The sequence below is a fragment of the Ctenopharyngodon idella genome, chromosome 5 (assembly GCF_019924925.1).
Source record: "Ctenopharyngodon idella isolate HZGC_01 chromosome 5, HZGC01, whole genome shotgun sequence".
Lineage (NCBI taxonomy): Eukaryota > Metazoa > Chordata > Actinopteri > Cypriniformes > Xenocyprididae > Ctenopharyngodon > Ctenopharyngodon idella.
In genome coordinates, this window is record NC_067224.1 from 40390490 (window position 1) to 40534668 (window position 144179).

At 36.2% G+C, this 144179-nt stretch overlaps 3 protein-coding genes across 4 annotated transcripts; 1 reads left to right on the plus strand and 2 right to left on the minus strand.

Moving 5' to 3' along the window:
• Nucleotides 1-21002: 21002 nt before the first annotated feature.
• Nucleotides 21003-67574, minus strand: pbx3a (pre-B-cell leukemia homeobox 3a). 2 transcript variants are annotated; one of them, XM_051894031.1, is made up of 11 exons: nucleotides 66866-67574; nucleotides 65552-65625; nucleotides 33734-33975; nucleotides 31918-32108; nucleotides 29757-29892; nucleotides 28966-28995; nucleotides 27520-27685; nucleotides 26976-27053; nucleotides 26486-26595; nucleotides 25839-25928; nucleotides 21003-22998 (listed from the first exon to the last, which is right to left on the minus strand). In XM_051894031.1, exons 1-11 carry the CDS (start codon nucleotides 67039-67041, stop codon nucleotides 22906-22908), a joined length of 1386 nt encoding a protein of 461 aa, XP_051749991.1. In that variant the 5' UTR covers nucleotides 67042-67574; the 3' UTR covers nucleotides 21003-22905. The 2 variants fall into 2 exon arrangements, with proteins under 2 accessions (XP_051749991.1, XP_051749993.1); XM_051894033.1 differs by lacking the exon at nucleotides 28966-28995.
• A 2186-nt stretch (nucleotides 67575-69760) lies between these two features.
• Nucleotides 69761-108649, plus strand: mapkap1 (MAPK associated protein 1). Its single transcript, XM_051894030.1, has 12 exons — nucleotides 69761-69960; nucleotides 72157-72597; nucleotides 80117-80206; nucleotides 80309-80457; nucleotides 82741-82913; nucleotides 87893-88069; nucleotides 93078-93187; nucleotides 101280-101387; nucleotides 102080-102220; nucleotides 103407-103544; nucleotides 105856-105953; nucleotides 107092-108649. Exons 2-12 carry the CDS (start codon nucleotides 72324-72326, stop codon nucleotides 107212-107214), a joined length of 1581 nt encoding a protein of 526 aa, XP_051749990.1. The 5' UTR covers nucleotides 69761-69960; nucleotides 72157-72323; the 3' UTR covers nucleotides 107215-108649.
• A 6044-nt stretch (nucleotides 108650-114693) lies between these two features.
• On the minus strand, nucleotides 114694-135833 carry ajm1 (apical junction component 1 homolog). Its single transcript, XM_051895487.1, is given in 3 exon segments — nucleotides 114694-117851; nucleotides 117853-120153; nucleotides 135629-135833. Coding segments are annotated over 3 exon segments (3336 nt in total). The 5' UTR covers nucleotides 135668-135833; the 3' UTR covers nucleotides 114694-116855.
• Between the last annotated feature and the right edge of the window lie 8346 nt (nucleotides 135834-144179).

A 144179-nucleotide genomic window follows, 5' to 3' on the forward strand; every position in this document is an offset into this window, starting at 1 on the left:
AATGTGCGTGAATAAATCCAACCACCCCTGTGACAGATTTAAGTTTCACTTCCATGATCCGTGACCCACAGAGGAGCATCTTGGCGGCAGGGATTAAATCTAACAATGTCTGGGATAAGAAAATCTAAAGTGTAGAATTGGATGCACTTTTTTAAAATGGTAAAAGATGATTAAAAAAGTGTATATGCAAGTTGTGCCAACAGCTCATGTCCTACCACTCAACAACGACAAACGTGCTTCTGCCGGCCAACGTTAAGGAGTTGACTAGCGCGCTATTTGAAAAGACTCAAACGGACACAGGCAGATGGTGTGAAAGACTGGATTATTTTCTCTCAATCAGGTAGGGTACAAGTGATTTCAAAACATTTCAGCCGGTTCAAAAGTTGTCTTAAGGCGCAGGTATAGGCCTTACTTCATTTTCCGCGTCCCGCTCCATCTCGTGCACAGTTGAGCGCACGAACCTTTCAAAGTAGCCTATACCCCTTTGGCCTTGAGCGCGGAAAGAGTTCGTGCGCACTATCTAGTGGACTGCTGTTTTTCAAGCACCCCCCCCCAACAGTCGACTAACAGTCGAATATAGGCAATCTGATTCGACTATGTAAATCCGTAGTCGGGGACACCCCTACTACTAACTATAAGTAACTTTAAGTAACTTGCTTTTTAATTAGTCTTCCCATTAACGCCATCATTTTGTTCATTCAGACTTATCATAGCGCGATGGAGGCATTGCCTCCTTTCACGTCACTTTCCCCCATTCATTCTCAATTACCCCCCACAAAACCCACAGCACGGTTTAGGGGCTCTGTTGATTCTCTATGAGCTCAGAGGAGGCACAAAAGACGCGGACTACCACTGTAACTTTACCTGCGGGTGTTGCTGTTGGACAGTGTTCCTTTTGTAATATCACATTTTGTAATATGGATTATTTTCTCATCCTGTTTTTTTTGATGAGGCACTGCCTCCCTTGCCTCCTCGGAGGAAACGCCCCTTTTTTATAACCTTTGCTTTTTATATATTGTCTTTAGTTAAAGGAGATTATGCCCTTTTTCAAAGTCTTGATTTTGTTTTTGGGCTCTACTAGAACAGATTTTCATTGAATGTTTTGACATTTTTGCAGTTCCTCTCTTCCCTGTCATTCTGTCAGTAACGCTCTGGTGTGCGTTTCCCAAAAGCATTGTTAGCCAACTATGGTCGCAAGTTCTGTCGTTACCAGCGGAACTTGCGACTATCATTGGCTAACAATGCTTTTGTTGGCTTTGTTGGCATTGTTGGCTTTGGGAAACGCACCCCTGTTTAGTTCCTGCCTCTATGAAGCCCCTCCTTCTGAAAAGTTCAATGTGATCTGATTGGTCAGCTGGACGAGTGTGTTGTGATTGGTCAACCACTTTGAGCGTGATGTCATGTCCCTTACCATTGCCGCGTTTAACTCCACTTTTAGACATTCACTTGTGAACTTCCTAATCACTTGCCCTCGGGGGAATCCCTGTCGCCATTTTGAACTGCGCTCAACTTCGTCAAGTGGGCGAGGGAAGTTTATTTGGACAGACCCTCGACTCCTCGATTTTGGCAGAGGGAGTGAGTCTACTCAATATGTACACTTCAGGCAGATCCATAGACCACAATGCAACACGATTGTGACGTCGCAGCAGATCGCGCTTAATTCACCCCCACCCCACGCGACTATTGTATGATATTAAAGCTATTTTGACATTTAACCGCATTTAATACTGTAGCTACCTTAAGCTGACTGTTTTTTAAGTAGTTATAGTTTATTGTATTGTTATTTTGTTTGTGTAATTTTTTTATATTTTCTCAAACTACCCAAACATACATACAGGCCTATAGAATGGTGCGTAAAACAAATTCATAAGGAAAAAAACTGTAAATAATAAATCAGCTCCATTGCGGATTCCAAGTGATCAAGGGCTTAGGGTGTTCCATTTAAACACACTGCAAGGGTTCCTCCAGTAGTGGGCACTTGTGCAAAGTAAGCAATGTAAACATCTGAGTGAATGAGACTGAGGGAAGTTAGCGAGGGAAGGGCGTAAAAAATGTGACGTGTTCGTTCCCGGAACAAAACTGAAGACTACAATGGAGGCGTTCAGAAACAGTCTATCGTATTCTATAGAGAAAAACTCCCGCTGGAGGAACTTTGCGCTTTGTAACTTTGCAGACATTTTTCATGCTCAAACAGCAACTTTACATGCACACTAAAGAAAGATGAACGTAAAAAAAAAGCATAATAACATTTATTTTATTTCAAGTAACAATTTTATGGTTTCAAGTAACAATTTTATGGTTTTATTTTTAGTTTTAGTTATCTATATTAACCCTGCTTCAGAGTGCATCACATGGGTTTCTCTCTCTAGGACAATATCCAGACTTAGTGTCAAAATGTATGTAAGTTATTCCACTGTAAAGCATCTGACCTAGATTAGCTGGTGTCTCTTGCATTTTGACAGCATGTTAATTCAGTGTGGAGGACATGTGCGCTCCAAAACGAGAGGATTATTACGCTTCACAAAAGTCTTTTCGTTATGCTGATTACCACATCTTCATTTCCATTTCGTTTGCAGATGTTTTATATGGAAAGTTCCTTGAAAATGAGAATTTATCTGCCCTTTTTTTCTTCATGCCATCATATGCACAAGTAAATTCAGTAAGTTCAAACGGATTTATATAGGCTATATGAGAAATCAAGTGCTATTTAAATCCATGAACTGATTTATTTACTAGATCTACATGCATGTGGGTGTATTGAGCGATGCAAAAAAATTCCTATTATAATTATGCATATGACTGAACATGGATTAATTAGTCGTTAGTGCATTTATGGATTAATAAAAAAAGTTGTGCTGTTTCTTTACTTAGTGATTGGATGTTATTTTCCCTGATGGACAGTATAGCTTGCAAAAAAATCCCACTTGCTTGAGGAGTTTGGTCAATAAGCGACCATCTGGATCACCCTAGCAACTAGCAATGCCCTAGCAACCATCCATAACATATGTATCTGTGATCTCTATTTCTTGTTTCTAATGTTGTGGTTTTATTTGATCTTCTAAAACAAAAAATCATTTTATGGTCTGTAATATGGGATTTTTCAGATATTTAAAATTGTATTATTTAGAAAAGTAATAGCACACCTTAACAGTTTGAGGCATCATCATTATATCTGTCGCGGGACAAAATATGTGCCAATGTTTAATTCTTAGAGTTAGTGGTTTGTTTTGATCTCTAAGCCCAAACAAAGACAGAAAAATGGTGCACTTGTATTAATATGAATGGGAGAAAGTGCAACACGCAAGATGGCGGAGTAAGTCCCGCCTTCTAAATAAAAGAGCCAATCGCCGATTGGTAAAGTCGTCGCTTCACTACAGCTGCCGTTAGAAGCTCTGGTGTCATGAAATCAGGTCTCCCCAAACTGTCAGTTAATGATTATCCTAAGTATATACGAATTATATTAATGTAAAATAGCCATATAGCTTACTATAGTGCTGAAAATCAGCCCCTGCTGATTTTGTTAGTTTGCCCATTTACAAAGAAATGAGGAGTCTATAATTTTTATGGTAGGTTTATTTAAATGGATAGAGACAGAATATCAACCAAAAAAATCCAGAAAAAACACATTATATAAAGGTTATAAATTGATTAACATTTGATCAAGTGAAATAAGTATTAGATTCCCTACCAACCAACAAGAATTCTGCCTCCTACAGATGTTTATGTGCTCATCTCGAACACAGATGAGTCCCGTCACTTTAAGAAAGTACTCTTAATGTCGGCTCGTTATGTGTATAAAAGACACCTGTCCAAAGAATCTTCCATTCAAACCTCTCCACCACCATGGGCAAGACCAAAGAGCAGTCAAAGGACATCAGGGAAAACATTGTAGACCTGCACAAGGCTGGAATGGGCTACAAGACCATCAGCAAGAAGCTTGGTGAGAAGGAGATAACTGTTGGTGCAATTATTTGGAAATGGAAGAAATAAAAAATAACCCTCGGTCTGGAGCTCCATGCAAGATCTCACCTCATGGGGTAAAGATGATAATGAGAAAGATGAGGGATCAGCCCAGAACTACACGGGAGGAGCTTGTTAATGATCTCAAGGCAGTTGGGACCACATTCACCAAGAAAACCATTGGTAACACACTAAGCCGCACTAAGTGCCCGCAAGGTCCCCCCTGCTCAAAAAGGCACATGTGCAGGCCCGTCTAAAGTTTGACAATGAACATCTAAATGATTCAGAGAAGGCTTGGGAGAAAGTGCTGTGGTCAGATGGGACCGAAATTGAGCTCTTTGACATCAACTCAACTTGCCGTGTTTGGAGGGAGAGAAATGCTGACTATGACCCCAAGAACACCATCCCTGCAGTCAAGCATGGAGGTGGAAACATTATGTATGCTATGGGGCTGTTTCTCTGCTAAGGGTACAGGACGACTTCACCGCATTGAGGGGCAGATGAACGGGGGCCATGTACTGTAAAATCTTGGACGAGAACCTCCTTCCTTCAGCCAGAACACTGAAGATGGGTCGTGGATGGGTTAAGGATTTAGAGAGGATCTGTAAAGAGGAGTGGACCAAAATCCCTCCTGAGATGTGCGCAAACCTGGTGACCAACTACAAGAAACGTCTTACCTCTGTGCTTTCCAACAAGGGTTTCTCCACCAAGTACTAAGTCATGATTTGGTTGGGGATCAAATGCTTATTTCACTCACTGAAATGCAAATCAATTTATAACCTTTATATAATGTGTTTTTTCTAGATTTTTTGTTTGATATTCTGTCTGTATCCATTAAAATAAACCTACCATAAAAATTATAGACCCCTCATTTCTTTATAAGTGGGCAAACTAACAAAATCAGCAGGGGATTAAATAATTATTTTCCCCACTGTATATAATGCGTAAGAAAACAAATTAGTGCATAATAAAACCAAGACAACGTAATTTCTTACTCTTGATTAACTGTTAATTAATAAATAATAATTATAATAGCTTTTTAAGTGAATAATTGAACATCATTCATTTGTTTTATTTATAAATATTTGGGGGGACCCAATTTGTCGCTACACCAGTTCCTATAGAAACAGTCAGTAGTGTTCTGAGATGCGCATTTAGGACTGCGCATGCGCATTAGCTTGGTCCAACCTGAAAAATGCAGTTTTTTGTCATGATTCAGGCATAGAAACAAAATTTATAAGACAGTTGTTGTCAGATTTCATTGGTGACTTCAAATATGAAATTTAATCGTAAGCTTGGTGAACAGTTTTGAAGAATTTGATGTTTCCCCATTCAAAGAGATAGGAGCTGCACTTGCATGCCTGAGAAGTGTTTCAAAGATGGCCGCCGAGTGAAATGACTTGTCTTAAATGGACTTTGGCCCAAAAATGAGTGATACTGATGCTTGCTTTTATGCCTTAGATTAATTGATTAAAATCTATTGATTTAAACTTACAGTATCAACAAAAATATGTTTTCATTGTGAGAGGTTATAAAAAGTATTTTTCTGTATTTACTTTTTTTGAGATTTTAACACTGAATATTTAAGTTTGCAGATGCAGTTTACGCATACACTAAGAATATGCTGATGGAATATAAAACAAGCACTTAAATCAAATTTTTATCTCGAGGCTCAACAATTTCACACAACCAAATGTTTTCACAACTCTTTCTCTTTTCTTCATGAAGCACAGCAGCTCCTAATGATCCTCCTTCAGGAGAAACATGGGTAATGATTAAAAGAACATCCTCATATAAAGCAGAAAGACGGGCTTATATGAACATGCTCCTTGTGAATCCCAGCACTCTTTGTTAACCATCGGATCCTTGGTTAATGTTTGACACATAATGAGGTACAGAGCACAAGCCTATTAATGAGAATATTAGAAAAGTTTTTTTTTGCACTGGAAGGAGAGAGAGCAAAGATTAATTTGGCCCATGGTTGGTCTGCCTCACTCGTAAATTGCAAAGTTTCCAGTGAGCTCGGATAATGAGCTCTACACGCCTGTCAAGTTGCTTGTCATATGCAGTAATTAATGCTGAGGAGGACTTTCCACCAAATGGAGCCAAATGCACATATATACACAAAACAAACTCACTAAAAAAATCACATTTAGCTCATTTAAAGGGCCAGTGTTTTGATACAATTTTGATGTATACATTTCCTTAAGAAAAAAAAAGAGAGAGATTTAAAGGAATAACTACAAAATGTTTGATAAAATAAAATCCTTAATTTCTCAACCACTTATTGTTCCAAGCTCATATGACTTTCTGTCTTTAAATTTTGCAGAATATTTCCATAAAATACAATTTTTTTAAATACTTTTTAAAAAAATATGTGATGTTTTTGACCTTTTTGGACCTTTTGGACCAACTGTTCTTTAAAAATCCTTTTTCTCTCGCCCTCTTATTGTAAATTTTTAAGAATATTGCTTTCCATAATTCCATAAAAAAAAATGATATGATGTTTATGACCTCTTTAGACCTTCACAACAACTATGTTGTCACAGTATGCATCACTCTGCTGGGTTAAAAACAACCCAAGTTGGGTTGAAAATGGACAAACCCAACAATTGGGTTTTTTTAACCCAGCGGTTGGGTTAAATGTTTGCCCAACCTGCTGGGTAGTTTTATTTAACTCAACTATTGTTTAAAAATGACTGTATTGCTTGCTTAAAATGAACCCAAAGTATGTTGGAAATTAACATTTATTAATATGTTTAATAAATTAACATTTATTAATATGTTTAATTAATAATAATTAAACAATAAACATTTATTAAATTGCTTATTAATGTTCACCTTTTGATTATTATTGTTGTAATTATGTTGTAATTATGTAATTAGTAAAGATGTGTCTGATTTTTAATTTCCAACCTATTTTGGGTTAATTTTAATCCAGCCATATAGTAATTTTTAAACAATAGTTGGGTTAAATAAAACTACCCAGTACATTGGGCAAACATTTAACCCAACCGCTGGGTTAAAACAACCCAATCGCTGGGTTTGTCTATTTTCAATCCAACCTGGGTTGTTTTAACCCAGCATTTTTTAGAGTGATGAATAAAAACTGTAAAATATGCTGTATTTAGTACTGTATTCATCCAAAATAAAGGACGTATCATGGAAACACATTGGTTGTGTAGTGTATTTTTTACAGAATTTAAGTTATAATCTGGAAATATTAACCCATGTATGAGTTTATAAAAATAAACTAGTATTCCTGAAAAAACTAACTAGCATAAATCAACCCATTATGCTGAGTTAAATAAACAACCCAACATGCTAGGTCAAAAAAACCCATAGTTGGGTTTGTCCATATTTGACTCAGCAGTGGGTTGCTTAACAACCCAAATTGGGTTATTTTCAACGCAATGGTTTTTAGAGTGTAGAAATGTGCTGTGTGAGCCTTAAAAATATCCCTTTTTGTGTTCTGCAAAAGAACAAAAGTCATGCAGGTTTGGAACGACATGCGGATGAGCAAATGATGACAGAACTCTCATTTTTGTCTGAACTATTCCTTTAACCGCTGTTCTGCAGACTCTTGTATTCCAGAAGTATTGCATTTGTTTCAGCATGTACTGGTGTAAATAATGATTGTGTTGTGTGGCAGGCTTTAGGCACGGGCTGCTGTGATTTTCTATGATAATTTCCTCATCTGAGCACATGATAAATCCCTCTCCTCATTTTATTTCTCATAACACTGTTTTCCTGAGAATTTCTGCCATTATAATATACATGTCTAATAGGCACGCTCACCCTTCTCTACAGCCCATTATCACGGGCGCCATTTATCTCTCTAATGTTTCTTTTGTTTCTACCACAAGTGTTGCCAGGTCAGTCATTTGTTTAGCAAAAATAAATGAAGTTTGTTTCTGTGCACCTTTTATTTATAGCTGGAGGAGATGAAAAGTAGTCTTTCTTGTTCCCAGCAACCGTACCTCGCTGTTCTTCACGCAAGCCATGAATATTAAAATCATTTGCTTTCTGCAGGTTTGCTGAGTGGGGGGAAATTTATTTTTCACCTCGCTACGATGTATTATTCATCGGCGTATGTAAATAATGCATGACTGGTTCTCTGAGAAAATTAACCCTTCCCCTCTGAACCCGCACAGCAGCCAGTCTCTTGATAGGCAATTATGTCGTTCAATTAATGAGGTTATTAATACTGCAATTGGCTTAAATACTCGGTGTCTTTGGGAGCCATCGATTAGTGTCTTAATTAAAGAGCTTAAATATGTGTGTTTAGCATGTTTGCAGACAATATGTAAATATTATTGTTTTATTAGTTTATGGTTATATGTAATACATCTCTAAGAAAAGCACAAAAATGTGCTTGATTCCATTAAAAAAAATCTTAAGTTTACTGAAGAAAAAAAAAAAAATGTAATTTTTGTAACAAATCATTGCACGCAACTCACAACAAATAATAGCAAATGACATGACTATTAATAGTAATAAAAAATGCAAACAAAACATTGAAAATGATACCAAATCATGCAGGGACTTCTGGGAATGAAGGTGATTTATGCTATTAAGTTATAAACCAATGATTTTAACATTTATTTTGCCATTAAATTACATGTTTTGTCTTTTTTTTTTTTCTCTTCAGGAAACTCCAGAAACTGTATTTTCTAATTGAAAGAGAATAGCGATATTATCAGTCGAGCTGAAGATGTTGTGATGAATGTAACCGGAGAACACGCGAGACGTGGATCATGCATTTTTACACGCAAGCTGTGGTGTTATGCAAATGAAACACCTGTTTGTTCAGAGACGGTAAGGCTTGTCTACTTGTACCATCACCTTGCTTGGAAAGTTCAGTATCAGTTCTTTTCTGGAGTCTGATTTGGAATGCTCTACACAGTTTGTATGACCCTCCTCATATCATGCAGCGTACAAAAGACTTTATTTTAGTAGATTTTGCATTAGTATGTTGCAGTGCGATAGTCTGTAAAAAGCATAAAAATACATAGGACAGTAAGGATTTTGGATAAAATAGTCATTTTTAAAAGGATTAGTTCACTTCAGAATTCAAATTTTCTGAATTCAAGTTTATGTCTTTCTTTCTTCAGTCGAAAAGAAATGAAGGTTTTTGAGGAAAACATTCCAGGATTTTTCTCCATATAGTGGACTTCACTGGGGTTCAACGGGTTGAAGGTCCAAATGTCAGTTTCAGTGCAGCTTCAAAGGGCTCTACAGACGAGGAATAAGGGTCTTATCTAGTGAATCTCATTATCTAAAAAAAAATAAAAATGTATATACTTTTTAACCACAAATGCTCATCTTGCACTGCTCTGCGATGCGCCACACATTACATAATCATGTTGGAAAGGTTACGCGTGACGTAGGCAGAAGTACCATGGTAGAGCGAAAAACTCCATCTCATTTTCTCCTCCAACTTCAAAATCGTCCGACATCGTTGTTTTACCTTTTTTTGTAAAGGGCGTTTGACTTAATCTTTGTGCGTTCGCTTTGTAGAAACTGGATCGGTACTTCTACCTTTGTCACGTGTGACCTTTCTAACGTGATTACGTAATGTGTGGCGCATCGCAGAGCAGTGCAAGATGACCATTTGTGCTTAAAAAGTATATAAATGTATTTTTTTTTAGAAAAAGCCCTTTGAAGCTGCACTGAAACTGACATTTGAACCTTCAACCCGTTGAACCCCAGTGAAGTCCACTATATGGAGAAAAATCCTGGAATGTTTTCCTCAAAAACCTTCATTTCTTTTTGACTGAAGAAAGAAAGACATGAACATCTTGGATGACATGGGGGTGAGTAAATCATCAGGAAATTTGAATTCTGAAGTGAAATAATCCTTTAATTCGATTGAACTATTTTATCAGTATTTAGTGTGGAATTTATTTATTTTATTTTATTTTATTTTTTATTGAAAACCACACTGTAATTCGTTTCTTTTAACCCAGATACAGAAGCAGTCATGTGGTTCTCCAGGTAATGAAGCTTCGGACATCATGATCACGTGCTTTTGGAAAAACAAATCAAGTTTCAATAGACCCTTTTCACATGTCCGGGTTTCTCGGAGCGGAAGTCGTCATAGTTGGGTAAAACTCTATGGCGGTGAATGAGAGAATACATTAAATATATTTTTTGTGTCCCCATTTTCTCAAATAGCAAAAAAAAAAAACCTCAACAACAGTGTTTTCACAACTTTCAAAAAGAGGAAAACAATAGAGAGAGATTGATAACGGCAGTCAGAAGAGAGAAAGATGTCAACTTTACCGTCACTCCCACAGCTGCTGTATTAGAAACACCCTCACAGCAGCGTTAACTAGTTTTTTGGTAATTTGATGCAACGGTAATATAATACTAAGTATAGTGTTATAAATGTAGATACATTTTTAAAAAAATGAAAATATAAAAAACTTTGCAAGATTTACGATGCTGATGACCGTTAAAACGTGTCATCACAGTCCGTGAAAAGGGCCCATACAGTACTTTATATGAAATGTGTTGTTGTTTTTCTCAACACAATCCTCAGAGCTCGAACGTAACATCCCTAAAGTTTAGTTTCTGATAGCTTTGCTAAGGTAAACATTGCTTGTAATGTTACAATCAAAGGGTTAATGCACTGAGATCCCAAAATCCATTGAACATAATGTATTCTGTGTAAATGAGTGCAGATACAGTCCCAGTGTTAAGCAACAGAATGGGACAATCATCTCTAACTCAGTTTTTACTCCCTACATTCCCCATTCATCATAATAATCATAATCATTAGTTTTACTCACACTGCCTGACTATTACAAGCACATCTATCTCATCACAGTACAGGGGTTGGAGACCTGGGGGTGTTAGATGAAACACTGTGAAAGAGCGTTAAAGAAAACAAGACAAAGAATAATGAAAAGATGGGATCAGTCGCTATTATTGTATTATTGTAAACTGTAAGTGCCAACAGAAGAAAGGCATCACGTTTACTGTTTATATGCATCAGATACTGGCATGTATTTGTGTCTGTATTTACTGTATTATACATAAAAAAGAAGAGCATTTTTTCATTTAGCAGACACTTTTATCCAAAGCGACTTACAAATGAGGAACATAACAAGTAATCTGCCACTGAGCCAACAATATATTCATAGTATATGGCAGGTTTATTAGAAAGATTAGGAAACAAGTTAGAGCAGAGGTCAAATGCAGAAAAGAAGACTAAAAACGCAAAACTTTTTATGTGTTTTGGCCGTTCATTTACACGACAACGGTGTTTTGGGGGCCTGAAAATGCAAAGTTTTGAAAACAGGTTTCAAAGTGTACGCTTTGAAAATGATACCGTTATCATCTCTGTGTAAACTACAAAAACGCGAATTTGTGAAAACGGTGACGTCATGTGCATGTGTATTATGAGTTCAGTCTGTAGGCACGTAGTGTTTCTTTACAAAGTGACATCGCCATCTACTGGCCTGCCAGCAGAATACAGAGTTTTTAGTCGCTTTCGCGGATCCGCGTGAATGGGGATAGTTTTGACATTGTTGGCGTCTGTACTTACCCTTAGTGTGCATTTTGTGTTATAAATATTAATTAGTACATTTTTAAACTATGACAATAGTGAAAGAAACATAAACTGTGATACTTTATTTTTTAAGATTTATTTGAATAGAAAGTTCAAAAGCATTAATTTGGAATTAGGAATATTTTGTAACATTATATATGTTTTGATCAGTTTGTTTTTCAAAAAAAAAAAAAATAGCCTATCTTACTAACCCCAAACTTTTAAGTATTTGAAATAAACCATTTAAATATTTGTTGCTTGAAAATAATTTATGTTATTTTATTTTATTTATTTTTTTAAAAATGAGTCATTGTTGATGTGATTAATTCATGTCAGTGTACTGGCGTTAAAATAACTAAATAAAACATAGATTCATAAATAAAATCTGTCTAATTTGATGATTCCTCAATCCTTCGACTGTTATTTCATAGGCAAAATTAATTTGTGCTTCATATAAAAATTACAATATTGAAAACAAACAAACAATGTATTAGAGCAAGAAAATTTGCTCCTTTTAACCAAGATACTAAAGCAGTCACATGGTTCAAATGTCCCTCAGTTGTGCCATCTTTTCCGCCACAGTTTTGCTAATTAAGAAAAACTAGCTTAATAAAGTATTATTATTATTTTTTTTTTTTTTTCTCCAGAGTTAGTATACTTGAAGAGTGTGAGATGAAGTGATGTGTGAAGAAAAGAAAGGTAAACCAAAGTAAAAGTCACTTTTATGTGGTGGAAATGACATTTTCCATCACTTTGGTTTGGTGGAAATGATGATATATAAAGAAAAAGACAAAAATATTTGAATTAAATAAAAGGTTAGAACTTTAAAGGATTCTGTCAGGCGCTTAGAACCTTTTAGGGCTTCCTATCATGGGATTGTGTTATGGATTTAGTTTTAATTCATTATAAATTGAACATTCATTTTGTTATAAATAATTTTTAATTTTAATGAAATTGCAAGAATTAAGCAGCTTGTAAACACACTTTTTCACTAGAAAAAATAAAATAACCCATTAAAATGAAAGTATTATGCAATCGTTTAAGACATTTCTCCTTATATAGAAGCTTTTTGGCATAAATGGTTCTTTGTAAAATTGAGTCAAGAACCCTAGAGTTCTATATAGAACCACACTGGCCCCTTTTTTTCTATAAGTGTAGTTAGAGTTTGAAATAAATTTTTTGAGTTTGAAAAAAGTTGTTTTTTTTTTTTTTCTTCCAAAAAGTCCAAAAGTGCCCTTATGAAGAGACACTCGTATTTAACCGATACAAACCACCTGTCTGGCTCCCCGGTTGAGATCAGCCGTGCTAATGCTCGTTTCAGCTGCTGATGAGGCGCGGTAAGCTGCCGTCTGGGCAGAGCAGATGGCGAGCCGTGAAATTTTATGAAACGGTTACGCTGGCAACAGTGATTGGTGAAGTAGCATCTGAAGGGAAGATGGCACATTAGCAGCACTCGCAGGTGCTACAGTCTGCCAGTAATAACATCATAGAAAAAAAATCAATTACAAGCAAACGATGAACACCATCCCAGCTGAAATGAATCAGTGTTTATGACCGACTTGTCCCTAGAAGGCCTTTAAATTTCTCCGAACACACATGAATGCTAATACTGCACTAATTAGCTGCCACTTAGTACTGCAGACAAAACGACTAGAAAATGCTGGGTTGTTCGAACCCATGTTTGGGTCAAATATGAAGCGTTGTTTTAATTTTTTAACGGTTGGGTTTGTTCACACTCTAAAAAACAAGCCAATTTGGGTCGAAAATGAACAAACCCAGCAATTGGGTTAAATGTTTGCCCAACGTGCTGGCCAGTTTTATTTAACCCAACTATTGTTTAAAAATTACTAGATGTCTGGCTTAAAATTAACACAAAATAGGTTGGAAATTAAAAATCAGACAATTAGGCAAGCACCACTCATAAAAAGGTGAACATTTGTTAATGAGCAATTTAGTTAATGTTTATTGTTTAATTATTATTCATTGAACATTAATACATGTTAATTTCCAACATATTTTGGGTTCATTTTAAGCAAGCAATACAGTAATGTTTAAACAATAGTTGAGTCAAATAAAACTACCCAACTGCTGGGTTAAAACAACCCATTTGCTGGGTTTGTCCATTTTCAACCCAACTTGGGTTGCTTTTAACCCACCATTTTTTTAGAGTGTACAGTACCGTTCAAAAGTTTGGGGTTTGGTAAGACTTTTTAAATGTTTATTAGTGTCACATGATCCATCAGAAACCATTCTAATAAGCTGATTTTCTGCTCAAGAAACATTTCTTATTATTATTTTATACTACAGGGGTTTGAATGCTCGAATCTGATTGGATGATGAACGTTCTAAGGTGTGCAATTATTTTAAGGGAAACTCACGGCTAAAGTAGTTCTAGGCAGGTTTTGACCGCATTACAGTTCCATATCACTTCGCCAAATGATTTCAGTTATTTCAAAGGTATTTACAACAGCAAAAGATCCAAAACCCACAATGACACTGACCAAGCAAATAATAGGATAAGAACTACAAATTATTTCTATGTTTTTTTTTTTTTTTTGCAACAAAATTACATTTTATCATGTACGGAAAGCACATAATCTCTGCCACTCTCTCTCCCACTCAAACGCACACGCATACTGTACAGTACGGACACACACTCACACAGAAACATGTTTTCCGCGCTGCTCTGACAGTTTTATCAGTAAAATAGTTTAACAACTTAAAAGCTACATGACATTTCTCACTAGCGAGGTAATAACAGCGCTGTTCTTGAAACAGATAAACTTACAGTTTCGCTATTAATAGAGGCGCTGCTGCCGAATACTGTTGAGAGACACACAAACTCAGTTAATCCACACACTTTGGGCCCTATTTTAACGATCTAAGCACATGGTCTGAAGCGTATGGCGCAGGTGCATTAGGGTGTGTCCGAATCTACTTTTGCTTGTTTAACGACGGAAAAAATGCACCTGCTTATAGGCGCATATTACTAACGCACTCTTTAAATAACTAAAAAAATACAAAAAAAAACTGCGCCAATGACTTTAGAGCAGGTTTCAGTTGGTCAATGGCAAAGTCGTTTTCAGTTGCCTCAAAATAGCAATACGCCAACAATGCATCTAAACACACCTTGTTTTCAGACAAAGTTGTTGCCGCAGGTAAAAATGTTTTCCTCGGGTTGATTTCCACCCCCATATGTACGGTTTCAGCGCTCCAACACCCCCAAACCACCCCCCAGACATACAAATTCAGTGGAGGACTCTGCTGCCTGATGGAGAAAATCTCATTGGGCTAATATTGGGCTACTTTTGACTGGCCATTGGGCTATTTTTTTGCACAGACCTGGCAACCCTGTTTGAAATAGAAATCATTTGTAACATTATAAATGTAAGGCCTTAACTGTGAATTTTAGACATTCTGCAAAATCTATCCTTTTGTGTATTTTAATGAATGGGTGAACTATTCCTTTAACTAAGCATGGCTTCCTTGGTCAACAATCTTTACCAAAAACACATGCTTTTTGTTGTTAAACAACCGCATGATTGTCAACTAATCAACACCATCTGTAAATTCATCCTGGTATAAGCTATCGTTTTTGCCGGGATGGTAAAAATTGCTAAAAATAAATTTCGTGCTATTCCTAAAACTCAAACTAAATCTCATCTTTTGTCAGCATATATCATATTAATCTTTTCACCAGCCTCACAAAGTCATTATTTTGGCAATCATCTTCATCTTCTCCTTCAGGATATTGAAGCTAAAAAATGGCCTTGAGCGCAGCCTTACTGACAGATGCTGATCGTATCATTTCTGGGGCCGTTTTTCTCTGGAAGACCGAGACCCACTGGCCATCTTTATCCCTGATGAGTTTCACAGGGCGGTTCTGTTCAGCGGTGACTGATTGGATCTTCCTCTATGGGATCTGTTGGTCATTCATTGCTGGTCTTCATCCCCAGAGGAAAGCAGCAGGAATGGAAGATCCAGTACAAATGAGGGGTCAAGAGGAGGTCAGTCTAAAGCGCTAATCAAATGCCCTTTGCCATTGTGTGGATGTGACTGTGTAAAAACTTCACACTGCTCAAAGGCAGCTAAACATTTCAGTGCATCGGCTTTAAGCACAGTACCACAGTAACTGAATTTGGGTTTTATACACTTTGGAATAATTCAGCTTTTTGAAATAAGTCTCTTATGTGCATCAAGACTGCATTTGATCAAAAGTATATTAATATAATGAAATATTATTACAATTTAAAATAACTATATATTTCTATATGAATATATTGTAAAATGTAATTTATTCCTGTGATCAGAACTGAATGTTCAGCATCATTACTCCAGTCTTCAGTGTCACATGATCCTTCAGAAATCATTCTAATATGATGAATTAATGCTCAAGAAACATTTCTGATTATTATTTTTAAAAAAAAGAAAAGAAATGAATACTTTTATTCAGCAAGGATGCATTAAATTGATCAGAAGTGACAGTAAAGACATTTACAATGTCACAAAAGATTTCTAATTCAAATAAACACTGTTCTTTTGAACTTTCTATTCCTGAACAAAATGTATCACAGTTTTCAAAAAAAAATATTATGCAGCAAAAACATTGATAATAATTAGAACCATTAATAATAATTGAGCAGCAAATTAGAATGATTTCTGAAGGATCATGTGACACTGAAGACTGGAGTAATGATGCTGAAAATTCAGCTTTGATCACAGGAATAAATTACATTTTATAACATATTCAAATAGAAAACAGTTATTTTGAATTGTAATAATATTTCGCAATATTACTGTTTTTACTGTATTTTTTAATCAAATAAACGTAGCCTTGGTGAGCAGAAGAGACTTCTAAAAAAAAACTTAATTATTCCAAACTTTTTTCTGTTAGTGTATATTGGTGTAGAAAATAGAAAAAAAAATTCTGTTGCAAATGGCAATAAAAAGTATTTTGAACCTTTTCTTTAGGATCAAATTTTTAAAAAAATTAAGCGTGTAGCGGCATAACGCAGATTGAGTTGACAGGAGATAAAAAGAAAAGCCCATGGCATGAGTCATCCGACACCCCAAGCAAATCCCCACTTCTCTCCTGGAACGCTCCTGATTAACATAATCAGACGGCATTAATTATTCAGGAGGTGTGGTGAGCCGCTCCAGGGGTCAGGCTTTTGCTCTGTCTAATAACCCATGTTTAATATTAACGAGGCAGACAGGCGGTGTGATTTGCATACCCTTTATGATGCCTGCTGGCTGCAGAGCTGCTTGAGTTAGGTTTCACCTCATGCTTTACCTTACAATTCAGACTTTATTTTCCGTTCTCCCTTTTTATCGTCTACCTGACAAAGTCCAATCGTCCCGAATCAAATATTATTTGATGTATGTTTGTACCACAAAGTTATTGTTCATGTCAAGTTTCAGCAATAGTAATAGTGATGCTCGCCTTAGTAGACAAGTGTTTGTGACTGAATGGTGAACACCATGCTTGCTTCTAAAAGCTATTAAGCCTTTGGTGTCTTTAACCTCAGACACCTTTTACCTTCATTTCCTTAATGTACAATGCTGATTCTTATAGCTCACAGCTAGAGTGAAAAATGTTTACTTAAAGCAGCATGGTGAGCACTAATGAGCAGCTACTCTCAGAGACTGTGTCCTCAGGCTGGAGTGTGTGTGTGTGTGTGTGTGTGTGTGTGTGTGTGTGTGTGTAGCATCTCTATTCCACAGAGACTTTCAATAGCCACAGGGGTGGTCAGATAATATGCTAATAATATAGTTTTTTTTTTTTTTTTTGACTCTACAGTGACATTAATGACATTTCTTGTAGTGTTGGTGAGTAAGTAACTAAAAGTAGCAACGCTACACTGCAAACAAATTCTGTCTCTCATTATTTTTGTCTTGTTGTCCAGTAAATATATAACTTTATATACAGTATATAATATATAACTTTGAAACAAGACACATTAACTTGAGAATGCTTTAACTTTAACCTGAGAATGCATTAAAGGATAAGTTCACTTCAGAATTAAAATTTCCTGATAATTTACTCACCCCCATGTCATCCAAGATGTTTCTGTCTTTCTTTCTTCAGTCAAAAAGAAATGAAGGTTTTTGAGGAAAACATTCCAGGATTTTTCTCCATATAGTGGACTTCACTGGGGTTCAGTGGGTTGAAGGTCCAAATGTCAGTTTCAGTGCAGCTTCAAAGGGGTCTACATGATCCCAGACGAGGAATAAGGGTCTTATTTAGTGAAAAGATCTGTCATTTTCTAAAAAAATAAAAATGTATATACTTTTTTTTTACCACAAATGCTCGTCTTGCACTGCTCTGAGATGCGCCATGCAATACGTAATCACGTTGGAAAGGTCACATGTGACGTAAGTACCGCGGTAGGGCGAAAAACTCAAAACTTCAAAATAGTCCGGCATTGTTGTTTTACCTTTTTTTTGTAAAGGCCGTTTGATTTACTCTTTGCATGTTCACTTTGTAAACACTGGATCGGTACTTCCGCCTACGTCACACGTGACCTTTCCAACATGATTACGCAATGCGTGGCACATCGCAGAGCAGTGCAAGACGAGCATTTGTGGTTAAAAAGTATATAATTTTTATTTTTTAAGAAAATGACCGATCGTTTCACTAGATAAGACCCTTATTCCTCATCTGGGATCATGTAGGGCCCTTTGAAGCTGCACTGAAACTGACATTTGAATCTTCAACCTGTTGGTCCCCGGAGAAAAATCCTGGAATGTTTTCCTCAAAAACCTTAATTTCTTTTCAACTGAAGAAAGAAAGACATAAACATCTTGGATGACATGGGGATGAGTAAATTATCAAGAAATTTGAATTATGAAGTGAACTATTCAATGGCACGTTTTGTTGTTTTTTTGTTTTTGTTTTTTTTAATTAAACTGAACTTAGAATTTATGGTGGTATAACTCAACTCAGGGTTATTAGTTTAGTTAGTTTTTAATGATTTTTTATTCCTTTTATTTTAGTTTTTGTTAGTTTTCACTCAATGACTGTTTAGTTTTCAGTGTTCAGTGTTTCAGTTTATTTAGTTTTTATTTAGTTTTAGTTTTTTGAGCTGGCAGAGATTGTGTGCTAAATAATATTTTTTAAAAACAGCATTGCATTTCTCTTGTCAGTCTAGCGTTTTCCATATTGTTATCTTGTGCCCTTGTCAAAAAAAAAAAATTACTTTTACATTGTAATGTATATAAAACTAAAATTTGTGGAAAATTTAGTTTAGTTTTCGAGTCATGAAAATGTATTTTTTTTTATTATATTATTTTTTTCAGTCAACAGAAATATTTTCATTTTGTTTTTAACTAGTTTTGTTGGTAGCTTAGTGTAGCTAAGAGTAGCTTATAGTTTAATGTTAGATATAGCGTTCACAGCCCTTAAATTCCTTAAAGGGTTAGTTCACCCAAAAATGACATTTTTTGTCATTAATCACTCACCCTCATGTCATTACACACCCATAAGACCTTCATTCAACTTCGGAGCACAAATTAAGATATTTTTGATGAAATCCGAGAGGTTTCTGAACCACCCATATAGGCAGCAACGTATTTACCACTTTCAAGGCCCAGAAAGGTAGTAAAGGCATCGTTAAAATAGTCCATGTGACTACAATGGTTCAACCTTAATGTTATGAAGCGACGAGAATACTTTTGTGCACAAAAACAAAACAAAAATAACAACTTTATTCAACAATTTCTTCTCTTCCCTGTCAGTCTCAAAGAAATTGTTGAATGTAGGACAAGACTTGTTTTTATCTGCAGGGAATTGATTGGATGGTTAAAAGTGTCTCAATACGAGGGCTTGGTGACTTCTGCTGAAAGGAAAGTTGTGCCAGAGGCAGAGCAAGTTATGACTTTTTGATTAAATGTTAGGAAGGCAGCATTTTTTTTTTCTTTATAATAATGTGCACCGCTGAGAAAGAGTCAATTTTGTTATTACTGTATGTTGACTTTGCAAGCTCTGGTTTAACAGTATCTTCCCTAACGCTCCTGTATGTTGATCAAATGTAGTCCTCTACCAGCAAAAGGTTATTTTGCTGCTTGTCAAAACTGACACACATAATTCTGAGAGGGCAACAAGCTGAGCTAAATTCACGTCACAGAGAAACAAATCTTTCACCCTAAATAGCCTATTGAATTGCAATTAGGCTGTACAAAGAATCATATGCTGTAGACGTTTCATCAATGGACAATTCCAGCCTCCTCTGCTGTTTTGATCTTGATAAGCCGCGAGCGGTTGGGAATTTTTCATAGAAACTTCTCATTAATGCAGCGGACGCATGCTCGCATTTCTGCCTGACCTCTCGTCTTCAGCCCTCAGCCCTTTAACTGACAGCGGAGGGTAAATAAATAATTAAAGGGCATTTTGCCGCTGTCAGTGAGATTGCATATTGCACCGTTGACATTTTGAAAACAAATCTCGGATTCATGAGCTATCACTGTGAGGGATCGGCAGAGGCTATTAGTTCGACTGACAGAAATAGACGTGAGATCGTGAAATATCGTCCTGTAATCTCACTGATTTATGAGGGTGTGTTGCTGCTTCATTGAGAACCACCACAGATTTATTGCCACTCAGGTGGAATTATTAATGAAGCTCAGTTTGCCAAAGCTGACGATGGCGTCTCTCTCTCTCTCGTGTGTGTGTGTGTGTGTGTGTGTGTGGAGGTTTATGTATCTCCATAGAGATGTTAACTAATCAAACAGCTCAACTCAACACAAGCTTTTCAAACACTTTAGTCTGTCTTTAATCACTTTGTGCTTCATTTGTAGAGGTTTTGCAAGCATCACTATTATTATTATTATGCTTAGGAGAGTTTTATTGATTTTGTCACATTTGTTGATTTCATATTGCTCATACTTTCCACTAGGGATTTGCACAAACCCAAATACTAAGAACTTTGCAGAATAAATTCTACATCTGAATTAAACTGATGTATAGGCAGCTATTTTTACTTTTCCTAGGCAGATGTCTGTCTGGCAGATGCCTGCGTCCCAATTCACATACTTTGACATGGATTTTCAGAAAGAAGATTTGAATAGTATCTCAAACCACATATGAATGAAGCTTGAAACAGATTTGTGAAAATGTCATGTGAATTTTTTTTTTTTTTTTTTTTTTGTTGCTGTTCACACTTGCTAAATATGATCGGATTCCAATCAGATACTCTGTTTAAAAAAAAAAAAAAAAAAAAGTTGACCTAGCTTGAAAAAATAAGGCAACCTATCACATTAACTTGTTAGTTAGCTCAACTAGTTTCCTCCAATTAAAGTCAACTTAAATACTTTTGTTCATCTAATGAGTAACAGGTAGTCTTTTGAACTTTACACTTCTTGTCAAGGCAACTAAAGATTGTTTAGCATTTAGCAATGTTCTTGAATCTCCATGTATCCTAATAGGCAAATATATTGTATACAAAATTTGCAATGCTGCACATATAAATCAACACACAAATCTCAAATATGGTGATGATCAACAAATGTTAATTCAGTAAAATATGAACTCTGAACCATATGACAGCTAAATAACAGTGACAACAAAAGCAGCTGCAGCATAAATTAAGCCAGTAAATGCAAAGCAATGAAAGCAAGAATTTTCAAGCTGCAATGCATACTGGGAACTGGCACAACATTGTTCAATGTAAAATTGTTTGTTCAGATAACTCAATTTGAAAAGTTGGGACAACATTTGGACAAGTTTCTGACAAATACTTGAGAACTTTTGTTTAGAGTGTTCTTGTTTAGTTCACTCAAGGTAATAAACTCACTCATCCTACTAAATAATCTTTGTTCAAGCTACCTTTTTACATTTGTTAGAAGAACAATTTGCAAGTTGGATTTTTTTACAGCAGAAAAATTAGATTTGGACACTAGTAAACAATAAAAATGGGCATCCAATTAGTTGTGCTTAATATCCGGGTAAGAATCTCAATTCAAAATGTTTATTGAAACACTTTTTTTTTTGGCCAGAAATACAAGTATTCCTTTTATCAAAAACTAATAATATTACATTAATTATTCTTCATAGAGAGTTGCTCAGTGTAAATTCTGTTAATACATTAGAACATTTTGTTTAAAATATTACAACCTCTTTAAACGGTATTGCAAATTATAAACTACCCCAATGAATTGATGAATAAAGAAGTAAAGCAAACTTAAAAAGAATCAGTATATTCTGTCATACAGAGCATGAGTGTATGGACTAAGAATAGAATGACATTCAAAAATGCTTTTTTTTATGTAGATACAGTATGTGTGCTGATCATCTGATTATGTCTTGTCACTTAAATGGCATTATCAAATACAAATTTGGTTTGCATTATCTCTCTGTCAACAGCAGTGCTACACATGAAGAACCTTGGAATCCATGGAATCTTTCTATTTCACAAAAGGTTCTTTATACTGGAAAAAATGTTCTTTAGAATTTTAAAATGTTCTTCACACTAAGAAAAAAGGATTCTTTTAAGAACTGTTGACTGAAAGGTTCTTTGTGGAACCAAAATTGTTCTTCTATGGCATTGCTGCAAAAACCCTTTTTGGAAGCTTTATTTTTAGGAGCGTAAGATAATTTGATAAATGCAAATATTTGTCACTGTTACTGATAACAGAAGATTTCAGAAGTAAATTTTCCATGCACTTTTTCCATAGACATTTCCAAACGTTGTTCGACAAGGAGTTGTACGCCAATCTGAAACCAATGCTCCACAGAAACATATACTGTCACTTCATACAGTATACATCTTCTTTATGGACATTATCAATGGTATTTTACTTCTGGAATCCTACAGCTTTGCTCTTTTGATGTAGTTGATACATTGTACCTGAATATGAATAGCTGAATATGCATGACCGCAGTTTTGATGTCAATTATTATGTCCTAATTTGTTAAAATCTGGGTAAAACCAAGATGTCATTGACCTTTATGATGAATAACATTAATGCTCAAGTTAAATCCGAATGATGTTAAAAATACAGTTTAAAAAATCAGTTTCTCCATGTTGGTGATCTGTAAGAGAAAAATCACACTTAAGAACGAACATACTGTACTGTGCAAGAAGACAGTGATACAAGTCAATTTAAATCATGATCTATTTTTAAACCTATTCAAAGATGTTCACAGAGATTATGACAAAAGCATCCATTGTTTCCACAATCGCACATGTTGGCCATGTTTATTGAGGCATCACCAGTTTTGGAAAGAAAGCTGGTACCATCAATCCTTTCGGTTCATTTTTGCAACGTGGTGTTCTTTTGGTCAAAGTAAGGTACTGAAGAGCGGTTTTGTGTCTGTGTTTCATTTCTCTGAGTTCTCGCTGGAGATTTTGTTGTAGGTTGTCCTGCGGTTTAGTTAAGGGACCTCAGACTGGTCAGTTAGAGGTATCCGAGTGAACGCTGTTTGCTCCCTCTATCGGAGATGTCACAGAAGATGGAGTGACAGCATCATGCCAGCCACCGTTACCCTAGAAAGAGACACAGAAAAGAGGTGTAATTAAAGCCAGAATGGAAACATTAGCAGGTATTGATTTTTGAGAGTAAGATCAGATAAAACACTGTTTGTAACCATTTTTTCTAAACTGTTGTTTGCCATGCTGAAACAAAATCCAGCTTAAACCAGCCTAACCATGTCCAGGCTAGTCTATACATATGGTTTTAGAAGCTTTTTGGACACTTAGGAACAATGTTGAGGGTAACGCATTACAAGTAACATGAGTTACGTAATCAGATTACTTTTTCAAGTAACTAGTAAAGTGATGCATTACTTTTAAATTTACAACAAAATACTTTTTCAAAGTTACTTTGTTTTCAGATTTATTTACACTTTTTTTATTGCTAAAGTAAGAGTGTTGAACGGTCTTCTCCTGCATCCTGTTCTTCTGTATTTCAGAATGGAAGCACAGCTGAAAGGCCTGTTTGTTTGAGCTGCGCCCTCTACTGTACAGGCGTGAATTTGCATTTCCTTCAGCCTGAGGCTTATTCATTTCACTTTTGGTGTGAAAGGGCCTTTACATTTGCCAAAAATAGAACTGTTTTGTTGTTGTAAAAACAAACAAACAAACAAACAGTCTAGCTCAGATGAGAAAAAGTAATGCAAAAGTAACGTAACACATTACTTTCCATAAAAAGTAACACAATTAGTTACTTTTTTATGGAGTAACGCAATATTGTAAAGCATTACTTTTAAAAGCAACACTGTTTAGGAACAGTGTTGGGGGTAATGTATTACAAGTAACTTGAGTTATGTAATCAGATTACTTATTTTAAGTAACTAGTACAGTAATGCATTACTTTAAAAATTTCGACAAAATATCTTGGTTACTTTTTCAAATATGTATGGCAAGTTACTTTGTTTTCCCATTTATTGACTGACAGCTCTCCTGTCCTCATGTTGAGAGAAATCGGGAGTAAGTGCTAGAGGTGTTGTGTGCGCTGTATGTGAACATGATGATTATTGTAGTTCTAGTTCACGTTTTTAATATTACAGCTCTCAAGGTTAACCAATCGTGAAAGAGTTGATTATAGCATTACACTGATAAACTTGCGCAGTTTGATTGACAGTTCCAGCGATTGTAAAGGGAGCGTTCTTTGATCGCTTTTTATATATAATTTAATCACCGTTTAAATAACAGATTATTTTCATCCTACTAAGAGAAACAATGTAAAGCCTGCGCCGAAATGCGATTGATTTACCAAAGAATCCACAGTGAAATGCACCGAATACAAATAAATAAAGCTCAACTGAGACATTCACATTGTTGAAAATAAATAACTATATTCCTAGCATTAGGATCCTTTGAAAGGTAATGTTATTTTTAGTCCTGTATCGCTCTTCTCTCCTCCTCATCTTACTAACACGGTGTCAATAAAAGCTTTTATTAGACTAACAAGGAAGTTTTCAGTTCTGAAACTTAGAGGATATTTGTGTAGTACCATAACCTCTTATATATCAAAAGCTCAAAGAAAAGTTGATTCCTCAATTCATGACCCCTTTAATTCTTAAGGTTACTTAAGTATAAACATTCAGGTCAATATTTATGTTATTTTATGTTATTTTTAGTCAGTTTATCTAATCTAACATTTGTCATAATTATCTAGGCTGGAAATAGTCAACTACAACACTAGCTAGATTTCAACATTGCAAAAGTCCTATTCTTGTTTTTTTTTTTTTTTTTGGTCTAATCTTAAAATATTGTTGTTATTTTTATTATTATTATTGTTATTTACACTGTCAGATTTTTCACCCATTTTTAACTTGTTTATACTAAAAAATCTGCCAAATCTGTCAGTCAAAATACACTGGTATTAGCTTTGTATTCAAAAAACAAGTCTTAATATCCTATGCAGTACTATGTAAATCTCTCTAATTTCAAGGATTTTTAGATAATTTAACTGTAAAACAAGACTAATTAAAAAAAACAAACAATTTGGAAATCATTGTTTTTGTAATGTGAAGGTTGTGTTAATGTTAAGAACAAATATTAGTAAGTATCCATGACATCTGAAGCTATTCGTACTGCCCTTAACTTCTCTTTGTGATATGGCTATGGATGATTATTTTCCTCTCGCATTAGTAGTAGGCTTTTTTCCTCGACGTGGCTGCCTCAATAGATAAATGAACCTTTAATGCCGTGACTCCACATCGACTCCATTATAAAGCGTGTCTTATCAAACCTCATCTGGGAAGATGCTATTCACATCTGTACAAAGCTGCAGGCAATTCCAGTTTCATATTTTATTATAGTGATAAGGAAATGGACTGCAAATTCGCTCTGAGAGAGAGAGAGAGCGTGTGGTTCAATAAGAAGGCTGATATATACTGCCAAGAGCCGTGCATGTCATTGTGTTATTAGATGCATTTTGGGAAATGGAAATGGAATGCATTTGCTTTCTATCCCAGCAAAACAGCCCTGTGTGCATGTGTGGATATTAATATGAATCCATATGTTTATCTTTGCCTTTTCACAGAAGCAGCATCACCTCTCCCAGTCTTAATCTCGGCTGTCGTCTTTGTCGGCTCATGGAGCGACGGTTTGATCATACAACGTCTTTCTGAATGACTCCAGGAGACCTGCTGCGAAGAGATTATTCCTTCCCCACCACATGAGACGGTGTGTGTGTGTGTGTGTGTCAGTGATATTCAGACCCTAAAGCACTTTCACACTAGAGCTTTTGGTGCGGATTTAAGTCTGTTTGACTTTGGTTTGTTTAGTTGAAAGTGTCCAAGCATTTTTATCTGCGTTTGCATACTTGCACAAAAAAACGTTTCTGGCTTAAATGTTTTACTTTCAAATAACACACTTACGTTCAAGCCATGAGGGCTGTAAAGTGGGTTTCCCCGCAGACCATCACTGTAACCCAGCGACTGACCGATGGCGTGACGTATGGAGTCTCCCTGTGGAGAGAGAAGACAGGACAGGAGATAAACTACTGTTTCAGAGTGAAACTGAATATTCGGTGAGAAATAATGAAGGACGAGATTTGATTGGCTGTGATATTATTGGTATTCTAGAAACATATTTCATATATATATATATATATATTATACACTGCTGTTCAAAAGTTTGGGATTGGTACAATTTTTAATGTTTTAAAAGAAGTCTCTTCTGCTCACCAAGGCTGCATTTATTTAATTAAAAATACAAGAAAAACAGTAATATTGTGAAATATTATTACAATTTAAAATAACTGTTTTCTATGTAAATATATATTAAAATGTAATTTATTCCTGTGATCAAAGCTGAATTTTCAGCATCATTACTCCAGTCTTCAATGTCACATGATCCTTCAGAAATCATTATAAAATAAATAATGCAGCCTTAGTGAGCAGAAGAGACACTGAAGTTATATTATGTTGTACATTATTTGATATATTGTGCTCTTGCACATCTGCTCTAGTCCCTCACTAATATATGCTTTCAGCTGCAGTGTTTGTGTTGGTGTGTGTGATACCTGTGTCTGTCCTGGGCCGGGGACCTGGGCCGGCTGGTATGAACCGTTCAGGCTGGACATGCTCATAAACATGTCTCCTGAACCTGGCAAACTATACGAACCCGAAGACCCTGCAGAGAGACGGAGAGGAGGAGGAACAGTGAGTCTGTGCTGAGTGCTTTTTGGCCATATAAATATCAGCATCTGAACCAAATTGCATATTTTTGAAATCCTCAAGTATAAGTTCCATATTCTCACTATATAATATTATATGATCCACAAAAGCCTGCTGTATCGAATATGATACTCAACAAAAAACATGTTTTTTTTTTTTGTCTTGTCTATAGGTTCAATAAAGTGTTCCATTAAAAAAAAGACGCTTGTCAGGCTTTACAGGGTTAAAATAATTATACAAATATACAAATTATACACATATTAAAAAATAAACACACAGACAGAGGACAGTCACTGTAATTATAACAAATCATCACAGGAAGTGATGTCACTGTACCAGTGAACATGTTGTTTAACAGATTGTTTTTATCTTCTGTTGCATCCAACTGAAAGTCTTCATCTTTCATCTGAAAACCTGCAGAGAAAATGACACAGAACAGAACCCATTTAAACTCTTAAATTACTTCAAAAATGCATGTTCAAGACCAAATAATTAGATCTGCTGTATCTGCAATACAGGGGAGAGCGGGGCAAGTTGTCACACTTTTTACTCAATTGAATGTTTCACAGGTTTATTTATTCACAAGTCCTAGCTACAAAAAAGCTATCACATATTTCCACTGTTATTGCCTAGGAAAAGAGATACAGTTCATTTAACACTTGTTGACCCTTATAGCAGGGCATGTTGTCACAGTGGGCTATTTAGGTAATTTACCTGTTGATAGTTGACAATTCATGGGCAACAAATGTTTATATTTGAAAGCAACATGCCAAACTACTACTAGAGAAAACAAGTATTTGTGCAAATGGACTCAAAACCTTACAGTCACTGAGATATAACATTAGTGACAACTAGCCCCGGTGGTCTCGTCTATGTGTACCAGAGCTGGGCGTTGCGGGCGAGTTGGTCTGGCTGTTCTGTACAGCGGCCGCCACAGCCTGAGCCGCCGTCACTGCTGTCTTCGCTGCGTACAGATTCGCCTCTTCCTGGAATTTACCAATGTTCTTCTTATATCGAATACGTTTATTACCAAACCAGTTAGACACCTGAGAGAAAGAGAGAGGCAAATGTGGATGAATCTCATGAGGAAGTGCTATAAAAATATTATACATTAAATATTTTATATATATATATATATATATATATATATATAAACATTTTTACCCCCCCAAAAAAAAAGTTTAAATTATACGCTACCATTCAAAAGTGTGGGGTTGGTATGATTTTTTTTGGTTTAAAAAAATAGTCTCTTCTGCTCACCAAGCCTGCATTTATTTGATCAAAAATACAGTAAAAACAGCAATATTCTGAAATATTATTACAATTTAAAATAACTGTTTTCTATTTGAATATATTTAAAAATGTAATTTATTCCTGTGATTAAAGCTGAATTTTCAGCATCATTACTCCAGTCTTCAGTGTCACATGATCCTTCAGAAATCATTCTAATATGACGATTATTATTGGTACTTATTAATAATAGCTGTTTAAAAAAGTTGAAAACAGTTTTTACTGCTATATTTTACATTTTAAAATGTATTAAAATAGAAAACAGTTATTTTACATTTTAAGAATCTTTTAATTTTCTTTTGACCGGTATTGTCTTTTGCATAAAGAGAATGAAGCCTCTTCAAGGACCATTAAAATTTTTGTATTGTGACATTATTTAAATTAAAATCAATCGCATTTTTCACCCATAATGAAAGAGTTTTCATGACGTATCATGTCGCATTTATAGAATTCATAAAAAACATGTTTTTCATTGCATAGTCCAATGAAATATATGCTGCAAACAAAACATTCACAGGTTCTTATAGAAACGTGTTTATATGTGTTTTACAGCGACTGTTATTCTCATATAGTTGTAAATGGACCAACCTTTTGCAAAAGAACATTAATGTTGCTACAAACCCAGACATATTAAAATCACATCCACCCTGAGCAATAGCTCCTTCATAAAATATCTCCAAACAGGCTTTAAACTGCCAATGGGAGGCGGAATAGTTGAAGAGGCGCTATAAATACGCCTCGCTGATGTCATAATCTCGGGACCAAATAAAAGACAGCCAGAAGACATGATCCAAGTGCAAAAAGGCATGTAACTGTCCCCAGTGGTGAGTAAATGTATGCATTGGCTGAGTGAGTGTGTTTTTGTCTTATGGCCGCACAAACACTAGCAGTTCCAGCGCGGTCTGTAAAGAGTGACTGCACTGGATGAAGGACTATATGATGCATCGTTTGTTGTTCAGCACACAGAGACACGGCTGCCACTGCAACCAACATCGACAGACAACACAGCGGACGGACGAATGTTTTAGTGACATACCTGTGACACAGTGATGGTGCTTCCCTTCCCCTAAGGGCACAAAAAGAAGGGGCTTTTTTTACATTAACGACTTCCTGTACACCCCACACACCCATCCGTTACACAAACAACACCCGCTCCCATAAAACAGGCTGAATAAAGGATAGACGTTCATCATTATGTGTGCCTACTAGTTTAGTTGAGCGCAACAGTCGGCCTCTGGAAGAAAGAATGCCATTCAGAGTGATTTTTAGTGATAATGTATAAACTGAGGGTGTTATATGAGTGTACACTGAGAAATTTGGTGTAGGATTTACTTCTAAACTATTTTCACTCAGAAATTGCTAGTTATATATATATATATCTGGGACCAAATCGTTTGCAATTCTTTATGATTTTAGTATAGCTCACAACAGTACATTTGCAAAAACAGACCTTTGTCTCTCGCTTAAAATTCTAGTAAACTCCATTTTAACTTTATTTAGAAATTTTCTGAAGTTTTTATAAAGAAAAGTAATGGGAAAAATACTTCCAAGATCCATGCTGCAGAAAACTGGCCGCTCACTGTTGCACTCTAAATCATTTCACGCTTATCTCGAGATGTTACTAGGCAGCTCTGCTGTTTTTCTTCACTTGTATTTTGAGCCAAATTCTCTGCACCTTCACAGTGTCACAGACCACCTCTAAAAAATTTGTTAGCCATTTTGCTCAGATTGTGAATAAAATGTCCTTGTTTCACAGCTGAAGGCTCGTGTGTACAGTATCGTCCGAGAACTGGACTACTGGTGACTTCAACAGAAAAACAGACTTACCTGTGACACTGTAATGGCGCACTTCTTCGCAAGCTCCTCTTTGGCCTCCTCGCTGGGATACGGGTTACTGAGGTGAGAGTAGAAATACTCATTCAAAATCTCTGTCGCCTGCTTGCTAAAGTTGCGCCTTTTCCTCCTGGATAAGTATAAAACGGGAAAAAAGTCACTGGTATTGTTAGATCCTGAACCATTTCAATATCTTTATATACAAAAGGTTATTAAAGTGATTTTCAATTGCAACACCACAGAATTGCATAAATAATCATTGTTTTCAAAGGTTTAGCTGGTAAGCATGGTCTAATGACCCCCTGCTGGTAGATGCTGTAACTACACCACAATGCTTGAAGTACACTCTAAAAAATGTTGGGTTAAAAACAACCCAAGTTGGGTTGAAAATGGACAAACCCAGCGAATGGGTTAAATGTTTGTTATTATAAAGCTTGGACACGTCAGGATATTTATTAATATAACTCTGATTGTGTTCATCAGAAAGAAGAAAGTCATATACACCTGATGGCTTGAGGGTGAATAAATATTGGGGTAATTTTCATTTTAAAGTGAACTAATCCTTTAAATCTGACCTGAGCAGCCATTTTCTCACTCTCTCTCTCTTATGATGTCAGCACTGAGCCCACCAATCGCTGTTTGCTTCATTTGCAGTCATTCGAATAATTCAAATGAATCATTTGAATAGTTCTCTGATGAGCAGATTTATGCATAATTTACTCTAAGCTTTAAGTAACTCGTGCCCTTGCAAGCCAAGCGGAACTAACTGGCAAATTTCCTGTGCCCACCCAACTTATCCTTCTGCCAGTTTAAGCAAATTACTCCAGAGGATTCACAAGACCTTAAAATATTACCACATCACCCACTTGTTCACACATGCAACGCTTTCAGCACATCGAATACAATGAGAAACAAACCCACACTAGCAAAAACACCTACATGTGTAAAAAAAAACCAGACACACGACCAATAATCATTTTTCTTTATATTAAGCAAATGTTTTATTATCCAAAGTAAGTTACAGAGCATTATTAGTAGGACAGTCTCTCTGGGGCAAAATGATGTTTGAATTTACTAACCAGTTTTGTGCTTTGTATTTTAGAGCAAAAACCTGGGGCTTAGTCACTAACCACCTGCTGAACATAGTTAATGCTATAAATTTCTGAGATATTCAACCAAGTATATTGAGTCCTATTAAACATTCCACACACATCAAAATGACTGTGATGCATGTGGAAACTCCATTTATTTTTTCGTATTCCAGATGAAACTGGACAAAATGCAGTTGGTTGTTGAAACCACATATGTACATTTTTAAATTTAAATACAACTACACAGCCCAGCCTAAGATAGGTTTGATATTGGGAGACAGGATATTGTATGTAGCCTAATTTGCACACATCAGGGAGCTCGCGTTTTACTTTCGAATACTTTTACTTCGAATTCGCGATTGCACGTACTTTGTGTATAGGGAGCGTCGGTGCTGAGCGCACATTCTACAAGATAATACAGTTTTCAGATGCTCGCCTTATACTCTTGTCACATGATCAGTGAACTGTAATTCCTGCTGCACTGTGTGCAACTCTGCAGCTCGTGCTGGATGAACAGAGCAGATATTTACAATAGTTATTATATGGGTTGTGGCACAGTGATTAACTTGGAAACTTAAAAATGGCACTTCTTGACAAAAAACACATCTGTTGCACACCAAATCCTTCGACATCGTCATCTTCATGTGATAAGTGAAATCTAATTTACTGTAATGTAACCAACTACCGCAACAAGTCCCTTTAGGTGCTCCATAGAATGTGTTATTAATTTCTATGCCTTTCTGAATTCAGAATTAGGCTTCGCGCACATCCCTATGTATGGTGGATTAGTGTAATGTGGGACACTGACTAATGTGGGACACCTGTGCATTTATCTTTTTTTTTTTTTTTTTTACAACATTAAAGTGAACATGACTACCCTAATCCACCCTACACTACCTTTTCTATGTAAATGAGGCGTATTATAGATTGCACCTTATTCAAATAAGCAAACACACAGTATGCTGTAAAATTGCATACATTAAATGTTTTGCAAGTTGCAAAAGCATCTGCCAAATGCATGAAAGTAAATGTGCATAAGTCATGAGTTGAACACAGTTTCTGACCTGGCGTCGAGGAAGCGGGACCTGAGGATCATGACGGCCTCACAGGTGCTCTGCTTGAGCTGCATCTGGATGGAGCTGAACTTGCGGTGGATGATGTTCACCATGCGCTCGATCTCTTTGGGCGAGATGGGCCGTGTGCGAGACTGCTCCCTCAAAAGGTTCATCACATGTGTCGTGAACTCGTTGCATGCCTGTGAACCGATCAAATTACTCATAACTGATTATGAATTCAAATTCATTCTCAGGGTTATTGTGATTAAAGGGTTAGTTCACCCAAAAATGAAAATTCTGTCCTTAATTACTCACCCTCATGTCGTTCCACACCCGTAAGACCTTCGTTCGTCTTCAAAACACAAATTAAGATATTTTTGATAAAATCCGATGGCTCAGTGAGGCCTCTATTGACAGCACGAAAATTAACACTTTCAGATGCCCAGAAAGCTACTAAAGACATATTTAAAACAGTTCATATGACTACAGTGGTTCAACCTTAATGTTATAAAGCAAAGAGAATACTTTTTGTGTGCCAAAAAAACAAAATAACGACTTTTCAACAATATCTAGTTATGGGCGATTTCAAAACACTGCTTCATGAAGCTTCAGAGCTTTACGAATCTTTTGTTTAGAATCAGTGGTTCGGAGCGCCAAAGTCACGTGATTTCAGTAAACGAGGCTTTGTTACGTCTTAAGTGTTTAGAAATTTCAATAGTTCACGTGACTTTGGCAGTTTGATACGGGATCCGAACCACTGATTCGAAACAAAAGATTCGTAAAGCTTCGAAGCTTCATGAAGCGGTGTTTTGAAATTGCCCATCACTAGATATTGTTGAATACAAAAAGTATTCTCGTCGCTTCATAACATTAAGGTTGAACCACTGTAGTCACATGGACTGTTTTAAATATGTCTTTAGTAGCTTTCTGGGCATCCGAAAGTGTTAATTATCTTGCTGTCAATGGAGGCCTCACTGAGCCATCGGATTTTATCAAAAATATCTTAATTTGTGTTCCGAAGATGAACGAAGGTCTTACGGGTGTAGAACGACATGAGGGTGAGTAATAAATGACATAATTTTCGTTTTTGGGTGAACTAACCCTTTAACTAACACTATGAAAACAATTCTGTTTGTTTATTGAAATAAAGCTGACATAAAATAAATTGTATATATGAGATAAAAAATGTTGAAATGACACATTGGCAACTAACTGAAGTTTAAGTTGAAGCACTAAAATTAGTATCTTGAAATAAAAATTTTAATAAATTTAATAAATCAAAAATTAAAAAATTAAAATAATAATGCAAATAAATTATATAAATTAAATAAAAAACTGACAATAAAAATAAATATATTTAAAATATTTGAAAAAAAAGACTAAAAATTAAAGTAAAAATTATTATATAATAAATATAAAATAAAAATATAATAAATTTAAAAATAAAAATACATCAAAAACTAACATAAAAATAAAATTGATTTATAAATTAATATATTTAAAAAATTACTATAAATTGAACTAAAATTAAATGAAAACTGAAAATAAAAAAATAACGGCTAATAAAAATTATTAATAAAAACAATAATAGTATATAAAATAACACTGCTAATTATGTGTATGGTCATGTGAATGTTTTCATTGCATAAGATCAGTAACTTAACTACGTTTTTCCCTAGAATGATAGTAGTTTATCTGTGTAGTGTAATTTTTCCAGTAACAAGCTACTTTTCCAACAAACAGAGCTACTCATTTTTCTGATGCAACTGTATATTCCTGATTAATTCACTGTGCACAGGTTGCATTCTGGCGTGATGTTGCAGACCTGCTCATATTTCTCCAGCTCGGTGTGGTAGATCTGTCTAATCTGGGTGAGTTTTGCTCTGTAGTCCGAGTGCTCGATGGAGTTGTCAGCTCCGACTCCCACCGCTGCTGTTGCCGCAGCAACCGCTGCTGCCCCGCCCCCTTTCTCTGGTCCAGACACGCCCTCTGCCAGCAGCATGTTATCCAGACGCATGAGCTGAGGGTCAGGAGGGTCTTCATCCTGACTCCCACGAATACTGAGACCTGTCCCAAAACACGGTGGGAAAAATATGCTATTTAAAAATTAATATGGAATAAGCAAGAAGCAGATCTTTGGTTATTTTCATATGCATCTTCTCTCCTAAAAATAAAGGTTCATAAAAGGTTCAGGTTCTTGATATCTTGAACCATATTTGGCTGTACAGGGTACTTGATATATTATTAAACATAGCCGTGTGTGTGTGTGTATACATATATATATATATATATATTAGGATTAAAATGTTATATATATATAATTGAATTCAACAATTAATATAACTATATATACATTATATAATTATATATATGTGTGTGTGTTCCACAGCATGCTAGTTAGAAACAACATGAGGGTGAGTAAATGATGATGAAATCTTATTTTTACAGGAAACATGATTCAGTTTAACCCCATAAAAATACAGAGATGAGATGAGCAATGTAACCTTAACCGTAAGAAAAAAACATTCAGACATGCAAAGACAATTTCTGTAACACCTGGACCACCCAAAGAAGGTTTCAGATAGCCAGTTATTTCCTCTTATCACTCCACGATGAATAACCGACTCGACAGGACCACCACAGAACTGCACCCCCCTCACGTCCTCAGCCATTAATGCACGGCGCAGGATTAGTCTGCTATGACACACTGTTTATCAGAGGTCACGTCAGCGAGCGAGGTGTGTTTGTGCCAGCGCCGACTACAAGAGAATGATTGACAGTGGCGGGTCTCTTCACTGAGGTGGGTGGAATAAAAGCGCTGTGAGCCGTTAAGATGTGCTCCAGCGGCCACCGGCAGCGATCAAGTCCAACGTGGCCTCCTTTAATTCCACGTCAAAGACTTTTTTGGCACTTCACGTTTGATTTGGAGTTTGCAGGCAGTGGAGTGGATGCTCACGTGAGCGTGGGAGAAAAAAATGGTCTGCTGATATATATTATTTATTTTTATGTTTTTGTTATTCTGCTTTCTAACTCTAAAGTGTTTTATAGTCCAGCAGGTGAAATAGTGCATCTGTTCACTTAGTAAAGTAACAGCACACCTCTCCTCAACAACACACATGATTTGAGCAATCATGTCATGATGAATTTGAAGTTTAAGTTTAATACTTAGAGCTCTATTTCAACGATCTAAGCACATGGTCTGAAGCTCATGGCGCAGGTGCATTAGTGTGTTTCCAAATCCACTTTTGCTAGTTTAATGACAGAAAAAAATGGTCGGCACTCCAGGTGCATGGTCTAAAAGGGTTGTACCTAGTCTCTTAATGAGTCATGGGTGTGTTTTGGGCGTAACATGCAATAAACCAATCAGAGCCTCATCTCCCATTCTTTTAAAAGCCAGATGTGCTTGCACCATGGCGGATTCGTTATTTACATGGTGGAATATAGACACCCTCAACCTGACGAGTCAGTTTAAATACATGTGTGTATTGCCACGATTGGTCAAATAGTTAGCCAATTTCATTCATTACTGCAAATAGGCAATGACTATCCATTATGACATGTAGGCATTTTTATCTTTATGTACACAATAATAATCTTTTACATTGTAATCCTTTTATTTATAATATTTGGCATGTTTGTGTGCTGCTGCGCGTCGCTGTGTACATAATAAGCAGAGTGTATGTGCGTTGTGCACCCGCATATAGGCGCATATTACTAACACACAAAAAAATACTGCGCCATTAACTTTAGAGCAGGTTTTTGTTGGTCAATGGCACAGTCATATTCAGTTGCCTCAAAATAGCAACACGCCAACAATGCACCTGAACACACCTCGTTTTCAGAACAGCACACCCATGGGCGCACAAACAGCATTTAAACAGCATGGCGCTGGACATGAAAATGATAACTGTGTCAGGCTGAAACTAGCAAAAAACACTTGTGTCGTGCCTGGCATCGCATTGCGCCGGATGTATGATAGGGCCCATAGTGTTTGATTTCCTTACCACTTTGAGCTCTAAAAGAGTCAAGGTTGCCAGGTCTGTGCCACAAAAGTAGCCCAATGGCCAGTCAAAAGTAGCCCAATGCGATTTTCTCCATTGGGTGGCTGAACTCTCTGCTGAATTTGTTCGTCTGGGGAGGTTTTGAGGGTGTTAGAACGCCGAAATTGTACATACGGGGGAGGAAATCAACTTGCATAAAAATTTTTTACCTATGGCAAGAACTTAAAAGTAGTCCAATTTCGTGGGAAAAATGCGGACTTGGCAACACTGAAATAAGAGCTTTCTTCTGTAAAAGAAATATATTTAGGCCTAAATTTAAGATTTATGTTTTTGAGTTGAATATACAATTTCCATCCTTTTGGATTACACAGTTTTAACATAAACTAATAAACTTAATCCGATGCATATTTGTCAGTCACACATAAATGAAAGAAACGTGAAAGATTTCTATAATAGTACTAATAAACTGAATGTGTTTTAAATACACAATAACCAGATAATATATATTTTTCATAAATAAATCGAATTTGTTTCAATCTTATATATTTAACTAATTAAATATTACTTGTTCCACAGCTAGCCATATATGTTCGTTCTTTTATTTAGGAGTTCGTTCTTTTATTTATTTTATTTTATCTAAATCTTAAATTTAGGAGTAAATATTTTTAAATCTGTAATCAAAAGTCACAGTTCTCAATATGAACTCAAACATTTCTCATTAGATTCACCCAAGAGCAAGTGATCCGAGCTGCAATGCATTCATTTTAAAGCTCTATACTGTATTTCTGGATGTTAACAATTGACTCAGTGTCTTTTTTTTCTCAAAAGCTCTGTTTAGAGAAAGCTGATCCTTGAAGAAACATTAGTGAGCATTATATGAGCTATGAAACAGCATCAATCTCTCTTCTGAGAAACAGTCAGTGCAATGCCATTGTTCTGCAGTTTTAGGTGATTTTGAAGATGCTCTCTCAAAAAACCTGAGGACAAGATTGTAAACACGCCACAGCTGCTCAGAGTGACTAGAATAAGATACAGCATCCACACACACACACACACACTGCCCTCCAGATACACACACACACAGTATTCATGAGGTCAATGCAAGATGACATTTAAAGCACAGCAGACAAAGGCAAACAAACACGAGATGGAAGGACTGAATATGAGAGAAAGCATGAATCAAAAGCATCCTGCAGGACTGCATGTTTCCTCCACAGCATATGAGCATTTGCTCTGCTCTTAATCTCATTTCAATTTCATTTCTTTCCTTTTCTTTGGTGTTGCTTTCATTTTTAATGGCAACAAAATGGTAAAGGTAGCCACATTCCCTATTCAGACCTCAGGCAAAGAATTGCTAATTCAGCACAGAGCACATCACATGAAATGCATCTCTCAGGCAGCGGCTCTCAGTTTAAGCAGACGTCGAATTAGTTAACGGTGACTGAACGGAAACAGGATCAACAGAGGGGTGCATATATACACAGACACATGTATTCATAACTATAGTGATGTCTGAAGTATTCATTCCAAATGTGTCCATAACAAATTACTGTGGCAGTATCAAGGGGTTAGTGATGGTGTCAGATGAGGAGAGTGCTGTCACCTTTCTAAACGTACGAATTAGCCACCTCGTAAAAAATACATACAAATTGCTGTGAGATTGCGTTGGTTTAACTGTTGTGGACCAACAAGGGACTCATGACATGAACAACTATCAGAAAACAAAGAAACAGTCATGGATCATCCAGGTAACCACACACAGTATTAAGAATCAAGCATATGTAAACTTTTGAAGGGGGTCATTTTAATAAATTCAGCTTTTTTTTTTTTTTTGTCTTGTGGACTACATGCTAACATCTGTTATGTGAAACAGCTTATACAGGGCAGTACTAAATAAAAAATAACATGCATTTTTTTATGATCCCTCTTATTTATTATATCCACAACTATATAGATAGAAAATTGTAATCCTATATACTGTATACACACACACACACACACACAAATATATATATATATATATACTGCTCAGGCATAATATTATGAGCACCTTCCTAATATTGTGTTGGTCCCCCTTTTGCTACCAAAACAGCCCTGACCCTTCAAGGTATGGACTCCACTAGACCCCTGAAGGTGTGCTGTGGTATCTGGCACCAAGATGTTAGCAGCAGATCCTTTAAGTCCTGTAAGTTGCGAGGTGGAGCCTCCATGGATAGGACTTGTTTGTTCAGCACATCCCACAGATGCTCGATTGGCTTGAGATCTGGGGAATTTGGAGGCCAAGTCAACACCTCAAACTCGTTGTTGTGCTCCTCAAACCATTCCTGAACCATTTTTGCTTTGTGGCAGGGTGCATTATCCTGCTGAAAGAGGCCACAGCCATCAGAAATACCGTTTCCATGAAAGGGTGTACATGGTCTGCAACAATGCTTAGGTAGGTGGTACATGTCAAAGTAACATCCACATGGATGGCAGGACCCAAGGTTTCCCAGCAGAACATTGCCTAAAACATCACACTGCCTCCGCCGGCTTGCCTTCTTCCCATAGTGCATCCTGGTGCCATGTGTTCCCCAGGTAAGTGACGCACACGCACCCGACCATCCACGTGATGTAAAAGAAAATGTGATTCATCAGACAAGGCCACCTTCTTCCATTGCTCCGTGGTCCAGTTCTGATGCTCACGTGTCCACTGTTGGTGCTTTCGGCGGTGGACAGGGGTCAGCATGGGCACCCTGACTGGTCTGCAGCTATGCAGCCTCATATGCAACAAACTGTGATGCACTGTGTATTCTGACACCTTTCTATCAGAACCAGCATTAACTTCTTGAGCAATTTGAGCTACAGCAGCTCGTCTGTTGGATCGGACCACACGGGTCAGCCTCTGCTCCCCACATGCATCAGTGAGCCTTGGCCACCCATGACCCTGTCGCCGGTTCACCACTGTTCCTTCCTTGGAGCACTTTTGATAGATACTGACCACTGCAGACCGGGAACACCCCACAAGAGCTGCAGTTTTGAAGATGCTCTGACCCAGTCGTCTAGCCATCACAATTTGGCCCTTGTCAAACTCGCTCAAATCCTTACGCTTGCCCATTTTTCCTGCTTCAAACACATCAACTTTAAGGACAAAATGTTCACTTGTCGTGATGAAGAGATAATTCTTCTAAAACTTCACTTGTCAGTGCTCATAATGTTATGCCTGATCGGTGTGTTTATAATTGCATTAATATTTATTTTTAGATTTTAAATTTTATTTTTAATTAATTTCAATTTTGTGCCCTTAAAATTGAATTCAAATACAATTCCGCATCCTGTCAAATCTGATTTATATTCAGATGGAAAAAATGGAAATTAAAAGGCATTCTTAGTTAAATTTTAAAGGCACAACCCTGCGTTAAATACAGGGTTACCTGTAAAAAAGGTAATGGTCTTTCCATCACTGGCACATTGGTACCCGTCCTCATCGTCTGTTTGCCAGAGAAACGAGATGCTGATGACAGACTGAGGCCTGATGGAGAGTAAACAGGCAGAAACAGCTGTGTGCTGAAGCGTCTGCTCTCAGGGGTAACGGCAATTTAACTTCTCCACCTGACACCTCACATGAAGCTCTCCATACAGACAAATACTGAAACATCTGTGGCTGATATTGTCTATTTGTTTAAGATAAAACATTTTTGTGCATTTACCGTGAGAAATGTACAGTATGAAATGATGCACGTGATGCACATGTATCTTTATTCTGGCATCTTTATTTAGGGTAATTTTACTTGATAGTCAAATCTGAAATCATAAGTCATAATATTATTATAATTTGGAACCAATTTTAAAAGAGTCAACTAATAACTGTCTAAAGAAAATCAAATATGATCCTACAGGATAAACTGAAAATCCCACTTGTCAGTTTATTCGTTCAGGGGCCGTATTCACAAAATATCTTAAGGCTAAAAGTAGCTCCTAACCTGCTGATTTAGGAGAAAATCTTTCAGTGTATCAGTCCTACATTTAGAAATCCTAAATTTCTGCTCTAAGAGTATTTCACAAAGCATTTTAATAAGTGTCAGGGTTCAGATCAACCAGTTGGTTGCTTCTTGTAAAAATTATTGGCTGACTATAGATTATCCCTTACATACAATGTAATATCTCTGAAGGCCAGGGACTGAAATATCATAGCAACTGGACTGAATGTTGACATGGACCACCTACCACTAAGAACGCCATAGCAGGACTGTAAAAAAAGAAATGCATAAAAAGCTTTTACTTGAATGACGTATTAAAATGCTGTATATGAGAAGATGAATGGCAGGTTTTGGGCCTGTGGTGTGTTTTCATCAGAGAATTGCTGTAGATTAGGAGGGTCTGGTTAAACCCTCAGTTACCCTGGGAGAGATCTTACAGAATAAATCCCAGAAATCCATGACCTCCATTACCTCACTCTACCTTTGCAATGTTTATGTCCTTTTGCCTGACTGTTGGAAGCACCGACAGGTCACATGAGTTCAAGCACAAGTGCATTAATCCTTCAATGCCATTAATCCGGATTAGTCAAACAAAGACTTCCGATAATCATCTTTAATCACTTGTGGAAGTTGCCTGGGCATGTTAGGAATACATCAGCGTCTGGGATTTAATGTTGTGGTGCATGAGGGGAGACGAGGTATTTCTCTGAGCCGTTGTTCAGTCAGCTCACGTCAAGAGAGTTTTGAATATTATTTTATTAGTATTTATTTATTATTATATTGTTTATTAAAATTTTAATTAACTTTTAAATTTAAATTCTCAGGTTCATTTTAAAATTTTAGTAATTTTAATTGCTTTAATTTTTATTTCAGTTTTACTTTTAGTAAATTTAGTATTTCAAATTAAACTCAATTCAAGGCAGCATTCATAACTAAAAGTTTAGCATAATTTAAATTGTTCATCTAATATTTCATTTTATTTCAGCTGTATTTTAATTACCAAAAACATTTTTTTAAAGTTTTACACTAAAAAAATTGATGTAGGATTTACTTTGAAATTGCTAGTAAATTTCACAAATAAGAAAACGACAAGTAACACAATTAAACATGAAGTTTTGAAGAACATACTTGTAAAACATACTCCAATAATCTTACAACTTCAACTTTTTTTTTTTTTTTTTGCATTTTCAGTTAACTGTAACAACACTGTTCTTCAAACAGTACTTTTTGTGGTTTTGTCTCAAGATTTTGCTTAATTATTCGACAGCAAATTTGTTAGTTCACCCATAAAATTATAAATTGTCATCATTTTCTCTCCTTCACGTCTCTCCAAACCCATATTATTATTCCACTGAGGTGACATAAATGACACCATAAAAAAAGTCCTTATGACATGTAAGCTATATTTAACATCTTCTGAACTTATTCTATAGGTTTGTGCGAGGAACAGCTTCTGGCCCTCTTCGGTCATTTTTGATCGAAAAATTTTATATTTTGAAATGTTAAAAATCGTAGCTTCATTAGAATGAGATGACACTTGGTTACTTTTGTCGCATTAGCAATATGAACACAAAAAAATCAAGGACATGATTCGGACATGTTAAAGGATCGTAAAAAAAATAGTCACACTTACCTTCTTTGTGGTCAAAAATGACCGACAGGAAATGAATGGGAAATATGAAAAAATACAAAAACTCAGAGAATCTTTTATTGGTACAAACTACAAATCAGACACTGTGCAGAAAAAAGTGCACAGCAATGAAGGGGTGACACTCTTATGCCAAGAGTACAAAATAGACACACCCAACCCCCCACCCAGAACTTCCTCCCAGAACTGTCTTACATTACTGTGTTCCCAAACAGCAGCATCCGCCTCTGAAAGCAAGATAACACGTTAATTGCGTTTCGTCTGCACGATCTGAGACGCAAAAAATGTATTATATATGAAAATTATTACATATGGTGGCTTTTCCTACTATTTCTTAGTGATATTTAGCACCAGTTTATCAGGAAGTGACGGTTTTGTTCTCTTTGACTCACTGGATGGGAACGGTGCTTTATTCACAAATGTTTTATGCGATATTGCAATTTTGCACATTAAGTTAAATTCGCAACTTTGGATGGAAACATAGCTGCTGTGTATAAAGTGCTGAGGAAGATCCGAAATTCAATGATGAAATTCAGATATGGTAATGAGCATTTGGTTTCCGAATCACAATCACAATCACAACAGACTGGGCCAATCAGAGCAGAGTAGGCTCTTGGAAAGGAGGGTTTTAGAGAGACTGAATTTTTGAACAAACTGTTTCAGACACTGTGAGAAAAGAGCCGATGCTACAATGTATATTATGAGAAAATGAAAGTGTTTTTTGACCTTGGATGCATGTAAACCTAATGTAGGAGACTCCAAAACAAAATTAGGAAGCTTTAAAATAGCATATCAGGGGCACTTTAAGTCATCTAAAAACTTCCTTTTGGCTTTAGCTTTCAAACTTCATTCACTTCAAATATGGCTTTTCAGATTTTCAGCTAATTTATTCAAACTTTCTGCCTGCTCTCCATACAAAGTATGACTTCAGAAGGCTTGGAATATAGTGCATGAGTCACATTGACTACTGTTATGCACTGTTTCAACGTTTTTACAAGAAAATACAATTTCAGTCTTTCTACTTAAAGGGGACCTTATGCCCCTTTTCATAAGATGTAATATAAGTCTCTGGTGTCCCCAGAATGTGTCTGTGAAGTTTCAGCTCAAAATACCCCACAGATCTATTATTATAACTCCAATTTGCACCTATTTGGGTGTGAGCAAAAATACGCAGTTTTTGTGTGTGTCCCTTTAAATACAAATGAGCTGCTGCTCCCGGCCCCCTTTCCAGAAGAGGGCGGAGCTTTAACAGCTCGAGCTTCGGTTGATCAACAACAACAAAGCTGGAGAATCTCACGCAGCCAAAATGAGGATTGTCAGTAACGGTGTTCAGCCTTACATTGTTCAAACCGGAGTTGACACTGATGGAGAGACTCAGGAAGAAGTTACAACTTTTAGAATGAAACTGGACGTTTCTGAATGGTTAGTGGGTTAGTGATGTCACTAACCCGGGAAGAAGCTTGTTGTAGTCCCTACCAGCCGTTTGTTGTAGTCCTTAAAAAGCGATTTCTGTAAAAGAAAATATCTCCCTTTTCATTGTACTTTGAGCGAAATCCTGCTAAACATCTCCTTTTGTGTTCTACAGAAGAAAGAAAGTCATATGAGGTTTGGTACAACACGAAGGTGAGTAAATGACTTTTCATTTTCAAGTGAACTATTCCTTTAACAGACCCTCGAAATAAATCATAAGAGAACTAACTCCTGTCTTCTAGTATAAGCCTTCACGAGCGAGGTCTTGCTCTAAAATAAATATAATCCAGAGCTCTCAAATCTTCACAACCCCACATTTACAAGTCTAATTTAATCTGCTCAGCGAAACGCTCAAAGCCGGTTTCATCGCTGAGCAATGACAGTTTTAAATAAGAGTTTTAAAACCCGAGTTACTGTACAGCTGGAAGGAGCTGTGGGTGGTTTTGGATTTTTTCACAGAGCAAAACCAATTGCTGAAATGCATATTTGATATATAAAGACTCTAATAGATGGCATTCTCTCTCCCACGATGCCCTGGTTCGCGCTCAGAAAATCATCTCAAAGCCACAGCCTGCTCTTAATTAGCACTGGGATCGAAAATAAGTTGGCTTATACCAACAGCTACAGAAATAAAATTAGATTTTTTTTTTTCATGTTAAACCCTCTTATGTCAGAAAATAGACGCCCGCTGGGTAGTTTCAGGCGTTTAATGTGGTATTCTAGAAAGCAGTATGGATGCCTTGTCTTAATTTATTCACACTTTGTTGCTAAAACATATTTGTGTGGGTTTAAGCTTCATAATTTGCTCATTAGAATTTGTATTCTAATTAGTCTTTCAGTCTGGTTAATTTGGATGAATATAGCTCTAAAATACACTCAGATTAAAGCTTTAATTGCTGCTGCCAAACACCAACTATATTAACAAATCCTGCAGCACACTGAGTGCAAGAAGTTGACAAACTCTCAGGCTCTGCCAGAAAACACATGTGTGTTTACAAAGTTGATACTAGGAGCTTTTCTGAGAAAACTAGTCACTGAATGTTTGCCAAGTTGGTGGATTCAACCGTAGTGAAAAAAATATATACTAAAATGTATTTGAAATACATTTATTTTGTGCTAAGTATACTACAAATATATATATATATATATATATATATATATATATAGCACCAGACTTTATTCAAATGTCTGTCTACATGACACTACCTGTTTGGAAACTCTCATTTTTATTATTATTATCATTTCTTTAGTTTTTTATTCATTGTTTTTACAATTCCACTTTGGTGCCACTAGAAGTGCTGAAATGAAACACTTGATCTTTAATGTACATTAAATTAAATGAAACAAACTGTTTATGATATCATAAGGCTGGATCTTTCTCAAAGTGAACAATGTTCATGTGATTTAATAATCTATATTCCTCATTCGAGTGGTATTTTCCACATTTATCGGTCAGTTTGTTCTCACACACACTGTGTGCGACTTTAACTGTTTAAAGCGCATCAGTTTCTCTCTTCACTACAGGAAGAGGATCCTACAGCTGCAGCTCTAATCACTGTAATTAAGAGATAATTGGCATTAATTATTCTCACATAAGCTCATCACAAATCAACGGGAAAATGGCTGCTGCTGGCTTCCACGCGCGACACACCGTGGTTAAGCTCTCAGAGACTCTTCGAAGCGTGTGAATTTACATCACAATGAATGTCTTCTTCTACTGAAGTGTAAAGCATCTGTCAATCAAATGCAAGTGTGCTACTGTTATATATTCAGCTTGTATTGGTGAGTGAAATTTGAGCTGCATGTATCAATCGTTTCTGTGAATTTATTTTGTGTGCAGTAATTTGCAATAGACATTTTATTCCAAAATAAAGCATAAACAAACTAAGTCTAATTCAAAGTTAAACATCAGTAATATTATTGTTCATACTTTGAGGTTTGTTCAAATCACTATCACTAAGTATTGGACTTAAATGTGCCATAAACATGAATGAATCATGCAACTTGTTGAGGTATGCTAAAAAATCCCACAGGCGCACATGGAAGGACAGACCTGAGTAATATCTATGGACCAGAAGAATTGAGGGCGCAGGACTCTTTTCAAGCAACACATGAGAAATACATCAGATCACCCAAGATACCACTTAGCAACACCCTAAAAACAACTCAGAACACCCCTAAAAACTACTTAGCAACACCAAAGTAACAACCCAGAACACCAAAGCAACCACATACCAACACCCTAAAAAACAGCCCAGAGCACCCTAAAAATCACAAAGCAATACCCTAGAAACAACTCAGAACACCCTAGAAACAGCCCAGCCACTACACCATAACAACTATATTAAATACCATAGAAACAGCCCAGAAAACCCTACAAATCACAAAGCAACACCCTAAAAACAACTCAGAACACCCTAGAAACCAAATAGCAACACCATAGAAACAACCCAGAACACCATAGCAACCACATAACAACACCCTAGAAACAGCCCAGCCAGAACACCATAACAACTATATTAAATATACTAGAAATAACCCAGAACACCCTAAAAATCACATAGTAACACCCTAGAAACAACTCAGAACACCCCTAGAAACCACTTAGAAACACCTCAGAACACCCTAGAAACCAAATAGCAACACCATAGAAACAACCAGAACACCATAGCAACAATCTAGCCAGAACACCATAACAACTATATTAAATACCCAGAAAACCCTAGAAAACACATACCAACACCCTAAAAAAACAACACAGAACACCCTAAAAATCATAAAGCGACACCCTAGAAACCACATAGCAACACCCTAGAAACAACCCAGCCAGAACACCAGAACAATTACATTACATATCCAGAAAACCCTAGAAAACACATACCAACACCCTAAAAAACAACACAGAACACCCTAAAAATCACAAAGCAACACCCTAAAAACAACTCAGAACACCCTAGACACCACATAGCAACACCCTAGAAACAATCCAGCCAGAACACCATAACAACTATATTAAATAGCCAGAAAACCCTAGAAAACACATACCAACACCCTAAAAAACAACCCAGAACACTCTAGAAACAACTCAGAACACCCTAGAAACCACATAGCATAACAACACCCTAGAAACAACATAGAAACCCCCTATAAACCACAATGCAACACCCTGGAAACAACCCAGAACACCCTATAAACCAGAAAGCAACACCCCTAGAAACAACATAGAAAATACGATGTTTGCTCACCTCAACCTTGCACTGTCAGCCTCACATGACAGCCAAACTCCACATCAAATTCAGTGCAGCAGCAGTGCCCACACACACACACACACTTGGGCACTTTCAGTCCTGATAATAGGGGTAATTATGGCTTATATGCGTTAATTGGAGTGCATGGAGAGACTGTAGAGCAGTCAGTGTGACACGGCTGATTACCGGGCAGGTCTGGGACGCTGAAGCTGTTTACAATAACAGCATCATGGGAAGAGACACATGTTTTTAACAGCAGGGTTGGTGGTTCATATTCGTAATGAAAGATTGGATACACACAGGATAAGGTGCCACACGGTGTTTACAATTTTCAGATTTGAACTACAAATTGTACTTAATAGTTGTCTCTGCATGTTAAGGTTGGATAGAGGAGATTATTTTAATAATTACTATTTAATAATTATTTCTCAAATAGGCTTCTCTTCTGTGTCAATTATAATTGGAAATATTTAATATAATTGAATGTTACATTTTGTTTTAATTTGTTTTTTATGTTTTAAAACCCTAAAACTGTTTGTTTCTTTCCAGGTTTTAAATGAGTTAATCCCAGCTTCTCAATGGCGTCTCAGACATTTGGACCCCGCTGTGCGAAACAACGTGAATAATGACCGGCTCGGTGGCGCCGGGGCATGTTGTCGATAGCGACAGATCAATTCGAAAGTCATTTTCGCCTCGAAAATCATTTTGTCTTTGAGGAGTCATTTCATGGCTAAACAGTATGACCGCTTGTTACCACTGCAGGCAAACAACCGACTGAAATCTTTCCAAAAGGGTTTGCAGAGATATTATATGTTGTCAAAACACAACCTGATGAGAAAAGCAAAATGCACGCTTCACTGGAACACGACAATCCAAACACTGATACCAGACGCAATTTGAGATCACAAATCATATTGTGTGCAATAATTCAGACACATGCCATGATAAAAATCTCTTCCTGTTTTAAATCACATGAGAACTAATCACAGATATCAGCTCCTAAAACACCTCAATAAACTTGCTTTAGCAAACATACTAAATAACACTAAAAGTCTTATCCAACACTGAGACTGTACTCTACATTAATCCGGATGCGGATCTATCCACACAAGTGTTTTCAAGCGTTTCAAAAAACACTGAAACACTTGAAGATGCTTAAAGGGATAGTTCACCCAAAAATGAAAATTATCCCATGATTTACTTATCCTCAAGCCACGCTAGATGTATATGACTATCTTCTTTCAGACGAACACAATCAGAGTTGTATTAAAAATATTCTGGCTCTTCCAAGCTTTATAATGGGAGTGAATGGGACCCAATACTTTGAAGCCCAAAAAAGTGCCTCCATCCATTATAAAAGTAATCCACATGGCTCTGGGGGTTAATAAAGGCCTTATGAAGTGAAGCGATGGGTTTTTTAAAGAAAAATTATCATATTTAGGACTTTATGAACTATAATAACTGACTTTCAGTAATAGCCGCAGACGCCTTCTCGAGAGAGTGGTGTTCCAGCGACGTCGACATAACGTAAGCTCCAGTGAGAACAGGCAACTCTCGCAAGAACTGCAGCTATGGAAAACCATGAAAAGAACTGAGTTGTTTTAGCTATACTATATATTTGTAATTGTCTTAAAATGGTGCGTTCGTGCATCTATCCGGGATGCTTCAACTTACATAAAGTCGTAAGATTACATGCGCCATCTTCAACGAGAGATGCAGATGTATCAAATAAACGGCTATGAAAAATACTCAGTGTGTCTTCTTGTCTTATATCGAAATCTTCCGACATTTTTCTTTTAAAAAATCCTGATTTTGGACTACTTATTCGTGACTGGCATTTGGTTTTGCTCTCCTGTGCCCTTCCACGTTCATCACTTCTCACCGAAGCTTAAGCTACGCTGACGTCCTATGTCACACACTGGAATGCCACTCTCTCGTGAATGCTTGTACGGCTAGTACCGGAAGTCAGTTATTATAGTTCATAAAGTTCTAAATATGTAAAAAAAAAAAAAATGTTTACAAAAACCCATTGCTTCACTTCAGAAGGCCTTTATTAACCCCCTGGAGTCGTATAGATTACTTTTATGATGGATGGATGCACTTTTTTGGGCTTCAAAATCTCGACCCCCATTCACTACCATTATAAAGCTTGGAAGAGCCAGGATATTTTTAAATATATCTCCGATTGTGTTCTTCTGAAAGAAGATAAGTCATATACACCTAGGATGGCTTGAGGGTGAGTAAATCATGGGATAATTTTTATTTTTTGGTGAATTAACTCTTTAAATTTAAATGTGTTTTTAAATGTATCCACTTGGGAAAGCGTCTTCAAAAAGCTCAGTTTTCACAGTGTTGATGGAAGTCCAAAACTTAGCGAAAAAGATGCATTTTCAAATATATCTGGATTAGTGTAGACGCAGCCTGAATTGTGTTATTATTTAAGTGGGTTGGAAAAATAAGGAAGCCCCCAAAGATGTGACATTCATACAATGCATGAAGTAGGACTAACCTGTGCACACGCACCAGCCAATCAGATCCCTGATACAAGCTCACTTGGCCTCAGTACCCAGCCATACCTCGTTAACGATGGCAGACTCTCACTGGAATGCACGTTAATTATGCTAATCAGGAGACCGCTGCTCAGACTATTGTGTTAATGTCCTGTTTAGGAAGCATAAATCCGAGAAACACAGTCTCCAATGTCAGGCTAATGAGGAGGTGCTCATAGCGATGTGTCCGTTCTGTGTGGGGAGGCATTCATACACGACACATTATTGCATTTTAAAAAAAAGCTAAGTAAAAGGAAAATGTAACAGATGCAGAGATTAAAGTTCCACAATGCACCTTTTAAAAAATCCATATAACATTTTTAGCTATAAAAGCAGTTCCCTAGTGAAAAAGAAATATACTAAAATGTATTTGAAATACATTTCATTTGCACTAAGTATACTACAAATACATTTACATATTTATGTGCTTAAATAAAAATACACTGCAATTGTTCTTTTGGTATACTAAACTGGTATATGCAAGTCTGCTAAATTGTAACAACTGATTTTGTACTTAATGCACTTTAATTGTGCAGAACAGAAGTAGTGCTGAGATAGGTAAACAGGCAGATAGGTAAATGAAGGTAAACAGGCAAGATATGTCTAAATCCAATGTTTGTGTAACATCTTGTCTGCTAAAATGCCTTCATCTGGGCAGCATTTTATAAGGGTTTGCGTCACGTTTTAAATTTCCTCAATCCTAACCTGATTAACTCAAAGAAAATTTAGAGTGGTCATTCCTGAGGAAAGGCCAAGCCATGATGATACTCCATTGAATCTTGGTGGAAGCCAATGTGAACTGTAATTTACCTCTGACGCTCAGGCTTAGTCATGTAGATTTATTGATGGAAACTGTAAATGAAGGCCACTGAGAACATCCATCGCCCTTTAGTGTGCGCAGCAATCTTTCTCGAACAGGAACTATCGATCGATATGATTTCCCAAGACTCCACTGAGTCCGGTGTAGGAGGAGGACTAACTGTTTTTTTTTTCTTTTTTGCAATGTTCTCTCAAGGACCCTCTGAATCAACAGTTTACTGAGCTTCTATAGCTTTACACTGAGAAACTGTCTGTTGCTAGAGATTCTTACCAGAAGGTCAAATATTCATGCTCTCTTTTCCATACAATGAAAGCATGTAGTTACCAGGAGCCGAAAAACACAAAAAAAGTCAAAAAATTAGACTATATGACTATGACGATTATCAACGTAATGCAAAATGGTATTACAATTATGTGTAGAAGTCGTTGCTTTGTTATGAGAAAGAATGTCTGGAAAAATTAATTTTATTGATGTCATTTGGAGTAACCAATATAAAGGGACCATTTTGGATCAAGTCATGCGGTAAATATCATGTGACAGGATGTGACATCATTCAGACACCTGCACAAGGACCACATGGTCGTGAAGCAAAGTAACTAACTTTCTTTTTAACTATTTGGAAAATTCATGTTTTCACTCGTTTTCACTCATTCATGTCCCGAAACATCAGATCATTCGATACAACCGCTATAAAAATTAAAAAATATTTTAAAAACTTGTGCTAAATATAAAATGTTTGATTGTCCTTTTGTTAGCTAGCTAGCAAGCTAACTAATTAGCATCCTGTCACATGATATTTACCACATGACTTGATCCAAAATGGTCCCTTTATATTGGTTACTCCGAATGACATCAATAAAATTAATTTTTCCGGACATTCTTTCTCATAACAAAGCAACGACTTCTACACATAATTTTAATACCATTTTGATTTTAATACCACTATGTTGATAATCATCATAGTCGTATTAACTAATGTTTTGACTTTTTTTGTGTTTTTTTTTGTGTTTGTCCGCTCCTGGTAACTGTTAGCATTGTTTGAAAATATCGTCATTCGGTATAACCAAAAGTTTTATCGGTAAAACTGAAATTTTGGTTAAACCGAATGACTTTTTTGGTGACAAATTTTGTCCATCTTGTCCAAAAAATGACAAAAGCAGCGTTAATTGATTATAAAAACCACATAATCTCATTGTTAACACTTAGTAAAACTTCAAAATTAATTATGTCTCCATTATGTTTTTTTACACTTTTAAAAAAATTTATTCATCAGCGACCCAAATTCAGAGAAAATGGAGGTAATGATAAAATAGAAAATTTGAATAATCAGTTAATACATGAAAGTGAAGCACTAAAAAGCAACATATTGTGTATTATACGAAACATCCAGATGGTGATGTAAATATTCTGTTCCAAATTAATGGAAAGGGTTAATCAGCCAAATCGAGATGCAGGGAATTCTTGTGCATATTCAAACTTGGCATGTCACATTTTGTTATAAAATGCAAAAACGGCATGTTTGATTGATTGATTTTGATGATTTTGATTTGGTTAAACTATCCCTTTAATAGCAGAAAAGACAAGATATTAGTGCCATGTTTTTGTAGTGTACTCCAAACACTTCCACTCGATGGGAAGTTTTAGTCATGCACCCAGTATTCTGTCTCAGGTGCAAATGCAACATTCAGTATTTTCATGAGGACATTTTAAGAGCACATTGTTATTCAGTCTGTCAAACTCAAACAGTTTATACATTTCAGATGAGGGCAGAGGAGTCAGGTGTGGTTCGAGCGCACACGTACCCATTATATGGTGTGTTTGGGCTTTTCAAGCTCTTGTGTGCCAAAAGCGTAGTGTACGTCTGATCAAAGCCGTACGCTCCACTGGAGACAAGGCACGCAATACTTCACCTTGGCTCTGGTGCTTTTCTTGGCATCACCTAAAAGCAGTCTTTGTTCCCTTGTTCTAGATGAAAGAATCAATCCCTGACAGCTACCATACAGGTGAGACAACAACCTAGGAGAAACCAAGACTGTTTGCTTCAGGGACGAAGGCGTTTATATGTGTGTTTGCTGCCGAAGTGGAATGCAGAGAGAGTTTTTGCTGCTGAATTTTGCCGACAAAAGATGCCTCGCAATTTTCAAGGAACATTTATATTGTTGCTTCCAAGACGTATCAAAGAGTCTCAATGAAAATGATTTCTTTTTTACAACCTACTGATTTAAAAAGACATCATTACAATGTAAGAGATTATTATTGTGTGCATAAAGATAAAAATGCTTTGGTGGAATCCGGCTTTTCCGTAGATGGTCTGCTCGCATGCTTTAACCTCGTGTACGAGCAGATCCGTTTCCTCGCTAGAGAAGCGTTCAGTTTTTCCGCTTGCAAATTCTGCAATCTAAATAGCGAATCCGCCATGGCACGAGTGCAACTGGCTTTTAAAGGGAATGGGAGATGAGACTCTGATTGGTTTATTGCACGTTGCGCTCAAAACACACCCATGATTCATCAGCAGACTAGGGACAACCTTTTTAGACCATGTGCCGGGCACGTCAACCATTTTTCCCGTCGTTAAACTAGCAAAAGTGGATTCGGACAAGCCCTAAGTGCATTTGTGTTGTGCACTTTAGACCATGTGCTTAGATCATTAAAATAGGTCCCTATGCCTTCTTCATTGGCTTCCCGTGAACAACGTCTACTTTGCACTCAAACACAGTAGTTGTAGCTGAGGCTTGAAAGAGTTTGGTTCATGTTGTCGACATGTCGAGAAGACACCATTTTTTGCGCTGCGAATCCAATTTGATGCACTTCAAAAGAATGAGGACTCCGGCCATTGTTACTGTTTGTGTCACTGTGTATAAAGTGCTGAGGAAGATCTGGAGCATCTGAAATTCATGTATGATAATGGGCGTTTAGTTTAAACAGTAGACCAATCACAACACACTGGTCCATCTGACCAATCAGAGCAGAAGAGGCTCGTGGAAGGGAGGGGTTACTGGAATCCAGTACCAGTTTTATAGAAAGGCTTTTACCAGGGACATAAGTTTCTTCAGATGCCTACAATGTAGATGTAATATTCCATTAATTTTAAAGGGGTTCTTGATTATGATTTCACTTTTTTAACTTTAGTTAGTGTGTAATGTTGCTGTTTGAGCATAAACAACATCTGCAGCAACATCTGTTGCTAACATGCCGTCATTTTACGCCGGACTGCTTCACAAACGAGGGTCAATTCAACACTGGATTTGCTCAAAAGATTAACATGACGGCACATGCTAGTGGATGAGTTGAATCAACTCCACAGCAACTACATAAATTTATCCACTAACCATTCAGAAGCGTCCAGTTTCATTCTAAAAGTTGTAACTTCTTCCTGAGTCTCTCCATCAGCGTCGACTCCGGTTTGAACAATGTAAGGCTGAACACCGTTCCTGAAAAACCTGCGTGAGATTCTTCAGCTTTGTTGTTGTTGATCAACCGAAGCATGAGCTGTTAAAGCTCCGCCCTCTTCTGGAAAGTGGGCCGGGAGCAGCAGCTCATTTGCATTTAAAAGGACACACAAAAACGGCGTGTTTTTGCTCACACCCAAATAGGGGGTATTCTATTTGGTATTTTGAGCTGAAACTTCACAGACACATTCTGGGGACACCAGAGACTTATATTACATCTTGTGAAAGGGGCATTATAGTTCCCCTTTAATAAAGCAAGAAGCCTTCAAGTGCCTGATGAAAGTCTCTAGTTTACAATTGCCAAATTAGCAACTTGGCGCATTAGTAGAGACTGTGTGTTCACAGGTTCTTCAGCCATCATTTACAGTTAAAACTAACAGAGAAGGTTTTTAAAAACTTGCATTACAGCAGTACCCTAAAACAATGTTTCAATCTGACTTTAGGTTAACATTTATTTTCCCTGCATACATCCTCCTCTGGTCTTTCTCACCTCCTCTCCGTGAGATATCATAAATTAAGACAGGTCATTTCTCCAGAGTGTTATCTATCATACAGAAATATGCTGTGTGTGAAGTGGACTAATTCATTATGACTGTGTGTGATATATAACAGCCACTCAAGAGTACAGGAGAGCAATTAAACCAGTCGAGCAGACATCAGCATCTTAAAACAAACACTATATGAACCAAAGATTTACTGCTCCTCTTCATTACCCAAATCAAAACGCTCCAACATGGAAACAGACTGTTTTAAGTCATGCATGTGACTCTTTCATGAGCATGGGAACAATCCTTATATATATTCTCATGAACATCATAGTAAGCGCAATTTTCCATCAGTGATCTATCCATCGTCAATCACTGTTTACATTAAATGTGATTGAACCGGCATCATTTCACATGAACTGAGACTTTCCTCTGTGTGAGTGTTTCCTGTTAGTGTATTTTAAAGTAACGGTTTCATTTAAATTTTTTTATTTTTTATCTATTTTTCTATCTATCGTTCTGTCTATCTATCGTTCTGTCTATCTATCGTTCTATCTATCTATCTATCTATCTATCTATCTATCTATAGTTCTATCATTCTATCTATGTATCATTCTATCATTCTATCTATGTATCATTCTATCATTCTATCTATCTATCTATAGTTCTACCGTTCTATCTATATATCTATCTATAGTTCTATCATTCTATGTATCATTTTATCTATCTATCTACAGTTCTATTGTGCTATCTATCTATCTATCTATCTATCTATCTATCTATCGTTCTATCGTTCTATCATTCTATCATTCTATCTATCATTCTTTCTATCTATCTATGAAATAATTTAAGAAGCTAATCATCACAAACGCCTGTGATTGGTCCATCCTGCCCTATGTTGAGTAAAATAACAAGTACCACATGACATCACCTCCTACTGTACTTGCAGGCTGGACAGTTAATTTACACCTGAATAATGACATTAAAATTATAATAGCCTTTGAACTAAAAATACAAAGTAAAAAGTTGCAACAGTAAATGTACTAAATGTTTACATTTTCCTATTTGAAGTTTGTCTGCAAAACTACATTGCTCAGGAGTTGTAGTATCATTAACTTATTGCATCATCATAATTTCACCTGAGACAGTTGTGCTTTTAAACAACAAAAGTGAGAAACCAAAGCACAAATGTTTGGCCTTTACATTGTTGTGTGATCCAAATGTCCTCCAACCATATTTTACAATATTTAGTGTGCAGTACAATACAATCGCCCTTTGAATAGGAGGCCGCAAGTGAATGTGCATTGATTACTGTAATCTATCACATTACAGTACAACTAAAGGACATATTAGAGCAAGAATACATTCAAATCTTGTTGGTCCGATGACAGCATTGGCGACAGCACACACTTTATCATGTTAAGATGTTTAAGCGGGAGTCTGAGCAGACGGGAGGTTTCTGTGGGAGCAGCTGCGGCGTCCGGTCGTACTGCGAGTCGGTCACTCCGAGTTGTCAGGTCTGATAAACGAGAGCCGAGCTGTTCAATTTCACATTTCGTCCTCGTCATATCCAGAGCTCGGTGATCATGCACCACTGACCCGTGGAGGGCGGGCAGGAGGATATTGATAAAACAATTATCTGCTCGCCGCTCATTTGATTTTCTATTTCAATTACCGCCAGCGAGGACGGGAACGGGGAGGATTGCACTATTGATTTTTTTTTCCTGTGACAGGAGAGTGCGAGACTCCTTCACTAGCTGCTTTGATGACACCGCAGACGTGTAATAGCATGCTGTCCAGTGTCCTTGTGTTGTTTTTAAGTCGCACTTGTTGCAATTATGTGTTTGGGGGAGAAAAGAAAATATGTTAAATTAATGTATAAAGGCAAGACACTACAGGCAAAACTATTGTGTTTTTCAGGCACTGGTTAATTTTGAGATTACAGGCTTTCAGACTAGTGCAAAGAATACACCTTTAAGTGTTTATTTTATTACACTTTATGCATTTTACATTGGGGTTTGTTAATGTATCATTTACTTGACATGTATTTAATATTTTATTTCTGAAAACATGATGAAAATGTTGACAGCATTTTAAGATTTATGGAGTGACCAAAAACATATCCAAAATCCCCTCTGTAAAAACCTTGAAACAAAATGAAACAAGAATTTTGTTCTTGAATTTTTGACTTTTTCCAATGTTCAGAATTCTATTTTGGAAATATGATGCATATTTAATTAGATAATGCATTATTTGCATATTTTAACATAAAATTTGGGAAAACTTGCAAATAGTCATTTAAAAAAACGTGTTAGAATAGTCAGGCAAGTATGGAAGCTTGTTTCCACCACTAAATAAAGAATAAAACAGGTAATTGTGACTTTTTATCTCACAATTCTGACTTTTTTTCTCACGATTGTGAGTTTACATCTTTACATTATAACTCGCAATTGTGAGTTTATATCTCGCAATTCTGATAAAAGTCAGAATTGCGAGATATAAACTCGCAATTGCAAGAAATAAAGTCAGAATTGTTATAAATAAAGTCAGAATTGCGAGTTATAATGTCACAATTGCTAGATATAAACTCACAATTGTGAGAAATAAAGTCAGAATTGTGAGTTATAATGTCAGAATTGCGAGTTATAATGTCACAATTGCGAGATATAAACACACTTATATATATAACCTCAAAATTGTGAGATATAAACTCAAAATTGTGAGAAATAAAGTCAGAATTGTGAGTTATAATGTCACAATTGCTAGATATAAACTCACAATTGTGAGAAATAAAGTCAGAATTGTGAATTATAATGTCAGAATTGCGAGTTATAATGTCACAATTGCGAGATATAAACACACTTATATATATAACCTCAAAATTGAGAGATATAAACTCACTTGTGAGAAATAAAGTCAGAATTGTGAGTTATAACGTCACAATTGCGATATAAACTCACAATTGTGAGAAATAAAGTCAGAATTGCGAGTTATAATGTCAGAATTGCGAGAAAAAAAGTCAGAATTGCAAGTTATAATGTAGAATTGCGAGATTAAGAGCTAATGAATAATCATTGCAAAAAGAAAAGAAAAGAAAAATGTCCGCATAGTCTAATAATCATCAGATTAGTAGATTTATCAAAATAAGCATTATGCCAGGTACACACTGCACGATTTTAGCCCTGATTCTCACTCGGCGACAGTTTTGTGGAAATTGCCAACAAATGCCTGAAATCGGAGGCAAATAGATGCTCGTTCATGTGAGTGTGTATGATCAGAGAAGTTTGTAGACCAGACAGATTTGTCAGCGATTCTTCCTATTGAAGTGTTAAGTGTAATGTGTGACCCCCGTCACCGATCCGTCCTGTAACGTGCGAACAACAGCAACTAAATGCTACCCCAGACAGTCGTGTAGTGAGAGAAGAACGCCGATTTGACGACTGTAAATATCATATAGTGTGTATAGCTGGCATTAAATGCAGCCCTAGTGTATTTTATCAGGTTGTTTCAGCACGTCTCAGTTAAAAGTCCCTTGAACATTCAGCTACTGTATTTGATCACGTCCACCGTGAGATTCCCAGGAGGCTCTATTGACACGACTGATAGACAGTCATAAACCAAACCTGCTAAACAAAGATATAAAAGAGATGCGAAGATAAAAGACGAGGGAAAAGAGAAGTGCACTGTGGGAAAATCGAGTCCAGTGCAAAGAATTGATGAGCTCTTTCTTTTAACAAACCTGGGTGATCTCAATCATATCGACATACTGACAGCATGTATACTGTATATAGCGTGAAGTCTTTTATGCATGTACAGCTTTAAAGGTCTACAAATATTTGGAACTGGAATTGCATATATTTGTGTGTCACAAGGGATTCGATCTGTCTCTAAAAATCAAGCAGAACAGAATGATATAAAGTCAAAAGATGGTAAATACATTAACTGTGTTATATGCTGAAGTTAAATATATTTATTCATCTAATTTATTATAGATTCAATAAAATCAACCTTTAAATTGACTGTAAACCACAAAGGATTTGTAAGCATTTGTACGTCTCTAGGGTTTACATTAAAGATGCTGTCAGTTTGTTGATATTGAATGATGTTGTGTCTATCCAAACGTATGAAAATGTATGTGTGCTAGAATGAATATGAATACCTGCTAATGAGATTACATGAACAAACACATGCATTACAGAATATAGGAAATTTTAGGCTGTTGTGCTTTGCGGCAAGTTTTAAGCTTCCGTTTGTTGTCTTATTGTCTCACCTCTGAAAAATGAAGTATACCAACTTCCAAAACGGTTATGAATAAAATATCAGTTTCTTCTCCTCAGCAGCAAATGAGGGTTACTTGCCTTGTTAAGGCAGAGAAAATGCTGATTAAATTTTCATTTCACTGCAGTCTTTTTGCACCACACTTTCTGCTGTGAAATATCTGATGAACAGTGGACGAGGGTCATGTGTATCAGAGAGGAAACTACATGTCTGTGACTACTGAGATTGATTTTATAAGAAACTCTATTTTAAAGCCAAATCTGTTTTGTTTTTCTTATTAGACGAGTAAAAATAAGATGTCTCTACTAAATGACTGATATCATTGAAATAGGTATTGTGGGAAATCACCTCTTTTTGTGACATCACTAGACTCTGGAAATAAAAAAAAAAAGTTAGGAGAGTGGCCAGTGTTTTTTTAGCCAATCAGAAAGCATCTTTGCCTGTCAATCATTGCTGACATGTCTTTGGAGGGCCAATATATACATATATATATATATATATATATATATATATATATATATATATATATATCCAATTTGGAGAACTACTAGAAATTACTAAAAACTACTAAAAATTATTTTCAATTGAGAAACAGAAAATGTCCAGTATGTCCAATGTAGTCCAATTCTGAACTATTTTTTTTTTAAATAAAGTGACTGCTAGATAACTAACTAAGTCCAAGGCTTATTCTCTTTTCTTCAAAAAAAGTAAAAAAGTAAGAAAAGTTGCACATATCAAAAATCCACATTGTCAATTTATACTAATATCCATGTGATCAAGGCCACTTATTCATGGATATGAGATAAATGTTTAATTTTGCAAGAATTCAAGTTGTCAAAAGTGGCCCTAATTTAAGAATCACCAATATCGAACTTTATGTTATAATGAATATTAACATTTTCTTCAAGAATGGCAGAGTAGCCAAACATAATAGCACAATCATAAAGATTTAATTCAAGCAAAATGAAGGAATTTCTTTAAAGTTTGAATGTTATTTTTATCATGCACCTGGAATAAAATGAAGAACACACCTGCGTTGCCATGAATGAAAAAATGCGCACACACAACTTCCTGATGCATATGATAAAAAGAGGTAATGGCCTTGTGTGAAAGTCACAGCAGCCCAACTCGTGTTATATTTTCTCTATATAAATATACAACCCTTCCCTCTCAGGCTTTTATCCCATGTGGAAAAATTATGGACTGCAGATCACAAATGGCACTCATATCGCACGCATGTCACAGGGGAAATGTAAAATATTAAAATAGACGAGGTGTGTGTGTTGGGGGGAGGGGGGCATTTACTTTAGGGAAATGAAAAATTAATGCAGTGATACTTTAGATCAGTTTAGTTAACCTGTCGAGAGTGCGAGGTTGTGCTGACAGACCAAAATCAGTGTCACATCTGTCAGGTGGTCTTGACAACAGACTGGTAAACATCCACTTTTTTTCATCGTTTTTGCTTAATATCTTTTTATCATGGTGTTTAGGTGATTTTTAGTGCAAGTATGAAGCCAGTTCTCACTGCAAAAAAAAAAAAAAAAAAAAAAAAAAAAGGATTTTCTTCCTCAGTATTTTTGCCTTGTTTCCAGTTTAAATATCTAACATTCTTAAATCAAGATACTTTTACATGAGAAGCAAAATTATTTAAGATATGAAGTCTTCACTCTAAATTCTGGGTTTAAAAGCAACCCAATTTGGGTTGAAAATGGACAAACCCATCAATTGGGTTGTTTTAACCCAGCGGTTGGGTTAAATGTTTGCCCAGCCTGCTGGGTAGTTTTATTTAACTCAACTATTGTTTATGTATGCTCAACAGCTAGAGAATACCCATAATGCACTGTGAGGGTCGTGCCGAATGAATTCCCGTGTCTTGCCAGAAGATGGCGCCTGCAGCTAAAACATCTATCCATGCATTTTCCAAACCGCTGGTCCAATGTGGGTACAGCGTAATATCATACAGGTATAAATTCCTTTTTAATTTATTAATAAAGGGTTTAATTAAGGTTTATACATAGTTTCCATGACAGAGCTCATTACTACTGGAGCCAGTTTGCTAAGTTTCACCTATGAAATGCTTCACAAACAAAGTTATACAATACTTTTTGTCTTCATTTTTAGCACTAGGTCAGTTTCTATTTCAAACCTAACAACTTTTTTTTTTTTTTTTTTGCTTTTAAAAGATCTACTATTTTTCTTCATAAAAGACAATGCACTAACATGTACTTACTAAAAATGCATTGACATTAGCTGAACCGAGCACATTAGCTCAAGAAATGTACATTGTGCTTTTAGTTCTACACCGACATAGAAAGTACATAAGCAGGGAAGGAACGCCGGGGATTTAAATCAATTATGCTCCATTCTCATGTCCATTTTCCAGGCCACTGATCCATGCCGCCCGTCTCTGACAGTCCTCTACAGCCTACAGGGTAAGCAAGCTGAACACAACCTGCCTGGGCCGAGTGAGTGTAATGATCCACCCACCACAGTCAAGCACATCTTAACCACTGTGCAGCCCAGTTAATTGCACAACTCACTGCCATAGTGAAGGCGAACAGGAACAGCAGTGAATGCAAAGGGAATATGTGTGCATAAACACAGGTATGACTTTCAGATTCAGAAGCACATATTTATAATCGTATTTAGGTCATTTTTAGTCATGTTCATGGTTTTCTAATACTTTATTATGATAGTGCACTTCATAATGCCAATATATTAGAAATATTGAAATGGTGATCATCGCATTTAGTGGTGCTGCATGATACCTCAAAGTAAGAGCCAGATTTACGAAATGGGGCAAATTAGCGTGAGAACGCATTTCCAAAAAAGCACAGATGAGAGTGGAAAGTTTTGTGCGTGATCTAATGACGACATGCAAATTAAAGAACACAGACACAGCTGGATCATTTCCATAATAATCAACGCAATCTACCAAGAGCAGCGCAAATTAGCATCTGATTTAAGACATGCTTTTTTGGGCGGTAAATAATAGCGCAAATACCAGTAAATTGACTAGCACAAACCTTAGTAAAAAACCTTGCATGATACATTTAATTACTCTCCTCCCATAAATTTTGCATCTAAAAAGGGAAACTCCTACAAGGTCAGCTGCAAAAATAACCCTGTCCACGCCTTTTCAGCGCTAATTTTTAACTAGGTGTCTTTAGTAAATCCTGACAGTAGTTTTTTAACAGCAAAAGATGGTTTGCACTGGCACAAGCTGTTAGTAAATCTGGCCCTTAGTGTCTTACTAAAGAGAGGTTCCCAGCAAAAAGGACTTTGGCTAACGTTCTGGCATGGTTCTCTCAAATTTATGAACAAACATTCCTCCAGGAACGTTAACAGAATGTTCTTTCAACGTTATCTGGGCTTTATGTTCTCAAAACATTAGCTCTTTTTTTTTTTTTTTAATACATCGTTCATGGAATGTTTTTCTGAAATGTTTTTTTGGACGTGCATATAACATTTTTTAAATGTTACTACTTTTTTCAGAATGTTCAGACTGAGAACATTCAAAAGTAACGTTCTCATAATGTTTGAAGAATGATAAAATGGAATGTTTCCTTATTCACATAACGAAGAATATACTTTTTTAAAACATTTAAAATGTGGACATTTTAAACATTCGGAGAACATTCAGAAAAAAATAAAGTTAAAGGGGGACTCAGTATTATTTTAAATACACTGTTTGGAAGGTAGTCGGGCCGATACCAACAACAAACGTCTAACCAATCAGCATTAGGGGGTGTATGATTGTCGAGGAGAAAGAACGAGCAAGAGGGAGATTTGAAACTAAGAAAAAAAAAAACTGCAGAATGAGAAATGGGACACAATACAAAAGAGCTCAAAAGAATATCACTGGAATGAAGGTTTATGCCTGGCAAAACGCATTAGGACCCGTGTTTATATTAGAAAAGATTTCCAGCGCTGGAGAGAGCTAAGTGGGAAGGCCTGAAAACAGACGCGGAGGCTGCTGTGATCCCGCTACTCATGTGAGTAATACTGTTTTGATTGTCTGGAGCTGCTGTGCTGTTTGCGACTAACAGTGAACACTTTGTATTTACTCTTGTGTACTGTACGTTCATTTTTTGTGCTTCCAAACATTTTTTTGCAACTACTTCTTTACCATTTATAAACCTCTAACAAATCACTTTATGTTTAGTGGTGCTGCATGAAACCTCAAATCATGTGTCTTATTGAAGAGAGGTTTGCTGTTGAATTTCTAAGAAAATTTACTTTTTTAAAGGGGTCAAAAGTTATTTTGATTATTGGGTGTAATAGAATAGGTTGACATGCTTTAAAATGTACAAAAAACACATTCTTTTTTCACATACTGTACATTATTGCAGCTCCACTATTCCCAGTCTGTCTGAATCACGCTGATTTCAACAAAGCCCCTCCTGTTCTGATTGGCCAGCAGACCAAGAGCGTTGTGATTGGACAAACACCTCAAGCATGTGTCGGAAATGTAATGCCCCTCATTATAATCGTGAGCTTCAGCTTCCAAGGCTTCTAAAGCATTTATAAACACACAGTTAATAATAATGTCATCGGTTTTACCGTATCAATTCGTGCCCGAGTCAGATTTTTAAAATGCGGATAATCAACTTTGCAAGCATGACTTGAGCAGAACGTTTCACAGTGATAAGTAGATTTGCATATAGCCGGTGTTCTCCCAGGTTTGCTGTACACAGGCAAACTTTTGGGTTGTACTGATCAACTTTCTAAATGAATCTCTTAATCTCTGATTAACCTCTGAAAGCAAAAGCGGTTTTGCTTTCGCATCAGACAGACAGCATGACAACAACACTGCAATTCACTGAAACCTTACCTTCTTTCTTTGCGTATGCTTTGGGTGGGCATTATGCTAATATTTCACATTGTGACATGGACATTTGCGGAAGTAATATCAAGACTTCAATTGAGGCATTTTAGGCAGGTCTGGAGCAGCGTTCTCTGTTAGATAGAATAAATCGCTTTGTGGGACACTGTGAACTTTGTAACTTTGCAGATTGTATACATGCACAAACAGACACATTACACAGTAAAGAAAAGGAAAACATTAAAAAGCATCATATGTCAAATTTAAACTGAATGAGGGAGCCGATCCACATCTAGAAAGCAGAATATCATAGATATTGGGCCAGCAACCACCCAGAACACCTTGCAACCTCATAGCAATGCACTTACAACCATTCAGAAAACCTTATCATATCATATAACATCAACCTGGAAAGCTCATGTGCATGTTTTTAAGAAAATACTAAAATCTCGTTGCTACTACTGCTTTACCGTTCATAAACCTCTAACAAACCACTTTCTGCATTAATATTATCTCTATTGCTAACACAACAGCCAACATCAATGTTTATGTAGATATTTATTTAATTTTTGTTATATTTTATAGTTTCTTTTAATTCAATTTTATTGCTCAAATAGGCATATAATATTCAGCCTGATTTATTTCACTCATTAGCTCTGTCAGATTGCGTCAATACTAAAATGCCCCCAGTAGACTTCAGAAGTGCTTACTTAATATAAAGCACGTCTGTAAATCAACCTAATGAATCAAATGCAATTGCTTTGCTTTACTTAAAGCTGACAATTGATTTTGCAGAATGAGAGATGCATATTTACAAATATGCATGCACTGCAAAAATTGTGTTTCTGAAAGTATTCAGTGTTGACAGGGGAGTTGCTCACTACCATGGCAATGTCAGAATGTTTACTGCGCTGGCACTGAAGCCCGCTGTCATGACTAAGGAATGTTTTGTGCTATTTCTACACAACCAATCGCCCCACAGAGTTCACCAATGAATTTCTATGGCTTTCCAAGGCATTTGTGATTATGGGATAAGGATTTTTAATTATTTCATAGATTACACTTAAAGCCAGATAAATATTGTAAAGCTGAGCATACCTAGAAAAAAAATCACTATAGCTATTTGATGTTTCCATGACTGATTTTACTTATTTCCATGACTTTTCCAGGCCTGATATTCTCTGATACATCCAGGTTTGTCCTGACCCTGGGAACTAGAGAGGCATGATACTGCGTAAATTGATGATTTTCCACCTTAGATTCACCGATATGAAAATTTTGGCCAATACCAATAACCGATAATTCTTTACATTTGAAAGCCGATAACCGATATATTGGCTGATAAATCTAAGTCAAAGTTTTTATATAATTTTTGAGAGCGTGATTACAAAAACAAAAGTCTCACCATTAAAAGCCATGTCCCAAGCACACAATTATAATGTTCTCATTATAATATTATGTAGCTTATATGACAGACTTGCGCTGTACATTGTACTTAACTTTTTTTCCTTTTTGAAGTGATTTCAATCATATTTCAAGCATTTCAAAACCATAATGGCAAACAGTGCGCATCTGAAGTGTCTCAGCTTGAAGGAAATAATTCATTATTTATCGGCTTTAATATATCGGCCCAATTTTCTTAACATTAAAAATGAACATTTATCAGCAGATACTGATATGGTTGCCGATATATCGTGCATCCCTAGCAAAAATGGTTACTTAAGACTTACAAACATGAACATTTGGCTACTAAACAAAAGAACATGTAATTTAACCTAGTTCTGACATTTTTTTTTTTTTTGGTTGAGCCTAAAAAAAACAATAAGAAAGTAGGAAGCATGTGAATCAAAACATGAAATATATGTAAATCAAACTGTAAATATGTAAATTAAAAGGTTACATAAAATATCTTAAACCATTTAAAGGTAGTATGACAGACCTAAAAAAAAAATAGTAAAGTGATGACTAAACATCATCTTTGAATAATGGAAAATCGATTTTTACGAACAAATTTTATTGTAAGATTTTTACATCAGCCTAGTGAGCCTACACATATTTATTAATTTGAAAGAATTATTAATAAACAAATCAATTTAATGAATGATTAAATTACTCAGCTATAAAGAGTCACTTGTTTCGTTCCCAAATGAATCAGTGTTTTTAAACAAGTCGGTTGAATTAATGATTCAATACACAGTCACTTGCAAATTGACAGGCAGGCAGGACATCCTATCATTGCATTCGGACCAAATGCAATGATTGGACGGACATTTTTTTGGTCCTGAGACTTCCACAGAAGATATATGTACATGTTTTAATATTTAGACCACTTCTATTTTTGATTGCTATCAGAATTTGAAGAGAGTTTCAACCAGTATAACAAAAAGTGTTTATGAAAAACATTGCCTACCCTACCTTTAAATATCAACATATATCTCAGCATAATCTGAACCTCTCATAGTAACATGTTGACCTAAAAATGGGCATATTCATTGCACATTCAAAGCTGATGAGCAAAGCATCTGCTAGATGCACATTTTTAATTTCTGTGTTTCTGCAATGCCTACGTCAATGAGTAGCTCTAAAACATTAAAAATGTCTCCAGCCCTCTTATTGTATACAGTGCTCTGTTAACACACAATCAAACTGTATTTTTTCTCAATAGTAGGCCTACTGAAGATATCAACCACACCGTTACAAAATACATCATCAGAAAACATTGCATACGCAGCTCATTTACACTTCGGTAAGGAAGCATCTGTCAGTGTAAAAAGCACTATTGTCTGTAATAAACGTGAGCTTCTGTAGCACTGGTGGTGGCTATTGTGAATTTAACAGCGGGCTGTATTGAAGTGCACCATCCGTGCAGGTGTATTATGAGACCGTATTGTGTGGGGCATAAAGGAGCACTTACCTGTTTTCTCTTTGATTTCACAGAGCACGCTGAATAGAGCCGGTTTCATTCTGTGACAGTTCAGCCCATGCTTTCTTTCAAAGAGAAACACAAGTTATTTAGAAGATCATATCATTCAAACATGCAGTTAAAATAGCATTTTGTCATTAAAGTTCCTCTACTGTGCTTCTAAATATATTTTGCAGCATTGTGCAAGTTCAACCAATGTTTCTCATTAGGAAACCAACATAAAATATTATTATGTTTCATGTGGCATGTGTATTTATATAGAGAGCCTACTTTTAATTTACTGTTTGTAAGGGCAAAGGTTTATATAAAACCATACAGTTATGGTTAAATCAACACCAGTGTGGTAAATGTATATGGTGCATCATTGATCTCTACAAAAGTGGTAGTCTGCAACAAATTGAACTGTATCTATATAGAATATGTTCTACATTGTTAATATGATTAAACACCCACTGATTTGACACATAACCGATTTAATGCTTTGTCCTTTAGCAGCAAATAATATTTTTGTTTGTTCTGAAAACTGTATTTTTCATAAATGTCAGGTCAGGGTAAGTTGTCACATATGTTTTATCATTTTAAATTTCTGTAGGCCATACTTTATATCATTATATATATATATATATATATATAGTACTGTCAAACAATTCATCGCATCCAAAATCAAATTTTGTGTTTACATAAATACACACACATGCATGTATTATTTAAGAAATCTTTACATATATACATGTATATTTATATATAATTTATATTATATATAAATAAAAATATTTTATATATAAATGTAAAATATTGTTGTTAAATATGCATGTGTGTGTATTTATACATTTTATATATATATATATATATATCATGATTAATCGTATATGTATGTATGTGTATATATATTTTATATATATATATATATATATATATATATATATATATATATATATATATATACTGTTTGTTGTTCATAATTGTGTTACTGTTAGCATATGCTGAAAACCTATTAAAGGCTGTTTAATGACATACTGTGACAACTTACCCCATATCGTGTGACAACATGCCCCGCTATAGGATGTGTGGCATGTTAAATGAATTGTATCTTTTTTTTCTTGGCCAACAGCAGTGAATGTTCTAGTGCCCAATAGATTTTGTATTCTAGACTGTGGAAATTGACTTTTAAAACCACGCTGATAAATATTCACTGGTGTAAAAAGTGTGACGTGCGGAGCTCCTTGCAAATACACGTTATCGTTGTTGTTATTAATAAAGTGTATTAACATGGACGGCAATGTAAAGTGTCATTGTGAAACTAACTTTGCCTGAGCCTCGTCCAGGCTCTGGTCGGTGATGGTCATGATCTGATGCAGAATGTCTCCGATGTCCTGCTTGTTTCTCGCGTCTGCTCCATCATGAGGCACCGGTAAAGCCACCGGGTGTCCGGCGAGGGTCACGCCGCCCAGGGTGTGCATCAGATGACTCTGCTCCTCCATCCTCCGGCTCAAATGACTTTGAAGTATTTTTTTTAATTCCACACGATAGATATTTTGATGTTGTCCTGATTATATCAGCTACATGAAAATGATGGATGCGTAAGAGTCCCGAGTTCGCGAAAACAAAAAGTGCTTTAATAAAATGATCCTCTGATTTCCAGTGTCAGAAACAGTCTAGTGCACTTTGATGCTTTGATTGTTCATCATTTACCTCGTTGCAATGTTTCTTCAGCAGTTACACACTATTAGTCCATCCAGTCCATTGGCAGCTTCTGCAAAACTTCAGAAAATCCACCTCTATTTGATTTTCGTCCTCGAGTCCATCAAAAGAAAATAAATCAGAAATCAGAAAATGTGATGAATATAAGTTGCAATAAACCCTTGGCGTTCCAGTGTTCTTTCTTCTTCTTGTTGTGTTGAGCTGTTGAATAATACAGACAGGTTGTTAAAAGCACATTCTCCTCTGGATGATCTACAGCAGATGTAATGGCTTGTGAGAATATCCGTGTGGATCGCTGTGTGTGTCTCGTGCACAGCAGCTCCTACTGATGATGTACCCAGTGTTGCACAACAGCGTGCAGACTGTCGGCTCCGCCCACCCGCGGTCTGTGCTCACAACTGCAACATTTTTATTTGTATAAAATTTATATTTATATAGTATATGTTTATATTAAGATGTTAAATATTCATGTGTGTGTGTTTATACATTATACGTATACACACACATGCATATTTAACACAAAATATATTTTTATATATGAAATATTTATATTTATATATAATATAAATATAAATCTATAAATATACATGTATACATGTATATTATATATATGTATTTATATATACATAATAAATACACACAGTACACACATTTGTGACCCTGGACCACAAAACCACCAGTCATAAGGGTCAATTTTTTTTAAATTTTTGAGATTTATACATCATCTGAAAGCTGAATAAATAAGCTTTCCATTTGTTATTATAGGACAATATTTGGCCGAGATACTATTTGAAAATCTGGAATCTGAGGATGCAAAAAAATCTAAATATTGAGAAAATCATCTTTAAAGTTGTCCAAATGAAGTCCTTAGCAATGCATATTCACTCACAAAAATGCATTTTTGATATATTTATGGTAGGAAATTTACAAAATATCTTCATGGAACATGATCTTTACTTAATTTCCTAATGATTTTTGGCATAAAAGAAAAATCGATAATTTTGACCCATGCAATGCTATATTGTTGGCTATTGCTACAAATATACTGTGCGACTTATGACTGGTTTTGTGGTCCAGGGTCACATATAAACACATACAAACTTTTATGCTGGAAACTATTAATCATTTGACAGTACTATATATATATATATATATATATATATATACACACACACACACATATATACACATTATTTTTTACGATTTTAAATGAATTCATCTGTTTTTTTTTTGTTTTGTTTTTTCTTGGCTGCTTATAGTGATATTGTGTAAAATTAAAATTATATATACATTTGCAATATAAATTTACACAATGTCATTGTAAACAGACAAGAAAAAACATAAATTTATTAAAAATTGTAAAAAAAATCAAGTAACCTCAAAATATGCTTCAATAAATTATCTTAATCAATATAACTGTATCAATTAACTAAGATTAAACTAACATATTTTTATAGGTCTGTTCAGGTCTGATCAGTAATTACTGCACATTTAAATTTTTTACAATGTGTGTCCATGATGCAAACATTTGATTTCCTCCTCCTCCTCATCATTATCATAAAAAACACAATATTGTTATAAACAACTCCAAAATAAATTAGTAAACAATCAAATATAAATTTATATACTAAAATATATATATATATATATATATATATATATAAATAATTTTTAAAGCATGTATTTTAAAAGCATATTTCATAACAATGAGGTCCAATTTAAGTAAAAAAATATAATTTAATATGATTGAATCAAGCTGATTACAACAGCAGCAAAAGTCATTTTTATGATCTGAGCAGGTATAGCTCCCTACAGTAAAACTGCATATTTTCACTTTTTACAGTAATTTTTTTTCGCTATAGCCAAAAATAGAAAAATAATTACTTACTATTTTATAATCTGATGCTATGTAGTAGTCTGTATTTTTTTTTTTGTTTGTTTGTTTTTTCTACATAATAAGTGTGCTGCATCCTCCATATTAGGCCATTACAATGTGATTTTGCAAAGAATAGTGTCAATATCTTGCATATTGAGAATATGTCATATTGTTTCATCAGAAGACTTAACAAACAGCATTATCAATTTACAGGAACTGCACAGAGATTGAGAAATGTGTAATTTAGAGGACAACAACATTTACATTTAAAAAAAACTTTCATCGTCTGTTGTTTACTTTAATCAATTACAGAGTTTCTGTAAATTGATAATGCTGTTCTGAAGTCTTCTAATGAAACAATATGACATATTCTCAAGATGTACTATTAACACTATTCCTTGCAAAATCACATTGTAATCACAAATCACTTATTATGTGAATAATATCTATCTATCTATCTATCTATCTATCTATCTATCTATCTATCTATCTATCTATCTATCTATCTGACAAAATGTAATAAAATAAAATAAACTCTGTCTATCTACTTTCTCTTGGCCTCGATTGGCCGCATGCCTTGTCCATCTTTGGTTCTCGAGGGTGTTTCCCAGAGCGGTGTACTTCCGGTATGAGGGGTAAACCCGCAGGAAGTAGCTTACAGGACCACCAACACAGGAACAACAGAGTAAACAACAGACACATTTATTCTGTTTTTGGGACGATATCTTCACAAGTATGAAATGAGACAGTCCAGTCTCTCCCTCGCTCAGACGGTGTGGCGCGTCTGTGATGTTTTCAGCCGCTGTTACAGGCATGAATGAAGGTAATGATGGGGTGATGTTTGAGGCTTACCGAGCAGATTAGCACGAGCGTTAGCAGGGCCTGACTAGCGCGTTCAGTGAGCTGTTACTTACGTGTGTTTTATCAACACTGCTATTCAAATATAATGTTAATGTTATCAGACAGCAACGTGAGTGCAGTTGTGATCAGTTCCCCTTTATAACGAACACAATTAATGCGGTTAAAAATTTAGAAATTGTTAGCTTGCTGGCTAATTAGCATTTTAGCACCATCATTTCTCATTTTGTTTACAAAATTATGATTTTAAAAACATTTTAACATGTAGTGTAATTATTTGGTACGGTTATCCCTGCCTATGTCTTAGTCTAGTTAAGAAGTTTGTTGTTTGGGTTTTTGGTGACAGGAGCGATCATGACAGCTAGTGTCTAGTTTGTAACTAACCAACTGTATGTATATACTTTACTGTGTGTTTATATCATAAACATCCTCATGAGAACAAGACCAGAGCCTGGAAGACTGGTTTATACCACTGTATAACCCCCGTGAACTAGTTGAATGGATTTTACAGTTTATTGAACTTTTTTTTTTATCTTACTTAACTAATTTTGTGCTGATGTTGTTATTTATATGGCCAAAAAGTAGGATGAAGTTCTGATAACTTGTAATGTAAACCATATATTATAGCAGACTACTTAAGTAAAATGCATGTAAATATCAGTTTTCACTTTATATCTCTTAATAATATATATTATCTTAGTAAGATGATATTTAAATACTTAGTTTAATGACCAAAGCTGTAGTTTTTATTGTAGCGGTCAAAACATATAATGTAATGCAACACAATGATGATGAACAAATAAAAGTTCCTCGAAAGCCTGTTGTATTATATTTTATGCTCACACAAGATTTAAAAAAAAAAAAAAAAATGTATGGATAATCAAGTAAACCTAAAAGTTGCTTCAGTCCATAAGTGTTCATCTTTAAATATTACTAACAAAACAAAAGTTATTCTTACATTTACTTTATAACAAGCAGTAAAGATTTCACAGCTGACGTGGGATGTTTTTGCAATTATACTAAAGACCTTTTACTTCTAACTATCATCAGAAGGCATGTAGATTGTGTATAACAGGGATTTCAGGAACATTTTGGTAATTTAGAGACCTTCGAAATGTATGTATTAAATATATATATATAAATGGATGGAGTCGGCACATCCGGACAGAGACCCGGAGATGGACATATAATCAATGAAGGTGCTGGATGTTATTTAAGACAATCAATAATCTTCTTAAACCTCAAAATAAAAGTATCTGTCCTTCTGATGAGACGTGTAATAACTTTAACAAATACTTCAGTGCTACTGTCAGTGTAGACAATGTTTTGAAATTGGCCATGTCTATGAGTTCATCCACGTTTTCTCGACCCTTTGCCTACTGAGGTCCTAAAAAAGTGTTTACCACACATTTGCCCATCCATTACTTCAATTATTAACAATTCCTTAGCCACCGGCCAGGTTCCTCTGGCCCGTAAGACCGCCACTATCAAACCAGTTCTTAAAAAATCTGGTTGTAATGCTGAAGATTTATCTAACTATAGTCCTATTGCGAACCTGTTTTTTCTGGCTAAGGTCCTTGAGGTAGTTGTTGTTGGCCAGCTACGGTAATATCTGTCTAAAAACAATTTATTGGAACCGTTCCAGTCTGGATTCAGATTTGGACACACAGAGACTGGACTTGTACGTGTCACAAATGACCTTCTTGCTTCTGCTGAGACGGGTGCTTGCAGCATTTTAGTCCTATTCGACATTAATGCTGCTTTGGACACCATATCTCATATCATCCTCCTTGATAGGTTGCGTGTTTTGTTAGGCATCTCTGGTGTTGTGTTCGAATGGTTAAATCCTATCTAACTGATCGTTTTCAGCATGTTTGTCTGGGGAAAACACATCTGAGGCAACATTAGTTCAGCAGGGCGTCCCATAGGGTTCAGTACTTGGACCCATTTTGCTTTGCATCTATATGTTGCCACTTGGTAACATCATTAGAAAGTATGGTCTGGCGTTTTGGGTTTGAGAAAAGCGCAATATAAATAAAATGTATCAACATCATCGTGATACAGTATGCTTTAAAGGTTAAATATATTACTTAAGAGATTGTGTGATATGTGTAGGTGTTGTGACTTAATGGTTAAACATCTGTGCTGTGTTACCCTGCAGGCAGGCATCCATGTCCCACCATGGAGAGGAGAAAATAACCCCAAAAAGAAGGAAAAGAAGACGCTGCATCGCTGAGGAATCTTCAGCCTCTAACTCCGACTGAGGGTCGGCACATCCGGACAGAGACCCGGAGAGCGACAGAGGGGCGAAAGGGGCTGGTGCTCAGAATGGCTTTCCTCGACAACCCCGCCATCATCCTGGCCCACATCCGGCAGTCCCACGTGACCAGCGATGACACCGGGATGTGCGAGATGGTCCTTATTGATCACGACGTGGATCTGGAGAAGTGCCATTCGTCTGTGGTGTCCGTTGGCGGAGGCTCGTCCGGGGGTTCGTATGGCGACGGCAGCAGTGGAGGAGACGGCCAGACATGTGATCTCTCTCAGTCTGTCGACATCACATCCAGCTGGGACTTTGGCATCCGACGGCGCTCCAACACAGGCAAGTAGCTGTCTGACTCAGACTTTTCTGCTTTCGGGGCCCTGAATCCAGCTTACTGATGTGGTTGGTACAGGTAAAGACGTATCGCCAAAAACCTTCTCACACCTGGTTTTAAGAAAAGTGTATATTGGCCAGCTGCACTTTTTCACATTTGCATCATTTCCATTTGTGGACAGTTGATTACAGCATTTCACTAGATTTGTGATAAGAGCTGTTTGTAAACCTGTTCTCACAGAAACTTAAAAAGCTTCCTACAGTTTTTTTCCAAAATAAAAATTAAACTTTTAACTCTTTCAAGTAAAGATATTAAGACACTTGCAGTCTCAAGTAAAATATTTTAATTTATTATGAAACATTAATTTATTTTATAATACAGTTGTATTACAATAGTAATATATTTCTGTCTTAGAAATAATAATAATGTATTAATTAGGGCTGTCAAGCGATTACAATTTTAATCTAATAAATTACATGATGTGGTGATTAATTAATCTAATTAAACAAACACTATGTAACTAAAAATGGTATTCCACACGCTCAATTTTGGTAAGGAGTATCGCTCAAAACCAGCTTAAAGGTTGAGTAAGTAGATTTTGAAAAACACTGTTTGGAAGTTAGTCGGTCTGACACCATCAACAAACGTGTGACCAATCAGCATTAAGGGGCGTATGACGGTCGAAGAGACAGAACAAGCATGAGGGAGATTTGGAAAAAAAAAAAAAAAAACTGCAGAAAGAGAGATGGGACACAATACAAAAGAGCTGAAAAGAATATCACTGGAATGCTTTATGACTGGGCAAGCGCTTTAGGACCCGCGTTAATATTAGAAAAGCTTTCCAGCGCTGGAGAGAGATAAGCGGGAAGGCCTGAAAAGAGACGTGGAGGCTGCTTTGATTCTGCTTTACATGTGAGGTTTTGATTGTCTGGAGCTGCTGTTGTCTTTGCGACTAACAACGAACACTTTGTATTTACTCTTGTGTACTGTACGTTCATTTTTTGTGCTTCTTTGTCATTCGTTCATCAACTGCGCTTTATTTTTCATGAAGCATTTTGCTGCATGTCAGCTGTGATAAGCAGACATCCACTCGCATTGCGTGTGTAACAGAGGCCAGATAGTGAGAGTTTTGCTGTTAGACTACTGCACACTGACGACCGCTAGAGAATGTGGTGTTTAGCGTCATTGTCAGTGCACTCGCCTCGCATGCCAGCGGTGATCGGGCCGGGGTTCGAGACCGACTCGTAGCAGGGTGGTTATGATTGGAGGGTGAGTTTTGGAGGCGGAGCAATGAAGAGAGGGGTGGGTTTGTTTGGGTTGATTTCAAATATCAACAAAGTCCAACAGTGTTTTTGAAAATCTACTTACCCCACCTTTAAGTGTGTTCATGCTTAACTTGCTCTATCAGTATTTTCAATATGTGGTTTTTGCATTTTGCAGTGGGATCATATATGAGCATGACAATGGCTTGTCATTGTCTTGAAGCTCATTGGTCACTACCAAGGCCACAAGAGTTTGCTAACCGATAATATCAAACATGCTGAATATAAAAAACCATCTGCTAATGGGATGCTGGCCTAAACTAAACCTTGCACGCTTCTGCTCCAGTTTGCTCTGCGGTGTCGGCCTGTGATTCAGTACTTCTCTTTCTCTCTGAAATGTATGAAAAATGAAATCTGTCTGTATTGCTCTGCTTTAAGCAGTCAGGTTGATGATGCTGATAAATGTGACATTTCAAGCCATTTAGGTCTCTAACAGGAAATACAGCCATAACTTGCTGTTAAAGAAGTTAAACAACAACAACAAATGTGTTAAGTTAAATAAGTGTGATATGTTATCATTACATCAAGACTAGCATTTATTTGGTCATCAACTAAACTGCTCCATGGCTTGCAGATGGACAGAAATCACAGAACAGGGTTGGGAATCAAGAATCCTTTTTTCAATAACAATTCTGGAATGCTTCCAGAAAGTGATCATTGATCTAAAACATTTATTTGTTTAGCAAAATATGGCATCAGAGGAAGTTCTGTGTATTTTTATTTTTGTAGAATATCTGAAATTATTTGACATCAGGCCATAAATGCAATTGATTGCAATTGAAAGAATTGTTTTCTAAAGAGTGTTCATTCTGAAAAGCTGAAAGAATTGTTAATGCAGTCCTTAAGGAACCAGAATCTTTAAGTGGAATCTGAATTGGAGCCAGAATCATTAGTTTCCTTACTATTCCCATCCCTACTGCTTACTGATTATCAATAGGCTGAAACCGTGGAGCAAATCAAAGCAGAAAGCTAGTTTTGAATTAGGCTTGACTTAAACACTATAGCCTTTTGCTGCTTCATCTTTCCCTCAAAGCTTTCCTGGTAACGCAGCGCTCTACATTATATGCTTTACTGTACCAGCCACAGAGAATTGAGCAGGAAAAATAATCTGGGGCTCAATAAATGTTTACATAAATAAAAAGAAAATTTCACAAAGCATTTTAATCTCAATAGGTACCATTTAAAATGAAATGAATTGTTTGTTTGGGGGAACTTGTTATTTTATTATCTGATTTTGTTTCCTTTTTCTGTGATTAAGGGTTAATCTGATTGTGCTTGTTGGCTGGGAATGGCAACTGACTGAAATTGATTTGTACTCTTAGACGATCTTGCCTTTGCAAACCTGTTTCCAGTGCTAAAATTGTTTCTGGTGAAATTGGATCTTTTGTCTTTTGGAATCAGTAAGCTTATCTGATAACAAATTACGTATTAAGTCTGGTCTTTCTTGTTTTTTTTTTGTTTGTTTGTTTGTTTTTTCCAGTAATCTTATTCCAAATAATCAATATGAACACAATTTTTAGTGTTTTGATACTGGACTATTACAGAGAATATCTCTGGTGTTTGTCTCATCTATGTTTTTCAGTAGACACCAGCAAACAATGTTTTATATTAAAATGGTTTTTGAGTGATTCTCTAATTATATTAAATGAGTAATTCCACAAAAACAACAACTTTTCACACAGAAAACGGTTGTTTTCTCACATTACAGGTGAGTTATGCTTATTATATTTTGCTTTTAAAACAATTAGGGATGCACCGATATGAAAATTTTGGCCAATACCGATAACCGATAATTCTTTATATTTGAAAGCCGATAACCTATGTATTGGACGATAAATCTAAATCAAAATTTTTATATAATTTTTGAGAGCCTGATTACAAAAAAAAAACATTAAAACCCATGTCCCAAGCACACAATTATAGACTTGCACTGTACATTGTGTTTAACTGTATTTTCCAATATTGAAGTGATTTCAATCATATTTCAAGCAATTCAAAACCATAATGGTGGACAGTGCGCATCTGAAGTGTCTCAGCTGAAGGAAACAATACATTATTTATCGGCTTTATCAGCCAAATTTTCTTATCGGGCCGATAATGATTAGGGTTGCAAAATTCCGGGAATTTTCAAAGCTGGAAACTTTCCATGGGAATTAACGGGAATATATGGGAATATATGGGAATTAACGGGAATTAATGGGAATAAACAAGGAATTTGCAAAATTGCAGGTTAGCCTATAACAGGGTACTTAAATGTAGTTGAAAAAAAAACATCTTGCAGCATAATTTTGGTTAAAACAACCAGATTTAATGCAATTTCAGTTGAATTTTTACCCTAACATTCACACAGCACACTACTTGCAGCAGGGCTATTGAGGCCACACCCCCTGCATGCACTGAGCATTCCCCCAGTCCATAACATACACATTTGATCAAAAATACAGAAAAAACAGTAATATTGTGAAATATAACCACAATTTAAAATAATGGTTTTCTATTTTAATATATATTAAAATATAATTTATTTCTGTGATGCAAAGCTGAATTTTCAGCATAATTTCTCCAGTCTTCAGTGTCACATGATCCTTCAGAAATTATTCTAATATGCTAATTTGATACTCAATTATCAATGTTGGGAACAGTTGTGCTGCTTATTATTTTTTATAACCTGTGATACTTTTTTCAGGATTCTTTGATGAATAAAAATTTAAAGAACAGCATTTATTTAAAATAGAAATCTTTTGTAACAGTATACACTACCGGTCAAAATTTTTTTTTTTTTTTTTTTTTTGAAAGAAATTAATACTTTTATTCAGCAAGGATGTGTGAAATTGATAAAAAGTTATATTGTTAGAAAAGATTTCTATTTTGAATAAATGCTGTTCTTTTTAACTTTTTATTATCAATGAATCCTGTAAAAAGTATTACAGGTTCCCAAAAAATATTAAGCAGCACAACTGTTTCCAACATTGACAATAACTGAGTATCAAATCAGCATATTAGAATGATTTCTGAAGGATCATGTGACACTGAAATAAATAACACAACAATTGCTGCAATAAAAATATTTATTTTACGTATTTACTAAATTAGAATTAATTGAATGCGAAAAAGAAATTTCATGTTATGACCAAACAAAATGTTTATATTTATGTTTGTATATGATGCATTTTATATAAATATTATATATTTATATAAATTTCCCAAAATTTCCCATAAATTCCTGTTAAGTTTCCAAATTGGAATATTTCCAAAATTCCCCAGGTTAAGTTCCCATGGAAAGTTTCTGGAAATTTACCGGAAAATTTCCGCCCCTTTGCAACCCTAATAATGATATCATTATAAATGAACATATATCGGCCGATACCGATATGGTGGCCAATATATTGTGCATCCCTAGCAACAATATAGCAATTATAACTGCAGATTTAGATGTAATTATGCAAGGCTCTAATTATGTTATGCTTGTTTGAACACAAGCAGCTTTCAGTCTGTGTAAAAAGGATTGAAATACTGATTCTTGGTTATGTTGAGGATTGTTCCTGGAGTCATTCAGTTTCAGTCAGTACCTCTCGTCATGGCAAATGTTGAAATGTGAATTAATCCTGGGGTAGGGATTGATAATCACTAGCTTTGATGAAATGGATGTGGCTTAGCTCTGGTTTTGCGATGCTTTTGTTGGAGAGGGAATCTTTGAAATATTCCTCTATTATCAACCATCTGAACAACTTGTCCCCAGGACGACAAGACAGTTTCGTGAGACCTGAGCCTGCTGGTAAGCAAGTGTTCAGGACAGGAAACAGTGCTGAAAATATCAATATGAATCTGATGAATCTTATCTATGAATCATGTTCAGTTTGAATTTCAGCAATTCATTTTGTAATCTCAAAAGAATATTCTTTAATTTGACAGAAGACCTTTTCGTATTATTTCATGACTTCAAGTGATCTACATATATATTTTTAAAAGAGTTGAAATCTGTCCCATATCAATCGAATCAATTTGGAAATTTAGAAAATTTAGAAATTTAGGCTAATACAAATAGCTAATAATTTTGCTTTGCCTAGAAACTTATAACAGTGGTCAGCTTTGTAAATCAAAACACTCTTTGCCTATTTTCTTAAAGGCTCCAATTCAACTTAATGTGTGTTCTTTCAATATTGTCGAAGCAACAATCACCAGTATTCAAGACATCGATAGAGTTTCCTTCATGTTGCGTTATAAATTGCAGTATGACAGTTCATAATGCAACTTGCAAGTTGAGTGTTTGCATTCACATATTTGTGAGAAGATTATATTTCATGGTTTGTGGTCACTTACATACACTCTAAAAAATGTGTTGGATCAGTTTGCATCAATTTTTTTTTTGTTATGACAACTTTGAGTGAATTTGCATTCAACCAACATACTACATTGAGTTAGAGGAACTTAATAATTTACAGCATAAACACACATTTTTAAGTTGATTTCTCAAAAACATTAAGTCGCTCCAACTACCAGAGTTGTATCCTTGGAACCAAATAATCTCTTTCAGTTCAAATCAACAGCTATCAAAGCACATGCTAACATAATTTAACATGTATATTTAATGAACAAGTAAGATATTACTTGTCACTGGCATTAGCGCAGTCATTGCTTGTAGAGTCAATAGTGTTTACCTTCAGCACAATGGTAACCACCACAAAACTTCAGCATTACAGAAACTCTTTTAAATGTCAAACATAACAGCATTAAACACTAACAGGTCTTTCACATAAAAAATACATATAATTTCAACATTTATTCTCCCGATCCAGTCCTAATGCAAAGCATGCTGGGAACTAGAAATGATCAACATTATTATGTCAACAGAACTCTACAAAATAATGTTTGGAACTTAAAAAGTTTATTTAAAACAATAAATTAGAATTTATAACTTTCAACCATGCATTTATTTGAGTTGTGGTAGCAGGTCCCCTGAATGACTTTTTAGAGTTTATATCGCCTTCATCCCATTCCCAGACCACTCAGGTTGCAGTTCCAGAAACAACAAAACACTTTTTGTGTTACAGAGCAAAAACCGTTTAAGGGAAACATTTGCCCTGCAATTAAAGGGGATTACATTTGAATACATACTTCAAGTTCAGGTGCTGCATATTTGTACTTGCTCTCAAAATACAAGCCAAGTGCTCTCTGACCAAATCTTTTAGTTTTAAGTGTACAAATTGGACTGCTTTGAATATAACCAAACGCATACAAATGCATATATGCAGCTTATAGACAATCTGTAAAATTAAAAATGTAGATCAACTGTAGACCTCATGAAATAAATGTAAAATGTCTTTTATTTCTATGTAGACATTGCAGAATATTCTTGTCCTAATATAATCTAATGACATGAATGAAAGACTAAAGTTAAGAGTGTTTGTTCAGACGGTGATTGTCTGACTAACAATGAATGTCATGTTGTGTTTTTCCAAGTTTGCTTCAGATGGTATTTCTGAATAACACAGCTTAATTTCACAGTAGACCTTAAAATAATAGTGGTTTGTAAGCTACGTGTTACGCATTTTAAGGCCATTCATTTTTATTTGCTTTGTGACATGGTTTTTATGATGTCACTTAATGTAATGAGGAAAATAATGATTTCAATTAGATTTGTAAAGTACAAATGTTTTAGTACACATCATGGTAGTATTTGCTGTAATAAATTTAATTCATAAAAACAACAACAACAATGTCCAGACAGAATTAGCAGCTATGTTGATGTGTTGTTGTTTTTTTTTTTTTATTGTCTTGATCACCATCCAATATACAGTGTATTATTTTTATTTCTTTTGAATTGAATCTCACAAATGAATGTCCAGGTCATATTTCATCGAAACACATTTTTGGCAGCTTATTGACAAGGTAAATACTAGTGTAATAGTGGGTCAAGTTAGACATTGATCTGTTAGATAACCAGCGCTTTAATATTTAAATCATCAGTCTAGTAGTAACCTGTCTGTCTTCAGCATTTTTAATCAAAGATGTATCATAGCTAGAAAGGTGTCATAACCTGCTGTATATTTTTTCTCCAGGTGAATTCATCCCTTGAATTTGTCAATCACAGTTGTAACAGAATTATAATATACATGTCTGCTTTGCATTTTGAGACCATTTGAACTCTAATGGGGTCACACCACTGACACTGTTAATGAGATGAAAGTCTTTTCATTTAAAGCTCAAAGACTGGAGCGACTGAGGAAAGAACGACAAAACCAGATCAAGTGCAAAAATATACAGTGGAAAGAGAGAAGCTCGTCTCAATCAGGTACAGTAGCGGTAGCTGTACTCAAACGAACAAAGTTCACATTCAGTTACTCTTCTTCATTTCTTGTCCTCTGAATGGTTTTTCCTCTGTTGATTTTTGTAGCAGACGACTTGAGCTCCCTTTTTGAAAAGAAGGACTTTAAGGACAGGCCCCGGAGCACAGGCAGTAAATCCACACTCTCACTGCGGCTAGAACAGTGTCCCCAACAGCTCAACAACCCCTTCAATGAATACTCCAAATTTGATGGCAAGGTGAGCACTTCTGTGTCCAGACTAAGTACTTTGACTCTAAAAGGTCTTAAAGTGACAGCAGCCTAATTAACCAGTTGCTGTGATTAATGTTAATCAAAGAACAAAGGTAACAGAAGATTTTAGCTTTAATAAGGATTTATGCAGTGAAGACTGTAAAGTGTTTGATAACTTTATTCAATTTCTGTATATTTCCTACCTGTTAGACAAGTAAATATGACATTTATTATAATGGGTTTATGCGAAGGTTGTTTTAAGTGCACTTAAATTAAAAGTTTTTTAAAGCCTAATAAATGTTGAAATTGATATTTATACTGTAATGTTGAATGTCTATAATTAATGTTTAAAAAAAAAAAATAAATAAATAAATAAATATATATATATATATATATATATATATATATATCATAGAAACATCAGTACCAGTTTTAGTATCGGCGATACTGGCCTTCATTCATAAAAAGATGCCATTAAACAAATATTTAAAATATACTTTAAGTTGTTTCTACATTAATTTGGAGAGTAACTGTGAAATCATTACAATATAAAAATATTAAAAAGTCCAATATTTTTAATCACAATTAATAGCGATTGTGATTAAAATTGATGTGCGATTTATTAGTAAATTTTTTTTAATCGCTTGACAGCACTAATATTTAGACAAAATCATTATCAGTGTCATTTTAGAATTATTGAGATACTAATAGTATTTAATTATTAAAAAATATATATATATTTATTTATATATAATATTTTGAGGTTTTATTTTTAGTATTTCATTTTTATTAATTTTATTATAGTTAATGTTTTAATGATTTTGTGTGTTTTTGTCAATTTTAATAGATTTTTGTTCATTTTTATTTCAGTTTTAGTTATTTTAGTACATCAAGTTAAACTAAATGAAAATTCGAAATATTGCTTTGGCGACTGTGAAATAAAAAAAAGTTTAAGTTTTTTATATTGTATTTTGATTTCAGTTAATGTTTATTTAATTTCAAGTAATTAAAGCATTTTTATGGTTTTAGTTTCAGTTTTAAAGTCGTCATGAAATCAAAATTGAGCCTATTTACTTTGTTAGTGCACATTACTAGTTTTCTGGTGAACAATTCATCCATGCAAGTTAATCCACACACACAAAATAAAATTGTCTTCGTAATCTTTAATCAAAATCTGAAAATGTACTTCCCCTCTGGAATGGCCTTCCTTCTCTAATGACGTCAATTTGACGTTTGGGTAGAACTCCTGCAAGCTTTGACAGCGAGCTGAATGGAACGCCCACTTTTCTAGATCCAGTCAATTCCCACAAGGGAAAAAAAAACAAGCCTCGCCCTCTATTTGTTTCGTTTCACTCTTAAAATACATCACAATACTGCGGTAAAGATTTTCGCAACTTCCGGTTCATGCGGACTTTAACTATAATAACCCTCATAATTATTAACTGTTTATGAATGTTGCAGGGCTGAACCCTTCCTCTCTTGCATGATTAAAAACAATGAACATGCTTAACTTCCACTTCCACACTCAATTTTCATAGCTCACCATGAACACTCATTGTAGAAAAATATGTAATGAGGCTTTAAGTGAATGGCAGTGTTAATTTAATAAAAAAAATTTTGGGGGGATGATGGGTTAAAGAGGCTTTTCATCACCCTCTAAGCATGCTCTTTCTAAAATACAGAACAGAAACACATGGTGTCACGCAGGTTTCTCTCCTGTCTCCTTGCATTAGGATCAGCTCCAGGCTATAACACCTTCACAGAACAGAGAAAGACTGCTGTTTTAATTTTTTGACAGTCTTGGAGATTTTATGTGTAGTTTGTCATTGTGCATCACTTACAGCTGTCTCTATCACCTGTTCCCCTTTGGCTGTTTAGATTCATGTTTTTACAAACACTCTGTTTTCTGTACTATGAATTTGTCAGGAATGCAGAAAAAGCTTCCCCTCTTCCTTATTTTAATGTTGTAAGTGATATTAGCAATATCTTTATTTACTTATGTATTTATTTATTTAGAATTTTTTTTTTTTTTATCTTGGGGCTTATTTGCTACTTGTACTGACTAACTGAGAAGAAACAAAATAATTTTGAGGATAGAAAGCACTAATGTAATCAGGACATGACAAACCAGATTCAAACCTGTGCCTACTGAGTGAGCACCAAGGCTCAAAAAAGGCCTTGGTTTGACATTATTTTTTATCTATTCACCTACTTTTTGCATAAAAATTTGCAGTATCTTTTTAATCACATGATTGCTTACAGTCATGCTTCATTCATCTTTCTTTTTCAGGGCCATGTTGGTACAACGGCAACCAAAAAAATTGACGTCTACCTCTCAATGCAGTCGACCCAAGAAAAGATTCACCCCATGACGGTGGTCACGATGGCTAACGCTCGGGTCCACGATCTAATCGGGCTCATCTGCTGGCAGTACACCTGTGAAGGCCGCGAACCCAAGCTCATGTTAGTAGAAAAAACTTTACACATGCATTATTATCTTTTCATATTCCAGTGCTTTAATGTTAACATTGTCTTTAAAGAGTACATAACACAATTTCTGTCAATCACATGTTAATCTTGAGTACATATAGAGTAGTATAGCATCCTTCATATCTCCGAAGAGTCTTTAGTTTTATCAGATTTATAAAAGACAGATACACTGTACTGAGTCTTTCTGAAACAGCCGAGCTCCTGGAGGCGTGCCGTGTGAGCGGAGCTAAAGAGTGACGAGCACGCGCAGCTTTTGTGTAGCGATCGTCTGCAAGCTATCAATGGTCAGCTAAACAAATGTATTTAAACACACACAATACACCATCGCATTATCCCTGAATAATTTTTGAATCACTATAATGAATATAGCGTATAGTGAATGATGAATAATGAATTTATGAATTCACTACATTCGTGTTGTTTACATTATATGCACTTAGGCGCATATTGCCAACAAAACAGACATTTGAAGCAGTTTTACTCTCCACCTGTGGTTCTGACTCATGACCGGGATCATTATAGCTGTGACCGCTCCCATCTTTCAGTTTCAAACGAGATGTAAATCCAGCGTTAAACTGGCCATTGTTGATTTCGTAGTCTAAAAACAAAGTGACAAATCTTTCTCGAGCAAGTCCTGTGCAGGGCTGCCGATGACTTCCATAACCTGAACGAAGCGCGTTGATGGGCGTGCTCTTGCTCTCTCACCCTGGTCGATGTGAGAAGTATTACGTAATAAAGGGCCATATTCGGAAAAAACTGTCCGAAGTTTGTGAGAAATCTGAAGAGTATTTTTGGCACAGAAATACTCCATTATATGTCCAACTCGTTTTTTTTTAAAACTTTGGCCATCTTTAACAGTGTAAATAAGTGAGAATGTATGAAATGGCATTAGACCCCCCCTTTAAAGGATTAGCTTACCCCAAAAAATGAAATTTCTGTCATTAATTACTCACCCAAACCCGTGAGACCGTCGTTCATCTTTGGAGCACAAATTAAGATATTTTTGATGAAATACGAGAGGCTTCTGAAACACCCATAGGCAGTAAAGTCATTGCACCTTTCAAGGCCTAGAAAGGTAGTAAAGGCATCGTTAAAATAGTCCATGTGACTACAGTGGTTCAAACTTAATGTTATGAAGCGACGAGAACACTTTTTGTGTGCAAAAACAAAACAAAAATAATGACTTTATTCAACAATTTCTTCTCTTCCACATTCTTCAGATTTCAGTTTTGGGTGAACTCTAACCCTTTAAGGTGTCAGTATAATATTGCTGTGAGTATATCAGTAATGTTACTTGTTTAGGGTGTCATAAATAAAATATTCTTGTTGTCAACATGCTTGGAAAGTGCTACTCTCCAAGTTATGTACTAGTGATCCTTCCCAGAGGCATTTATATTCTTTTCCCATCTACCTCTGCTGCTAATGCCAGTCTTGACCTTTCCCAGCGAAAGCAGGGATTCCCCTGGGTTTCTTTCTCATCTCCTCATTCAGTGCGTCTCCGAGGTTTGCTGACCGAATAGTGCAGGAATTTTCTCCCTGGTACATGGTACAATATGAAGATTTATACTTCGGTCAGATTGAGGAGAGGGTAACCATTAAAATGGAGAGGAGACGAGGGGTAAAAAAAAAAAAGAAAAAAAAAAGCAGATTCCCTCTTGGGCAGCTTGGTGCCTCACACAGACAGTCTTGGTGGTTGATGTGAGACCTGATTGGCATAGCAATGAGCCTTTTCCCCCTGGAGGAGGGTCAGGCTGTAGAGAGGAAGAGATACACTACTTGTGTGGGGTTTCAATGAGTCTACTACCTCCGTATGGCTTTGGCCATTACTAGAGACCTTCTGAAAGGTGCTTTTGAGTGAGGATCAAGGTAAAGGGATGCCCCTCTTGAATTCAAAGATGATTCTTTCAGGACATTCAGTTCACGATCAGCAGTTCACAGAAACAACTTGACTCCAGGCTGCAAAATGTCAATTTGCAGTTACCATTTTGTGTCAGATATGTAGAATTTTTGGGGTAAAATATATAAAATAAAATATAAAATATATATCGTATTGACAACTCATCAGTTAATCATTTACCATCTTAAATTATGCGTAATGTTAGACAAACCCAGGTTTCCTTACAAAGCATGGATGGATGGATAAGCCATATAAATATCAGCAACTGTACCAAATTGCATATTTTTACTCAGTTTGGACCTCCAAATAAAATTGAGGTGTTTTTTTTTTTTTTCCCCGTGAATGCTCCTTATTCTCACTATATCATACTATGTGAGCCATAAAAGCCTGATGTATCAGGTATGGTACTCAACAAAAAACACATGGTTTTGTGTCTTATGTCAGGGTTAAGAATCAGACAGAAGGTCTTTTGAGACATTAAGTTTGACAAGGATCTTAGATATTCAGGAGAACATGGGCCCTGTTTCCACTTGGTATTAATATGCGTTTTGGTCGATCGGATCACAAGTAGGCGAGGGAGACACATTCCCGTTTACACCTGGTGTTTTCTTTTGTCCATTTTCGATCACTTCTGTCCTGATTTCTTCGAGGGGAGGGTCTATGGGCAGGTAAATGTATGGGCCTTTTCGTATCTTTCGATCTAATGGATGAAATAAGCTCACGCAATTTACATATGAACTCACTGAAGATGACGGAAAAAATTATGAAGAGCAGCAGCTTTCGTTTCTCCTCTGACAGCCGCAAGACCGGCCGAATGCGGTGAGTGTGTGTTAGAAATCAGAATTGGTGAGTAATTGGTATGTTTTCCGTCTTCAAACCAAATTCTTCAGCCGACAAAGTTTAAATCCTTTCTGGCTAGCGCGCTTCCCATAATGTTTACGCATTAGGTCAGTAGGTGCATTCGACCACTTGAGCGTTTCCACTACGAAAACAATGGGCCCTATTTTAACACTCTAAGTGCATGGTGTAGGTGCACTTAGGGAGTGTCTGAATCCTCTTTTGCTAGTTTAACAACAGAAAAGTGGTCAGTGTGCCAGCCACATGGTCCAAAAGGGTTGTACCTAGTCTCTTAATGAGTCATAGGTGTGTTTTGGGCGTAACGTACAATAAACCAATCAGTCTCATCTCTCATTCCCTTTAAAAGCCAGCTGCGCTTGAACCATGGCGGATTTGCTATTTACATGGTGGAATTTGCAAGCGGAAAGACTGAATGCTTCTCCAGAGAGAAATCATTTTATTTTTAATATATTTAAAAATGTTTGTGTGTTGCGCGTCGCTGTGTGTGTAACAAGCAGAGTGTATGTGCATTGTGTACCCGGCTATAGGTGCATATTACTAATGCACCCTTTAAATAACAAAAAAAAAAAAAAATACTGCGGCACTGACTTTAGACCAGGTTTTTGTTTGTAAATGGTGCAGTCATTTTCATTTGCCTCAAAATAGCAACATGCCAACAATGCACCTGAACACACCTTGTTTTTGGACCAGAACGCCCATGGGCAAACAGATAGGCATGGCGCTGGGCGTGAAAATGATATCTGCGTCGGGCTGAAACTAGCAAAAAACACCTGGCGTTGCATTGCGCTGGGTGTATGATAGGGCCCAATGTGTTTTCAACTACCTCTGGAAGTGGTCAAAAATGGACAAGCTCAAAACGTTTTAGACCCCGTTTACCTCTGTATCTACCGTCATCCACTTGTGGTCCGATCAACCAAAACGCATCTTAATACCAGGTGTAAACAGGACCATAGTCATCTTTGATGGCACAGAATTTGGAGGTGAAAGTAAGAAGTGCATGTTATTGAAACCCAAATAGCCCAGATCCAGGACTTTTCTCTCAGTCGGCTGTTATCTCCTCAGGCTGCCTGAGCAGGATCATGGGTCTGATTAACACTATGACAGTTAGTCTTTACAGCTCAGGCCTGGATTTCGACAGTGTGTCAGAGCAAATTAAAACGCCATCGTCCCAGCACAAACACCAGCGCAGGCACTGCCCTCAAGGGATGAAAGCTATATCATAAAGACAAAGCTTAATGTGTCTGCGCTGAATGAATCGTGGAATAGGTTGCTGTTAGTTTTGTGTTTCTGATGGATCAGTTTTCCTTAAGGAGTCGATCCATTATGATATAAAACAAAGCTCTGGGCAAAAGTAATCTGGAATACTGCCAGCCTACACTATATATAAAGATACAACAAAAGGTTTAACCATGAAACAAACCGGTAAAGTTAACTCTTCCCAGTGCTTCTCTTTTGATTCATCCTGATTCTGTGTCACGCTGTATCCCGACAAAGTTTTTGCCCCTCAATGAATAGCCCCCATTTACATGCCCTGAGTCATAAATTGTGTCTGGATGCTTTTGTTTGATGTCTCTGTTGTTCTCATCTCGGGTCAGAGAGACCGATGTCGCCCCTCTTCAACAAACTAGAGCTTTTAGAAAGAGTCCTTGAGAACCACTTTTCCACAGACATAACTTATTAACTACATATGAGATAGTTTTGTGAACTTATTTTTAATTACAATTTTTGATTTAAAGGGTTAGTTCACCCAAAAATGAAAACTCTGTCATTAATTGCTCACCCTCATGTCATTCCAAACCTGTAAGACTTTCATTCAGAGATGACTGTCAACGGAGGGACAGAAAGCTCTCAGGTTTCATTAAAAAGATCTTCATTTGTGTCTGAAGTAATGGCTTCTGAAAATTATATATTTTAAAATATATTAAAATAGAAAACAGTTCTTCTTTATTTGTTTTTTTACTGTATTTTTGATCAAATACATGCAGCCTTTGTGAGCATAAAAATCTGACCGGTAGTTTATAATGAATTAAATTAATTGCAATGAATTCACACAAATGATACGTGTAACTTATGTTACTTGTTACCAATATATGCGTTTGATTCTTATAATGGGAACAAGGATTTTTCCTTTTTGAAATAGTAAACATGCTTTACATCGACAACAACACTCTTATTTTCTCCTTTCTTGCCTCCACAGTGAAAATGTCAACACCTACTGTCTCCACATCGCTGAGGATGATGGGGAGGTGGACACAGACTTCCCTCCGCTGGACTCCAACGAGCCCATCCACAAGTTTGGCTTCAGCACGCTGGCTCTGGTCGAGAAGTATTCATCTCCTGGACTGGGGCCCAAACAGTCACTCTTTGTTCGAATGTAAGAAAGCCACTTAAGTCTGACTTTATCACCTCCAGTTACTACTACTGGCTCTGTGAAGAATAAATACAGTTAAAGTCAACATCAAAATGTACCTGATTTACGGTCATAATACATATTATACATGATAGAAGTAAAATGGGTTGTACCATTGGAGGTACCAACCCCAAACGTTTGTATGGTAATGTGTGTGTGTGTATATATATATATACACATATAATGCATATATGCACAATTCCAAAGAGTAAAACGAACCGTATCTAACCACAAATCTATCACTGTCATCAAATGTTCAACTTATTTGTGTTTGTCTTGAAGCGCACAACTTCTCATACGGTTCTTATGAGAACTATCTGAATGTTTAGCCCTCAAAAACTAATGAGGTTTAAATGCCTGGCCATTCACATAAGTCTTAAATGCTCAATCCTTTAAGTTTGTTGGAGTTTTTTTCCCATGTGCCTCTCCATGAAGCTCTCATCTTTGTTTTGTAAGCTCTCAATTAGATTGTTGCTCTTCTGTGCATTTGGGAATATCTCTAATCAGCTGTTTGGTTAATGTGGCTGACAAAGCATTAGGAGGCCCCTATTAATTTGAAGTTGCTAATTGGATTTGAATGGCTCCCTGCCAGACTGTCCTGCCTTTGATAGGGAAGCTTGGTTTGGGCTGTAATACTGAATTTGAGATGTACAGTGAAGGTTCTGCATGTTTGTGTATGTCACAGATTTTTTGATGTGTTTTCTTGCGCTTGCTCAGATTGGTTGATATTTACACAGATTAACAAATAATCATGCAAGCTTTTATTAGGAGATAAAGAGATGTTTTGCAGATTGGAGAGAGTTTGTTTGTTTACACAGTTGTTCCTTGAACATTTCACCAGTGAGGAAAGCAAGAAGATACGCTACTGTTCAAAGGTTTGAGGTTGGTTTTTGTGAATGTCTCAGTTGAGCATTATTTATTTGTATTCGGTACATTTCATTGTGGATTCTTTGTTAAATCAGTTGCATTTCGGCGCAGGCTTTGCAAACAGATTTTTACGGTATGGACTCGACAGTAATGCAACAACCTGTAAGTAACTGTGTTGATTCTAATGCCTGATCTGATATGTAATAATTCATGTACAGTCAGATGTTCTTTGTCTGTGTGTCAGTAAATCAAACCAGTCACCAAATGGTCAACTTCACATTGTTTCTCTTGGTAGGATGAAAATAATCTGTTATTTAAACAGTGATTAAATTATATATAGAAAGCGATCAAAGATTGCTCCCTTAACAATCGCTGGAGCTGTCAATCAAACAGCGCGAGTTTATCAGTGACTGAGTTCTGGACTCGCGCCAAAACTCCCATTTTATTCAACGAATCTCTTAGTTACATCGCATTTGCACTGTTAGTTATGATGAAAGCATTCGTTAATGTGCAGAAATTGAGTTGCAATGACAAGATCACTGCTTTCATGCGCTCAACAACATGTCTGTGTGATCGGCTACAATCTTCATCACTGCAACCTTTCATGCTAAAATCTAAATATAATGCCATAGATCTAAATGTAATGCTATAATCAACACTTTTCATGATTAGTTAACCTTGAGAGCTGTAATAGTAATACTTAACTATTTCATATGCAAAGATGTTAGCCAATCACAGCAGTGGGCGTTTACATTGAAGTCTCACAGCAGACACGCCCCTTAAAACAGAGCGTTCAAATCAGAGGGCTAAAATCAGGGTAGGAAAAATGCCTTTTATTTGTAAATTGACAATTTTTGATGTAAAAAGCATACTAATATAAGTGCACCCCAGGAAACATTATAAAACAATAAAATAACGCAATTCATGACCCCCAATTAATGCTTGAATTCAAGGATGCATTAAAGTAATCAAAAGTGATAGTAAAGACATGCATAATGTTACAAAAGATTTCTATTTCAAATAAATTCTGTTCTTTTGAACTTTCTAAAGAATCCTAAAAAAAATTATCACAGTTTCCGCAAAAAGATGAAGCAGCACAACTGTTTTCAACATTGATAATAATCAGAAATGTTTCTTGAGCAGCAAATCAGCATATTAAAATTATTTCTGAAGGATCATGTGACACTGAAGACTGGAGTAATGATGCTGAAAATTCAGCTTTGATCACAGGAATAAATTACAGTTTACAATATATAATAGAAAACAGTAATTGTAATAATATTTTACAATATTACTGTTTTTACTGTTTTTTTTTTTTTTTTTTATTCCAATAAATGCAGCCTTGGTGAGCAGAAGAGACTTCTTTCAAAAACATTAAAAACTTTTGAACTGCAGTATAACTTCGTTATATGTAGCCATTTGCCTGTGGCATAAACTAATTTATTTATTTTATTTATTTATTTTTACGAAAGTTTTATTTGTGGCCCAGCTGCTTTGCACTTTTCATTGTCTTTTGTCTGTATTTATTTGTTCTTTATTCATCAGCTCTCAGCCGTCGGCTGGTATTCAGAGCTCTCTGGGTCAGCTGCATGCTCCCTTCATGAGAGGACCACTGATGTGGCACTGCAGGACCCTGGGCGAGAACTGAGCCAGTGCTTGGCCCTCAGTGGGCCATCGGGGCCGGCGACCTCTTCTGCCGGATCCCCTGCCTGACGTGAAGCCTGTCAGAAGCCCTGGCCCGAGGCTGATGGGTCAGGACTGCTAAATGGAAGTGGACAAGCGAGTCCTCTGTCCAGAAAGTGTGCGCTCTCCGGTTTCTGGCCTCGGGTTGTTGTTCTGTTGATGTAGTCTATCGCAGTGATGCGTCCATGTGCTCAAAGTTTGACTTGTGGATGGCCCTTCGGCCCTGTTGCGTTGAGGATGTGCTCTGATAAAGCAAGCCGGCCACTTATGAGTACAATACACTCTTTATATGTGCAAGCTTTTCTTCTGACACTAACCGCTTACACCAGTACTGCTATGCTGTAGTGATTCTCTTGAATATCAAACTACTTCTGCAAAAAATATAAGTTTCATTTGTATACTTGAGTAGTGTGGTTCTGTTCAGTGAATCAATTGAATCAGTGTGATTGATCACAAGAGTCGTTAGTCTGAATCAGCTCAGATGACTCACTCGCAGGTTATCTCATTACTGTCTTTTTTTAAGGAAATATTAAAAATTTGAAAGGTTAATGAAACTTGGCTAATTAAATTAGAGTATTTCTGTTCAAAATCCTGTAGAAATCACTGGCTCACACATTTTAATTTTTAAGTGATCACTGTCATTTATGATGATATGCAATAATTCAAATCAAGTCTTAATGAAACATATGACTAATAGTAGCTGTGTTATTTTAGTATCTTTAATATACTGTTATAGCGTTTTGAATTCGTTTTTATTTTATGTTTTATAGTTGTTGTTTTTTTTGTTAAAATTTTAGTATTTTTTTTTTAAGCTATCTATTTAGTTTTTATTAGTTTATTTCAGTTTTAGTACTTCAACTTAAAGAGGACCTGTTATGCAAAATTCACTTTTACATTGTGTTTGACTTTGAACATAAATGTGTGTTGCAGTGCGAGTACACAATCACACTATAATGGTGTAAAATCGACCCACTCTTTTTTTTTTTTAATCCCCATAAAACCTCAACCGTCTCATAGAACAAGCCATTTTTATTTTCTGAGCAATGCCCCGCCCACGACTGCTGACGGACTCTGCCGTATTAGCATAGTTTCTGCCCTGAGCAAGTTGTACACTGTCTGCTGTTTTCTCCAGGCCAGAGCCGCTGTAGTGACAAGAATGTCTCGTAAGCAACTCAGGTGTTTTGTTGTTGGATGAAAGAGTAAACATAACAGTGTTCTTGTACTCATGACATCAGAGCCGCTGAAGACGCAGTGGATTAGGTTTTTTTTTTTTTTTTTTGAAGGGAATGCACCCCCATATACCATAAATTCGTTTATGTCTGCACAAATCATTGTACACCAGACTGCTTTGTGAACGGGTGTCAATACAAAGGGACAATACAAAACACAGGTTTTGCTAAGAAGTTGTTACTCAAGGATGGATCAGTACCAACTGTTTGTGATCCAGCTTATAGTCTCCGGAGTGATACTGGATACGGCAGTAATGAATGGGAGAGCATGCACTTTATTACAGTTCATTAGAGTTGTTTAATGGATATAAAGTTTACCAGTTTATTAAGCACCCCCAGAAAAGGCAAAGGTCTGTATATATTTGTTTACTGTTAGTTGTAACGAGTGTTTTTGTGTAATGTGCTGAGTATGTTGATGATAATACAAGGGGGAGAGAGAGTTTATGGATAAGACTTTAATGCTCACTTCTTGTACTGTTTTTATTTTCAGTGTGTGAGATTGTCCTGTTTTGTTGTTGCATGAGCTCTTGAAGCTCTGAGAGCACCAGCTCATTTGCATTTAAAGGGACACACAAAAATGCATGTTTTGCTCACCCCTAAAAGGTGGCAATTTTAACATGCTATAAAAATGATCTGTTGGGTATTTTGAGCTAAAACTTCACATACACACTCTAGGGACATGAGAGACTTATTTTACATCCTGTAAAAAGGGGCTTAATAGATCACCTTTAATGAAAATTAGACATGTTGCCTTAGCAAATAACTGAAATAAAATATGTATATTTTTTTTATATTTTATTTAATTTCAGTTAACATTTATTTTGCTTCAATTAACATAAATGTTTCTTAATATTTTTTAGTTAGCAATAACAACTCAGTGTAGTAGAAAATATCTTTTTTCTTTTATGCCATTACATAAGAGTCGGCCGTTTGACGCAATGATTCCAAAGTACAATGCTATATTAAAACAATAATGTTTTGTCTAGATTCCTCAAGGGAAAAAAATCTAAATCATGTCAAACTCATCTTGAAACTAATTGTTTGAATATGACATGCTCATCCGTTGGTTGAGACTCAAAGCTCAATCCTGAGAATCTGAGGGCATGATGCTCTGATGGACAGGAAGTTCGCATCTAACTCAAACAGTAAAGATTTATTCAACATGACTGATGTTTTGCCTTCCTCACCCACAGAAACGCTGCTCATGGTTTCTCCCTGATTCCAGTGGACAGCCTGAAAGTGACCATGAAGGATATTCTGCAGAAGGCCCTCAAAAAGAGGAAGGGCTCCCAGAAAGGATCAGGTGAGACATCTGAAAGATATGTTTTATATTCAAGCTTATATTCCTATAATCCTATATATATATATATATATATATATATATATATATATATATATATATATATATATATATATATATATATATATATATATATATATATAATGTTGGATTATGTGTTTTGGTCAGCCTGCAATGTTATTTTAGTATTATTTATTTGCTATTATTAGAATTTATTAATAATTTAAATTGGCTTTTATTTTCATAGTTAATTTTGTTTGTTTTCAATTTTTTTTATTTTTTTTTTTATATTTAGCTTTATTTTATTTTATTTATATTTTAATTTTAGTACTTTATTTTAGTTAGTTGCCAATGTAACATTTCTAATTTTTATTTAAGTTTAAGTTTTTCATCTAATATTTATATTTTATTTCAGCTTTATTTTAGTTAACAAAAACAATTCAACTCACTAACAACACTTTGTCGGCATGAAAAATGAAATCTGGATCATTTTGGTGCAAGAAACCTTAACAAAAAAAAGTGGACTTCAGGGGAAAAAAATTAATGCTGCAAGAAGTGTAGCAAATGGTGCCTTTGAATTGTCAGTCGAATTGGACTTTGTGTATGTGTAGTTTTCATCTTAGAAAGTAAGTGAAGCCGTCTGCTGTGATTTGGCCCGATAACCGTGGCAATGTGCCGTCCTAATTTGTCATCGCCGAATGGGGCGGAATCTGATAAGGCCAGAGACTTTAATACAAAAAGTCACAGGTAACGGATCGCCCCTTTGATGGCCGTGATGAGCCGGGGCAGCGGTGAGATAAGAGGGGTGAGGAGAAGAGATTGAGCCACAGACTGATTCGGAGACGGAGAAGTGCACATAAAGAATGGAAAGCAATGGTGCGGGAACGAAAGTATATTAGAGAGAAAATGGATGAAACGCAGAGAAAATGATGGTGCGTGGAGAGCCACTGGAGCCTCATCTCTCTTGGATTTACCACACACTTGAGGTCAAAGCCTGCAGCGAGAGAAGTTAGCTTCAGTAAGGGTGCTAGAGGCTAGCGCTGTCAGTTTAAAGGGGCTATAGTCTTAGCTTTTGTCTCACGAGTATCCACAGACTCATCAGTATGGCTCATATATGCCTTCATCGACACCAAATTGACTAGTCTATAGCAGTGGTTCTCATCCTTTGAAACCAAGGCCGCCATTTTTCAAGACAATATTTTTTAATTATATTACATTTTTAATTATATTATATTATATTATATTATATTATATTGTTGGATTATATATTTTGGTTGGCCTGCAATGTATTTTAGTATTATTTATTTACTCCCTGGTGGAAAAAAAATATATACTAAAATGTATTTGAAATACATTTATTTTGTGCTAAGTAAACTACAAATACATTTACATATTTATGTGATAAAAAAATACCCTGCAATTGTACTTTTGGTATACTAAACTGGTATACTTAAAGTCTGTTAAATTGGAACAAATTTTTATATTATATTATATTATATTATATTATATTATATTTATATTATATTATATTATATTATATTATATTATATTATATTATATTATTAATTATATTTTATTTTATTATTTTATTTTTTTAAACGATTTAATAAAATAATGATAAATAATTTCCATAATCTCTAAAGTTAATTTCTAAAATACTCATTTAAAGATTTTATTAATTTCCATGACTTTTTCCAGGTCTAGAAATCACACTTTTAAAATCCCCTCACACTGTATATCCAGGTTTTGTCATTGTTTTGGCATATTTTAAATCATTTTAATATATTTAATAACAATATATTTAAGCCACCTTACAAAGTTCTTTGGTTTGATTGGTAGATGTTATTTTATATACTCCTAAACATGCTTTTTTAAAATAGTCACATTATTTCAATTACTTTCCTCAAATACAACAAAAACAAATGCTATTTTAGTACAACTAAACTGTCTGTAGTAATTTTAAAGATAATCTATCACAATGACATTTGCCTTTCACTTCAAACCATTTAGTACTTTGAAATTCACAAATAGTCTAACGTGAGAATGTTTCGGATGCTATTTTGGGTTGGAAACTCAATCTGTTGGCATTTCTTTCTGTCAAACCAAGTTTTTGACAGCTTTTCTAGAAACAACAAAGACTATGAGAATAAGAGAGAAATAAATGCTTCGACTTAGTGAGATCCGTGTTTCTTTGTCTTTTTAAAGGAATCAGCCGACTCAATCTTCTTGGGCGGTTCAGTCTCTGGGGCATAAAAACAAACCCAGTGTTTTTCTTTTCGGATTTGTGACATCTTAGACATGCTTTAGCTTAAAAAAAGAGAGAAAAATCTCCTTGCTCTTAAAAGTATGGCCACACTCAGTTATATAACAGCATATTTAGTTTCAGTGGTTTGAGAGTACTTGTGTTTGATGTACAGCCTCATCAGAGACGGATTGATTTGACAGCAACCCAAGAGAGCCCTCAGAGGGAATTTAATTGGAAATAAACCTACAGAATTGCCCTGTGGGCAGCGAGCCATTGCCCCGTCCCGGCCCAGTATCCCATCTTGCAGGTGATTGTTTCTCTTTTAGTCCGAGATGGTGTCTCAGAAGACATCTTGAGTGGATGTGATGGGGTAGTTGGTCCAGAAGAGAAACGCTAGACAGCATGGGCCGTGCTCTCATCTGCATTTAGATGAGTATTGATTGTTTATTTACCCGCTGGAGACAAGAGACCTATCCAGTCTTCTGTCCACTATGTTGCCTTCTCTTCTGCACCCGCTGTTCACTGTTTTGCTGGGATTTTTTTTCTTTTTCTTTTTTGAGCGATTTGTTTTCTTCCCATTTATATATTAATTTAATACCTTCGTATTTGAACAAACCCCTAAACTCACTCTCTCTCTATCTCTCTATCTCTCTGTCTCTCTATCTATCTATCTATCTATCGTTCTGTCGTTCTATCTATCGTTCTATCTGTCTATTGTTCTAACTATCGTTCTATTGTTCTGTCTATCTATCGTTCTATCTATCGTTCTATTGTTCTATCTATCGTTCTATTGTTCTATATATTGTTCTATTGTTCTATCTGTCTATCTATCTGTCTGTCTATCGTTCATTCTATGGTTCTATCGTTTTATCTATCATTCTATCTATCTGTCTATCTATCGTTCTATCATTCTATCATTCTGTCGTTCTGTCTGCCTATCGTTCTATCTATCGTTCTATCGCTTTAAATTGCCTAAATTATTACTTTGTTAGCTAACTGCATGATTATATGTACATTTTCTGAAACCACATGTATTGGACAGTCACCTATCTATCGTTCTGTCTATCTATTGTTCTATCTTTCATTCTATTGCTATTTTCTATTGCTATTTATCAATCGTTCTATCGCTCTGTCTATCTGTCTATTGTTCTATCTTTCTATCTATCGTTCTTTCTATCGTTCTATCCTTCTATCCATCGTTCTATCTATCTCTATTGTTCTATCGTTCCATCGCTTTATCTATTGTTCTGTCGTTCTGTCTATCATTCTATCTATCATTCTATTGTTCTATGTATCGTTCCATCTGTCTATCCTTTTAAACTATTTTAAAAAATGTATATTATAAATAATATAATCATAAAATTAAATATGTATATACATCTATATATATTTTGTTTGTTTGTTAGTAAATTAGCAAATACAATACTAATATTTAAAGTATCTAATACTTAAAATATAAATTAAACTATAAAATATATAGTTTGTTTATTAGTTTTAAACATTTTTTGTAATAAATGTTATAATAATACTTAAAAAATAAGTATATAATGTATTCAATAATTTAACACTGGTATTGCCTCGTTTTGCAGTGAAACTGAGTGAATATATAATGGTAGCCATGTGGACACTAGGAAGGGTGCGCACTGTAAAATATGACTAGTTTTATGAGCGGCTCAGGGTCTGTAAAGCTCGGTGGGTCTGTTGGGGGAGATAAGCGCGATTGAATGCCTCCTATGAGCCTTATCAGGGTAAATGTTGGTGACATTTGGGAGGCGGCGACGGCTGCAGTTTGGGGTCGGTGTGCCTGTGTGTGAACTACAGATGAGCTCAGACGAACGAGAAAGACCATGACTGTTATGCTTTTTGTGCTTGGGGGGAATGAATTGAGATATAATACAAAGCTGAACATTTTTAGCAGATGCTGGATTTGTGTGGATTTGTGAGTATTTTGCATCAGCTGTTTTATTTAGTACTTGGCTTGATATTTTAATGACACACATGCACAAAAATGATTGGATTTGTAGCTTCACATGGTACCTCTGGTTTCCGATTATTAAAGATTTATTATAAAAGAGCTCTGAAATCTGATTGTTGAAACTTTTGGTATGTACACACATGCACAAAAATGATTGGATTTGTAGCTTCACATGGTACCTCTGGTTTCCGATTATTAAAGATTTATTATAAAAGAGCTCTGAAATCTGATTGTTGAAACTTTTGGTATGTACACACTTGTGACAACACATCAGTTGAATTGACCATATGCACGGTTACTTCCTGGTTTTCGATAAGCCAGTTTGGGCATTTCCGGCGAACTGTTAGCTGTCAGTCTGTACTCGCTATACATCGACACAAAACCATCAATAGTTGACTTTTTAATGTTGTATTTATATTTTAATGCAGTTATCACACGTGCCTAATTTGCCCCAAAAAAAATTATTGATTGCAATAAAGACGAAGCTAATGGGAACGTTTGAATAAGAAACCCTGTGTCTGTAATTAGACTCACGCACACGCAACATTTTTCCAACACTTCAAATGTTATTTTTAATGTGATGACCTCAAACATTATTTGTTCATCCTTCTGAGATTGTCCTCATTTGTAAAACCGACTGTTTCAAGATGTAGGAAATCCAACATTTGATAGAAAACACTTTTATTTAAAAATAAGAAAGACGTTAATTACCATTATAACCAGCAGATGGTGGCAGAGGAGCATTTATTGGCTCATATATCAGCCATTTCCTGTAATAGTTTTTCACTCAGTTTCGCTTTTGAATAAATATTAAACATTATAAAATCACTAGGTTCAAAAATACATTTTGAACACTGAGGTACGTCTTTGATTTATTTTTCATGGCGTCTTATGTTTGAATAACTAAATCAGCAAATCAGCATATTAGAATGATTTCTGGAGGATCATGTGACACTGAACACTAGAGTAATAATGCTGAAAATTCAGCTTAGCATTAAATTACATGTATAAATATATTACAATAGGAAACAGTTATTGTAAATTGATATATTTCATAATATTACTGTTTTTACTGCATTTTTTTTATCAAATAAATTAAGCCTTGATGAGCAGAAGAGACTTTAAAGAACATTTACTGACCCCCAAAACTTAATGGTAGTATATTTATATAATATCTAGATTCAATCAGCCTACAGTTATGTACTGGCTAATGCACTGTATTGCCTTGTTTTAAAATTATTTGTTATGTGCTGTTACCTTACTAAGCGGTCAGACTTACAGTTTTCACCTGGCGGAGGATAAAACGGATAAAAAAAGCAACCTCTCAGCTCATTGAGATCAGTGCAGGGTCGCAGGAAAGGTTGTAAAAGGTCAGATCGTGTGTTTCTGAATTAGTCACAGTCTCTTGCTCTTCAGTGTCACAGCAGTTACAGGGATTCAGAGCGACACTCTCTCTCCGCTTCTTCCATATACTCTCAACTAGTCCGATTCTTGCACGTCAAGTCCAGAACTGGAGTGTTGTATAGAATTGATTCACTCGTTGACTTTGTTTGTGTTCTGATATATCTCGCATTGTGCTGGAGGGTGTCGTGAACATATTTCTTTCTCCGTAGAGGTCGTAAGCTTTTGGAGGCTCTGGTGACATTTTGGAAAACCATGGTATTTGCAAAAGGGTAAATATCGCCTTGAGTGTTTGCCCTATTTAGATTGGCAGCTTCTCTGTATTGTTTTTTTTTTCCTCCTTTTCTGGCTAAAAACGAGGGGAAAGACTTGATCCTACCTCTGGGCATTTTTTCCTGCCTCTGACAAGAAATAAGCAGGATCCAATAAAGCCATTTTTTGGTTTTATAGCCATCAATTGCTCCTGCAAGGCAGTAGTTATTGACTTATCTTCTCAGACCTAAGAGAGAAAGGTTTGTGATGATCAGTCAAAGTTAATCTGTCATTAGGTCTTAGATGGGTTGATACCATCTGATTGGACAAAAAAAGTCAAATTAGATTGTTTGCACTGAGCAATATTAATCAAGCAATGTTATGAAGAGAAAAGCCAATAGCTCTGAATCCCATCACACCATCTCTAAGAGAGTTTTTGAATTGCTCTGGTCACCCTGAAGTCATTTATGATGGCTATCCTCTCTCAAGGGCTCTCTGTGATTGTATTAAACTATTCAAAGGTTCAAAGTATTAATGTAATGAAAAAGAAGAAACTACAGAGTACTTCAGATAAACCAAGCTAGATGTTTCATTGTGTGTCTTTGTGATTGAGTATACACTACTGTTGAAAAATTTAGGGTTGGTAAGATTTTTTTTAGTGTTTTTGAAAGAAGTCTCTTCTGCTCACCAAGACATTTATTTGATCAAAAATGTAGTAAAAACAGTAAAATTGTGAAATATTAGTACAATATAAAATAACTGTAGTTTTTCTGAATACATTTTAAAATGTAATTTATTCCTGTGATTCAAAGCTGAATTTTCAGCATCATTACTCCAGTCTTCAGTGTCACATGATCCTTCAGAAATCATTCTAATATGCTGATTTACTGCTCAAGAAACATTTTTGATTATTATTATTATCAATGTTGAAAACAGTTATGGAAACCGTGGTGCGTTTTTTTTTTTTTTTTTTTTTCAGGATTCTTTGATGAATGGAAAGTTCAAAAGAACAGCATTTATTTGAAATAGAAATCTTTTGTAACATTATACGTTATTACTGTCACTTTTAATCAGTTTAATGCATTTTTGCTGATTAAAACTATTAGTTTCTTTTAAAAAACAATCATACTGACCCTAAGCCTTTGAACAGTAATGTACGTTTGAAAATAATGATTGTTTATATTGTTTAAATTGTAAACATCCACTCAGCTGTTAATTCAGTAGCTACATTCAGTTAATAATTCTGATTCAGGCAGATAACCATGAGTCTATTTGACGGATTTATCAAAAGAACTGATTCATTACACCGTGTCCTAACCAGACACGACACGACGTCGTGACACGTGATAAAAGGTATCTTTTCCATATTAATCTGAGTTTTTGTCCTAACCAGCAACAGCAACACAAAGTATGGCAATGATAATATCAGGTACTGTTTATGTGCTTTATTTAATGTTAAAAGCATCTAATGTGAGTTTGAATATCATTCTGTGTTCCCATATTTTTAGCTGTAATGAAAACAGCACTGGCTAATTCACCTCAGATCTTGAAAATAAATAAATGGGCACAAGAACGTTCAAACTGTCAACTCAATGCGAACAAACAAGCGTATTCTATGACAAAGATTGCTTCAGTCACTCCGTAATGTCCGTATGTACTTTAAATAATGTTTAAATAATATTTATGAATTTTACTATGTACTTGCCCATTTTGTTGTGTCTGCTGTGATCTTGCCGAGAGAGCCCGCCCACACTCTTCTGATTGGCTGTGGTTTTTGATTGATTTTATCACTTCTCATTTTCACGTCGTGTCTAGTGTGGACAGTCAAATTACTCATCGCTGGAATCTTATCACATCGCATCTGGTTAGGACACGGTGTTAGTCATTTTTTTGTGAATCAGACTAGATCGGTTGCATCAAGAACAATGCAACTGAAGGATATGTTGTCTATTTTTTGTCTTTTTATCTCCTCACTTTCAATTCTGACTGCAACTCATGCTGCCGTACATTTTATAGCGCAAACAAACAAATTTATATGGTCTGACTCTGCTTATGTAGCTGCAACATGTAAAGAGTATGGCATAAACACATGATCTTTGAATATTATATTGCATGTAATGATCTTTCAGCTCAACCAGTACACGTGATCCAAGTGCAACCACATTCAACTAAAGCGAACTCTTAACAGCTCAAATCAAACATTAATGTTGGATTCGTTTCAGGACCCATGTATCGACTAGAGAAGCAAACAGAACCGAATGTGGCGGTGGATTTGGACAGTACGCTGGAGAGCCAGGGAACGCTGGAGTTCTGCTTGGTCCGAGAAAACAGTGAGTTTTGTTGACATTACTGATGCTCCTTTGAACGCTGCATGCTCATGAAGCATTTTTAAAGGGGACCTATTATGCCCTTCTTCGAAGTCTTTATTGTCTTTGAGCTCTATTAGAATAGGTTTTCATGCTTGAATGTTCAAAAAACACAACATATTTGACATTGTTGCAGCTCCTCTCTCTTCCCAGTCTGTCAGTAATGCTCTGTTTAGTTCCTGTCTCTATGAAGCCCCTTCTTCTGAAAAGCACAGTGTGCTCTGATTGGTTGGACGGACCAGTGTGTTGTGATTGGTCAACTGCTTTGAGCACATTTGGAAAATGTCCCGCCCCTTACCATAACTGCAAGTTTAAACACACTACTAACTAACTCAACCAGGCCCCTGCCCCTTTATTCTACGTATGCCTTGGTCGGGAATCATTTAAATGAGGAATATTGTGACGTGTTCATTCCTGAAAGAAAACTCAAGACTACAATGAAGGCATTTCAGGGAGTTCAGAAAAAGTGACACTGATATAGAGAATAACTCCTGCTGAGTGACTTTTGACCCCTTTAAAACATTTTAGGAAGAGTTTTTCCTTCATTTAAATGAATAGATGCACTTTATTGATCACATTTATTGTTGCAAAACAACAGCAATGTTAAATATAAAGTGCATAAATGCACACCTAAACATCTCTTTCTCCTTCTGTAGGTTCTCGAGGTGAGGAGAGCTCGGAGGAAGACCCGCCTATAGACATCACTACGGTACAGGACATGTTGAGCAGTCACCACTACAAGTCCTTCAAGATCAGCATGATCCACAAGCTCCGCTTTACCACAGATGTACAGCTAGGTACAGATTCCAAATCCCTGTGTTTTACACTAGACTCTACTTCTGCCGATGCACAGACCAACATTCAGATCCAAGAGTTTTCTCTTCAGAGTCAGTGGGACAAAATAGAGTACTGTACTCTAATATTGTACGGAATGGTCTAATATAGTGTAGAATCATATTATAAATGTATGTAATAGTATTGTTATTCTAATAGTATAGTGTAGTGTTGGAAAGTATGATATTATATACAATATAATAAAATAAAATAAAAATACAACCAAATTTTAACATGCCATTCTGAAATTTTCTTTTAATCATAAATGTATAGTGTAGTATTTAAACAAAATTTAAAACGCTTAAAAAAAAATGTACTGTAGTGTAATATATAAAAACTATACTATAAGAATATATATATATATATTATAACTTATATAATTTTTATATAAGTTTTTATATTATAATATAAATTTTTATTTATATTTACTATTTACTGTATAATATATTTTATGTAATAACTAAAAACATAAATAACATTATTATAGTATTGCAGAAGTGTTATTGTATTATTATTTAATTTAGTACGGCACAAAATGCTAACACTGAAAAATTCCTGTAACAAAGGTCTCTCCAGTTCTCCCTTGCTTCTCCTGACTTCTCAGTTTCTCCACACATGAACAAAAGTTTGGCTGAGGGTCTCCAGATCAAACACAGTACTGTTTTGTGAAAACACAGAAAAAAATTCCAGCACACTTGACAGTTGCTACAGTCACAGCTCCATCCCAATTACAGCAGCGCTCCAGGCGCAGGAAGCCTGTGTGTGCAGGAAGCTGTGGAATCTCCTTTGGAATTTCAGTCTGATTGACAGGCTGGAATTTTTTTTTTCTGACACACTGATGTTTGCATGCTATTTTTTATGTCATGTGAATGATGGACAGCTGTCACATCCATTATGGATGGACTTTGTGTGTGCCTGTGAGATAGACCTGTAATAATATTCCAGACCTCTCTCTCACACACCGTTTCCCACAGAATCAGTTTCAGTCTCCATTCGTATTTAAATAACAGGGAAAATAAATTCACATACCTGTTAATCTTTAAAACCTGGATGCCATTCTTTTGTAAACCATTTTGATAAAAAAAATGACAGTCAAAATCTATAGTTTCCCCAAGTGATTTTTATGATAAAACCTTCCCACTTTTCCAGGAATTTCTGGTGAAAAGGTTGAGATCGACCCTGTCACCAATCAGAAGACAAGCACGAAGTTCTGGATCCGACAGAAGCCGATCTCCATAGACTCGGATCTGCTGTGTGCCTGCGACCTGGTGGAGGAGAAGAGTCCAAGTCAGTTCTGCTCATACTTTAGTAAAGAAATATGTAACTAGTTCTGCATGAACTCTTTTTTTTTATATATATATATATATATATATATATATATATATATATATATATATATATATATATATATATATATAATCTCACCATGCAAAGATTTTGGGATCAGTAAGACTTTTTTTATGTTTTTGAAAGAAGTCTCTTCTGCTCACCAATACTGCATTTATTTGATCAAAAAATACAGTAATATCAGTAATATTATGAAAATGTATTACAATTTAAAGTATCTGTTTTCTATTTGAATACATTGTAAAATATAATTTATTCCTGTGATCAAAGCTGATTTCAGCATCATTACTCCAGTCTTCAGTGTCACATGATCCTTTAGAAATCATTCTAATATGCTGATTTGCTGCTCTAGAAACATTTTCTGATTATTATCAATGTTGAACAATACTTCTATAGCATTTATTAATCTTAGCTAATGTTAATCTTAATATTTACTAATATATTTTGAAGATCAAAAGTTATATCTTTTAACATTAATGAACCAGCATGAACATTTTTATTAAGTAACATTAACAAAGGTTAATAAATGCTGTAAAAATATGTTGCTCATTGTCAGTTATTGCATTTACTAATGTCAACAAATGAGACCTTATTGTAAAGTGTTACCAAAAAATAATATAGTCACTGCCATTCTTGTCTCTTCAGAGAAGACACCTCTGGTTTATGTATAACTCTTTTGATGTCCCCACATCACTGCCGACTGACAGATATAGTTGTGGCACTGCAAACTCACCAAGGGATTTATATTGCATTACACTTACAGGGAACTCCGTTACAGAAAACAAAATCTATTTACGCAGCCTTTCTGTAAGGTTTGCATTGGTAAGTGATGCAGACATCTCTTCTTAGCGGATATGACAGGGACACGAGCGCAGCTCTCCAGACGCGTGCTGCTAACGGTGATTGATGAAGTGCAGACAGATTGCTGAAGTCTGCTCACAGGCGCTGTGCCGCACACGGATGCTCCGACTACGCCTGGAAATGCTCCAGTTTCACAGTCGGAACTGAGCGTTTGTTTTTTGGAGCAGGGCCATTTATTTTATTATGTGTCCTGTGTTCATATTCAAAGATGCCAAAGTTAACATCTTAATTTATGAGATTAATTAATTGTGTTTAACACAGTCATATTTTATTCAGTTTGTTATGCACCCAACAATACCTTCGGTTAGGCTCTTGTTTATCAGTAAATGGTTTCTTCAGCAAGGACGCATTAAATAGATTAAAAGTGACAGTAAAGACATGCTATTTCAAATAAATGCTGTTTTTTGAGCTTTCTTTTTAACAAAAACCCCACAAAATATTTATACAATGTTTCCAAATATGAAGCATCACAACTGTTTTCGACATTGATAATAATCAGAAATGTTTCTTGAGCTGCAAAAAAAGACTGGAGTAATGATGCTGAAAATTCAGCTTTGATCACAGGAATAAATGACATTTTTACACATATTAAAATAGAAAACAGCTATTTTAAATTTTAATAATTTTTCACAATAATATGGTTTTTTTATCAAATAAATGCATCCTTTTCTTTCAAAAAAAAAAAAAAAATCTTACCAACCCCAAGCTTTGCAACATTATATATAATAAATGTGTGTATATAGATTTACCAGATTTAAATGCATTTAAAAATTCTAAATAATTTCATAAATATATAAGAAATGTGTGTGTGTGTGTGTGTATGAAGAGTTCAGATGCAAAAGCCTCTAAGTGCCATCTGAAATTTTCTTCTAAAATGAACATTTTTATCAAGCTTGTATGTTTAAGTTTAATGGCAATGAAAAGGACCTATTAATTGCCATTAAAGTGAAATTACTGAACCTAAACATACAAGCTTGATAAATTTTCATTTTAGAAGAAAATTTCAGATGGCACTTAGAGGCTTTTGCATCTGAACTCTTCATATATAGATTTACCAGATTTAAAAATGCATTCAAAAATTCTAATTCATTTAATGTAAATTTGCATGAAGCTTTTGATTAGACTATTATTTTTGGGCTATAATAACTAAAAAAATTCCAAAATTTCCAAAATAATTTGTCAAAAGATAAGATTAATAAAAAAAAAATATTGCAATGGTATACATAAAAAATATGGATTTCCCAAAAATATACTCCCATCGCCTGGCAGTAAGCTCAAATGCTCTCTGTATGTTGAACCATGGTGGTCATTTAGAAGTTGCATCCCCAATCATGTCATGTGTCTCTACTTCTTTCCTGAGTGTAAGAATATCTTTATGCTTTCTTTGTAGGTCATGCAATATTTAAGCTCACATATCTAAGCAACCACGACTACAAAGCCCTGTACTTCGAGTGTGATGCTGCTACTGTCAATGAGATTGTGCTCAAGGTAGGGTTCAACTGAGACTTTATATTTTTGTATGTTTTAAAGTGCCCCTATTATGCTTTTTCAAATATTACCTTTCATGTAATGTAATAAAGCTGTTTGTGAATGTAAAAGGTCTGCGTTTTAAAAACCAAAGTGCACGACAAATAAAGTTATTGTCTCCTGAAAGAAAGAATCGATTCTGAACTGCCTGAAATGAGTCATCAGTAGGGGTGTGACTCGATCTCATGCCACGATATCTCACAAGATTAAAATGTGACTAGATTTCTCATTGAGGTGAAAAAGTTCTTGTGATATTGCCATGACGGAGTGTGAGGGTGAAATTAGGATAGAATATGCCTCCGCCTTATTTACATTACGCCTCCACAGACGTTTTGCTTTTTATCGAAATAAAAAACATTTAATTCCGTTGGATAACGATCACTTCAATCCCATCCGGTTCATCCAGCAGGAGCTGCAAATTCATACATAGTGAAGCAGGAATCAGAGTTCACTGATCATGTGACGAGAGTAAGGCGAGATGACTGTCAAGACCATGGCGGAGGATTCGTTGCGCAACAAAGCCTAAGTGTCTGATAAATGTCTTATCTTGTAGAGTGCCTGATTGACGTCTACTTTGCCCTGCCCTCAAACACTGTAGTTGTAGCTGTAAGAGTTTGGTTTATGTTGTCGACATGTCGAAAAGATGCTGTTTTGATGCTAATTTGATGCACTTCAAAAAGATGAGGACTCACGCTGGAATTGATACGGTAAAACAGACGCCATCATTACTGTTTGTATCACTGTGTATAAAGTGCTGAGGAAGATCCGGAGCTGAAATTCAGATATAAGCATTAGACCAATTACAACAGACTGGGCCATCTGACCAATCAGAGCAGAGTAGGCTCTCGGAAAGGAGGGGTTTAGAGAGATTGAATCCTTTTATTGAACCATTTCGGACACTGAGAAAAGAGGTGATGCTGCAATGTATATGATGAGAAAATTAAAGTGTTTTTTGACCTTAAATACCTGTAAACCTAATGTAGGAGACTCCAAAACAAAATTAGGAGCCTTTAAAATAGCATAAATAGGGGCACTTTTTGTGCATTTGTATAAATATGATCCCTTTCACAGCAAGTGTTATTTCCTCTTCCTCTTCCAGGTGAACTACATCCTGGAGTCTCGTGCCAGCACATCGAGGGCAGATTACTTCGCCCAGAAACAACGCAAACTGAACCGGCGCACGAGTTTCAGTTTTCAGAAGGACAAAAAGTCGGGCCAGTAGAGCTGGCGGCCAAACCGATCAGAACTGAATGGGCGTATGTGAACAGAGGCAGAGAAAGATAGATAGGAAAATATAAAGAATAGAAGGATTACAAGAAGTTTAGAAAAGGAAAAGATAGAGAGAATATGGGATAAATATGAGACATGCGTCCTTGTCTCATCTGGATGGAGAAATCAGCCTCTTAAGGTCGGCCTTTCCTGGACTGACGGTCCTTAATCATATCAGAGCACTAATGCTCTCTGCTGTCACTCGAATGTACTAGCAAAACCAACCAACAATCTAATTGAACAATTATATTAACGTTTGAAGCCACAGCCATCGCCCAGAACAGACAAAATCATCAGCTGGACTCTGGATGCCAAGGACCGAGAACTTGCTGCTGTTTCTGCGTCAGTTTCAAAGACTTACTTCCACTGCCTACAAACGAACTGTACATAAACGCACACCAAAACAAACGCAGTCGGAACCTTAAAAGCCAGAAAGAGCAAGTGAACCGTATTATCTATTCCCATGTGTATCAAAGATATTAACTTAAACCACACCAGACTCTGACAGGTAAAGGGATCGTGATCTTTTTTTTTTTTTTTAACGAAAATGTAAATAGCAACCACATTCAGGGTCTGATGACAAACCCTCTTTGGCCATAGTACTTTAGTGCCTGCTACAGATCAATATGACAAGATTTTAACCATCGGGAAAAGCCTCAACTCTTTTTACCAACAGAGGAGGCTGGTAGGTTAAGGAATGACAGATTTTTAATGATCAAATATGAAATGAATAACTACTTTTTACTGTGACGTGTTTTTCCCCTCTGCATTGTATCTTTTGATTGCGTATATTATAACGAACCAATCGCCTTCTATCTCTTTTAGAAGGATGTTTTGGTTTATTCTGACTGTCCTCTTGGGCTGCAATGGGAATGTATGTATTTGCCACATTTCATTATAAATGTTAAAGATAACATTATTATACTAGGTTCATTTCATCTGTGTGTGTTCTCCTGCACCAAACCTGCCGTTTCAACTTGTTTCTTTCTACAAATAAGAGAGAACTCTCTCTCTTCCTATAACTCCACTTCAATCGCTGCTGTTGTTAAACTGGATTCAGGGTGTATGTTCTATCCAAAACGTTCTGACTCAGGTTTCCGACTGCCATGTTGTCTTGACTGATCTTGTTTTGTTTCGTTTTTTTTATGTCTGTCAAAGCCAGAGAGCGATGACTGATACTCAATTCAGCGCTGACGGATGGACAAAGAGAGCATGTGTTCCCATGATGGGGATAACAGCTGAAAAGACATTTCAAATAAAACTTTATTTATAATATTACGATGACCTAGGGGGGTTATCATGCGGCCTATGGAATCAACAAGATTTGCTACAGTACATGTATACTGTATATAAGTAGATTTTCTAATTAAAGACTGAACTACAACATGTCTCTGTGTTGTTTTATTGTGTTTTCATTATTTTTTAGGGGATCTATTATGCCCTTTTCAAAGTCTTGATTTTGGTTTTGTGCTCTACTAGAATTGGTTTTCATGCTTGTTTTCATGTGTTCAAAAAACACATTATTTTCCCATATTCTCCATTATTGCAGCTCCTCTCTTCCCAGTCTGTCAGTAACACTGTTTAGTTCCTGGGCCTCATTTATAAAATGTTGCGCAGAAACCGTATAATTTCTCCGATGTGCGTACGTGTGATTCATAGACTGAACGTACACACGGAAAACGAGCGTACGCCTCTCTTTCAGACGTGAAATCTATTAATCGCAAATGACCTTGAACTTGCGTGCATCTGAATGGTTTCAGTTCTCTGCATTGTAAACGACACCTAATTAATGTCATTAACATAAAAAAGATCAACAGTCTAGCTTAAAAGAATAGCTTAGATTTCCAAAAACCTGTAGTAATGTGACAATGAAAAGTGCGTACGTCTGCTCAGACCCTGACGTGGCTCTAAGCACTTTTCCACATCAAAGACCGTTTTTATGAATATGAGCATTGGCGTAGCGTACGCATGCTTATAAATGAGGCCCCCCTGTCTCTATGAAGCCCCTCCTTCTGAAAAGCACAATGTGCTCTAATTGGTCGGCTGAACCAGTGTGTTGTGATTGGTCAAGTGCTTCGAGTGTGTTTAGGGCTTTTCACACTGCACTTAACCCTGGGTTATCATCGTTCTAAACACAGCTTTTAACCCCTGGTAAAGGAACGTTTCACACTTGTAATTTAGAAGCGGGGTTAGCACTGCTTTTTACCCGGGGTTATGAAACCCTGCTCATACAGTGTGAAATGATGCAGTGTTAGAAAGTTACAGCTAGACACTTAGCAACAGACAACCAATCACGTGCTCATATTTGCCTGCTTTGGACAGTCACAGAAACACTGCGCATTGTACAGTAAATTCAGCGAAAAATGTCAAATGCTGACAGAAAACGCGACAATTTGAGTGAAGAAGAGACCATTTCATTCTTACCTTTAGAGTCCGAAATGTCCATTCAGTATAAACTTGATAGTAGTCTGCAATACGAGGATGCACAATGCTAGAGCTGGCTAACCTATGTAAACATTTTTTCCCATTTATGAGGAATAATGCATTCCCAGAAGAAAATTCAAGACTACAATCCTGCCGTTTCAGGGAGTTCAGAAACAGTGAGCACTGATGCTGAGAATAAATATAATCAGTTAAAAATGCATAATCAGGTATTTCATTCAGTAAATGTAAATTGCTCAGTTTAATTTAGAATTATCTATCCAGTATTTGAGTCTACAATGTTTTTATGCTTTTTAGAGTATTGTGGTGTTTGCATTGCAGCACGCAAACAGCAAAATATATGTTGGAATCAGTTGATTTTCTCATGTGTTTTGCTTGAGGAACGCTATGTGTGGTGTTGTTTATGTAAAGTGCTTATGTATTTATCACAGCTAGGTTAGTGTCTGAAACTATTAAAAGTAAAACAAGTTTTGTTTATAATCACTGATTTACTGGTCTCTGTATAATGTAGAGAAATGCCTTTGTTCCAGCATTAATACAAAGCTAAGAACGTTTGTTAGCCTCAGGCTAGTGCAGGATCTCTCTTCTGTCACATTTTGTTTGCTTTGCTCGACCAACCCTACAGGCCACAAGAGGACTAGACGTGGAGCTGAACGTGGAGTCATCCAACACTCACTCATTTATCTCATATTTGTATAGTTGTCATCTTGATCTGCAATTGTGATCTGGGTGTAATGCTTTTTTGTTATCCAAATAGAGCTATGCAAGTAATATGACATTTAAGTAATGGGCATTTAGATGAGCTGGAGCTGATGTGTGTGTGTTCGTGTCATAGATTCAACAAGGTGCTGGAAACATTCCTCAGAGATTTTGGTCCATATTGTCATGACAGCATCACACAGTTGCTGCAGATTTGTCGGCTGCACATCCTCCACATCCCAAAGCTGCTCTATTGGATTGAGATCTGGTGTTCATTTGAGTCTAGTGAACTCACTGTCATGTTCAAGAAACTAGTTTGCGATGATCTGAGCTTTGTGACATGGTGCGTTATCCTGCTGGAAGTATCCATCAGAAGATGGTTCACTGTGGTCATGAAGGGATGGACGTGGTCAGCAACAATACTCAGGTAGGCTGTGGTGTTTAAGCGATGCTCAATTGGTACTAAAGGGCCCAAAGTGTGGCAAGAAAATCTCCCTCACACCATTACACCAGCAGCAGCCTGAACCGCTGATACAAGGCAGGATGGATCCATGCTTTCATGTTGTTTACGCCAAATTCTGACCCTAACATCTGAATGTCGTAGCAGAAATCAAGACTAATCAGACCAGGCAACGTTTTTCCGATCTACTATTGTCCAGTTTTGGTGAGCCCGTGTGAATTTTATCCTCCGTTTCCTATTCTCAGCTGACAGGAGTGGCACCGGTGTGTCTTCTGCTGCTGTAGATCATCTGCTTCAAGGTTGGACGTTTTGTGTGTTCAGAGATGCTCTTTGGCAGATCTCGGTTGTAACGAGTGCTTATTTGAGTTACTGTTGCCTTTCTATCAGCTGAACCAGTCTATTCTCCTCTGACATCAACAAGGCATCTTCACCCAGAGAACTGCCGCTCACTGGATATTTTCTTTTTTTTTTTTTCTTTCAGACAATTCTCTATAAACCCTAGACATGGTTGAGTGTGAAAATCCCAGTAGATCAGCAGTTTGTGAAATACTCAGTCCAGCCCATCTGGCACCAACAACCATGCCACATGACACACTTAAATCACCTTTCTTCCCCATTCTGATGCTCAGTTTGAACTTCAGCAGATCATCTTGAGCGTGTCTACATGCCTAAATGCATTGAGTTGCTATATACATATATTGTATATATGAAATGCATGTTGATGCCAGATGTGAAGGGAGCCTGAGTCTTGTTTTGATTGCTTTTGTATTATGTTTCAATACATTTTAGTCAAATATGTTTATTTTATAAACATAACAATGTAAAATGCTAGCTTCTCTATCATTGATGTGGCACTTCCGTTTGTGCAGACATTCGAAATGCTTGTTGAGTTTAATATGCATGCTGCAATACATTCAGCATTTTCTTTATTTCAGCTCATTCAAATAGATGGGCTGTTTCTTGGACTGCAATTCATCTATTGACAGGTTTGACTTTCCCCTCAGTTTTTCTGTTTTAAATAGGGATCATTAACTTCATATCAGAATATGGAGTTTTTGCCCCGAAATCAGATGCATGAATTCAGTTTAAGAAACCATTGATTGCATTTCACTTTGCAGTCAGTTTAATGAAAAAGAACAGCTATCCAATTGTTTTTTCATTTAAAATGAAAGCAAGCAGCAGCACTTCAACAACAGGTAACGTCTCGCCTTTGGGGTTAAACCGAATCCTCGTTGTGTGGAATCAGACACCAGCTGGCAGAGGACACATCCTTACAGACGCCTCTGTCTTGGGGTTCTTCTGCAGCTGTGGCCCCTGAGAGATCTTTTTCTGCCCTCCATGAGAAACGGAGATAGACACTGGTTAAAAATATCCTGAGACTTCGCCACAACCAAGACAATAAACTTAATTCAGAGTGACAGTCATGGAGCCGGAGATGGATTTTCTCAGCTCTTGTTGCAGGAGAAAGAGGCTTGTTTTGTCTTTCTCCGGAGTCTCAGTGCTGTGAACATCTCTTCGGCTCTGTCACGACGGTTGATTTGGCTCTGCAGCACTGCAGTGACTCTCTGCATCCTCACTGGAGTCTTTCCAGACGGTGTCAGCTTGGCTTTCGCACACAGTACATTGTGTGTCTGCCGAGTGCAATTGTTTTGATGGTAGTCTGCTTTTCAAACCACTTGGTTTGAATGTTAATGCACTCAGTGTTAGTATCATTGTTTTCAGAGCCTTTTATGGATGAAATGTCATTTTATTTTCAGTGTCAAAATATTTTGTGCTATGTACGTTTTTTTTCGGCCTCAGTTACAGAACATTTTACCACTTTTTCCATAGAGATTTCAAATTGTAAAAACAAAATGTGTGTCTGTGTGTGGATCAGGTAAACCCTATGTTATGGGGACAAAATGTCCCCACAAAGATGGCAATATCATTTTTTATTCAATCATTTCTTATAAATCATACTAAGTGATGTTTTTGTCAAATCTAAAAAATTTCTTTGATGGCTAAGGGATAGAATATACAGTTTGAACAGTATAAAAATCATGTCTATGGAATGTCCCCATTATAGACCTATACATGTAGGCTATAATGTTTTTAAGGTAGCACTTTACAATAAGGTTCCTTAGTTAACTACATTAGCCTAATATTTTAATAGTTTCTGCAGTAATACAGCACTAGGGCCGCTCAGCAAAACATGACGCAATATAGACCGAGAGCCACATTCATTACGCCGCATGTTTGTTTGATTTATATCAGGTAGCCTGGAGCAGTAAAATGCATTTTTCACGTATCATTTTTTCTTCTTCTTCATTGAGATCCTCCGTTTTGGATGTTTTCCAGCAGCAGCTCTTCAGAAGGAAGCTGACTGCCCTCTAGAGGTAACAGATGCAAACTGCGCAGGTGTTATATATTTACTTCTGCAGACAGCATTTCTCACACACGCTTCTGAACCGACCAGATAAATCTTTGGTGTTGTGCATTATGCATTTAATTTAAGCGTGTTAACTGCTGAAATCCAGCATGATAAAATTTGCATGTGGAAAAAGTACTACATATAAATCTAAAATTGTGCATGATAATATCTTAAAACACACTGGATAATCTCTCTTCAACAGTATGTTGGTCTCAAATTTTTGCCTAGGAAACCGTTTACGATAATCCCAAGAGCACGTGAAGGCAGCACAAGTCCTCCTGAGAAGTTCGTATTTACGAGGTGGGAAGTCTTACTACAACGTCAGGTAAGTTCAAGTCACTCTGATGGCGGCGTACCTTCTCTTCATTATTTACACTAAGGTTTAACTCTAGCTACTACTAGAAAATGAAGAACAACGAATGTTTATCAGGTGTGTTTTGCTTTTTTTGTATGTTTTTAATTAATTTATGAAGCCACTGTAAACTTTATCGTTACATATTATATTGTTGTATTAGGCCTACAATGCTATCATATTTTGTGCAGGCAGCTAGCTTACCTCGTTGTAAACAGAAAAGCCTGACAATATCACTGCTAAATACGCCCCCAACTCGGGGTTTAAAGAAAATCCCGAGCTTCCTATTTGTATTAACGACATTGTGGTGGCATTCAACTCGTAAATACGATCTTTCCGACTGGACTTGAATGCTAGTACTACCTGAAGAATAAAGCACTAGAAGCTAAAGAATATTTTTAGAATATTTTTACTAGTACTATTTTTTAGATATTCATTAGCTACTAAGCACTAGTAGCTAATGAATATCTGAAACAAATAGTACATTTTAAGGATTAAATGTTAAAATGGCTTGCCATACACCATGATGGTTCAAGAAAAGCAAGTATCACTGTGAGATACAGTATTCCAGGCATGCTCTGTTGTGTATTGCACTTTTTTTTTTATTTTGACAAATGTAGTTGTCATCTGGGTATTCTATGCATACATAAATTTTATACTTACTGCAGCACTAGTAAAATTAGCCCTTATAATTAATTATCTATGCAACCCTTGGTTAAATGTTTCTGCAAACAACTAAAGATTTTATATTGCGCCTTGCTGCCCTCTGGAGGTTAAACATTGAGACATGAGTGATGTCAGCCATTTCAAAAAGAGAAAAGGAATTGTTGTTGGGAAAAAAAAAGGTCCAATGTAAAAAAAAAAAAAAAAAAAAAAAACAAACAAACAAACAAAAAAAAAAGAAGAAAAAAAAAAGAAAAGATGAAAGCTCTGTAAAATAAAACGGACTGTTGCATGGGATCCTTAGTGTGACAAGGTCGAAAAGATCAGGAAAGGTACAAATCCTCTAACACACCACATGGTGGAGCCATGACATAATGGCAGTAATTATAGGACAACAGAAACGATCTTTCAAAGACACATCTTTTCTTTTATTCAAGCTTGAGTTTTTTTGTTTTCTGTGAGACCGTGTCTTTGTCTGTTTTCAGCATAACAGCAATGATTGACACATTGATCTTGAAAAATATCACTCCTACTATATATATTCATATATTTTACTATATACTTTATCCCTCATATACAGCATATTTTCAAATATCAAATATTCAGGCAGGTTAATTAGGCTATATTAATGTAATGAGATTGAAAAAATAGAATCACATGCAATCCTTTCTTTCAGTTTACCACTGTATATTTACACTCTGCTGGGCAAAATCACCTGGAACATGTGCTATATGAGTTCAGACAGGGTTGTGCTATGAATTCATCAAGTAAAGCAGTGAACAGATTTGTCGAGCAAAGTATAACTAGGAAATTCAAGGAGGAAAAACCCGCTTCAGACATAGTGGTGAAATAGGAGCAAACTGCAAGTACGTGACAAAATTTTACAGCTATCAGCTCACTAATTCTTGAGTACTGGGACAAAACAGGCTACACAACTGGAAAAAAAAAATTACTTTAGATTTGTTTAATATTTTCACAGAGGTATTCCTTTACAATCTGCTGCTCAAAATGTGTTTTTCTTTTTGCCAACACCAACAGGTTAAAATGTGTACTGTTAGGTCAAATACTTTTTATATGACAAATCTAGCATTACACTGTAAAAAAATTAATTGATAATACAGGATGGTTTTAAACAGACTGTATATTCCATCTGTTGACAGAAATCCTTGACATCTGAGTGTTGTTTTTGTTTTTGCATGTACCTATTAAATGTTTTTCTGGTGTTGCTAGCTATTAACAAGCCTACGTAAAAATAAACTAATGGCAGATAAAAAAAAAATTGGGCCATTTTGTGCAGTAGCTCAAGAATCAGTGCTGTTTTGCTACCACATGTTGCATTTGCATTGTTGAATGTAAAAACTAAATGCAAAACCAGTAAGGTGAAAACAAAACCACAAAAAAGATACTATTTTTCCAAGCTTAATAACCAATATACCATACAGCAACTCTGATTTCATTTTTCTAGAGACGAACCTACAGTTGCATCTCATCAGATCTCTCATAATCTTAACAACTACTAAAATATTTCCAAGTCTAATAGGCGATCACAAGGAAACTCTATCAGGGACACGCATATAAGAGATAACTCAATTCACAGTGTTTCTGATGGAACAGTACCGGCCAACACCTAATGTGCAGCACATCACTGATACCAATATTTTCCAGGTTTTGTCTTCAAGTTCATTATTGCTCAAGTAATTCTACTAACCATACATAAAAAGCACCAATTACTTCATTAAATTGAAAGCTAAATAACAAACCATTTACGAAAATGAGTTTACCAGGTTGGAGCACAAAATTCTAGGTGTTGCTTAAATCTAAGCAGCTCTCTTTTTAATTAAAGCCGTTCCTCAAAGTACATTTAGTAGACCATGGATAATCCACAGCCCTTCGTGTGTACTGTGATTCTACTCTGCATTATTAAGTTCCTCTTTAAGTTTGTGAATCACAAAATCACTAACAGTATGTTAATAATATAATATAATATAATATAATATAATATAATATAATATATGCCTGTATTAAACGTATCAATAAAAATACACATTATTATTATTATTATTATTATTATTATTTTTTTTAGATAAAAAGAAATATAGTACCATATTTCTTTAGCCAAAACATTTTCAACATTTTTGCGGGACAATGTTGGCATTTTTTGCATAGGAAAAAATATTCAGCTCTGAAGTAAATAAGTACATAATTCTGTAGTTTGCTAAAATAAATAGAAGATTGTTTTTTTCTCTCTCTTTTCATGAACAATAAAAGAATATCAAAAGAGAATTGCTACAAATAAACAGGAGGGCAGTAATTGCCAGTGAAGCATAAATGAACAAAACCTGGGACTAGATACCAAGTCAATGAAAAAAACAATGTGAATTACTCATATTCAACATCTGATGGGCAATATTCCAACATTGAATAATACTGACCTTGCAGACATGAATACATTTTTTTTTTCCATTAACAAAATACATATCTACAAACATGTATAACAAATAAGCTTGATATATTTAGATATATACTATAGTGAGATCTATGCTTTAATATATAAAAGGTGCACTTGTTTTAAATAATGTCATCTAGGAGATGTGGATTGGCTACCCAGTCCAAAGTTCGTGGCTCAGAGGCTGCCATTATCATGCACATAAACTGCTTGCCGGTCCTTTTATCAATAGGGTAAATAGTAGTGGGCGTGAACCTCCTGTTGCTCTCAACAAACTCACAGAGTTTTTGGTAGACATTGGGATACTCATGGCGAAGAAATACCCCACGTATCCTCAACTCTCGCTGAATGTTGATGAAGCAGATCTCCCTGGCTTTCCTTCCCTCCTCACCTTCCTTATCAATGTCAGCCATACCTGGTGGTGGGGTCAGGATCAACGTCTCCATGTCACTTTCCTTCCGATGGACCTTCTTTTCTGGGCTGTAGGAGGCAAGAGCAATCTTGGCAAATTTCCTGACGGTTGGGGCTTGGACCCTTGGCGATGGTCCGTCAGGCACTTGATCACCAACAGCGATGGATACATTCAAAAGGAAACATTCATTAGGGTCATATTCCTTTCCTGCCTCTTGGAGCTCCTTGCAATATTCCCCAAGGTTATCTTTGAAGCTCTCCAGCTCACGGAGAGACAAGTATGTTGGTGACATGAGCAGACTTTCTAGTCCAAACTGAAGGAAATTTGTGGATGAAGCCGGATTTGGAAATCCCAAAAACAGGACACCCCTGCCCCGAGACAGGTATCCCACTTTGGCTATACGGGAGAAAGCTTTGTGGACCTCTGTGGTTTCTCGACAGTGCTTAATAACATGGCGACACACACTACCGATTCTCCCATAGAGGCAGCTCTCCTTGTGGACATCCCAGTCTTCGCGGCGACAGTTGCGAGAGCAGTAATAAGTATAGCAGCTGTGGCAGGATTTAAAGTAGAGGCAGGCATTAAACAAGGTCTCAGTCCGACGGCATTTATTGTTTGAACACATCATCGTGTCATCCTCATCTGGACTCTGGTCAGGTGAGCACTCTTCTGTACTTCTCAGCCCGTCACAACTCCCATCAGTGTCTCCTTAGTGTGTCAGGATCTATTTTTATCGAAGTGGGTTGTTTGTCAAGGGGCATGCCACTTTCAGATCCTGCCGTTGAATCCTTCCTTGCTGAAGATACTGCTTCTTCTTCATCAATGAGCTTTTTGAGTTGATCAAGCAGGTCCTCACTGGTCCTGGTTGGAGGTTTGTAATCGACGACAAGGTCAGCTAGAAGCTCATCAAGCTGCTCTAAACTTTGCTGTAGGGATGTGCTGCCGTGTGCTTTCTCTTTGGTAGATTCTCTGGATTTTGCTTCACGTTGAGGGGCTTCTTGATTTGGGGCACTTTTTGAATCCAGCACATCCCAACTTGCAGAGCGTGGTTCTGATTTACTAAGATTGCTTGATCTGATATCATTGTCTGTGATGGTAATTTCAGGTGTGACAAACCACAGCTTACTTGAAGAGCTCCTGGCCTCAGTTGGACTTTTGTCAATCAAAGAGTTTTCAGATAAGGACAGTGCAGCATAACGCCTTGGTGAGCTGGAAAGGTTGACAACCACAGGTTTTGGTCTTTCACTTGAAGTTTGTATCCCCTGACAAAGAAGATTCTCATCACTTTTCCCTCGAGGTACGGGCTGTTCCCGCTCTACGTGGGTATCGAGGATGTTATCCCAAGATCTAGAGTATGGTCTTGGGTCTGTTACGGTTCTTACTGGCTCCATGCATGGGTTGGCATACCAAGTTGTGAGCTTTGGCTCTTGTCTAACTTTTGTGGGAGTAACCTGTGAGACATATGAGGAAGGGTAATGGCTAGAGTAGCCAGATACCTCTGAACCATACCAGTCCTCTGATTGCGGCTGCACCACACGGGCATGTCGTCTTCCCTCTGTGTAATATGCCCTTGCAGGAATATGATGCTCCATTGGTGGCGTGTAGGGGTCAGCCATGTAGAAGATCCGAGGAGGGGCTGTTTGAATCTGATATGTCCTTGGGTCATCACCATAGAAAGTCCTTGCTGGAGGTGTCTGTATTATATACGCCCCTGGCTCACTTGCAGCATAGGCTTTAGGGTACGCAGGCTGTCCAGGGTAATGGTAGTGGTCAATTTCTGAGAAATATGGCCTCGCAGGTACAGTATGAACCATGTGAGTCCTTGGATCTTGTACATATTGTACTTTAGGTGAGTAAGGTTGGCTTGGAATGCTGTATCTGTCATCTTGATAATAAGCCCTCGATGGAGCTGAAGATCCATACTTCCCCAAATCCTCTGCATAGAAGAATTTAGTTGGCACGCTGGGGCTTGAATGAGCCCTTCTTTCCCGTCCATAGTGTTCCCTTGGTTCCCGTGGTGAGACCACCTTTTGTAAAGGGATCTCCATAGGCTGCATGTAGCTGTTTGGCATACTTTGTGAATACTGGTATGCCTGCCTGTACTCTCCCGTGAAGGATTCAGTGGGAGTTGGTGTTCTCGAAGTGGAGAAATGGCGAGGCACTGTCAGACTCCGACTGCCACTGCTAGGATACTTCTGCCAAGGTATGTCCATATGGGGTGTAGCTGCCTTTCGGCCACCTTGATGCATGGCCGACTCATCGGGTTTGATATCCACTCGGCACCGAACATGAGGACTAGTAGCAGGTTTCTCTGGCCTTCCTTCTTCAATGCCTTCAGACACATATACAGGGGAATACCTGCTTGTATCACTCCTCTGCGGCTGCAGTTTGATGGGGTGTACTTCGTTCACATGTGCCCGGGTGGCAGCATAGGAAGACTCTCTTCTTGGGGAAACTTCTGGCCTTGGCTGAGTGTTTTTATGTGCCCTTTGAGCTTCCCGGCCCCTCCTTGCCACTGGAGGGGAAGCATCAAATGATACAGGAGTTAGGCTGGTCTGGACCCGTGAGGCACTTCTAGATCTAGTCCTCCTCTTTTGTTCTGTCACAGCAATTTCACCAGGCATCTCAGCAGTCATTGGCTGGGAGGTGAGACGGTAGCTAAATATGTCTGGGGAAGAAAACCGATGGAGTCCATGCCCTTGTTGGCGACCTAAGGCATTCCAGGTAACCTCTGGATTGGCCGCATACCTTTCAGCCCTTCGGTATGGGTACTCCATTGCTATTGTATGATATCGGAGTTTGTCCATAGACTCAGTGTCAAAGCTACGGCAGTGCCTCTTTTTGCTTTTTCGAGTGTTCTCCAGTTTGCTGATGGATGGGGAATCACATTGTTTTGAAGGATGACAGGCTTTGGAGTGGGTCGAGAGGGAATTCACTTTGACATCTTGATACACAGTTGATACTAATATGTCAGGTGGATCTGTGCGTGTCATCTTAATGAGACTCTTCTAATTTTCCCCATTAAATTTGTTTAGGTTAAAGTTCCCTGCAAAAGAGGGAGAAAACAAAACAGTTAGTTGCATTCAAAACTGTTGAATTATTACACTCTGTAATACTAAGCATGAATGCAAAGAGTGTTTTTGGGAACAAGATGATAACCACAAAAACACAATACTAATTTTAAATAGCCTAAATTTAATATTGTCAACAATAACTGAACAGTATTCAGTATTCTATAGCCCCACTCTTTTGTTTGATTAGTAGGGGTTGAACAACTTCAGATTTTTTTTTTTTAAGTCAACATTTATGTGATGAATGTCGAGTCAACGTCGACTAGTCGCTGATGGCGTCATTAATGAACAAATAATTCTGAACCTCGAGCAGAGACTCGAACGTGGGTTGCCTTGTGCACAGCTATGGCATATGACAGCACTGCCCACAAGACTATTGCTCCTACATAACAGCTTATTTTTATCAGTTCTTTTGTGTTTGGCTCATTATATTTCCTCACAGATTTCTGCTTGTTCTAAATAAGATACAGATAGAGTAGCACAGTAAGATTACATTTATATTAATTCTACTGGAATTTATATGAATTCTACTTGGCAGCGTCCCTCTACAAATAGTGAAGCTGTGGGTTTTAGTTACTAAGAAATATATACTAGAACTTTTCAGTTTCTAAGCTATTTTATTGATAAATTACAGAACAGTGTTAACAATACATTTCTGCGCGCGATCTGCACGTGATGTGTGTGTGCGTTACAATGCAGCAGTGCGCATTAGTGTAGAACGGTGATTAATTTATGTGTACAATAAGCTGTTTAAAACATGCATTCACCCGATCAATATTGAGCATCCAGATGGTATAATCAAACAAATCTTGTGGAGCGATCTCGGAGTATGCATTTTTTTGTCACTTACTGTTGGATATGGAGCGTGAATGAACTTCAAAGACTTATTCTGTTGCGCCCTCTATAGGCCATGATCAGCGACTAGTCGATGGCAAGCTTAAAGCATCAGTCGATTGTCTTAAAGTCGACTAGTCAATTAGTTGGTGCAACCTCTAATTAGTATCGCATAGGTAACCTTGGGGAGTAACTCATCAAGCAAAGATTCAGTGCAGATGTACGTGACAAACTCATTTCTGCTTCTGAATGGCTTCAACTGCATTGCGTTGTTCAGCAAAATAAGTTGGCAGGATGTATGCGAGTAAATTGGAGGTGGTTGCCAGAGGATGATGTTTCCCCTGGCAACAACATCATCTCATAACCATCATAGTACATACAGTGTGAGGGCTCAACAGAATTGCACTGAATACCTAATACAAAAACCCTTCTTTTCACCTTTGAAATGTCTTGGAGTTGTAAATCACTGAAGAACACTTTTAAACCTTTTTATCTCTTATGCTTGGTTTCAAATTCATCTTTCATCAATTCAAATCTGCTGGTTAAAGGCAGGACAGAAATAGTGTTTTGAGTCTAAATTAGGCTCTTTGAAGGCTTTTAAACAACATGTCTAAACAGGTGCAATCATTTGTCAAGAAGAACAGTATTGTACAAAGTTCCTGCGGTGTTGTAGCGGACACAACTGAAATAATGCGTGTAGTCATTAAAGATGAAATTAAGGTCAGAGATCATAAATTTATACAAATGTGGTGCAGTGGGAAAATGTGCAAATGGAATGTGGTTCTTGTTATTTGTTTATAATAGAAAAGTTGTTTAACTGACAAGGAAAGAGGTTCATAATAAATTAAATAAAATTGTCATTAATAATCAAATTGTGTCTGTTCTAAATAATGGTTACCTGTTATGCATGTGTGTGATTAGTCATGTCTACGCAGCCTGTGTCATCATACACACTAACAGAGAAAATGTCCAAGAGGTGTGCTTTATCCGAGGTAAACCACCACTGAGGAAGCACTGTATCCGTGTCGTTCCTCCGTTAATTATTTTCTCTCTTTTCAGGAGTGTTACACAAACACTTCAATTCACATTTAGTTCCACATAAAATGTCTATTTTTTTTTTTTTGAAAAAGGGAGATTAAATAGCATTCAACACCTCCTACACACTCCCTACTGCTAAGTTGATCAGATTCAGCTAATCACATCGTGTTTCTACGACAGACATTATGTAAAGGAGGAACTGACACATCTACAAACATTACTATCCCCAGACGCTGTTTACTCACAGAGTGTTTGTCTGGCAGCTCTTCACGTTGTCTCACACAATCGAGTAACTGCATGTGTATGGAAGACCCGCTGTCTACCAACATAAGAATAAGCCCTATTTGGACGGGACTAGTTTTAACGACGTTTGAGTTACAATTCTTATCACTCGATATCTATGATTTCATGTACCGATTTGGACGGTACTAACATCTCTGTGTTTATTACAGAGGTGGGAGTGTGTGTTTTCTAGATGTGGCCATAACAAGGATATTTGCTGTGCATCACGTATGACGTATATTTCTTTTAATATATTATTTATTGATATCATTTTAATTTATTATAAAAACCTTATTCGCAATATCCGTGATTTGGCTCTATTTATTCATTTTATATATATATATATTTTTTTTTCCATCGGATACCATCCATATTGAAATGAAATGAGAGCATGGTGAACAGTGGTGTGCAAATGGTAGCTCAGGTAGGTCAAAAAACACACGAGCAGAAGTGTTAGGATAATACAACATCAGCAATCAGACATTCACATGCAGACGGGATTCGATTTCTCAGAGGTCTGTTGAGTTTGCCGAAAAACTGTAGGTAATTTGCTCTGGAATTTTTACAGAGGAGAGAAAAACAGACTTGGCAGATTTGGATGGGATTAAAATCGCAAAGTACGTCTGTGCTACACGAATTTCTTTAACGTCCCCCTAGAAAGCTAGTCCCGTCTGAATAGGGCTATAGTCACCAATGTTGTGTGCATGCAAGATAATGTCTTGTCCTTGTAAAACAACTGATTTGGAAATGCATCAGTTCATAAAAACATATATACATATGTACTTGAAAACAGTCAACTAGCAGATCGGATATCCGAGCTGATGAAAGGAAATATAGTGTACAAACCAAGAAATGCAATCTTGCTGTAGAGTCTTGGTGAGAAGGTTAAAGTTAGTTAAACAGTCAACAAGATGCTTTAACATAGCTTTGAGTAATGCATAATACATCTTAAATTTTGTAAATACTGTAAAAAAAATATTTTTAGAAGTTGTAAATAAAACAAAGATTATTGGAGTATGTTTTACAAGAAACTACTATTTCAGTCTATCTACATCAAAATATCATGTTTAATTCAATGTGTTACTTGCCAATTCTTTGTAATAATAAAGTAAATTCAAATTTCAATTGACGAGATTTCAAAGTAAACACTTCACTATTTTTTTCCATTGTAGTTTTGCTATAAAGGTTAACAGGGTAAATTTGTTGAGTGAAAATTGTAAAGAGGGCACTCAAAGGAGACAAGACATTGTAGCGCTTATCCGTGACCTTTGCCCTTGTCATCTGTAAAGTGTGTGAACGTGCCTGTACTGTGCCATCTCCCCTCTCATCTCACTACTGCTGATGCCAGCTGACCCTTTTAACCCAGCGCAGAGCTACAGATGGATGTGAATTATTGAACATATGAGCATCTTTACCACGTTTCCTCTGTAGGTGCTTTTCTCTTCACTGTATACACAATGTACTACATTAGATAGATCTATCCATGAAACATCCATGAAATGCATGGAAATCCAGCTTTAAAATACAGTGACAACCAGAAGAAATATTCTGACAGCAAATGCTGCTCCTGCAACCTAAAATGTTCATTTCCATGACTATAGACAACTTCATATATGAAACATATGTAGTGCACTCATATACAAACTAAAAGACTAAAATAATTATCTGCGATTAAAGAAAATCGAAACTTTATAAATAAAATTCAAAATATGAATAAATAAAACCTTAATAAAAATAATACTTAAATAACACTAGTAGACATTAGGGCTGGGTATTGACGCAAATTTCACAGTTCGATTCGATTTCAATTAGGGCTGCATGATAAATAGCAATTAATAGGAAATTGCGCTCAAACCAATTTGTGCGATTATGAAATCGCAAAGGCTGTGATTATTTTTTATGTGCAGCTTGTCATTGAAGCACGACTCTGTGATCAGTAGTAAATGTTGCTCCATCTGAAAGCACTGCGAGTTTGAGTCGTGCATTTGAAAAAGCAACACACGTCAAATATCTTTCCAAACATGATAAGCATTTATGAACCTCTTGTCCAACAAAAGACACTCTACACAGTTTTTACCCCAAAAACACTGTTTTTACTCTAAACTCACATCATAACATCAGTCGAGTGTTTGAAAACATTCTTCTGTGAGATGTGGCTTCTTACACAGAATAAAGCCACACAACATATTATTTCATAGTATTCTATACAGTGATAAAGGCTATGTCGATAAGCACTGAAGTATAAATATACTTTATTATCATGAAAATACCCAAGAAAGCTTGAAGAACTCAGATAAACAATATATTGTCATAGTCGTGTGTTTATTAGTCATGTTTTATCAATCAAAGCGTTTTAATTTTACAGCAATAGCCCATAGGGAACGTTCCTGGGTAACACTTTACAATAAGGTTCATTAGTTAACATTAGTTAACATAAACTAATAATGAACTGCACTTCTACAGCATTTATTAATCTTTGTTAATGTTAATTTCAACATTTACTAATACATTATTAAAATCTTGTTAATGCACTGTGAACTAAAATGAACAAACAATGAACAACTGTATTTTCATTAACTAACGTTAACGAAGATTAGTAAATACAGTAACAAATGTACTGCTCATGGTTAGTTCATATTAGTTAATACATTAGCTAATGTTTAACTAATGAACCTTATTGTAAAGTGATACCCGTTCCTGGAACGACATGCATTATATTGTACTTCTGTGGGGCACAGAGCGCCCTCTGGCGTTCAGATGGAGCAGCATTTTCTGTTTATCACAGAGCTGTGCTTTACTGAGAAGCTGCGCATAAAAAAACTGCAGCCTTTGTCAAATTGCGTGTGGTTTAATTTTGATTAATTGTGCAGCTCTAATTTCGATTCAGAAGCTTTCGACTCGATTAGAAGGAAAAAAGAGCTTTTACTATACAGGGAACCCCAGTTGGTACATCATATTAAAGGACGTTTTTATAATAAATTTTTAATGATAATTATATTTCCACTCATTTTTTTAAATATAAACATTTAAATGGATGATAAATTTATTCAAACATTTAATATTGAAGAGCAGGTTAAGTAAAAATACAATGAATATGCAACAAGGTGCATATATTGAACAAAATGGTCCTCTCTAGAGTTGACTGTTTTTGGTCATTGAAAGGGTTTTCTGAGGTAAATGTAACATTACATTACATTGTTTACAGGCTGTTTTATTGACGTCTTTCCGCAGCTGAAACGCTTTAAGCGATTACACGTGACATGATACAGACTTCAGTAACTTGGACTGTATCTTTCAACATACCTTCTGATGTTCATTCATGTTTATTTCGTGACTAGTAGTAAAGCAGACGAGGTCACCAGTTCACATGCGATCCGTCGCACCTGTCTTAATTGTTTGAATTTCGTAATAAAATTAACAACATTTGAAAGCTGAGACTTTGTTTCATATCAGAAGAAACAAAGCTTATTGTAATTTATTGGATTCATTCATCAACTGAAAACAGCATAGACAAAGATTGATTCTGGGGATTTAGGAATCAACATCGGTTATTCAAAACGAGAATTGATTAAACTCAAGAAATTGATTAACGAGAAACAATATTTCATGTGCACATACTCTTTCTAAAATGTAAAGCCACAAATGAAAGTCGTGTTCAGACTTTTCAAGCTTTTTAACACACTGAGTGATTATTTCTTGATGTGAATTAATCAGACCCTTCTTATCAGACCCCTTCAGTCTTATCAATAGCAGTCTGGTCTCATAATGCAATGCAGTCTTGAATAGAACCTTTCCATGCCAATGCGGCCCATTCCACGCTGAAGGCTCAGTGCTAATTTTGCATAATGAGCCCATTTGATACGGGGGACAATGGGAGTCTTGTGAAAGGCTTTGAAACAAAAAACTCCCAATCCAGCAGCCTGAGCTACTAAACGACCACCGCAGAAACAGAGTATGTACAAAAAACACTTGACATGAGGACAACAGAAAACCATCACTGCCGGTGTGGGAAAATAAAGTGATTATGGGACGTACTGTAACAAATGGGCTGATCTGAGTCACGATCTGAAAAATCATTGATGTCAGACACCATCAAAACAAACGTCTCCCTCCTGTGAGGCCTCACGAATGACCATCTGTTCAGGCTGATCTGAAAACACCCAATGTCTCAACCTGATGAACTGATGTTAATCTAAACTAAATTTCGGTAAGACCGACTTCTCTACACAGATAAATGGACATTGGGGCAAAAGTGGTACTTTCATTAACATACCAGAGTTTCACCTGCAATATAAGCGAGTTTATGTTGAATAGATTTATTCAGTCAAAAGTTTGGGGTCGGTAAGAGTCTCTTATTAATTAATGTTGAAAACAGTTGTGCTGCTTCATTTGTTTGTAGGAAACGTGATAGATTTTCAGGATTCTTTGATGAATAGGAAAGTTCAAAAGGACAGTATTTATTTAAAATCTTTGTAACTTTATGAATGTATTTACAGTCACTTTGATCAATTTAATGTGTCCATGCTATATTGATTTCTTAAGAAAGGGTAACACACTATTTTAAGGTGACGTAATTATTTGTTACTACATGTACTTACTATAGTCCTAACTGTAAATTATGCATAATGACAGTTAACTAACCCTAAACCAAACCCTAACCATAACTCTATAATAAGTACATGTAGTTAATATTACTCAGTACTTATTTGAGTAATTACAATGTAACTACATCACCTTAAAGAGGTCATGAACTGCATTGTTTTATAATGTTTCCTGGGGTGCACTTATAATGTTAGTACGATTTTTACATCAAAAATTGTCAAAATTTAGAAATAAAAGGCATTTTTCCTAACCTGATTTAGCCCTCTGATTTGAACGCTCTGTTTTAAGGGGCGTGTCTGCTGTGAGACTTCAGTGTAAATGCCCACTGCTGTGATTGGCTGACATCTTTGCATATGAAATAGCTAAGTATTACTCTCTCGAAAACTTTTAGCACATTTTTACTATTACAGCTCTCAAGGTTAACTAATCATGAAAAGTGTTGATTATAGCATTATATTTAGATCTATGGCATTATATTTAGATGGTGGCATGAAAGGTTGCAGTGATGAAGATTGTAGCCGATCACAGACATGTTGTTGAGCGCATGAAAGCAGTGATCTCATCATTGCAACTCAATTTCTGTACACTAACGAATGCTTTCATCATAACTAACAGTGCGAACAGTTACTTTACATGTTGTCGCATTACTGTCGAGTCCATATTGTAAAAGTCTGTTTGCAAAGCCTGTGCTGAAATGCGATTGATTTACCAAAGAATCCACAGTGAAATGTAACGCATACAATAAATAAAGCTCAACTGAGACATTCACATTGTTGAAAATAAATAGCCATATATTCCTAGCATTAGGATCCTTTGAAAGGTAATGTTATTTTTAGTCCTGTATCGCTCTTCTCTCCTTATCATCTCACTAACACACCAGTGGGCGGGGCTAACATTGCAATAATGAAGTAGGTGTTGATTTCTCAGGAAGTTTTCAGTTCTGAAACTTAGGATATTCTTATAGTATAATGACCTCTTACATGTCAAAAGCTCAAGGAAAATTTGATTTCTCAGTTCATGACCCCTTTAAAATCAAGTGTTGAAAAAAAAAAGTACTGACCCCAAACCTCTGAATGGAAAAATTCTGGCTAATTAATGATCATTTACAGAATGGGACTGACAGATATAATTACAGTTCTATCATGACAACTCCTGTGAGAGTTTAGCAGGTATTGGATATGACAATATATTTGGTCTTGGTGGAATAGATCTGCTGTGCTGCTTCTGCTGTTGATTATTGCTGCAGATTAAGTACAGACTTGCTGCTGCCAATACATACACAACACACTGCTGTGAGCATGTAAGACATACTGCTGCTGCACAAATACCATATATAAAAATTACCCTTAGCAGATCTATACAGGTGGAGCTGGAGAAGGTGGAGGGCACTGCAATCTGCTACAGCAAACAATGTAAATGTTGAGCATCAAGCTCACTGGCTGCGGATGCAACAGGAACCAATCAGCTTGTACTGTGTAGTTAACGATGTAATTGCGTTAAGGAACCATCACACTGCACCCATCTAGAGTTTTATGACAGAACTTGGTATTTATTTAAGTTTATGATCAATCATAACTTAAAGATTTGTAATTTTACTCTTTTAATGTGAATATGTGGATACATCTTTAAATGAAAGGCACAATTCACAATTCATGGTATATAAATGATGAATACATTTTTGGGTGATTATAGTATTCTTATACTATGTATTCTTAAACTATTCACTATCTGGTCTTTTAACATTCATGAAAAAGTGATATTCAGAAAGACACTGACATTAGGAGACCACATTGGATGGTTCCTCCCGGCTGTTCCCGACAATTCCATCATATTCCCAGCCAACAAGCTTCCCAGTTTATGACCTTGTCTTTGTGTAGCGTCTGTGCTGTCAGTCAATCTCTAATCTCTGTAATCCACTTTCACTCGTGAACAGGACAGGAGTTTGTCTCATAAAATCGGAATCAGGCCAAGTCAAACACAGGCCACAAAATGCCCTGAGGACAGTCTGCGGGGTCGAAGCGCCCTAATGTACATGGTCCAAAAATTATGCCACACAATAATTCATGTGAAAATGTCAGGTTTGCAAGTCTGAACCTGATTTCTGATCCACAATAGGTTGGATTTCAAATGTAGTCCCGTGCATCTCACTAAAAATGGTATATTTCGGCCAAAAAATGAAAGAAAAAACATGAAATTGTCATGATAATGGTTTAAAAATGCACCTTTGTTGTTTTTATTGTGTTACAACACAAAAACCCATGTGAAAATAGAGCTTGCAAGACATTCTGCTTTCAAATGTAATCTTGTGCATCTCACTAAAAATGGCATAAATGCACTTTTTGGGGTGAAATGTGACCCAGACACTCTTCATATGATTCACCCGGACTAGAACCACAAGAAAAAGTTATCTTTCTGTAGAACAATAAATAAAATATCATCGCTGTCGGTTGGAAACCTCATACAGCATCTCCAAAAATGCTAGTTTTCAGGAAATGGAAAAAAACACTTGTATATTTTAAATAATTAAACACAGCATATAATCAAAGTTGATATTGTGGCTTTTTATATGATCAGACAATTGCTTTTGTCATTATATTATTACCATTTGACCAAAATCAAGCTCAAATGGATTTCTGAGGTTTTTGACCGCCGAATTTCGGAGAATTTCAGACATACGTGTTCTGTCAGTCATTAGAATGGCCAAATCTGAGGTAGTAAGTGCATCGCATTACGGTTCATCAACATATAGATTAAAAACAGTACTGTAGCTATGTGGGCGCTCAGTTTTTTCTGTCATTTGGCCAAAATCTCACGTTATAAAAGATGAAGTGCTGCACACAGGCTATTTAGACAGAATTGTCTATGACTTGAGGACAAATGCTAGACTAAGACACTCTTCTCCACTCCTCAAATACATAAAACATTAGTCTTACATATATACATATATATATTTATATACATATATATATTTATATATATATATATATATATATATTAGTGTTCTTTGAGTAAAGAAAACAGTTCTTTATTTACCCTTACTGTACTGCAAATAAGCAGAGACGTCCAAACTGCTTGCGGCACTTCATTCACAATAGAAGAGGGTTTGACTGACAATTTGAGGTGCCAATGTAGTTAGGAGGTTTAGTTGAAAGCTCTTTTTAATACTTTTCATTGTTTAAATAGTTTGCAAAACCCACAGACAGACATAAAGGGTGACCAATAGTAGTGAGTTATTAAACAAATAAGAATGAAGAAATATGGAGGTACAAGGTTTCCACCTGGCAGCGACGATATGTGGAAGCAAAGTCATTATATACACTAAAAGCAGGAAATGCAAACTTTATAGGCATCATCTAACATCTAACCACAAGCCGCTCATAATGACCACAGGGCTGCAAGCAGAAAACAGCCGCTGTGTTCATGGTGTGTGGGAAAGACCCTTCAATGAAAGGCTTTTGAGTGAATCATGCTTTGTTGAAGCTCCTTGACCCATATGAGCAAACAGAAAGATGCAAACCAGAGCGGAGATAGCAAAGCTTTTCACATGTGAGGATGCGAGGGCATGTACAAAACAAGCTAAAAATAACAAAACATCAGGACTTCTGTACAAGAGAAAACCAGGGACCTTCGTGTGACCTGAACACTTTGAGCTCATGCACTAATTAAAGGGTCGCGTCATACAGTTTTTACTTCATTTATTTTTCACTGAGGACAAATTATAAAGTTACCTAAAAAACAGTAATATTTTACCTGCCAAGCTACAAGACAATTATAATTTAAAGTATTTCAACTAGAGTCCTATAGAAAGAGCACTATTTATCTGGAACAAAACTATATATATATATAGTATATATTGAGCTCTTCTTCGTGATTTCTGATGATGTGACCTCTTGAAACGCTGTCCTTTCTCTGTTTTCTTACAGGCTGCACAAATAATGCAGCGGATGCTTTTGGATATGGAGTAAAAATAGAAACATACGAGTCAGTTGAGCGTGTATGTAATGTATAAGAGACGGCCCGTGCAACACACATGAGTGAGAGATAATACTGTATGTAATGCAATTTTGACTGAGCTTAATGAGGTTCCAGTGAGACTGAAGGCAACAGCATTTCCTGTGGACAGTTATCAACGCAACACTGTAAAATGCCACAGGACTGCCCTAGTACAAAAAAAACCTATACCAAAATCTATTTAAAATAAATTTATTTCATACTAAGTATACTTCAAATCTATTAACATACAGTGGGTACGGAAAATATTCAGACCCCCTTAAATTTTTCACTCTTTGTTATATTGCAGCCATTTGCTAAAATCTCTTAAGTTCATTTTTTTTCCTCATTAATGTACACACAGCACCCCATATTGACAGAAAAACACAGAATTGTTGACATTTTTGGAGATTTATTAAAAAAGAAAAACTGAAATATCACATGGTCCTAAGTATTCAGACCCTTTGCTCAGTATTTAGTAGAAGCACCCTTTTGATCTAATACAGCCATGAGTCTTTTTGGGAAAGATGCAACAAGTTTTTCACACCTGGATTTGGGGATCCTCTGCCATTCCTCCTTGCAGATCCTCTCCAGTTCTGTCAGGTTGGATGGTAAATAGCTGCAGCTGAAAAACACCCCCACAGCATGATGCTGCCACCACCATGCTTCACTGTTGGGACTGTATTGGACAGGTGATGAGCAGTGCCTGGTTTTCTCCACACATACCGCTTAGAATTAAGGCCAAAAAGTTCTATCTTGGTCTCATCAGACCAGAGAATCTTATTTCTCACCATCTTGGAGTCCTTCAGGTGTTTTTTCATGTGTCTTGCACTGAGGAGAGGCTTCCGTCGGGCCACTCTGCCATAAAGCCCCGACTGGTGGAGGGCTGCAGTGATGGTTGACTTTCTACAACTTTCTCCCATCTCCCGACTGCATCTCTGGAGCTCAGCCACAGTGATCTTTGGGTTCTTCTTTACCTCTCTCACCAAGGCTCTTCTCCCCCGATAGCTCAGTTTGGCCGGACGGCCAGCTCTAGGAAGGGTTCTGGTCATCCCAAACGTCTTCCATTTAAAGATTATGGAGGCCACTGTGCTCTTAGGAACCTTAAGTGCAGCAGAATTTTTTTGTAACCTTGGCCAGATCTGTGCCTTGCCACAATTCTGTCTCTGAGCTCTTCAGGCAGTTCCTTTGACCTCATGATTCTCATTTGCTCTGACATGCACTGTGAGCTGTAAGGTCTTATATAGACAGGTGTGTGGCTTTCCTAATCAAGTCCAATCAGTATAATCAAACACAGCTGGACTCAAATGAAGGTGTAGAACCATCTCAAGGATGATCAGAAGAAATGGACAGCACCTGAGTTAAATATATGAGTGTCACAGCAAAGGGTCTGAATACTTAGGACCATGTGATATTTCAGTTTTTCTTTTTTAATAAATCTGCAAAAATGTCAACAATTCTGTGTTTTTCTGTCAATATGGGGCGCTGTGTGTACATTAATGAGGAAAAAAATGAACTTAAATGATTTTAGCAAATGGCTGCAATATAACAAAGAGTGAAAAATTTAAGGGGGTCTGAATACTTTCCGTACACACTGTATTTATTGACATATTACTTAAGACTTACTGATATAAAATTATAATTAATTAAACTTTATTTGGAGTATTTCTTTATTGCACAATGCACATTTCTTAATATTAAGCCTAAAAAGTGTTTTAATATCACTATTAATAAGGATTGTATGATCTTTGTATAATATCAGTCTTTAAATGCAAGATATTTAATGTACCTATAGTATATTTGCAATAGTACCACTTCAGCAAAATCGGTAACACTTTATTTTAAGGTCTTTTAACTAGTTGCTTATTAGCATGCATATTACTAGAATATTGGCTATTTATTAGTACTTATTAAGCACATATTAATGCCTTACTCTGCATGACCTTATTCTACATTCTTAATCCTACCCAATACCTAAACTTAACAACTACCATACTAACTATTAATAAGCAGTAAAATAGGAGTTTATTTAGGAAAAAGTCGTAGTTAATAGTTTATATGTGTTCCCTATACTAAAGTGTTACTGCACAATCAAATATACTTCAGTATATGTTTAGTTGCACTACTTCTGCACAATTAAAGTGCATTAAGTACAAAATTAGCTGTTCCAATTTAGCAGACTTTAGGTGTACCAGTTAAGTACCAAAAGTACAATTGCAGGGTATTTTTATTTAGCACAAAAATATGTAAATGTATTTGTAGTATACTTAGCACAAAATAAATGCATTTAAAATACATTTTAGTATATTTTTTCAGCAGATGAAAAATCTGTTCAATTCTGTGTGCTGTATTTTTTTCTGTTGAAAACCAAATGAGAATTCAGCTTTCTTCCATATAAAACAATTCATAGTGACCATGTCTGTCAAGCTACAAAAAAACAAAGCAAACTCATATAGTTCATGAGTTGTGCACTATATTCTAAGTCTTCTATGAGAGATTTGTGTGAGAAACAAAATAACATTTCAGTCATTATTCACTAAAAATCTTCTCCTAAACTGCAGCTCTCAAATCTCAATCTTGCACTTTTGATAGCATGTATCTGAGAAACAATGCCGTTTGGTATCACTGACACTGACATTTTATTTTAATCTGAATGTGATCGTGAATGAAATTTCTTTGGATTATCAAGATGATAACTTTTTTAGTTTTTGGTCTGTTCCCACACAAAGCTGTCGTATAACACCTGACAGAATTACAGGCCAATTATATTATAGATAAATATGATCTATAGAATGATTTCACCCTAGATAGAAGATGCAGCAAATACAAAGTTTTTACAGACACAGTTTAGTTTGATTAAAATCTTTTTAAACCATTAGATTTACCAAGAGATATAAAATAAATAAAATTAGAAAGATGTACAAAAAATATTTTAGGACAGACCCTTGTGAAAAAGAAGTGAGCTTAATTGTATTGAATGTGCACTTGTAGTGGTCTTCATATTTTATAAGTGTATTTAAAAAAAAAAAAAAAAAAAAACTTGCAGATGATATAATATGAAATAAAGGCCACTTTATTTAAAGTACTTAAAGAGAGCATACTTTCATACTTTGTGATGACTAACACGCTAAAGCACATGTAAAGTACTTGATTATCATTTTAACTGTAGTGTGTTATTCAGTGTTACATTTAAAGTTAATATAGGTCACACTTTAGTATGGGGAACACGTACTCACTATTAACTATGACTTTTTCCTCAATAAACTCCTAATTTAATTAAGTTTAGGATTTAGGGATGTAGAATATGGTCATGCAGAATAAGGCATTAATATGTGCTTTATAAGTACTAATAAACAGCCAATATGCTAGTAATATGCATGCTAATAAGCAACGTTAATAGTGAGAATTGGACCCTAAACTAAAGTGTACTAAATTTCAACATCCTCATTATAAAATGTGAAATTACAAATATGTTTAAAACCATGTCATACAAGTTTCAGTAAAAATGACATTAAAGTATATTTTAGTTTAGTTTTTCATAAATGCTTGTCAACACATTCGGCAGTACACTTTAACCATATTTCAAAGACAATAAAATTATGAAATTTGACTACTTGCATTTGATATATAATTTAAAAAAAAAAAAAAACTATAATATGTTTTCATTAAATTGCAAATAACATGCAATTAAGTTTGCACTAAGTATATTCTTTTAAAGTATATTATGCCCATAATATCCTTTTTTAAAATTATGCTATAGTGCACTTTTTCACAAGGGCAGGATAAATAAAGATAAAGCACCTCAACAGCCATGGTCACTATATGAACTGTCCTTGTATGGAAAAGAGGTGTTTGAAGGTTCTTAAATTATTCTTTTTGCTTTTCCACTAAAAAAAAAATAAATATCATCAAACAAGTTTGTAATGAGATGAGGCTGAGTAAATCATGACAGAATGGACAAATTATTCCTTTAAATATGTATTTAAAAAGGGTTTCTGTCATGCAAACCTGCTCTCATGCACACTGCAGCTCCAGCATGCACATTAGAGTCTCTAGGCACCATCGCACGATGACGTATAGCCCCAGAGCATCCCACATCACGTGACACAAGTAGACCATTTCATCAGGCATCATTAGAGGTTAGTTCACTTTCACTAGTAGGATCCCCAGCCCTGGCCATGCATCTCCTGACGTCGAAAAATCCACGACTGCATTACATAACGTTAATAATAATAATATTAATAATAATATCATCATCATCATCGCATATGGAAAATGAACACTACTAGGAAACGTCTGTTGCATACAATAAATAAGTTGCATGCACAAGATAATCAATGTGAATAAGCGGCTGTTTGAACTCACATTGCAGCCCATCACTAAATAATCATTCGAATGCAATGCTTAAGACTGGAGGTTTCAGGTTATTCCTCACGTATACGAGCAATGCATTCATTACCTACAGCATCATGCGCAACTCTGCTTCCCTACTACAACATCAAACCATCTTCACACCAACAGATCGTTTCAGACATCCGCACCGATCGTACGCAATTCGATAAAGTCATCTGTCAAATATCGATGCGCGTGTTTTCAATGTCAATGTCAGAAAAGCTGCGCTCATCTGTCACGCGCACTGCACACAGAGATCACGCGATGCTCTTACCGTCTTAATCCATCCGCCGATAGCATAAATATCCATCATATAAAGCGCTTATGCTTTATAATGTGCTGAGGGTCGCATTTTAGCGTGAAAGCGGCTGTAGCATCGGTGAATCGTGTCGTTCTCACGCCTCAGCTGAGCGCATCTGTGGCGTTACTATCCGCGCGCGTCTCCTCAGCACCGGCGTCCAATGCGTCTAATATGCGTTCAAAAGGGGCGGGGCGGACGCGGCTAGGACGCGTTTAAATGGGCGGGGCGACGCCTTTGGCTATAATGTATAACGTATGTAGTGTTAAACCTCTGAAACTCGGTATATTCCATATCTGTCCTTACAAAACAGCACTGTGCGGGTGCCATGGTATAGCGATATCAAATGGCAATACTACGGTGTAACTAAGATTTTATAGATTAGTATTAGCTACAGTAATACAGCTGTAGCTTACTATTCTTTGGAGTATCAGGTAGCACTTTACAATAAGGTCTTATTTGTTAACATTATTTAATGTATTAACTTATAACATTAACAATGAGCAATGCATTTGTTACAGTCTTTATTCATCTTGAATAATGAATATGATAACATTAGTTAATAAAATATAACTTTTTAATAATGTATTAGTAAATGTTGACATTAACATTAACAAAGAGTAATAAATGCTGTAGAAGTATTGCTTATTCTTAGTTCATGTTAACTAATGAAGTTAATGTTAACAAATGAAACGTGTTCCCACAACCTTGTTAAGTGTTACCACAATAATAATAATACATTTCCATTGCCTGCCATTAAACAGCCTATTACAGGGTTTCCAGCCAAATTTAAGCATATACACAAAACATAACAATAAGACAGCAAAATTTCAAATGTTTAAAACCACTGATATAAACCCTTGGGATAACTTGGTCTCTCTTTTATACAGTACATATCAGAAAAAAGGAGACTGCAATGTACTCCATGCTATACAATATTTGCAATATTTATGTAATAACAATGTTTGAATGAATATTACAAATGGTGCTTTTAGTTTTGTTATGTGATTTTTTTAACAGTTAAAATGCTAATTCTGATTTACAAATGCATTGTATCATCTATTATTGTTATTCAGAAATCCACAAGAGTGTTTGCTTTGAATACTGTATCCATTACAATTACAGGGATTTGAGCTTCATCCCGGCTGCTTGATGGGGAGCAGATCGATACTCACAAATTCTTCTAAAGGACCTCCATGGGGACAATCACTCTGTCGAACGCTGACCAGTGTGGGTTAATAAGACTAATAAAGCACCTGAAGAACACATGTAATCAAACACACAGCTGTGAAACAAGCTTTTAAACATGCTATCCTCCTTGTCCTACAGTAATTATTCAGGACAGCTTGTCATTTCACTACAAACGACCTTAAACTGTTGTGAAGAGAACAAGAATGCAAATGAGCCAGCATTGTGTGCTGATAACACGCCGCCTGCCGTAAAAAGCGATTAAAAACACAACAACTCGCACGCATTAGAGGAAACGCTGTAATTATGATGTATTCATTCAGGCCTCCGTGACTGATGGCTTCAAGACTCATTTTATTCATTGTAAATCCTCATTATGGCTTGTTTCCAAAAACCTAGTGAGCTGCCTTGCTGCACTTCGAAGTTGTAAATAAAACAAAAATTATTAAAGCATGCTTTACTAGAAAATACTATTTCAAGTTTCTCCTTCAGCAGTTCATGTTTAACTTAATGTGTTACTTGCTGTTTCTTTGTAATTATTTGTGAAATTTACTAGCAGTTCCTGTGTGAAAATGGTTTCACAGTAAATCCTACACCAATTTTCTTCACTTTCATGATTTGCAACAGTACACTGACATAATAATTGTGCTGTCTTAAAATGCTGTCTATTAGTGCTGTACGATATTGGAAAAAACTGACATCGCGATATTTTGTTTTTCTGCAATATATATTGCGATATGAAAAACAAACAAACAAAAAAAAAAAATAATCACCAGATGACTTGAATAGCTCTATTTGAAAAGAATTAATCATTCTAAAATCATTGGGGTGATTTTGTAGGTGAATGAATCCGCATAGAAATTATTGAACAAATTACAAGCACAGATAAATATAATAGAAAAAAGAAGCTATGTATGGAGCCCCGAACATGACATGCAGAAAAAAAAATATTAGGCTAAATTGTGCACACGATTTACTAATTCGTTCCCTCGATTTATAAATCATGCACATGATTTATAAATCAAGGGAAAGAATTAGTAAATTGTGCTCAATCTAGCAAATCGAGGGAACGAATTAGTAAATCATGCTCACGATTTAGCAAATCGAGGGAACGAAATAGTAAATCTTGCTCAATTTAGCAAATCGAGGGAACAAATTAGTAAATCATGCTCACAATTTAGCAAATCGAGGGAACGAATTAGTAAACCATGCTCACCATTTAGCAAATCAAGGGAACGAATTAGTAAATCATGCTCACAATTTAGCAAATCGAGGGAAAGAAGTAGTAAATCGTGCTCACAATTTAGCAAATCGAGCGAACAAATTAGTAAATCGTGCTCACAATTTAGCAAATCGAGCGAACAAATTAGTAAATCGTGCTCACAATTTAGCAAATCGAGGGAACAAAATAGTAAATCGTGCTCACAATTTAGCAAATCGAGGCAATGAATTAGTAAATCGTGCTCAGAATTTAGCAAATCGAGGGAACAAAATAGTAAATCGTGCTCAGAATTTAGCAAATCGAGGGAATGAAATAGTAAATCGTGCTCACAATTTAGCAAATCGAGGGAACGAATTAGTAAATCGTGCTCACAATTTAGCAAATCGAGGGAACAAAATAGCAAATCGTGCTCACAATTTAGCAAATCGAGGGAACAAATTAGTAAATCATGCGCACTATTGACTTTTTCCTGCATGTCATGTGCGGGGCTCCATACAAATAAAATAAACAGTGCTTCATATTTTTCAGGTAAGTCTAAGTATTTAGCAGCAGGAATATTAGGCTGCTGTCACTTTAAGATTGAATGCGTGGATCCAAAATACTGTTACACATCCATTTTCTTTCTTAATTGTTTACCTTCACTTAAACCATAAGCAACTGTGTTTACATGGACACTCGCAGATACGTGCATTTTGGCATAATTTTTCATGTATGTGTCCGTTCAAGACACGGAAGAGAACAGAATACAGTGTTTGCGTGTGTCTGCGCACAGAATTGAGCTCTCTTTCGCACCATCTTGCGCTCAAATGTTTTAAAATCACTTGAAATGTTAAAACTGATAGGACCTAAAACACGTGCAAATGATAAACTTTCATTGTATGATTTTTAAACTTTGCAATTAATCCAAGAATCACGCTCGTTTTCACATCCTGGAATGTGAGATGCGCACATCATGATATCAATGCTAAAACAATATATATTGTGCAGCCCTACTGCCTATGTGTTTTAGAACAATCTTATCCTATAAAGAAAACTCATGCTGCATGTCATGACAGCCTTGACCTTGATGCTAAAGAGCCCTCTAACAACATACAGCTCACATAAGGATATCCAATTCCCCAGGCAGGCTGGAGCGTGCTGAATTTCCAGGACTGCAGGAGACTCCAGCTCTCCGTATTGATTTGACTCCGGGAAGGGAAAATGTGCTGAACAGCACACAAACACCTGCTGGCCTATCACAGGACACTGACAGAGGAGCTTCAACAAGAGCTGTTCCCATATGAAGTCAGCACAAACATGCAAATGACTCCAGACGGACGCTCACATTGACATATTCTGAGCGACTTTAGCTTTGGCTTCTCAACTTTGGTGCTCAGATTTTTTTTTGCTTCGGGGCCCAGACATCAAGTGGCTATGCAGTTGAAAACTGCTTTTCAAAATTCGGGTCAAAATTCCCCAGCACTAGCTGTGAACGTCCACTTATGGCTTTCATTGCACTCTCCTTAAAGGGTTTCCTCTCTCATCAAGTGACAAGCTTCCTTGACGCCAAGCATGAATGCTGCTCATGCATTATTTAAAGATCCTGTTCTTTAGATCTGCCTGCTCCCCTGTTCAGCGTTCAGGACCTGTGCCATGGGAATGTCTGGCTATTAATGAAGTGCTTTCTCAGCACATGAGCCCATGAATGATTCTGATATCCATAAGTAACTGTACAAGACTTATTATGACCTCATACAACAAATCTCATGATACTGATGCAGGATGATACAACATCTTTGCATTAACAGAGTACTTAGTAAACACTTGAACATTGCCAAGATGATCCTGAAGTACACTGTATTCTGTTTTAAGTGCCTTATATGCATGCAGAAAATTTGGATTAATATCTTAATGGCAGATTCATGTACGCTACCAGTTAGGGCTGCATGATTAATCATTTTATGTGATCACATTTTCTTATTCAGTATTTTTGTCTTGATTTCCAGTACAAATATCTAAACATTTCTAAATCAAGATACAATTACTTGGGAAGCAAAATGATATTAAAGGCCAACTGAAGTGCCTTTGAACACGCAGCATTATTCAATGTGTTGACGTAATTTCCACTGAAACAGGAGGACAGGGCTGGGCATATCGAGCAGCTCCTCCCCTTTTTTAAAATAGCCAATAGCGTTTCGTTTATATCACAGCTCGAGCCGTTGAGCTCAGTAAAGCTGTCGTTTCCTCCTAATCTCCTCCATATTGCTTTAAAATACAGCATTCTATGCAGAATTTAAATGGGTCAGATTCGTTTTGTGGTCTGCGCCGAATCGCATGTTATTGTGTCTCTGGTCCGGAGCAGACTGTGTGCGGTTTGCGTGACACTAAAGTGAAACCAGACTTTATTCACCTCAATGGAAAACATATTTACACTGTCTGAATCGTTCCCTATCCCCTATATAGTGCACTATGTGCCATTCACCATGTAGAAACTAATAAATGTGTGACCGATTTCAGCCGCAGCGTCTATTTATAATATAGGGGGTGGGACGCTTTAGATTCTAGAGAGCATTTGACTGGACAGAAAATCTGATGAGAAGCTGAAGTGCGCAGTGATCAAAATCATTGATCCATATTGGCGGAAGTGAGAGACTGTAAGTTTTGAACACTTATATCGTCTAAATGCGAATTTTGTCATTGTTTTGGAGCACACTTGCTTATAGACAACGGTAAGGCTAACATATTCATACTAACAGCCAAAACACTTTCTTTTGATTTCATGGGGACTTTAAGTCTTGTTTTCTGAAAAATGCTTAGAACAAGAACAATATCTGCCAGTGGGGTCAGAAAAATATACTTAATTCAAAGGGGAAAAATTGTCACTTAATTTTGACAAAATTTTCAGAAAACAAGACTTAATATTTAGTGCACATGGTCTGAAGCTCATGGCGCAGGTGCACGCCCTAAGCGTGTCTGAATCCACTTTTGCTAGTTTATGAATGAAAAAAATGGTCGGCACTTCAGGCGCATGGTCCGAAAGGGTTGTACCTAGTCTCTTAATGAGTCATGGGTGTGTTTTGGGAGTAACGTGCAATAAACCAATCAGAGCCTCATCTCCCATTCCCTTTAAAAGCCAGGAGCGCTTGCACCATGGAGGATTCACTATTTACATGGTGGAATATAGACACCCTCAACCTGACGAGTCAGTTTAAATACATGTGTGTATTGCCACGATTGGTCAAATAATTAGCCAATTTCATTTGTCATTACTGCAAATAGGTCATTCTGATACATGCAATGACCATCCATTATGACATGTAGGCATTTTTATCTTTATGTACACAATAATAATCTTTTACATTGTAATCCTTTTATTTGTAATATTTGGCATGTTTGTGTGCTGCTGCACATCCCTGATCCCAGGCTTTCTGACCCCAAGACTCAACTAATCTCTGCAATTCTCCAGCTGTGATCCTTGAAGAGTCTTTGGCTGTTCAAACTTTCCTCCTCACCGTGCATTACAGCACATACATCACCACATGTTGTTTGGGAGGGTTTCAAGAAAAATCCTCTACTCTCATTCAAAAACAATCTCCAGCACATCGAGTTGTCAGACACGACTGGAACTTCAAACGGGACCGGCTTCTATGGTCAGATGAAACTAAAAAAAAGCTTTTTGGCAGCAAACCCACCAGATGGCAAAACAGGGTGCAAACAGGGATTAAAAAGTACCCCATGCCCACTGTTAAATATACTGCTGGATCTTTAATGTTGTGGGTCTGTTTTCCTGCTGGAGGCCCTGGACATCTTGTTCAGATACATGCTATCATGGATTCTAGCGAATATCAAAACCTGACAGCCTCTGCTATACATCTTATATTGGGTTGCGGTTGGATCTTCCATCAGGACAATGATCCAAAAACAAGCATCAAAATCAACACAAAAATGTGTCACTGAGCACAAAACCAAGCTTCTGCCATGGCCATCCTAGTCCCCTGACCTGAACACTATAGAAGACTGAAGAGGAGAGTGTATCAACATGGAGCTGGGAATCTGAAGGATCTGGAGAGAGTCTGTATGGAGGAATGGTCTCTGGTCTCTTGCCAGATGTTCTCCAAACTCATTAGGCATTATAGAAGACAACTCAGAGCTGTTAGCTAGAAGGAGGTTGCAAACAATACTGAATAAAAGGTTGCCATAAAAGGGTTACTTCACCCAAAAATGAAAATTCTGTCATTAATTACTCACCCTCATGTCGTTCCAAACCTGTAAGGTCCTCATTCATCTTTGGAACACAAATTAAGATATTTTTGATAAAATCTGGAAGGTATATGACTCCTCCATAGACAGTAATATAATCATCAACACTTTCAAGATCCAGAAAGGTACTAAAGACATCGTTAAAACAGTCGACGTGAATGCAGTGGTTCAACCTTAATGTTATGAAGCGACGAGAACACTTCTTGTGCGCAAAAACAAAACAAAATTAATGACTTTATTCAACAGTCTCTTCTGTGTCATTGTCGCACGTTGTTAATGTCCAGCGCTTCCAGGTTCTATGTCAGAATGACGGATGAGCCGGCCAATAATGAGCCGGCATTCTGACGGTTTTATGAGTGTGGAACGACATGAGGGTGAGTAATTAATGACAGAATTTTGAGTGAACTAAGACTAACCCTTTAATTGTGGCCAGTTGGTATTATAGAAAAACATTTATTTCATAATGAGATTTTCCTCCATTTTCAATTGTTTTACTTCAATGAAAGGTGATTTTGAATTTTTTTTTTGTTTGTTTAAATAAAAAGTTCAAAATGATTAACAATGCAGATTCACTTATTTTCACAGGCTTCTTTGTTCATATTAAGATTCTCATTCTACACTGGTGTTTTTGTTTCACGCATGTTAACTGGTGAATGTTAGCAGATTTAGTCTTATTTTAAGAGTCTAACAGAAGGAGGCAGCGGTTGCAGCTGGCTTTGTGAGTCAGTGCCTCTTGCGTAACCCTGCTCAAACTGGCGTCAGTATCTGATGAGCCGGTCTGAAGCTGACATCAAACGACTAGTTTCAAATCAGCTTGGAGCAGTAAGACTCTTATGAACAGGATTTTAGGCATACAGGAATAGAAAGAGAATGCAAAATAAATTCATATCTCTGAGCTACCACAGTTTGTGAAGTCTATCAACCTCAGAATTCAGATTTCTAAATTATTCTCTTTAAAAACTGAACTCAATCGCACAATTACATCATCTACAGTGCTAGACTCTTGATTTAAAAATGACTTTTTTAAAGCTGCAGTTCGTAACTTTTTTTGGTTAAAAAATATCCAAAATCAATTTGAGCAAGTACATAACCAGCCATCTCATTACCTTAGCCCGATTCACAGCGGTAAGCCTGTAATAATGTTTTCTTGTAATAATTTAGCAGCTGCATTAATTTAACATCATTTTGATGGCGGATTGTAATCCAGAAAGGTCCAAATGACAATCATCAGTGACAACTGGAGATTCACCCATAGTCAAAAGCGAAAGACTTCGACTTATGACAGCTTTAAACTTATATTTCCAACTCTAAATTCTGATTGGACTGAAGACTAAGCCAATGCATTACAGTAACTTTACCACGGTTAAATGAGTTTTACCTTGATTCTATAATGAACTACGCCACTGTTCAAAAGTTTAGGGCAGTATGTTTAAAAAAATAATAATAGTTTTATTCAGCAAGAACACATTAAATTGATCAAAGGTGACAGTAGAGACATCTATAATGTTACAAAAGTTTTATATTTCAAATAAATGCTGTTCTTTTGAACTTTCTATTCATCAAAGAACCCTGAGAAAAGTGTATCACTGTTTCCAGAAAAATATGAAGCAGCACAACTGTTTTCAACATTGATAATGATGAAAAATAATAAAAATAATACATTTTTTAAACTTAATTAACTACAATTACTAGGTTCCAGCAGATGGCCGTACGCATCGATTTACAGCGAAAGAGTGACCTCTGACCCGAAGTATGGTGTAACGATGAATGCGGAAGCTCAGAGGATAGAGCAAAACAAAACACCAGTCATGAATTGGAAATTTTAAAGAGAAATGTGTGAGGATTTTGATATAAGAGAAGAGGAGCTTGAGTTTGTTG

Excerpts from the sequence above, each read along its gene's own strand:
- mapkap1 (XM_051894030.1), top strand. The coding sequence starts at position 72,324 with ATGGCTTTCCTCGACAACCCCGCCATCATCCTGGCCCACATCCGGCAG. Across the intron at positions 72,598-80,116 it reads CCGACGGCGCTCCAACACAG|CTCAAAGACTGGAGCGACTG; the intron begins GCAAGTAGCTGT and ends TTTCATTTAAAG. Across the intron at positions 103,545-105,855 it reads GGTGGAGGAGAAGAGTCCAA|GTCATGCAATATTTAAGCTC; the intron begins GTCAGTTCTGCT and ends CTTTCTTTGTAG.
- pbx3a (XM_051894031.1), bottom strand. The coding sequence starts at position 67,041 with ATGGAGGAGCAGAGTCATCTGATGCACACCCTGGGCGGCGTGACCCTC. Across the intron at positions 65,626-66,865 it reads CTGGACGAGGCTCAGGCAAA|AAAGCATGGGCTGAACTGTC; the intron begins GTTAGTTTCACA and ends TCTCTTTGAAAG. Across the intron at positions 22,999-25,838 it reads ACAGCCCTCATGGCTTGAAC|GGTAACGGTGGCTGGCATGA; the intron begins GTAAGTGTGTTA and ends GTCTCTTTCTAG.